The following is a 144,179-nucleotide window of genomic DNA, read 5'->3' on the forward strand; positions in this document are numbered from 1 at the left end:
TATTTTCAACAAAGCACACAGAGCACAGCAAGACAGGGCGATCTCCAGGAAGTGCAAAGAAACGTGGCTGGGCTGGGCTGCTGTGAAAAACCTAAGCGCTCTCCTCAGTAACTATGGCGTGGAGGACGAGCGCAGCTATGAAAGTCATCCAACATAAATCTCTCCAAACTGGGAGGAAAACAGAAAAGCTATGAACAATTAAACAAACAAAGACATGCTCTCCTAACGAGGCGGATTTAACAAAAGACTCACTCTTAAAAACCGAGGCACTATGAAACTTTAACGTTTAACTTAAAGCTCTCCTTTAACGGAGCCAACCATGAAAAGTTACAACGAAAATCTCTCCTTGAAAACGGAGGAACAAACAAGGCTATGAAAACTTACTCTATTAATAAATAAACTAAGGCTAGGAACAAGAATAAATTACAAATCAAGATAGCTCTGCAGGAGGATTGCTCACTGCAGGCTCGTGGAACTATGGATCGAGGAAACTATGGTTCAAGACAATGGCTGGTAATGCAGCTCGAACGGAGACAACCTACTGGCACAAGACAAGGGAAACGCAGACTATTTGAACACATGAGGGACCAAGGGGAACAGGTGGAAATACTTGGGAATCAGGGAAGACAATGATATGCTTGACACGGGAGGAAGGGCAAGATACTTCAAACGAGAGGAGACAGTTAGTGCTTTTTTTTCTAAGGAAATGACGAGACAAGACATGGAACAGAACATAAACTGTGACAGAACCCCCCCCCCCCAAGAATGGCTACCAGACATCTCTACAGGGTTGGAGGGAGGGGCTCTGATGGACCACACGCTGGGTCCGTCTGGCTTGGGGGGCGGCCAGACTTCTGGTGACCCGGTCCCGGTGGCCAGAGGCCATCTGGTGGACAGTCAGATCTCCAGCGACCTGGCTGCCCCTTCAGGGCGGCAAGGCGAGGTCCGCCGTGAGCCAGACGGGCCCCCACCTGGCGAAGAGCGGTGGTGAAACCGGCCAGGATCCCATTGGCAATGGCGTGAGATCGCCCGAGTTTCCATGGGTGTGGGCGAGGACAATGATGAGCCCACCTGGGCTTCTGTGGACGATGGTGAGGACAAGGCTGCGCCCACCCGGCCCACCCCTGGCGACGCCCACAGCCCCCCCTCCTGGGACGTGGCTCAGGCGTGGAACCCGGCTGGAGGACCGGCTCAGGCGTGGAACCCGGCTGGAGGACCGGCTCAGGCGTGGAACCCGGCTGGAGGGCCGGCACAGACGTGGAACCCGGCTGGACGGCCGGCAGAGACGTAGAGGTGGGCTGAGGGGACGGCAACACAGGAGCAGACACTGGGGAGGTAAAAGGGGAGGCAAGTGTCTCGCGGAGAGCTCTCGACATTTCGGCCGAGTCAGCGCCGAATACGTCCACCAGCCCCTTATGGGGGACGGCTCTCACGCGCTCCCAGACGGCCTGGATCGCTGGTGTCCCCGGAACAAGTCTCCCCGGAACACCTCCACGACCTAACCAGACAGCCACCACCGGTCAAACATGTCGCCTCTATCGGCGAAGCATTGATACAGGGCCGCGAGTCAGCTCTGGAGATCGTCAAAGACTGCGGACTCCATACTCGAAAACTCTGTGGGCGTGATTCGACCCTCACTGGCCAGTATGTACTGTACATAAACCGTGACAGTTGGTATAATAACTTGACCTGCACATATGTGAGATGGAGATATCCAGTGCTAAAGCACCACCCTCTGGCGGTCATTCAGAATTCATAGAACCGCAGTTACATTCGTAACTCTCATTTTGTGTGGATCAGTGCAGGTATTTCATCTATGTCATGAGATCCGGTTACATACAGTGAGACTAGTTGTACTGGTCCCACAGTGGTTTATTGATTCACAAAAAGAGATAGTAAGTCAATGAAACTGTATGGAAGAGCCTTGAGTGTCATCCATGGGTGAAACCTGTTGTCTGGTAGTCTCGGTTGGGCCATCAGGAATCAATCAGAGTAATCAGGGGTTTTAACGGCTTGTCACTCCACTCTCTGAAACCACTCCTTGGTTAACTCTCGGTGGGCCAAGTGCAATCAGCACGTGAACTGCCGCGTCCAATTGTGAGCAAAGCATAAAATAAGGGGTTAAGGCTAAAGCGTCAGCCCTCATGTTCAGCTCTCCTCGTGTATTGACATTCTTGAGTAAAGACTTGTTTTTCTACCTGCGTGTGTCCATCAAGCAAGGCCACTGAACAAGGCAAACCTGCTCTACTTGACATATCCATGTCACTCTGGCCTCACCACCTGTTTTAAAATATGCTTCAATCCCATTCCTGTTGTCTTCCGGCTCGCGTAGTAGGTTTCACACAACGAAACGGCACAGCAACCTTAATAACCTCCACACTTCACTTTGTGACACCTACTTATCCGTAGGGCTGTGGAATTGCCAATTGGCAGTGAACAAAGCAGACTATATTACTGCATATGCCAACCACCTGTCAGGTGACATCCCGGCTCTCACTCAGACCTAGATTAAGCCCAAAAGTGATGCTACCCCGGCTGCACTTTCGGCCAAACACACATTCTCCCACACCTCTCGTACATCTGTGCGAGGTAGTGGAACGATCGTGCTAATTTCCAACTGATGGAAATACAACCAACTGCTACCCATAGCTAAATACAACACCTTTGAATACCATGCCATCTCGGTAACTGCACCGGTCAAAATCTACATGATTGTCATATACCGCCCACCAGGACAACTCTGCAACTTTTTTGATGAACTTGACACCTTGCTCTCTTCCATCCCTGAGCATGACTATCCCAACATTGTCCTTGGTGATATGAATATCTAACTTAACAGTCCTAACTCATGAGATTTTCTGACATTAATGCAATTGTTTGAGCTACAACTTGTCCTCAGTCCTCCTACTCACAAAACTGGTAAAGGGCTAAATCACATTTTGACAAGAAACTGTGCCACAGAGGCCCTCTCTGTTACACCTCTACACTTTTCTGACCACTATTTTATTCACTTGAGAGTAGGTCTCCCAGGAAGATCCACTGCTTTCACCCCTATGGTTTCCTTCCGCCACAACCTCCGCAAACTGTCGCCCACCTACTTCTCCCTTGGTGTCTCCGTTATTCCGACCGCCAGCACATTCTCCTCCCTTCAGGTTAATGATGCCATGGAGTTCCTCTGCTCTACACTGAGCTCTTGTCTGCATAGTCTGTGTCCACTATCCACCGAACCCACTTGATCTTCCCAGTCCTACCCTTAGCTCAATGATACCCTCCAGTCGCTGCGCACCAACCTCCGAGCTGCAGAAAGGAAATGGCACAAATCAAAAGATCCTGCAGATCTAGCAAAATTCCAGGCACAACTGTCATCATTCTCAGCCAGTGTCACTGATGCAAAAAAGGCTTTCTGCACTGACAAGATATTCCCAGTACTATTCAATTCAGTTTCAGTTTTATTTATATAGCGCCAAATTACAACAAATGTCATCTCAAGGCACTTAAATAATGTAGTCCAATTCAAGCCAAATGGAGTTCAATTCATTGTAAACCTGAGAAAAATCCCATTTGGAACAAATTACTTTAATGAATGCTACCTTATAGTGCCAGAACTATGTGACAGTCTGAATACTGGATTGAAATGTTACTAACTATACCTGTAACTTAACCATGCTTTACTATAGCAAGAAAAAAATGAAATAAAATAAAGAAGGATTGGAGAGCTTGTTTCAGCTGAGAACATTTAAGGTTTATGGTGTCAGTCTAACTCAATTAAAATTATTTGCTTAATTTTTAAATGGGTGCCTTTTGTTTAAACTGATTTAATTATTTGTTCCAGTCTGAGTATATGATGGTGATGATAAAAAAAGACTTGGTGTGTACACAGCTCCACATTATTGACATCGTTGAGACAATATTAGCTTTTCAAGCGGGTTAAAAGAACAATTTATTTTTAAATTTTCTTTCTGGAAGTAAGCAAGACTTAGCAAGACTTGTCACAACAATCTAGAAAATCTCTCTTAATGCTCTCAAACATTGCCAGCAATGGTCAATTTCAACATGATCCATTATTTTTTCCTAAACCAACCAATTTCTGACCAAAGTAATTTTGGAGCTTTCTCCTAACAGAGAAAACCATAAATGAATATGTGAAAACAATATTCCCAGTCTGCTGGGTGGAAGTTTTGAGTTAAGGCCATGACTCACCAAGATTGTGGTTGACTGTTAGTGCTTTCTTGGAGGTGTGCTGTAGCTCTGGGCTCAGGCTCGGTAGACCCAGAGTCCTTCTGCTCAGTGGCACTCACAGGGAACAAGGGTGCCTATTGTAACTAGCTTTACATCCTCACACTCCTACTCCCCTTACATATCACATACCCAGTCTACGCTCCACGGCCACCCGCACCTCAGTTTTAATTGCACCTTAGATATTTCTACACATGACATACTGACATCTCACACATACTTAGGGCTTTAGGAGGTGGGCGAGCTGTACCCGGTGGGCAGGTACCAGTGTTGCCCCCAGTGTCGCATGGTTGCCTGCCTCTCAATTTTAACAGAAGATTACATATTTTCCACCTGGGTGGAGGTGTGGTTCTTGGGCAAATGGGGCTCTTGTTCCCCTGCTCAGCCCCGGGTTCCCTGACTCCTTCACTCCATGTCTGTGGGGGCTCTACCTGGGGCCTTCCTCTGCTGTTTGCTGGGCTGGAGCATGGCTTTCTTCTGAAAGCCTGGTGTCTCTCTTCCTTACCTCATGGTTGTCACAGCTCGAAGAGCCAAAGTTAAACGGATTCTAAAGCAGACTCACAAGAAGTGGTAAAAGGTGCAATAGTGTTTATTATTTCACAGGAGGATATGGTCAGAGTGAAGAGGGAATCCAAACAGGCGGTAGAGTCACTGAAAGGCAGCTATAGATGTTAGTCTTTGTAGAACTATAATCCAGAAAGTCTCGATCATATTGTTTTTCCTTTCTTGGTTTATGAAGGTGGAATCCTTGGGGGAGGCACTGGCTGTGGCAAAGGGAAGCTGGAGAAGCAGGAGGGTGAGAAGACAGGTTGTTACAGGGGTAAGTAAATCCAATGCAAGTAATGGCAGGAAACTGACTCAAGGAGGTAAAAGCAAGTTGAACTATGGAAAGTGAATAAAACCAGGAAACAGAACGCTGAGAAAGCAGGATTCACAGATAAGAAATATTTTTTTAAATAGAACTCAATCAAGGGCAACAAAGTGGGCTGACTTAGAGAAACGGTCAATGATAGACTTGATGATAGTTTTACCGTTGGAAGGGTGTAGACCAGTATCAAAATCCAGAGAAACAGGTGACCAGGGCCTATCAGGAATCTCCAGGGATTGCAACAGGCTAAAGGGAGGCTTGGATCTCCTTTTACTGTGGGAGCAGACAGAACAGGCTAGGACATATTCATGGGTGTCCAGAAATATCTCTTGAGGAAAGTTGTGGTTCTATGAATACCTGCATGACAGCTGAACTTTGCCCAGTGGAGAACTGCAGAACGGACGCGAGTGGGGATTGTAGCAGCAATCCTGTGGTCCAGTACCCAGATCAAGATCAGTCTGCAGGGCCTGTTGGATCTGTTCCTCAATCTCCCAGGAAATTCCTCCAGTGGTGCAGGTCTGTGGCAAGATGCCTTGATGCCGAGAAAACTCTTTCTAAAGATGCCTTACACAGCAAAGTTTTGGCTCAGCAGTAATCACGTACAAATTTACTCAAGTATTACAGTTGAGCAAAGCAAAACTATGCTTTAACCACCAAGTTTGATCCATTAATTATCACAATACTTCAAAAGAATTTCAGTTGTTTCAAAAATATGTTTAATGTATAGATGCAATTTAAAAGTAGTGTATGGAATCTAATACATTTTTGAGTTCTTGTTATGTAAAATAATGTAATCTCATATAACTAAGGAGATCATAGCACTTAAGGTCTAAGAGCTGCTTCAGGCCCATTTATCAGGTAAGAAAAAAAAAAGTGTCTTTCTTGTTAAGAAGACACTTCTATGAGAAAGTGTGAATTCTCACTGTGCTACCGATTTTTAAGAGTCTTATCCCGCTGACAGTGAAGCTGACGACCTTTGACTCTGTAAACAGTTAGATTTATGGCTGTGGAAATGCTGTCATCTGTTCACTGTGGGAGTTGTGAAAATGAGAAACATGTACCGTACGTTTTCTTTGAAAATGCCATGAAAGGTCAGTTTGGTGAGTGAGATTGAGTATATTGAGGTTCTTTTTAAAGAACCAGATGTTCAAAGAGACATCCATAATAATATTATCTGTCTCTATATGAGATGTGAGCAGTGAGAGATAAACAAATAGTAAACAATTTAACCCATATTTTGATGTAGATATACAAATATTTTACACAATATTTGAACCATAAAGAACACAGTTTGTGACAGAATTAGAGAAGTCATTACTAGTACCCAGAATCGGTGGAAAATATTTAATTATTAATTTTTTTAAATAAAGCATAGAAAGTAACTGTATCTTGAATTCTGAGGTTGAGCTGAGGACTACTATAATAAAAGAACCTTTTAGTTCTGTACAGTCCATAAAATTTACCTTTTTTTTTTTCAATAATAAATCTAATCTATCAGTTTCTTTGGCTTTGGAGTTTTTGTGATGCTGTGGAAAAACTTGGAATAACAAGTGAGTGGACAGATGGTGACATTCCTTTGGTATACTTATCATGTCGCAGAAGCTCAAAGGTCCACATAACATGTTTAGACTTTTAATACAATTGTGTTTTAGACTGAGGAGCATATGGCAGTACCTAAAATGGTCCAAAAGAACACAAAATATTAACTTTGTAAAATTAACCATTTCTATTTCAGGAATCCTTTCAATGTTGTTGCCGTGAATAAGATGTATATATCATTTGAAGTTTAGCTGTATTCTGTATAAATGGATACCAAATTGTTGAAACATGAACTGGACGGGGTATACAGTGTGTAACGACATACAATACATTCATAACAAAGTAGAAAACACTATATTTTCATCTACAGTGATGTGTTGTAGACTGAACACCAATACATTGTTCAATAAATATTTTACATCTTAAATTAGATTTTTAATTAGGCTGAAGCTATTGAAGAGGATGAACCACTCCCTTTAGGATGTATACTGACCATGACCTGTTTGTCATAGGGCTCAGATTGAACAAAAACCCAATTAGTCAAACCTCATTGATTTAATAAACCTGCTTCCAGACTGTTTGTTTTTCTTTTAGTATTCTTTAAGACTCTTTAGACTTCAGAGGAAGGCTCAGTGATTCAAGAAAAAAAACACTTGAACACTAAAGTCTTTTTACATTATTTTTTCCTTCTGCCTGTCTAAAAGTCAACTTCAAGTGTGAGAAGTCAGCATATGCTCTCAGTGTTCAGGAGATGTTAGCGTTTTACCCAACAAGTCTGTTGATTACTATGGCTGTGCAAAATAACAGTTCCTTTCTTTGAGCAATCTGTGCAGGTCATCCCCTATCTGCTCTGCTGTGGACCATTGACTAGGGTTCTGTGTTTTTGTGATGCTTCTCATGAGGAAAAATCTGCATAAAGAACAATACTATGTTTAAATTCCTGCTCTTTTCCTCATACCCCAAAGGTTCCTTCCAATCCCAAGACTCCGGACTCCACGTTTATCACTGGCTTACAAGAAAATAAAATCATTATCTTTTCCATTGAATCTTGCTATTGAGCCCTTTTCCTGTTTTGGGTGATGCCCTGTGACAGCTGGGTTTTTTGTCTTGAATACAGTGTGAACCCTCCTGTCTGTATTTGAGAAATTCACAAAAGTCAAAATATGACAAATGAAATTACTATTGCCTCAAATGCCCAAAACTGTTATTGTCCCTGTTACTATTTGATGGATTAACAACAACAATAACAGTAACACTTTATATATATATATATATATATATATATATATATATATATATATATATATATATATATATATATATATATATATATATATATATATATATATATATATATATATATATATATATATATATATATATATATATATATATATATATATAAAGTGTTACTGTTATTGTTATATATATATGCAGAGGAACATTTTGGGGTCTTAAAAGTGATGTAAGTTTCCCATTTTTAAGGTTATAGTTTCAACCCAATGCAAGCTATAGGTATGTTATGATTTTGAAAAGCAGACTTAGGCATACAACAATTTCATACAACCTTATTTCAAAACATTGATCTGTCATTTGGGCAGTCCATCTAGTTTAGAAACACAGTTGGGGCTGCATGGTGGTGTGGTAGTTGGCATCATCACCTCACAGCAAGAGGATTCCACGTTCAATTCCCAGCTGGGGCCTTTCTGTGTGGAGTTTACATGTTCTCCCTGTGAATGCATTGGTTTACTTACGGGGTACTCCGGCTTCCTCCAACCGTCCAAAAAGCATGCATGTTAGGTTATTTGGTGTCTCTAAATTGTTCCTAGGATTGAGTGTGAGCATGTGTGTGGTGTAGCAATGGTCTAGAGTGTTTGTGTCTCTGGTCCCCCAAAACACTGAGCAGAGAATCTGGGTGTTTAGTTCTCCACGTTGTTTATCTGGTCAGCCAGGTATTGTAACACCTCAGTAACACAAGCCTAAGGAGGGATGTAGACTTCGACAAGAATAAACCAGGAAAACTCCTGCGGTGCATAAAACGGTTTACAGTTTATGTGCATAATATGAACACTCCATAGTGAACTTCTTCACATCATCGATATGATAGTCGGGCACAAATTGCAGAGACCTAAACAAACTTATGCCTGGCTGTAGTGTTCTGGTTTCTGAGTCTTAAGTTGGGCTGAGTAGATTATATAGTATAGCTCTGTTATACAGTATAATACCATTGGAATCCTTGGATCAAGATGAGTTCATCTATGACGTCATTTGTGCCATATTGGATTTTCCACCATTTTGAATTTTATCAAAATCCTTCAAAAAGAATTTCAGGTCACCCAGATTGTCTGATTTCCACTGGACTTGAAACAGAGAATCTTCAGACCAAGCCTCATAAAAGTTATCATGTGTATTTTTTAATTTCGCTTTCCTTTGCCCGTAGCAGCCAATCAAACTTAGCGCCAACACGCCAAACAGGAAGTGAGGCCATATCTCTGTGATGCATTGATGTATCGATGCCAAACTTGGTGTACAGACTCATGACGCTTACTGAGCAGTCATAGGCTTGCCTGCCTGGTCATGGCTATGGTAAAAAGTTTTGAAATTTGGCACACGTATTCAGGACGGTGCTATGGGCAAAGTCAAGAATTTTCATGCCCAAACAGTGAACTCTCTAGCCCCACCAACATATCAAAGTTTGAAGTCTATTCAGGTGTGTAACTTTGGACTCATTGGTCAAAATTTAACAAATGAGGTACCGTTGGGCTGCACGGTGGTGTGGTGGTTAGCACCGTCGCCTTACACTGAGAGGGTCCTCAACTCCTGGCTGGGGCCTTTCTGTGTGGAGTCTGCTTGTTCTCCCCGTGTATGCGTGGGTTCTCTCCGGGTACTCTGGCTTCCTCCCATTGTCCAAAAACATGCATGTTAGGTTAATTGGTGTCTCTAAAATTGTCCTTAGGAGTGAGTGTGAGGGTGTTTGTCTCATTTGTCTCTGTGTGGCCCTGTGTTGGACTGGCGACCTGTCTGGGGTGTAGCCCGCCTCTCGTCCAATGACCACTGGGATAGGCTCCAGCCCCCCTGCGGCCTGACCGACGGATTAAGCAGGCATAGAAATTTGGATTTTTTTTAAACCATCCACCATCCACCGCATGTTGAGTAAAATGCATTTGTACAAAAAAAAGCCCATAAGCATTATGTTTATAAGTATCATATCTCTTGGAGACCAGATGAATAATTTAATATTATATCAAACTGTTATATAAACTGCAAGAATACAGAATATAATAAATAATACAAATGCTTTGTAAATGACATTGTAACAAATAATGTAACAAATGAGGTATTATCAAGTCATTTCTTTAAAATGCAGTCTTTTGTAAACAAGGATCTTCTGTAAATGTCTTCCCAATTACTCCCCTGTCAGTGTGAACAAAACATTATGTAAACATTCTGACGCTGGTGCTGGTGGGAACTATAGAAGTGAACCATAAAGCTGGTTGTTGCTCGTCTAGTTGTTGGTGGGCGGCAGCTGTATTTACCAGTGGAGCCTGTTTCCTCTGATTTAATGAGCATCAGGGCCACATGAGCTGATATCACCATTCACCCCAGAGCAGCGGAATGGGATTTCACCACCTGGTGATAATAGATATTTAGCAATTGGAACAGTTTGTTTGACTTTCTACACTTTTTGTTTTTGTTTTCTCACTGTTAAGCTTTAAATTAAAGTGTTCTGCATAAACTTTATATATTTGACAATGGATACTTATTATGGAATATAATTATAGAGTTTAGACATATGGACTTCAGTTAACATCAGGTAGTTGAAATTACAGTTGTATATTCATGGTCTTACAGAATAAGGAAAGAAACTCCTAGGTTTAGTGGTGCAGCAGCAGATAGTCCTCTATAGCTTGTGTAAAGAGGGTGTGGTTAGAGGTGTGTTTTCTCTTTTTGTTTTGTATCTCTCTGCATAGACACCTAACTTTCCCAATATCGCTAATTTGAAATATTTATACATGTTATGGACAGTTTTAATCATCCACTGTAAAACTTCTTTATCTTGGGTCTAACGGATCAAATGCCAGTTAGATGATGTCACAGGAAATCTTTCAGACTGGGTGATTTTTGGCTTCCAGTCAGAACTGAACAGAAATGTTCTGTTATTGAGGAAGTCCAATATCTGTCACGGTTCGAGGTGTGAGAAGGGAGGACCCAGATGCGGACTTAAAAAAAACAACTCAGATTTATTTACCAAAACAAAACAAAAGTGCAAGGCAAGAACAAAGGGCGCGGCAGAGCCGGTTATCAAAAATCTTGAACTAAGATAAATAAACAAGACTATGAATTAATTAAACAAACAAGACAAGACTATGGGGCAAAAACCTGACCTGACAAGACTGAACAAACATGGCGTGAACATGAAGGTAAGGTGAGGATTTGGCGATGACTGTGAGTGAACCTGAAACTAAATACTGGGGAAGGTGATTGGTGACGAGGTGCAGCTGTGAAACAGAAAACAGGTGACTTGAGTGAAGCTAAGTGACAGGGGAAAAAACATAACAAGAAATTAACCTGGAAAAACGACAAAAACCTGAAAACATGACAAAAGAAAACTTAAAACGTGACAATATCCAGTTACAGAGTGTGGTGCTCAGCTCTGCAACTCAGTTAAAAAGAGCTCCATTGGCTATCAAAGAGTAAATGAGGACTGAAGTTAACTTAAGCTTAATTCTTTTTGTAGCTTTTTAATGGTACAAACAGATTATTTGTTTCAGTGCTATTGTGTCTTCATCAGAGATTTTTATTAGCCCATTTGCCAATGAGTTTCATTGGTGAGACTGAACAGGAGGCAGACTGCATTTTGATGCAGGAGTTTTATTTTCACAAAAGCAGTGGAGATGGCCACCTCTGTGAGGTGAGGGCCCATGGCTGGCTGGGTTATTTTCTTTGTTGTATTGCATATCCAACTTTTCAAAGCACTTAATCAGAGTTAGTGAGTCACAGCATGGTAGTCGTATTCCACCTTAATGACAGTTTTCAGTCCTGGGGAGTAGAAAGCCGGTTTAACAAACTCTGAGTCTGTCCATGAACTCTGAGTTGACTTACTCTGAGATGGGAAACTCTGAGTATCCGGTTCCAGAACGGATATGGAGTTGGAGGTCCTTCTGCAGGCCGAGTATGAGCACGTATTTCGCCGCAAATGCATTGGCGGAGATTGCAGAAGGGCAGGGAGGTCAAAAGAGTTCATTACTGTGTTCCCAAATGAATTCGAAAAAATATAATATGATGACATAAATATGACATAAGTATTCCGGCCATATTTTAAAAAAGCATTTTTTTGGAATTAATTACAAGATTAAAGTCGTCATTAAATATGGCGTGAAATAATTGTTAAAAACAAGTTAGAAGTTAAGAAAACTTTAGCATATAAATAGCTGTTAAGTGGGCTTCTATACTGATATTATGATACTGAATACTCCACTTCAATACTGTAACATTATAAGTTAGCTTAATTACTTTCTGTTAACCTGATAGCTGGCAAGTTAATAGAGTGCTAACGTTAGGTTAACCTTTGAATTTTTTTTTTGGTAGCTTGCCGGCCATAACGGCGTCCAGTGCCAGAGCCGCACGCGCCGTACTGGAGTACAGGCCAACGGAGTGCGGATCCAGCTCCGATGGCTAACTAGCCAAAACGAGAAGTAATAAATGTAACGATGATACCGTTTTTTACGTTTCAAATTAACGTTAGAGACACTACTGGGGAGACACTTGAACAGCAGCTAACCATCAACATATATACGTCTGACATCAATGTTATCTGCTATTCAAGTCTGTCAATAACAGCAGTCATTTATTGTTCATGTTATACTTTTTTCTTCATCCTCTCTTTTTTTTTCTTCCTCTTCTCACTGATGGACAGCTCCTCTTCACACAGGTCAACTCAGGTGGGATCATGGGATTGACCTGGGGCCCCTTTCGGGAGGTTGTCATTGCAACTCGCCCATTGTTGTTTAAGGGGGAGGGGGATGCGGTCACTGTGGTTTATACATTTTTGAGACATTTCGGTAAAAATCAGCCCTCTCGGGGCTCCCCAAAGGCTTGGGGCCCCAAGCAGTTGCATGCTTTGCCTATTAACAAGCAGCGCGTCTGTAAATATGGCGGCGAGAATTAATTTTGAGATTAAAGTCGCTTTTAAATATGCAGCCATTCTGCTAGCCTAGTCATAATGTGATAAGCCTACTAATCTTCTAACTATAAAAATAAAACGATATGGATATAAGGAGTTTTTAAAAAACAAAAACGTCTTCATGCTTATACTCACAAAAAATAAACAAACAAACATTGATTTCTGCTCAGCCAACAAAAAAAAAGGCAGAGGCCCAAAAAACGGGCCGAGGGCTACCTCCACCACGTCACAGAGACTGAGGAGCTGGCCCTATGCCAAAACAGTGGTCTTGGTGGCTGAGCCTGTCACCCCACAGGACACAAGTGCCTACATCAATTGCAAGTATACACTTTCTATACTGTGTCTTTTAAAAAAATAAAAATAAAATATAAAAATACCGTATTTTTCGGGCTATAAAGCTAAATATCAATGATTGACTGCTAACGGGTCTATTTTCATACATAAAGTGCACTTAAGAAAGCCACCGGGACAGGATGGATGAGGTTGAAGTTAAAAGACATGGAGGTTGACGAGAGAACGGCGAAGAAAGCAGCAGGTGATGCCTCAAGTGCTCCATGCAGTTCGGTGCTTTCAGCTTAAGAGTTCGGATGAAAACTAATTCTTCATCTTCTTGTTATTGTGTCCTCAATCTCAAATAAAAACACTGATGTGTAGGCCTATTTTTAATTTCATTTAATATTTTATTTTGTTCAGATGAACTATTAAACTGACCGAAGATCAAGTCTGATTTAAAGTTAACTGAAAAAGAAAAAAAAATACTGTATTATACCGTATTACTATAGCTAGCTTGCTGTAATTTTTTGTTTTACATAAATACTGCTTTTTAATGTAAAATTTTACAGGAGCTTGCCGTTTATATTTTGTTCCTCAAATACATCAGAATTTACAGTATTCAACTGTATTAATGGAAAACGGTACACTTCTGTGTCCAGTATTTTTACAGCAATTTGTTACAGTGTAGGGTAAGGGGGTCTTGCCTGAGGACCCCTACTGGAAGTAGTACCTTTCATGCAGGGGGCTTTGTATGTTTACCCTCTTTTATTGACTCTGGGTCACATTGTCACTTATATACTCATTTAGACTTTCTGATTGGAATATAATTAGATTGGCTTTGTCCCTATTGAATTTAATTTTTCAAGACTGATGTGGGTCCCCTGGCTGGCAGTGTCTTTGAAGATGTGCTGGTCTGTGCACTAAATAAGTCTAGCAGAGCTACTGCAGCTTCATCTGTCCACCCTGTAACAGTTTCAACTGATTCTACCAGGAGTAAGTTAGATGCAGAGTATATATTATCTTTGACTGATTGATATATTATCAAGCACTTTGAATGGTCATTTAGACTAGAAGTGCTGTACAAGTACAGTTAATTTACCATTTACAGACAAAAATAGGGGCCTGGAAGATTTCAATTCAATTCAATTCAATTCAATTTTATTTATATAGCGCCAGATTACAACAATTGTCATCTCAAGGCACTTAAGTAATATAGTCCAATTCAAGCCAATTGGAATTCAATTCATTGTAATCATAATCCAATTAATTCATATAGAGCTAATTAAAAAAATTAATATCCTAGCTAAGGAAACCAACAGATTGCACCGAAATGTGTCTTCAGTCCAATCTCCCGTCCTGAGCGTGCCTGTGGCGACTGTGGAAAGGAACGACTCCCTTTTAACAGGAAGAAACCTCTGGCAGAACCAGACTCAGGAAGGGTGGCCATCCGCCTCGACCAGCTGGGGTTTGAGAAGACAGAAAAGAGGGAAAAGAGGGGGGAAAAACACCATAACGCCATTCAAAGGATATCTGTTGGAACAGGGAAACATAGGTTAATAACCACAATAATGTCACATGTACATAAAATCAATTTTGAAATTAAACAGGGGGAAAAAGAGAGCAAAGTGAGGAAAGGTGTGACAGATGAGGTCCCCCAGCAGTCTAAGCCTATAGCAGCTTAACTATGGGATGTTTCAGGATTACCTGAGCCATCCCTAACTATAAGCTTTATCAAAAAGGAAAGTTTTAAGCCTAATCTTAAAAGTGGAAAGGGTGTCTGCTTCCCGGACATTTACTGGCAGCTTATTCCACAAGAGAGGGGCCTGATAACTGAAGGCTCTACCTCCCATTCTACTTTTAGAAACTCTGGGAACAACAAGTAAACCTGCAGTTTGGGAGCGAAGTGCTCTGTTAGGAAAATATTGTACAATGAGATCTTTAAGATATGATGGAGTTCGGTCAGTAAGAGCTTTATATGTGAGGAGAAGAATCTTAAATTCTATTCTGAATTTAACAGGGAGCCAATGAAGAGAAGCTAAAACTGGAGAAACACGATCTCTCCTGTTAGTTCTCATCAGAACTCTGGCTGCAGCATTTTGGATCAGCTGGAGGCTTTTCAGAGAATATGTGGGACAGCCCAATAATAAGGAATTACAGTAGTCCAATCTTGAAGTAACAAATGCATGAACTAGTTTCTCTGCATCACCTTGAGACAGGATGTTCCTGATTTTGGCAATATTACGAAGGTGAAAGAAGGCAGTCCTAGAAACCAGTTTTATATGTGCGTCAAATGATAAATTCTGGTCAAAAATAACTCCAAGGTTCCTCACTGTAGAACTAGAAGCCAAGGAAATACCATCTAGAGTAACTATATAACTAGACAATTTCTCCCTGAAGCGCTCAGGTCCAAAGAGAACAACTTCAGTTTTGTCTGAATTTAAAAGCAGACAGTTCTGAGTCATCCAGGTCTTTATGTCTTTAAGACAGGCTTGTAGCCTGACCAACCTGTAGGTTTCATCTGGTTTCATAGATAAGTACAGCTGAGTATCATCAGCATAACAATGGAAATTTATGCCATGCTGTCTGATAATGTTACCTAATGGAAGCATGTATAAAGTAAAAAGAATCGGTCCAAGCACAGAACCCTGAGGAACTCCATGACTTACTCCAACGTGTGAGGAAGATTCCTCATTTACAAGAACAAACTGGAATCTATCAGATAAATATGACTTAAACCAGCCTAATGCAGTTCCTTTAATCCCAATAACATGTTCAAGTCTCTGTAACAGAATGCTGTGATCGATCGTATCAAATGCAGCACTGAGATCCAACAGGACAAGCACAGAAACAAGTCCGCTATCAGAAGCTAACAGGAGATCATTGGTAACTTTCACCAGTGCCGTTTCTGTGCTATGATGCACTCTGAATCCTGACTGAAACTCTTCAAACAGATTATTTCTATGTAAATGATCACAAAGTTGAACTGCAACTATTTTTTCAAGAACTTTGGACAAAAAAGGGAGATTGGATATAGGTCGATAATTAGCCAACACTTCTGAATCAAGAGTAGGTTTTTTAAGTAAAGGTTTAATTACAGCAACCTTAAAAGTCTGAGGTACATATCCTATCAACAAAGACCGATTGATCAAATCCAATATGGAAGTGTCAATTAAGGGGAAAACCTCCTTGAACAGTCTGGTTGGGATTGGGTCTAAAATATAAGTTGATGGTTTAGAAGAGACTATTGCTGTTGTTAGCTCAGAAAGATCAACTGGACAGAAGCTGTCTAAATACAATTCAGGTTCGAAAGATACTTCTAAAGCTGCTCTACTTGATGATACATCAGTGATAATAATGGGAAGGATTCCATTAATCTTCTCTCTGATAGAAACAATTTTATTGATGAAGAATCTCATGAAATCATCACTGCTGAGAGATAAAGGAATACATGGCTCAACAGAGCTCGGACTCTTTGTCAGCCTGGCAACAGTGCTGAAAAGAAACCTGGGATTATTCTTATTCTCTTCTATCAATGATGAATAATACGCAGTTCTAGCTTTACGAAGTGCTTTCTTATACGTTATTAAACTATCTTTCCAGACTAATTGAGACTCTTCTAAATTAGAGGAACGCCACTGTCTCTCCAGCTTTCTTGCAGTCTGCTTTAAAGCAGCTGTGAATTATACCAAGGAGCCAACCTCTTCTGACTGATTACCTTCCTTTTCAGAGGGGCAACATTGTCCAGTGTTGTACGCATTGAAGCTGTAGTGCTGTCAACAAGAGAGTCAAGTTCTACTGGAGTAAAATTTAGGTAGCCATCCTGTGTCATATCAGCACATGGCAGTGAAGAAAAGGATGATGAAATCAACTCTTTAAATCTGGTTACAGCATTCTCTGACAGACACCTTCTATATGTAGAATTCTTCTCAGAAACCGTGTAGTCAAGTAATGTAAATTCAAAAGTTATTAAAAAATGGTCAGACAAGACAGAGTTATGAGGGAACACTGTTAACTGTTCACTCTCAATGCCATAAGTCAGCACAAGGTCAAGGGTATGATTAAGGCAGGGAGTAGGTCTGTGAACACTTTGAGAAAATCCAATAGAGTCTAATATAGAATTAAAGTTAATATTTAGGCTGTCATTTTCAGATTTGTGTACAGTAGCTATCATCCACCTTGTCAGTGTTTAAGCACCTTGCATCACTATTGTGAACATAATCTTCCTCCCCTCACCTGTCAGCACAAAACACAATCAGTACAATAACATCATCTAGGATGTTTTGATAGTTTTCTGATCTCCACGTCCCATTGCAGCAGCCCTAGTGGTAAGAAAAGTACTTTAACAGAATATCATATCACACTTAAGTTGACTTGTTGGAATTATAATGTCTTTGCTTTAATCATCATTTTACCGTTGTAGATATTTGTCTGACTTTTTGTTCTAATTAGTCCATGAAATTCTTGAATTATCACCAACAATGTTTAAAGTTAGAACACATTGATCTTAACCCTGTCCCTTGCAAAGAATGAGTTCCTATTGTTTTTGAGTGCCAAAGCAAATAAGTTGGGAATGCAGACGTCTCTCATAACAGTGTCCTTGGACTTCACCATTTTTGTTCAAAAGAAATCTAGAGACATGGCATGTGCATTTTTTAAAATATAAATGACCATTTTCTTTCATTTGACCAACACTTCTCAATTTGAAACCCTTTTTAAACAATGAAAGAAAAACTGACTGCATCTGCAAGATGAACAACAGAATTTTAAACAAGATCTTAAGACACTGCCAGTTAACTGGTCATAAATATTTAGATTTTAAAAAACTTTTTTCCATGTTCATATTTTATCCATGTCATTTAAGAATTAATAAGCTATGAGGTAACACGCTCAAGTTAAGACTGATTACTGTAACAACAACTCTTTAGTGGCAAACCCCTTCATTTTTTAAAATCTTCAGTTTTAACCTAATCCTGTTATTAATTGGTGAGTAGAATTGTAAAACTTAGCTTGGAGACTCAAACTGAAAAGTCACAACTTATAACATACAAGTGTATATGGAGGGGAGATTAAGGATTTTTATAAGATCCCGGGAACTTTTCACTTTGTGTTTTTCATGAAAATCCATGAGATGCCTCTGCATGGCTGCAAGTCATACTTATCTTAGAAACCCTTACAGCTCCGTCACATATCTGGCTGTTCAGATTGGTGCTTTCTCAATTTATTGAAATACACCTCTACTTTTAACATCAGGTGCTTATCATCTGATGTTACAATTATCCCAAAAAACACATTCTGAGTTGAATCAATGGAATTGCCCATCTAACAAATATAATCTGAAATAGATTGTTTGTATAGGTTACAATACTTTTTCATTTACTTAAGTTTTATTGAAGGCATTATTACCATGACTCATAGTGATGATATGGGGCTGACTGTGTGAGAGCTGGTGCCGGCTTTATTTCTAGACTTTAGTTTACATGTTCAGGTGGTGACAAAGTGTCTCATGAGGTGATTGGAGAAAACAGCGTGTATGAGGCACTCTCAGTGCATCTTTGCACACATATTATAATCTCTTTTCACTCAGATGAAAACCAAAGATTGTTGATGCTCAGTTGAATTGTTTAAAACTATTTAATTCTATGTTAATTTCTAACAGCTATGCTATCAGTCTGTCTCATGGACATGGTAGAGGTGGAAAATTATCACAATATTAATGTATTCCTATTAATTTGATGGGGAAAGGAGAGACAGAATTTCATCATCCTTTATCTCAACAGTGGCAAACTTTACACTTGACCACAGGAAGCAGTCCAGCCTCCCCTCTATACCTAGGGTTTGAGAAGATTTGAGCTGGCTGTGAGCACAAATAACACTGCTGGTCTGATTTCTTAAATTATTGTGTAACTAGTGATAGAAAACCAAAATAACTATGAGATTACCTAATGGTATCAGCCCTCATCCTGAGTTTCCCCAGTATCCAAAATGTTTGTGGGCAGGATGCAAGAGAAGTGGTGTATGCCTTTGTCAGGTTCCATTTTGTTCATATGCAGTTAGCAGTTAGATTAGGCCCCAGCCATTTGCATCATGTAATTGTTAAACACTTTGCCTCAGAGAGCTAACTGGAACGCAACACCTGTCGCCTTACCAGTCCATTACATGTTGACCAAAGCTTTTTTGGTTCAAATGCATGACATTATGTTTATATGTGAAATGAGCAAATTTTGCAAGCAGAACAGATTAAAGCTGACACAGGAATTATTCAGGCTTATCAAATAAGAGTGGCACTTCTTGTGTAATTACAGCTTCTTTTTTTTTTGAGAAGTTGCACAATATCCATCTCCTTTTATCAGGTTGTTAATCTACTTGATTAAATGAAAAAAAATGTAATTCATAAAAAGATTTAAGCAGTCAAATCCGCTACACTTGCAACGTTAGAATGACTTGAAAAGGCTATGAAGCCAGCAGCTGTTTTGTCAAAGGAGTTTTTTTGTGTGTGCCATTAGATTCGACTGGCAATTCTGAAGCGACTGAATTTGCCAGTTGAGTGTTAAGCTATACTTTGTAGTGAAGTGTTCCTATTATTTCACAGATTGAGCTAATGTGTTTAGTACTGACTTCGCTTATTGTCTCTTGGATCTAATGGAGTGCTGTTGAACAGCTGCTTGTGCCTCTGATTCACTTTTGCATGTCCTTGTCTCCCTCTGCAGGGCATCAGCACTAACTTTAGCTTCCTCTTGTCACACTAGTTGTCACTGTAATACAAGGTTTAAACAGACAATAGCATTGTTATGCATACAGTATTTCCATGTCTTTTATTTTATGTTTGTGGAATGGTCATCCAAATGCATCCTGAGTTGATTTCCCGACTTGCGTCTGTAAAGTATGAAAGAGAAATTATGTTTGAGGTTTCCAATTACATTAGATTTAGCATATCACGTATCATTCATCAGATCAGTATATTTCATTTTTGGCTTTTTTTTGTTTGGATAATGTTTCCTTACCTTCCTGTAGCTGAGGAAACTGATTTTTGTCTCTGAGAAAAATGATGTTGACTTTTCAGAACTATCTACTAACAGACAGTATCATCTTTAAAATACCTAAGCAGTCCAGTATAGGCCTGATGTTGTTACGCATTTGAGCCTGCTACTTAATGAAAGTATTCAAATATGAATTTGAATGTGTTTGGTTAATGTTTTGCATGTGTGTTGGCACATATTACAAGATTAACTCATTCCTCCTCTATTTCAAATGACACAAATGTAAGCTGAACGAAATGCCACAATCGTCATGTATTTCATTCTTGTCCGATTTCACACAGTAAATCGGTGTGCACTCCAAACTCATTACACCACAGACTGCAAAAGGCCGCATGAGTCATCAAGGCATATCTGTATAAGCGGGTTGGAGACAGCTCCTGCAGGAACGCCCACGTTATGTATTTTCACCCGTGATGATGTCATAGCCAGAGACTTCCTGAACACAAGGTTCATTCACAGAGCCCTCTTCCTGACAAGGGACAAAGTGCCAAACAAGCTGTATCCATGGCAACACAGCCTCTGGACATGCGAGTTGTTATCTCGTTATTTTGGGGAAGATTTGAAACTGTGTGCATGTGTGCCCATGTTAATAGCACACAACCTTCATGGGTTCAAGTTGTAATTATTATGATGTTGATATCATTGATTACAAACAAACAAGTTAGGTCTCTAATGAGTACATCTGCTCCTGGCTCAGAGCTGTTGGGGAGCATTTGATGAGTCAGTGTCTACTGAGGGTCAACTAATTTTCGCCTTAATGGGCACCATAGAAAGACAAGAGGCACCTTTGAGAAGTCTCTACTGTACACACAAGAGATCTATACATTATCTAAGCTTCTATGATCTGAATTTTAAATAAATGCTATGTATAATTTTTCTTTTTTTCACAAGAGTAATAGGAGAGAATGAGACATAACAACAAGAAAAATCTTAATATATGTAGTTATTATTTATTGCTTCTTTAGGGATACAAAAATAGCCTGAAAAGAGGTTTTTAAAGAGGCACAAAGAATTAAAGAGAAACTTGCTTATACAAGACATCTATGAACGAAGAGAATAAAATAGTACAGTATCTATAATCTATCCATTAGCGAAAATAAGATGGTGAAATCATAGACAACAAGCACATGAAAAATAAACTAGTTTGGGTAAATGTATCATAATTATCTTCACCAAAAAAAAAAAAGAGAAAAGGTTTTACTTTGTAAATAAAAAGACAGTGGGTATAATGCTGATTATAACATTGTGTATTTTACACAAGAGACAGATCAATTATATATGAGAAACAAAACATTGCTTCTATACAAAACTCTACAAATTTTATTAAAAAAAACAAAACAACAACTTTGTAATATTTACACAAAAGTGGAAACCATTTAATACAGATTACATCCAAGATATGTCAAATGCATTTGTGCTGTACTGGCTCAATGAGACAAATCATTAAAAGATTAAGATTAGTTTTACTGATATTATAATAATATTTTCTATCGCATAGGACCATTGGAAATGTTAAACATTGTGATTCAATCTTACATTTTACTGTGAAGTATTTTAACTCTTCACACTCACTTTTTGTTTAAAAATCTCAGAACTGGCACTTTCAGTGAGCTTCAGTTATATATGTATTACAAAAACTAGTTGTTTTCTCATTTAAGCAAACTATGTGTATCAGGGATCCTTGACTGAATATCCTTATTGTGCTTACACTATGATGGCAGAGGAAAAAATATACATGCTTTTTACATCTTTAGGCATGGTAGTTATGCATAGACATCTTTTAGAATAATGAATGTCACTGTACAGGTGCTAGATGTAACTGTAATTATCATAGAGTAAACCATGCAGTTGGAATGTCTTTTTAGACTGTGGAAAAAAACACAGATTTTATTACAATCAATATTACTAATACAAAAAGATTTAAGATGAAAAATTATTTAAAAAAAAACAAGAAAGCCGCTTTTAAATTAGCAAAAAACTCTCAATTTATATCACGAGCCAGACTTAAAATGCATTTTAAGATTCATTGCAGAGTTAGGAATAAAGATTTTAACTTGTGCAGGTAAAGCCTTTAAAATACACGTAGGCCCTGCTATCACTGTATCACAACAGGTCCTCATATAGAAACTTTGGCATCAGAATATGATTAAATAGGAATATAAAATTGCAAAATTATTCACATTACTCAAATATTCTATAAAAGTACATTGACAACCCTTATTGAAAACAGTGCATTTTGAGCAAGGTTGCGATAGCTTGTATGCTTAAGGCAGAGTGTGTTTATTAGAAAAGTGAACTTGAACTGTGATGATCAGCATGTACGTTTTGGCTTTACATGTAAAACTATCAAGTCAAGCTACAAGAAATATCTGAACAGCATATCTGGACTTTTCCTTTGGTGTAACAGTAATACTTTTAACTTATTTTTGGTAAAACTGCTGCATGCTACATAACTGTCATTAAGTATAATGATGCATATACATGTTTTTTTTTATTTTTTTTATTTTGCCAGATAAAGCTGTTTGCAGGATTTAATTTGTTTCTCACATTTTCTTTTTTTTCTTCTTCTTTTCAGTAAGAAACTGTTTCTGAGCCTGAACTTGAAAATACAATGAAAAGAAATAAGGCACAAACTGCTGTTTTTCAGTGATCCTACATGTTGGAAACCTGGTGGGTGTTGATGGCAGACGATATGGATCAAATAAATTCTGTTTACCATATGTTTTATTGCAGGAAAACATCCAAAGCAAACACAGCAGCCAGGAGTTAATATTTCTATCTTGATGGGTAAAGAAAATGAGGAAGAGAAGTACTGATTGCTGGTGGAAGTGCGTCACCTCAATGGAAGGTTAAAGATTGTGTGTGCGTGTCGGTCTGTGTGTATCAGAGGGGAAGGGGCTATGTTGTCATTTCCTCTTTGGATCTGTTGTCTATGTCTGCCCTCTTCCCTGAGTGCCTGTAAGATCCTTTCGTATGATCTCATTCACTGTAAAGCAAATAAAGAGATAGTGATTAGACAATGGCAAGGTCAATGTACATGATTTTACAATTTAATTTCTTACAATTCTTAATCTTTTAAACAGTTCTTTTCAACCCTTCAGACAAAATAAGATAGTAAATTGATTGTATTCCTAAAATACTGCTACTGGAAAAGCATTCCAGGGTGTCCATAAAAGCTGCATTAAAGGTGAGTAACCTGTGGAGGTAGCAAGCAATAACTCGCTGTTGCTCAGCCAATCACAAGTGTGTACACACACACATACACACACATCAACAGGAGTGGAGGGGGGTTAAAATGGAAACTTTTGTGGTGTCAAATTTCTAAAAATAGAAAGCACAATGTAGGGGGGCGACATAAAACTTGCATGAGATTTTGCATATCATCCAAAATGTATCCCTCATATTTATGATTCAGAATTTTGCTTTTGCATGCGTCTGCAGATGAAATAACAACAGTAAAGTGAAAGGGAAGTGGAACTACCTGTGACATGGCTTTTACTCTTCCTATTTGAGCCCTATTGCCTGCTTAGGTTCTGCCTTAAGCATGAAGGAATGATAAGAATGTGTAACATGTCATCTTTCCAGATATACCGCATTGTCTGAGTTGAGCTCTGGTGTTTGTCTGTGAGACCAAGTCTATAAGGCTACAGTGTGTTGGTCTGTATAAATTGGCCTTCTTAGATATTATTGACTGGTGCAAATGCTTCCACTGTGCCTCGGGAAACTCATTAGGGTCAATGAGTAATGTAAGTATTTCAAAGTTGGCCAAAAAGGCGTTTTGACTGCCAGCAAGCTATTACAAAGAACATCCTGATTTTGTAACCATGGCAATGAGCAAAATTGGTATTGGGCTATTCAACTGTTGCATATTAAAATGTGAAAAGCATTGTAACATTTAACCACCAGCATTGGTAGATCATATAGCACTCAACATATTTCATCTATTTATCTATTTAAATTACACTACATACATTTACATTTCCCTTGCTTTGTTTGGGTAATGCTATTTCAAAATGTGCTTATTTTCCTCTTTCGCTTATTGTTTCATTTACTTTCAATTCATGAAGGTAAATGAGAAACCCTCACATCTATGCCATGTTATGCTACACTAGCTGAGTGTTGAAGTGTAAATATTCTAAGTATATAGAATAGCTTTGCTAACTTAGGTCCTACATACATGGTTTGTGTACATAAACAACTAGATGGTTAACTTGTGACTACATTTTCATACTGTCATGTTATAGTTACAGAATCAGACTTGCACCTGGTTTTATTATGCTATAATAAGTTAATAGCTGGTGGCAAACTGGTATAAACTAAGAAGCCAAAGAACCAAAATTAAGCAAAATAATTGGGCGATGCTGCCCAATGCAGGACTGCTCTGCTTGCAGCCGCTGACAAATTGGAGGCTAGATTTGCTCCAAGGTTACCAGCTGACTTGAGACTCACCCGTTAATTTTTTTTCCTGACACATGTTCACTTTCTTATGCATTGAGAAATAAATTCATGACTGATAATATTGGGACATGAAAATAGTATATGCACATGACAGAGCAGACTGCACCTGCAGCTGTAAGCTATTCTAATGACATACAATTGTCAGTTTAATTAATTGGGGTTGAATTCTCAAGGAGGTAAACCATCAAATTAGCTGAATTAAATAAAAAATAACGAATTAAATAAATGATCTTAAAAAACATGGACAAAAGTATTGTTGATGCATTAATCTACCCCCTCTATCTCTGCCCTTTATCTTTCTGCACTTCCTTCTATGCCTGCACCCTATCTCTACTCTGTCACCTCTGACAGAGTCGGACTCCTGGGTTCCTTCTATGTAGCTTATTGTTTGCTTTATATAGCGGTTATATCTTCATTTGTAAGTCGCTTTGGATAAAAGTGTCTGATAAATACAGAAACATAAACACATGTACATATGATACATTAATTTAGCAAATTTTTATCCCACTTACGATAAAATAGATGGAAAGTCGGGTATGTTACAGAAAGTTGCTACCTTTTATCTGCCTTCTGTGTTTCTCAGCCAGATACAACCATAGTTAATAGAAACAACTTTCTTTCCAAGTATGATCATATCTTAGTATGACGCAGCTGATGGTTGTTTCATCTATCTATAGGAGAAGTCATCCACAACAATCATTTCGGAAAGAACAGAAACTTTACAAAAATATGCAGAAGGTGACTGTCCTATATGAAATTCAGTCAGTTTGATAAATCAAACGAAACCACATTAAACAGTCAGTGAATATGAGTGAACATTGTTGATTGCCATCACACCAAAAATCGGACTGTATCTACCAGTATAGGACACTGACTGCTCTGAATTTTTGTGTTTCAGCTACAAACAGATTGCTTGGAGACTGACAAGATGGATTCTGTCATAATTGAATCTCACAGGACTCCAACTTCTTTGTAAGGTCAGTTACCAAATAATACGGCTAAAAAATCTAAGACAATAATGCCAAACTTGACATAGTCCAAAAACCCTCCAAAAAACCCTCTTTGATACAGTGTAAAAAAAGTAGCATTATGTTTGATAGAGAAATATGATAATATAAACTTCTTTTAAATTCAAAATGATGAAGATGTACTGAACACTGACACTGCCCTATTATAGAGGTAGAGGAGCTTCTTTCAACTGACTTGGAATACACTTCATTTATTGGCCTGATTTACATGTTGTAGAACTATTAAAAACACATACTATCAGACACCATCTTGTTAACACAGTATGATCTTTAATCCCAAAACTAGCAATGTAAATTCAGTGTTCTAGGTTGATGGCATGTTTCTACTACTGAAATAGGTTAAATACACAAGAGCAAATAAGTGCTTTGATTCTTAGAAATCCTCCTCTGTCCAACAAGCTAATCTTTGTTTCTCTGGCCTTCTGCATATTCACTGTCTATCTGTCTGTCTGTCAGTCTCTCTATCCGATCAACTGCAGATGTGAAAGAGCAGCTGAACACTGGGTACATTTTATAGCCGGAGCAGCATCTGAGAGTTTCAAAATCTGCAGGGACAGCCAAACAGGGTGCTCTGCTGTCGTCACAACATCAGTGTCCCTGTTTATTTTAGTGTGTAGTGGAATTCCCTCTGACACCTAATGCCTTAAGGAAACTTTCATCTGCCCAGCAGTGCCACAAGATTTTTCCTAAGTATAAAACAAGCTTAGAGAAGCAGCAGGAGTGCCACAGAAGGACGGTACACAGAGAGGCTTTACTGATTCTAATGAAGGGTTGGCACGGACTGACTATTTGAGGCAGGCTCAGAGAACACTAGTCTGTTCAATAGGTGGATGTCTGGCTCCTGAGTTCTGTACAAATGAGCTACTCTGTTTAACAACCAACGGAGGGAGGAGAGGGATGCCCTGCACAGTGGTTGACTCAGATGCTTCACACAGTCTGCCGTGAGCTGGAATGTGTTTATTTGCCTGCAAGTTTTCATACAGTGTATGTGTTTCTGTATTAGCGTGTACAGTTTGTTCATAGGTCAAGTATCAATGGATCAATTGGGGCAAGGCTCACATCTAGCTGCAAAGACAGCCTGGCACTAAAAACCATATTCAGTAAAGAGAAAGTAGTGAAAGTAGAGAGAGTGGACTGACTGTTAACCACTAATTTAACTACTGAGCTAGTTTGTTAGTGCTTAAAGGGCAGGCTATAGATCTGTGCAGTGGAAGAGTCACTCAACTGTGTTTTTGTTCTTTACTGACTGTAAAGAGATTCATTTCAAGTTCAATTTATTTTGAAAAATACAAATCCATTCTGAAACACTGGGTTTCTGAAACTGAACAGAATTATTGCTGTATTTCAAAAGTGACAAGTTTCTCATTATTTTTTCACATAGCATTTTAGCTGCTCAAAACTTTTGGGCTTCTTTTGTCATATTTATTGTCTCTAATATACCAAAGTTAGTTTAGTGTGTTACAGATCTGCCCTTTAAGCAGAGCAGTTCAGAACTTGTACTTTTCTACAAAGCAATGCTGTTGTAATTTTTGCCTAATGAGGGTCGACTTTGACTTGCTGCAATGATTAAGGTTTTAAGTTTGAATGGTAGCATGCATTGCTACAAAAAATTACACATTCAAAATAAATCATACCTTTTTAGTTTCAGTTCAGTTCAATTCAGTTTAATTCAGTTTAATTGAGTTCAGTTTAATTAAATATTTATTTGGTGTCAGCCTCAACAAAAGTAATCTCTAGCCACACAAAACTGCTTTTTAATCCAGTTATTTGGAATGCTGTTAAATGCATTTCATTAAAAACCAAATCAGTCCATCCATCCATCCATCCAGTTATCAGAGTCTTCTTTAATAAACATATATTTTCATTGTCTGTAAATTCTCGTTGACACGTAATGAAATACCTCAATCATATAACACTATTTTATGATTCAGCAAAAAGAGTAAGGTGTCTATTTCTATAAAATCTTACCTGGTTTTTGACTCGCTGCGATGGTTGTATGTTTCTGCTCTCAACTTTTGACAGTATCAGCAACATGGCGGTAAGATTAGTTTCACTGAGCTCAATGAGTGAAAATGTTTATGACAAGTTTGGAATCAAATTAATTGGAATTGATTGAATTATGATTGTATTACAATTAACTGGATTATAACTGGCTGGAATGGCTGTATCTTTGAAGTGCCTTGAGCTGACATTTGCTGTGATATTTAACTATATAAATAAAACTGAATTGAAATTGAATTGGATGGAAAGTTATAGTTGACATATTGCCAGATTTACTGGAAGTAACAAATTCTGGAAACATACTGTACAACACACAAGTGACAGATGGCTTAATCTAGGACAGTGGCTGGAATCAATTGCATTATTAGCTTGGACTGCATCAATTATAGAGATTGTTCATTATAAAATTAAGCTTAGTATCAATTCAATAAGTGAGATCTGTGCTCCTTTTCTAGTGTCTGGGCTTTTCATCCTGCTCAGTTTGTCACTTCCATTTTCCAAAACTGTCAAAGTCACCTCATTGTCAATCCTATCCTTCGTACATATCACTGCTTTGCCAAAATGATACATCAGAGTTTACTCACCAAACAAAATGTTGCAAATGTAACTCTTACTGAATTATACCGAATAATGACCAGAACTAGACTTTTTGACGAGGGATTGACATTCTCTGGTGAGTAACTGCACGGGCTAATTTAAGAAGCCTATCAGTTCTGTAGATCAGCTCTTATGAAACAGGATCACAGTATGCACCTCTGTGTTGACATTGCACAAGCCCCTGTGTATAGGGTTTCAGTTCTTTGAAAATCTTTGCATTTTGTTTGTCTCTCAAACTTTTTGTACATCAAAACAGTTGTACTCCAAAGTTTAGTTGTTAAAAAGTTGTCTTTTAGTTACAGAATTTGGATCTAACAATTCTAATAATAACACTCTAACACAGTTAGGAAAGACTATAAGCAGAGGGTTATACTGTCTGAAGAAAACTTCATTTGAAGATATGCATTTGATTTGCCTATATTGTGTTAGCTTCAGATTAAGTTAAGGCTACATCTTTCAGAAATGACAAAATAATCCAGTTGTGCACAGATGTGCTTGTCCTGAGGAGCCAAGACTATGCTGACAATTTTGGTTTTAAGGGAATGTCTCAATAGCTATTGGATCAACAGAAAGTGGATTTTGACACCGTTGTCTTGCAGTATATTTTCTTTTGGAAGTGATCTCCTCATAGAGTAGAGATGATGAGGGAGTTAAGGGGACCCATTTTCAGGGTACATATGAGCAGGTGTGCACCATGTTTGTCACCATCTGAATACAGCTATGATTTGTACTTTACAAAGTCTCTAAAATGGGATGGAAGTGAGCTGAGACTAATGTGCGTCCACCAGGCTGCTACTGTGTGCTTTATCTGTCCCGCCTAGATCTCTACTTGTTGGAACCATTTCACCTTCTCCATTGCCTCTAGGCTTTATTCCACACCCACTAAATCTGTCTTTCTTAGCCTTTGTAGTGTCTGCCAGGTGCCCTTTTTTCAGTTTTTGCAAACTGTGTCATGCAGTGAGCTATGACAGACATCCCTGACCTTTAAGATTTAAAAGGTAAAAAACCTCTAGTAGAAACATTTTTGTTTGGCTGGCTATATGTAATGAATCATTAAATACCACTACACAGGCGTGGTCTTTCAGCACCCACAGGAGGCATGGGAAGTTACGTGAGGGCTGACAATATAAGCCCTTGGCGTGGGAGAAACTATGACAAAATTTTTGCTCAAAATGTAACACCTGATTTTCATTTAGCACTTGTCTCGAGTTGACTCAATTCAGGCTGCTAGGAGATGTGACAGTTTTTGACCACAACACTGTGACAATACCAGGATGTGGCATCTGTTTTTTTCTTTTTTCCAAAAAATGACTACAGACTCTAACATGTCTTGATGAGAAATGTTGACAGTCTCACTTAGGTGAAAATGCCTTTGATGGTCCTAACTTAAATGATAGTTTTGTTGTCAAGATCATATATCAACATCTTTCAGTGAAACTGAGAGGGATTTTTCTGACCTTGGTTATCTTCTCAACCCCCCCCAAAATGTTTTGAATAGCGGGAAGTCCCCCATATTTTCCTTATTAAAGCAGCAATGATGATGTGAGTGGGTGAATTATCACCTGCTGGAGTGATAAGACAGTAGCCACGCTATGCAGCTGCAACTGTTTATGCATTATGAATGGGGATTTTACATTCTGCCATGCTCTAATATAGAAATGTCCTATTTATACTGATATGCAATAATCAAATGGCTGTCAGTTTGGAAAGATAAAAGCTGCTGAAACTAGATGTAGTTTTCATGAGTTTCCAGAAAGGGCGTTAATGTTTTTTTAATTTACAGACCAAACTCAAACTGATGCAAGATGACGATGACCCAAACAGCATTTGATCTTTGTTTCTCTAGCTCCTTGTTAATTCACAAGCTCACAGTGCTGTTGCTTGTTTACTGTGGAGGGAAGCCCTACAAGTTCCATCCAAAAGACACAAATTCCATTGGTAGCTTTTTTTCTTCGTTTAATATTTTCCATTGAAACTCAAATACACACATCTCCTTCCCTTTTCCTGCAAACTACCCTCCACCCTCCTGCTATCTTACAGGGATCAGACTGGTTTTCTGGAGAGCTGCAGCTACAAATAGGAATTTCTTGTGCCAGATTGGCAGAATCCCGTTGTCGGAAAAAAAGCTAATCCTCTGGTGGGCTCCCCCACAGAATTGAGGGGAACAAGGCCAAGGAGAAATCCTGGCCAACTTTAACAAACAAAAAGGCTTTCCCCAGTTCTCCCAGGCAGCACGTTCCACTGTTTGACAATGGTTGCTATGGAAGTTGTTTTTCACTTCATAACAGTGTCAACATGTCCAGGAGGTCGGCAAAGTGACACTTTTTTCTCCCTCCAGCCCTCACTTTAAATTGAAAAAAAAAGAAAAATAAATTTCTTTATGTGTGCTGGTGCCAGATGAAGCATGCAATCAGCAGTGAGCAGGAGGATGACAACCACAAACTGTTTTTAAAATTCACCAAGCAGACAAAAAAAAAATCTAAGACAAGACAAATACTCTTGTCTTTTATTTTAAAATATAACACAGTTTAGAGAACATTTAACTCCAAAATAAGGAAGAGGTTCAACCTCTTGCCTGACGCTGGATGTGGTTTGACATCAATTCTGTCAGAGGGTAATGAGGTTGACAAGCATAAGTATAAACATGTGAGTCACAATCCCTGTTATTTCCACCATGAATGGAACATAACTACACCGCCTAACAAGGATTGTTTTAACAGTTCTCATGGCTTTGTTCAGAGAATACTATGGTGCTTCGACTGGAGCGGGATCGGAAATATCCTTCAATTGTTCTATGGGAGCTCAGATCTCAGTTGGTGCTTCTTGTCATCCATTTACTTCACAAAAATGATTTGTACATATCCATCTCTTTATCTGCAAACACAGTGAACGACACACTCACAAAGAGTATAAAGGCAATAACTTACACTCACCATCATCTAGGTAAGCTTGGTCCAAGTTCTCCTCCTTGACTGTCACTCGTCTCTGTCCATCTCCTGGAGCCTCCATCTGCCCTATGCCAGGTGGGGTCCGGCCTTTCTGCTGCTCCTTCTGCACGTAGGGCTGCTGCTGAATCACAGTGGGACAGTGCTGAGCCTGGGGGTGTGTGGGTGAGTGAGAGGCAGCTGTGGACTGTGGAGGGTATCCATCACAGTAGACAATCTGCTGGTTATCAGGCTGATGGAGGGTCTGAGTGTCTCCTGCCCGAAGCAAATGGTGGTTGTTGGGAGAGAACTGGATGATAGAGGGATGTTGGCCTGTACTGACAGGACCTATAGACGAAGCTGGAGATCCTGTGTGGACCAGGACTGAGCAGTGAGGGTCAGGCATCACTCCTCCAGTCTGCCAAATACCAGGGCTGCCACTCAGACTCTTTCCCCCGCGGGAATAGACAATAGCTGGGCTCTGCTGTGGGAAACGTGCATCCTGGCTTGGAACGCTGGAGCTGAGACGCTGGCAGGAAGCCATGCCAGAGACCAGGCCGTTGTCTGGATGAAGGATGCTGCGAGGGTTATGGAAGTAGGAATGAGGTGATAACCCCAAAATCTGAGGCATTACAAATCCAATGTGGTCTGCTTCATATTCATCTATAGGCTCAGTCTTAATGGATGGAGCTAGAAGAAAAATCAAATCAGATGACTCTGAAAATTGTTCAAATTCCACAGTGTGTTATCGGAATACCTCAGAGCCTTAGTAGAATTCTTACATGCCAGTGGAATGTAGGTAAAATGCTGAAGCTGGCTGCGCTTTCGCTTGCCATTGATTACGTAGAAGTTCACTTTGACGGAATGGCAGACAGATGTATTATGGTAAGACGGCACCTCCACAAACAGCATATTCTGGAAAACAGTGCTCTATTATGTACTGAAGCCATTTAATCTTAAATTAGCTGCGATATACGTATGACACAAGTATCAAATGCACAGTTGGATGTTTACTACTTACTGGCTGGCTTTTGTCTTTGTCCACTGTTGCTTCCATTTCCCAATCTTGCTTGCTATCTAGATAGAAGTGAAAAGAGATGGTGAAAATTCAATCCTTAATTCATTAGAATAATGTTGTTATTAGCATGGTAACGTCTGTGAGGTTGACTGTTTGAAAAGACTTAGATCATGTTAAATGTCAGGCTTGAAATGTGGAAAAAGGGGTATCCAAACCAAATGATAAATCCCCTTTCTTCCTTTGCATATTAAGCTCCTATTGTATATTTCATTTCACAAAAATCACATACAAACCCAAGCTTGGAGGATGTTTTTTAAATAAAAAAACAACATAGAAATTAAACAAAACACATTTTTTAATAGCTGGATACTTTGTTAAACCTACCTTATAAAATTAATGAAATTGTTATAAATTTTGCAAACCTTTATATCAGATGAACCAAAGGAAAAAATAATGGAATCACGCCTTTCTTAAACAAATAACTGCACCTGTCAAAACATGCAAAAGAGCCTGCAGTTAAAAGAAAACTTAATGAGCTGTTGCACCTGGCTGATTGGCAGGAAACATTTCCCCAACAACAGAGCTTTTTATGGAAATGATAGAAAAGAGTATAAAACTAATTTCAAAGTTAAAGTTTCTGGAAAGAAAATTCAAATAAATGTGGCTTAAAAAGAGAATATGCACAACAAAGAAAAGGAAAAACAAATGAGCAGAAACAGGAGTCTGTTTGTGTCTGAACTGTTAGAAACCAAGGAAATGGGATTTCCATCCAGCAAAGCCAAACGTAAACCATGACTAAGTTCCAAACAAAATTAAAACTCTCAGAAAAGCCAGAGGAGGTGCAGCAAAGTGTTTACTGTGACTTTTAATGTTTTTTCTCTACTTCATCTGAAAAAATAAATCCAAATTTTATTAAAACATTTTAGGTATGTTTTACAAATCCAGAATGATCAGCTATCAAATATAAAGTTTTTTTGTCATTTCTGTTTTGTTTTTTTTTTATTAAATTTTAAAATAGCTGGATAGAATTTCTCCAAGTGCAATGATTCCATCTTTTTTGTAAGCACTTGAAGAAGCAGCTTGACAAAAATTTTAAACCACTTCCTTCCAAAACAAAGATATAGGATTTGCCTTTGTTCATGTTGTTGAACTCACACACTCACACTCACACTCACACTCACACTCACACTCACACTCACACTCACACTCACACTCAAAGACACGTGTCTGTTCCTGACTGCAGTGCTGATAGTCAGTTAATGTTAGCTAGGATGTGATGAGAATTGCAGGCTTGTCATGTCACACTTCATCAGATCACATTTAAGCTGCCATTTAGGTGCAAAAGCTGAAAACAAGATTTGACCCTCAACACAAACTGCAGATGCCCAAACATTTAAGACATATATTGCAGTGTTTTGATGTAGGCGGGAAACCCTCTGTCAAAACTGCCAATTAGAAACACATGGCCTAAATGAGTCAGCCAGGAGTAAGGGGGATTCCACACTAGCTGCCAACTTTTTTTTTTATTATTTTAAATTGATGTAAAATTTTCTGCTGCTCTCTTGGCATTAGCAATTGTTTGCGTTTTGTTGCTATTTCTCTCTAAGGGATACCCCTGTCTTGTTTCCTCTCTGGAGATAATTATGATCGGAGGTGGAGAGGGGGAGCTATGTAGCTAGGGAAAGAACCAGAGCAGCTTGGCGTGGCCTGGGAAGCTTTTCTTCCCTCTGTATAACCCTCGCTGTCCAAGCACAGGAGTAGGTGGAGTTCCAGCCAGACGCAGCTGTCTCTCATTCAGAGGCATTTCACAGCCGAACTTTGTGAGTTACACAAACTCCCCCAAACAATGGCAATCTCTCTTTTATTGTTTTCTTTTTCTGTCTCCATCTTACTATCCATTACTATGACTGTCGGGTGTTGTAACCCAGTGACAGAGAACCGCCGAGAAAATAATAAATAGCCTGAATGTGCAGGTTCAAGTTTTAATCGAGGTATGCTGTGGAATGCCTGCATTTAAAAGGACAAACACTCTGCTGAGAGACAGCAGTGGACCGAATCAGTCACAATATCAGACAAGTAACTTAATCACTGTTTCTACAGAACTTTCCTGCAGCATCTAGAGGCAAGCCATTGAGAATTGATACTACAGATTTACAGCAATGATCTGGGTCGGACTGGAGTACATCCCAGAGCCACACCAACAGAAGGAGGAACACAGTGAAATGTCGGGTGACTGAGTTCTGACCACATAAAAGTGACAAAAATGATTAAATCCTTGTCTTTACTCAAGAACATCAGAGTTATAAACTATAGCAATTACTTAGATTACTCCCATCTATAAACTACTGACAAATAATATATTACTGGAGAAGAGACTGATTTCACTGCAGTGAGTGGCATGAATATGAATCCCTCTATCTAATCCAAAAAACTTAGGGTGAAACATGGGTGTCAACAAATGTACATGAAACAACTCTTCATGTGACACAAAACATCAATCACATAACAAAAGGCCCCTTTGAGTGATAAGACATCATGAAAGTCAGCAAGGAAGAAAAGGGCAAAAGGAAGTCAGGCAACAGTATTATCCTCTGGATCATGCAAATAACTTGCGTGGTTCCATCTGAACAACATCATAAAAAGAAATGCAACAACATGGCAACTTGTGGAAGTCATCAGTAAAACCTTCTGTTGTGGTGTTACCATGACATTATATTTAGTTACAGATATATTTTTAGATAAATCAATGATTCAGTGGCACTCACCCTGGGCTTTCTCCAGAAATATGACCTTTGAATCTGAGCTGAAGTTCTGCCCAGTGAGGATCATCTGCTGGCCACCCAGAACAGAGCAGCTGTCCATGTCCTGCTTCTCCACCATGGGAAGCTCATGAGCTGAACGTTGGGCTACAAGGATACACAGAAGGGTGGTGTGTAACATTTAATTTCTCTCAACTGAACTCACTTTCTCCATTATGAGGATTTCCTGCTTGTCTCTGTTTTATATCATTAGAATTTTAAAGTCCCTCTAAAATCCCCTAAAATCTCACCTGTGTTCCACAAGATTTTACATTTAATTTTACATGTAGTTTTTCCAATGAAAAAGAAACTCTAAACTAAACTCTAACTGGCTTAAAAAGCCTTGGATATGATTTCTTCATTCAGTAACTAGGGGACTTTGAATACGCTAATCTAGTCCCACCCACACCTACACACACCATCAGTAGTGGTGAGTAAGTTGAGCTTCTTCTCTCATCATTTCCTCACAGCATTAATCACTGATTTTGTTTACGATATATCTTGTAACATATAAAAAACATTAACATCTTAACATTCTTAAATATTATTAAAACACAAGCCAACAGAGGACAACTTTAAATTCTTGTGGTTCTGATTATCAGGTGAAACAAGACATCAGAAGACCTACAGCCTAAGCAGTTAATAGATCTGTAAATGTAAAATGTCATTGACTAAATGATGTGAAACTATCAAAAATGTATCTGAACATCAACTGAAATTACCCATCTAGCTCACTACTGATTTCTCACAAATGCACAGCTACTCACTACCAAGAAGTAGCATTGTTTTACAGTAAAAGTGTAATGCTGAGTCACTCAATAAACATAACTGGGATTGGTAACAAAAGAAGCCGCTTCAGTCGATAAAAGTAGTATTCAACAAAGGGACAAAAAAAGATTTTTGACAAATACATTCTGCTGGGGCGACTATTCTGTTCAGGACTAACATTAAAATAATCTGTGAAAAGATATGAATAGTTCAGCTGTATCCCTGCTCTCTCGGAAGGAAGCTGAGGTATTGACAGGCAACCATGTGACCTTTGAACAGGTTTGATCCAAACAGATAAAAGGAAGAGAGCAACACTAGCAGGGGGACTTGTCTCCTTCAACCACCGCACCATCACTGACACAGTCTGCTTATCAGTGGGCATGACAGATATCAAACACAGACTTTATGACATTCCACATACAGACACTGAAACATGCTGTGCCCACCTATTGGATAGAAGCCCTGGTTGCACAAAAAGATCTTTATGCTCAGAATTCTGGACTATCAGCCAAGCTCCAGCTTCATTTGAATGTAGGTCCATTTTTTAAATTGTGTTTATTTTGTACAAAGTTTTGTTAACTGTTGACAGGCAGTTTGGTCATAACGGGAAGCCAAACTGTTCAACTGCGCTCGTCTGCAGTAAGTTGTCACACTAGGAGAACTTGAACACCTAATAAAGTCACAAGACAGAACATGTGTTTGCTGCTTACAGCACTCAATGGGATGCGAGGCCACTTGGAGAGAGATGTGCTGTCCTCCAGGCTGAGGTATGTGCACCCGGAACACAAGACGGACTCGGGTGTTTTTCCGCCCAACGTCTGTCTCGCCCTTCCTTAGCTCAATGTCAGCATTCCTGAGCTTCAGGATCCCAGCACAGTCAATTCTGAAAGAAGAAAAAAAACAAAAACATTTAGATGACATGGATATTTGATCCATGATTCAAAAATGGATATTTTGCTCATCTCACATTGCTTTCATGTTGTTCTTTGGCTCCAGTGGGATCTCAAGGACTTTGGTGCCGTTGATAATCTTCTCAAAGCTACTGGTGGTGACGGTCTTGCCGGTAATTCGATGAACTTGATAAAAGGCGTGAGGCTTGAGGATGCGCTCGTCTGCAGTACCGATGAAAATCTGCAGGCCAAGTGGCTCTTTGCCCCTATAACCATGTAACTGTACACACATGAAACACAGAGTTGATTTTTTATTTTTTTTTGCTGGAACAGTTGAAGATTCCTCTCTAAAATTATGAAATATAGATACAACATTAAGTAAAGTCATATCACACTAATTGTGTGTCCCCGTTGCCTTCTATTCCAGTGTAGGACTTCCAGATGTCTCTACCCCAAGAGATGCCTAACAGTGTCAGACCCACATGCAAAAGCACGAGTCTTCTATGTGTAACCTGTAGCAGAGGCTGGTAGAAAGCTCAAAACCTAAAGTCTTGTTACTTTGTTAGTGGATGAAGCATTTTTCAGGAATCCTGTCTTTCACCGAGAGAACTTAAACTGTCATAGTACAGTACGTGGGTGAAACTATGAACTGAGAAATACAAATATGTTACTTTTACCTAAGAGTACCTCTCAACGAAGTCGGCAAAAACCACAACTTGCATCTAAATACAGTTTTTGTGCAAACTCTGTATTGTGTAACCTTTATTACCGAACCCCTCCATGAAAAGGATTTGCAATTACAGTACAAACAATGCAAGTAATTTTGCATTACCATGCCCTTTGCCCCAGAAATACAGTGTTTATTTCAAGCTGTTTTGCTATCTCTTTTGCTATTTGCCACCGCAAATTGCATGGACAAAATGCTTTTGTTTATCGAAGTGGATGTAACTGTTAGAATTCACAACAGCTGCTTAATGTGAGCAGAAACTATGGCAACATGAATAAGTATGCTCCCTCCATATCCAGGTAGATGACGCCTAGTGTGAGAAAGTAAGCAAACACCGAGCAAGCCATGTGAGCAGTCGGCCCGTTGTCATGGCAGTGGTAGGAGCAGTGAGTCATGACAGAGAGGAGTGTAGGAAAAGTAAAGTGGAGAGCACAAGGCTCAGAGAGAGGGAGCTAGAGGGGGAAAATACAGAGTGAAGGAGAGGAAAAAAAAAGATGAGATGAAGGAGTGCAACCGTGGCTAACCAGGCCTGACCATCTGATTGGCCTGGCTAACCAGGCAGAACTGACCTCAGGGTGAGGCCTTTGGGGATGGGCAGAAAATGGAAAATGAGCAGGGGAAGTCTCATTTCCACAAAGTCGCTACTATCACCAACAAAAACAGCATTGAAATGTTGCCACAGTAACACCAAGAAAAGGAAGTTGAACTTTTTATAAAAACTGTAGTCAGCTGTCACTGGCACAGCTAATTTGAATGTGCTGTGTTTTAATCCTATATAAGTGTGAAAGACATAAAGCAAACTTTTTTTGCACATAATCTGCATTTATGAAGGATCTTTTTTAACACGTGTCTTACATATATGTAGCATCTAGTTTATACATATTAAATCAACTTATAGCAGCAAGAGTCACACAGTCAGTAAAGCAACATATAAAAGAAACTCAGAAGTACATAAAATTAGACCTGTCTATGTGGTGAAAATCATGAGGTGAGGGCACAAAATAACAAACTATTTTAAGCTAGGAAACAGTGTAAAAAAAAAAATCAGAGTCCACTTAGCTTCCTGATCTGAATTCTGTTATGAGGGTTGTCCTGAGACAACAGGGTAGTTTTAGTGTGTCATATGTCTGTGGTTATGGGGTCCACTATTATTTGTAGAAAGCTAGACATGGTGCCTCAAGAGTAACTCTGAGTGCATAATGAGTAGGAAATACCATAAAAGGCGAGCACTCCCATCAGTGCTGACTAAGCCTGAGCTCCACAGTAAGAAGATAAATACTGAACAGACCTTGTCTTCAAATGGTCACGTACCACATTAAATGGCCGGATTAAGTTCATAATTATTCAGTCAAGCTTTTGGACATACCTGCACAACAGGATGCCCTCCTGTAGGTGCTTTGACTGCACCTCTGCTTCCCTCTGTTTCGTAGTGAGCTCTGTGATGTGGTTTAGGCTGCAGCTCAATGTGGAGCTCATACTGTTCTGTACGACTGGGGATCGGCCATTCTAGCGGAGGGAGTGAAGCCACAGGGATGCTACCGAGCATAAGAGATAGAAAAAAAATAATAAATTGTATAAATAATAAAGATTGTAAATTAAATTCTCATGCAAGTTTTCAATTTTTTTGCCAACTTACCTGCAGATACTGGAAACCAGCGGCTTGGGCCAGACTTGGGGGATGACGAAGAAAGGTTCTGCTGCAGCTTTGGCTTTTATGTCCTGGTCACAGGACACCAAGTAATTCCTTTCTCCGTGGTTCTCTGGGTACAGAGTGTAAACCTGGTTGGATGTCTTGACTATTTTAGTGGGCACCAAGCCTGGTTGACTGGAGCCAAAACCATTCATGCCATCAGCAAGACTGTTGTGTGTATAATGGGCTCCTATGTTGTGATCTTCTTGGGTGCTGTGTGGGGAGGGACTGCGGGAGCGATGCCCAGGGATCAACCCTGGATTCCTGTACATTTCGTAGGTGCGTTTTCCCTGTGGGGAGGTAGAGCGGGAACCAGGCCTGGGGGATGGTGATCTAGGCCCCAGGCAGTTGTCCTCAGCTAGACTTGTGCGAGGGGAGGTGCCTGGGGAGGTGCGCGGGGAGCCAGTGTGGATGTTTTGTAACCGGGGACAGAGATCTCCAGGATTCTGCCCACTGCTGGGGGACACACAGGGGGATGCCCAGGGGGAATAATTCTCTGAGTGCCAGCTGGTGGAGGAGTTGCTGCTGGCAGGGCTCAGGCACTGGGGCTCACGATAGGCAAGATTTTCATGGCCAGGAACTGTGAGGGTGGGTCTGGGACTAATGTTTATGTGCTGGTTCTGAAGGGAATCCCGGCCATGGTTGTAGAGTTCACGAGAGGGGGTGATTTCAATTCGAGGGCTCAAAGCCAGGCCTGCAGGTCGGGCACCGTCCAGGTAGTTTCTAGCCTCTTGGTTTTCATACCCTGAGAGAACCGCTGAGTTGTGCTCAGGGTAGGATGGACTAAGGGACTTGATTGTGTATGGAGAGGTCTCATCCAAAGGGAAAGCCTGCACTGATTCAGGATTAAGCACTTTGTGAGATGCAAGGTTGGGGTCATCTAAAGAAAAAATAAAATACAGGATATTAACTGCATAAATAAACAGATCTGACAAACGAATATCAAAATGGCGTTTGTCAGATATTTTCACTCCAAGAACAACTTTCCAACTCCAGAATAAAACTGATCATTTCTCTGTTAAAATTATATCCACCAATTAATTCCAAAGGGCATGTATGTTTTAGTTTAAATGTACATCTCACACTTGAAAAGAAAAATGTTTTCTCGGACATCTTCTCTCACATGGCCTCATATCAAGAAGCTTGTACTTCCTCATTTTGTTTTTCATTCACATGAACAAACTGTACAGGCAAGCAGTGTTTTAATAATGCGTCGACAAATAACCTAAAGAGGAAAAGGGGTAAACTCGGGTTGCCAAAACGAATCAGACAAACCTTGATCTCCCCCAACAAATTCGTCGCAAGGCGGCTCATATTCAAACAAGTACTCAAACTCCAAATCTTCATCAGGGCAGTTGACTCGACTGAGCTCTTCCTCCAGATCCTTTTCGTCGTAAAAGGAGGTCATCTGTCTAAATAGTTCCTATCCTCTCCTCGGGTGTTAACAGGCGAAACGACAAGAGATGAGGATTTGCGCGGCTGATGCGAATTTGGGGAACCTGTTCAAGTGTTGACTTATGCATCGGTGAGCTACGGGAGGTGAAGCGCACAAGTTTCCTGTTTCAGTTCGTGGTTATTTTCAGACGAAGGCGGGTCTATTTACAAACTGAATGCACAGTGTGTCTGTATCTGATCACGCCTCCCCCTACCCCAGTTCGCTGATGCGTCGAAGAACTAAGAGTGAAAGTGCAAACTGGATATGATCAAACAAACGGAGAGCTCCTTTGACAGAAAGTCTGATGCTGCCCCCGGGTGTCTGACATGTTGCAGTGACACCGCAGGGACCTGTCTGTCTGTCACCTGTTTTACAGCCGAGAAGCGCGATTGAATGGCATCATTTCAGGTATGAGCACGCACAGAGAGTGATGAGTAGATAGAGAAGGACAAAAGACTCACTTTCTCCTCTGCATTGACTTATTAAAGAAATAATCCACTGTGGATTTCCTAGTCACGCGTCAGTCAGTGTGTCAGTGGAAACGTGCCGGTTCTCCTTAGGGTATCCCCATATTTACGCATGACACTGGGCTTTCGTTCCAGTGGCTACACCCCTTACAATGGTATGTACTCTGTCAGCAAAAAGAGCGAACAGTAAATCTGGAATGTTCAAATATTATTTTTAGATGTATCTGCAAGTTGTAGCTTGATTATACTTAAACGAAAACCAAAGGCAACATTTTTATATCTTCCAACATAATCCGAGAAGCTCTTTAAGTTTCAGGTGACAAGCGAAAAACCACGGTGTAGCCTACTTTACTCATACAAAACGTCTCTTTAGCTTGTTATTCACTCACGAAATAAAATGTATCTAACAGGTTTCATATTCTCGCCCAATTTTTTGACGCTTTCGTGTGTTATAACCACTGATTCTCTGAAGCGCAGCAGCATGTTTCTAACTGACCATCTCCCAAATGACAGACAAATGGCATTCCATCATTCTAGTCTGTCTTTCTCTCTCTCTCTCTCTCTCTCTCTCACACACACACACACACACACACACCGACACACACGCACACACACAATTAAAAATCAAATGGGTTGATTACCAGATAATCACAACACTTCAGCAGTACCTTGATCCATCGACCGCATCATGTGGTACTGTGCCAGCCTCCAAGTCTCTCTAAACATCTGGAGAAGAAAGCGAAAAAAGAAAGAAAAAAAGCTGTAATTTAAAAAAAAAAGCTGTATAAAATTACTCCTCTCTAACAACCATAACAGAGACAGTGTGTCTTCAGATAAATGTGTTGGAAGGAGAGAAAAAATAAGACAAGGCTCTCTTTACGCTCAAAAACGTGAAGCTGTGACAGCTGTGCGCTAACTCTCTCTGTTCAAAAACATGCAGCCACATCAGCTGCAGCAACGGTTCTGGAATGAAGTCCCCCTTCCTCGAGCTCTATAAGGATTACTTGAGCATCAAGAGCGGCTTCCTTCCCCACGCTGGGTGTTTATAATGGTCCAATGCTGTAAAATAACGGGATTCCCTCACTGTTTCCTTCTGTTTGTGCGCCTTTGCCATGGAAACCTGGAGCTGGTCCATGTCGGAGACTCAGGGCTTTCCTGCAAAGCCCCACACTCAGGAATCCATGACGTCTCCGGCTTCTGCGCCAAGGCATTTCTGCGGCTTCTCTCAGACAGTAGCACACAAGAACTTCATTGTAGGGGTGAAGAAATTACTGTAGGACACGGCAGAAGTGTGTGTGTGTTGGGGGGGGGGCTTTGATTATAGGATAAACTACATGAAATGGCCTGGTCTATAGCCTGAAGTTCGGTTTGCAATCCAGAAAGCATTAAATGATATCTCTTCAGAGGAAATGTAAACGGCTTTGGCTAATTTTGAGACATGAAATAACAAGAATTGAATTGTTTCCATTGAGGGAAGAACTTACTTTACATTTCCATGTTGTCATGGAAGTCATCTTCTTAGCATCATAGCATCTTCTACTTATTGATTGGACCAAAAGCTTAACATTATATAAAACTGACAGAGTTAGGAGGACACATTTACAAATTCAATCTATAGAAGATTTAGGCAGCATCCAAGGGGAAAGTATTGGTATTTTTAACTTAACTGTTTAAAATCATTTTTATTTAAGAGTGTAGTTTTTTGTGAGACGCCAAACAATACAAATGTTTTTATTTTAATTTCCAAGACACTTAATTTGCTGCCAGTGTTGTGGAAAGGAGAGTATCTAAGGTCACAACAGAGACATAGAAATCTACTTTAAATCCCACCACTGCTGGCAAATAATTAATGTGTAAATCCTATGTTGAAAGCATGAATGAATATCTGATTCATTTATCTGTGTATGTGCTGATGAACTAGAGGGGAAGAGGCCCTACGTTCTGCCTGTTCAAGAGCCAAATGTCTCAGCAAATAATGACAGTGTTGGAAGTTAAGCTGCTAAGCTTTATTCACATTAACAAGTCCACATATTGCCCAAGAGCGGAAGGTCATCCTACAAAGAAGCCAGAAAGGAGCCAATTTTCAATTTGAAAAATAAGTGTATATTTCTCTCTTTTTCATGAAGCGATGATTGTGATCTTACAGGAAGAATATCTGGCATCTTGCGGGTGTACCACTCTTTAGCTTACAGAACATGCTGACATCATCTTCTGATGTATTTCTGCCATATAAGCCACATGTGTATATCATATACTACACAGTGCTTCGGAGTACAGCCTCAATATAATAGACATGGAAGCCATTCAATTCAAAGAAAGACAAATAAAGTAAATGATGTTTGTTTTTGTGACAGCAAACATCTGTATATTTCACAGGCTTGCCTCAATATAACCTGAATTACTGAGCCTCTGTTTACATCAGTTTGGTCAGTTCAAAGCTATTCATAGAAAAATGTGTGTATTTGAGGAAGTAATCACATGATCTATTTAAGATTGAGACATGGATTAGTCTGAGTGAGAGAGCAGTTTGGTGAGCAAGGTAACTGCATTGAGTCTGTAAACCCACATTTCAGGGTATCCCCAAGATATAAATTCCTCCACTCTTACTGAATGCTTATGTAACTTCAGCTTATGAATGAGTAAATGAATATGGAACATGCTTAAGAAAGGAAAACTGCCTGCGTCCAGACAGCCGAGTTTGCTATTCTGTTTTTTTTTATTTTTCTCAGAGAACCTTTTTCCAAGTTCATGCAGTATTTTCCAACACTGTAAAACAGCTCATTGGGGTAGACTTGTCTGACTTAAAGCATTGCCCTCACTGAGTTTTCCAAGTGTCACATGTGTAATTGAGATTTGAAATCCAAGCAATGGAACTTTCATGTGGAAATGATACAATGTATTTCATCTCATGGAAAACTTTCCAATAAGATTCAGGAAGCAACAAGACTGGACTTTTGACTCCATTTGGGTCTTTTCATCTGCTGTTCTATGTGCTAGGCAGATTATGCTTTTCTCCTCTTATTTAGCTCTGATTAAACCTTTTATCACTTAAAAATATTTGGGGTATAGATTGACGTTTGTTGCAGGGCATGCAGAGTGACAGGGACTACAGACATTTAAAAATTCAGGAATTTAGTAAAAGTTATATCAAATGGATTCTTTGTTGAATGGGTGCTGTTCCCAGCAGAGAATGTACTGTGAGTTTTGTAGGAAAGATCTAACAACAATATACTGTTGCACATTTTAAGACTCGTTTAGACCTAAAAAAATTAAATAGTTGACAAGAAGCCAAGCAGAAAAAAAAGAAACATCGTGGATTCATACTGCAATCAAAAAAGTGAAGATACAATCATCAGTGAGTTGGTTTTTTTTCTTCTTCATTTTATTTATCTATTTTATTTTTTACCTTACACATTGGAGAAGGGGTGGATTTTAATGTCAAGAGTTTTCAAAAGAAGGCGGTGCTTAGTTTTGTGGAACACAACTCAAGAATTTGTAGATTGCTTTTTAATGATGTAGAAGCCCTGTTTCTCAACCCTGAGTAGATGTTAGACTAGCAGCAGCAACCGCTGCAGACAGGCTTTTAGTCTGGGCAATACTGGCATGTCATTGTGCAATAAGGAATTTCATTTCCTTCCTGCCACAACTTGAGATACATGGAAAACATTCCCTTCTTTTTCCGAATTGTAGAAATGAACTAATATGTTCCATCACTGCAGAAACTACATACATCCACATTGGAAGGCACTGCCTCATTATATAAAAGATTCTGATCAATCCTTTAATGTTTGCTGCAGAATTCAAGTGCCTTAAGTCCAGTGGAAATGTGGTACACTAGCTCATGGGTTTTTCCCTTTTGAGCACCGCAGTATGACCTCTCCTAGTCGAGACTATTTTCTATCTCATCCAGGTTTCCAATTCAGCCCCAGAATATTTTGTAGTTTTAACATCTTTCTTTATCTTTAATCTGCACAAAATGGATCCAAAGCAGTCTATATCTGGTAGTCAAAACAAAGTGGAGTAATCCTATTCAACATTTCAGCTGAACTAAAAACTCACTCCTCCCAACTATATTCATAACAACAACCAAGTGCATTTCAGCCTCCACAACAACAATTAATCCCTCTTTGAACCAGACCCCTTTTACTTACACTGCATGGGGAGGAGAAGTATCTGATCCAGTCAGTCTTAAAGAGATTTGGGCGATTTTGTTGTGTTGGTTTAGGGGGCATTAGCGAATATTATCAAGGATGTTAGGGAGAGGCAGGGAAACACATTCACAGTACTGCTTTCAGAGTTGTGGGTGCTAAAACAATTTAAAGCCTTCCAAGCCCATAGACCTATAAATAGTGCCAGAGGAGGGTGTGTATTCATGCTTTGCAATATTTCTGTGAAGGGCTTGTCATTGCCAAAATTCAGTTTACACAGAGCAACAGCACTGAGTAGTAAACAACCCATTTGGAGTGGCTCATTCGTTATTTGGTGTCATTCCAATTCACCCTGCATTGGTTTCTGTTATTTCAGAGAAATAAAACAGACAAAATGCTTATGATCCTCATGTGTGTTATGCAAATGAGACCAAGATCATTATGCTTTTATATTTCCCTCCCTGGAGTTTCCTTTGCTGGGTCAGCCAATATTTGTTATTAACAAACACCAACTTTTGAAGGTTTCCAAGCAATAAAGAGGCTGCACAGAATTACTAAAATGGATGTAGCGTTTTTGCTCCAAACAAATTCAGCAGACCTGCACTGGAAAGTTTTAGAACAGGTTAAAAACATCAGAGTCACTAAATCAACTTTAGGGCACTGTTTTTTAGACTAGTTTTCATAGGTTGAGGTTTTCCCATTTTTGACCTGTTAAGTTTGGCCTTACAGCTGGGGAACCGTTGCTGACTGAACTTGGAATTTGATATACCTAAGAGATTTTTTTGGGGGGGGCTAAATCAGTCAGGATCAAATTTTAAGACTAAGCACACTCAATGATGTGTTGCCTTGGTCTGGAGGTTGGAAATTATCCCCATGCCGCTCTAGTGCGAGCCTGTGACAGCTTGTGGTATCTTCTAAAGAACATTCATGATTACCTGCATCCCTCTTTTGCACTGTTCCACAGGGAGGTGCATGTATCATGTTTCCAAGATGGAAACCAATTCCTGCCTTGAAGATTAAATGTACCAACATTGTGATAATTACCCATGATATATTATATAACAGTAAACCTTTTAGTTTGTTTGTTTTAAAATCCTGAAAATTAAAAAATTGTACAACGCAAAGAAAATTTCTGAATTTAATTTGACTTTGGTTGGATTGTTTGGCAGTGAGGGGCTTCACAGCTGCCTTCAGGATTGGAGAAAAGACTAAAATGTTGAGGTTATAGGAGGCAGCTCTGTTGAGCCTGCATTGGAATTTCAATTTTCATGGGGCTGATTTAGTTAGATGGTTCATCTTTTATGGTATAACTTATGCATTTAGACAATGGAATGAAAACAATTGGACAGACAGTAAATCTAAGACGTTAATCTAAACATGCAGTTATGAGGGACCAGACTTCATGGTAAAATGAAGAGGCTTTAAAACTGAGATTCTAACTGAATTCCAATGGTTTCTGGGCTGAAATACTTCAACATTTGGAAGAATCAACACTTCACAACGTATAATGTACATGGAGAATTAACAGCCTCCTCTAAAAACTCAAACTCTAACGACTGTGGTAGATGTTTTCCACACAATCGAGGGCTGCAAGTCAAAAGTGAGTCAGTTTCTGCTGATGATACTCTTCTGTGTTATACTGCTTTGTTTTCCTGCTTATGCTTGTAATCATAGTTTAGGACATTGTACAGATTAAAACATATAGGTTGTGACCATGAAATTAAAAAAAAAACACAAAACACTGAAGTATCTCCAAACATCAGGGTCTCCCTCCTCTGGTGAGAGAGAAACATTCAGCCTACGTTCTTTGTCACTCTCACCTCATCAGAAAATTGAAGTGAAACACAACCAGTTTGATATGTGTATACAGACTATGGATGCTATGGTTTTAGTCAAAGCTAAGCTGTTGTACACAATGGATGTCCTAAAATGATTTGTTTAAAACGGTTATTCTTAAAGTAGCATGTCTGTGGCTAAGTGTAAGTTTTAAAACTCAAATTTGGCCACATCAGTCAAAAGTGGTTCACTTTTACGACATGAATAGGTGCAAAAGTTATTATTTTTTCTGATAGGCATTAAGTTTTATTCAGGAAAACTTAAAATATGGAATTAAAATCAAAATGTAGCCATATATGAAAGAATTTAAACACTATTTAAATGCTTAAATGCAATGCTTAAATAGAAGGTATGCGTTTACGTCACTTCTGCCCCACGACACGCCCCCCTCATTCGGGCTAAGTGGCAAGACAAACCGCCCACAAGCACACAGCAAAACTGAATAAAAATGGATCATCAAAACAAATTGAGGTCAATTGGACTCGACAGTGATCCAGACCAGCTCCTCAAAAACCATCTGGTCCACGAACACGGACATGTGACCAGAAATCTAGTATCCGGACTTTTATATGTACCTGATTTCAAGGCCAGGTAAATATACACTGCAAAACCTAAAAGCATACAAAATCCTGTTGCTTGGTCATTTTTTAAAGAGAAAGTTCCATTTTTTTTAAAAACCTGGACCTTATTTCTAGCTGTATATACGTTAATTTACTCATTGATAACATTTTGGTGTCGTTCGAAGGCTATTTAGATCATTCGAGAGCCACGTGTATATCCGTGTATATTAAAACGCTAGTTAACGGGGCAAGGCCAATGCAGCAATTTATGCATGTGTGTAGGCTACTTACTCAATCAAAAGTTGCCCGTTCGGTCCTGCAGGCTTTCGCTGGGTCTTCCCATTTACTAGAGACATGGAAAAAAGTTTCTACCACAGCCCGGTTTATCAATGCAGCGAAATCATCATTTCTGGAGACATCCAGACGTGTATCACTTGGAGCAACAAAGGCATTCCTCCTCTGTTGGCATAGGTAAACATCATCCACAAGAACACCACCAGTTAGTAGCAATTCGTGGACGTGCAGCGGTCTGTTGTTCTCTGGCCAGCTGTTTCTCTGCTTCTGCATCCTCCCTTCCAGGAGCTCCTCATCCATATACTCTGTCTTAAAACAGTAAGGACATCCATCATATTCAAAGTCGTCCACATCCTCAAAATCCAATAAATATTCTGCCACGTTGCACAAAACTAGCAGTAGCAAAAGTACTGTATTATTGTATTGGTGAAATGAAGGAGTTTCGTGCCTTATTTAGAGGCTGCATTGCCTTGTTCATTCTCATTATAATATACGCGGCACTCGAATGATCTAAATAGCGTCAGAACGCCTCAGAGTGACACCAAAGTCAGTGAGTAAATTAACATATACAGCTAGAAATAAAGTCCAGGTTTAAAAAAACGGAACTTTGCCTTTAAGGCGGGATTTGTTGGAGAAATGAAAGTGATAAGAACATATGGATGTTCTGGTGGTCTGTAGACAGGTTTGTATACAAGTTATATCTATTTTTTTTTATAAATGGAGTTAGCTACTGTCAGGCATTATATGTTCGTAACTGACACTGCCGAAATGACACTGACACTGAACCGCAAACTAGGTTCAGTGCCTGGATTCCAGCTGTCTCTCCGGATAGCAGTGATCCTGTCTCTTTTCTATTGCTTTAGGTAGCCTGTAGAAACTCTGGTCTGACCCCTTTGAAAACCTGTTTGTACAGTCAATTGCACAGCAGCTCTTCCCCATGTTCAATATCTAAAATTTTAAATAAAAAATTTGGTGGCTCTGCCATTTGTCTTTTTGCCACTCAGTGGGAGTAATCGTGTGGGCGAGGTTATCTGAATTGGAAGCTCGGCTCTGCACCGTTTAAAACCATCCGATAGCGAGCCAGGCCCCTTTTGCCAGAGCGGAGCCACTTAGTGTAGCTAGCTCCATTAGCTTCCCCCAAGCAGAACCCGTGCAGCCGGGGTCCCAGGTTGACTGAGTGACTGTCAGGAAGAGCAGTCATAGTCCTAAAGTCAAGCCCGTGGTTCACCATCAACCTGTCCACGTTTCAAATAGATTTTCCCCACTCAGCGACACACCCGCTGAGGACAAAACCCTGGTAATTGGCAGCTCTATAGTCAGAAACGTGTCACTAGAGCAGGGTTGTCAAACTCTGGTCCTCGAGGGCCTTTGTCCTGCAAGTTTTAGATGTTTCCCTGCTTCAACGCACCTGATTCAAATTAAATTAATCTCTTCAAAAGATTGTTACATTCTGCACAAACCAGCTAATGAGGCATTGATCTGAATCAGGTGTGTTGGAGCAGGGAAATATCTAAAACCTGCAGGACAACGGCCCTTGAGGACCGGAGTTTGACATCCCTGCACTAGAGACACCGGCGACCATAGTCAAATGTATTCCAGGGGCCAAAGCAGGCGACGTAGAATCCCATTTAAAACCGCTGGCTAAGGATAAGCGTAAATACAGTAAAATAGTTATTCACGTCGGCGGTAATGACACCCGGGTCACTAAAATTAATGTTGCATTGGTGTGTAATTTTGCCAAAAATTTTTTGTCAAACTCTGTAGTTTTCTCTGGACCCCTGCCAAATCTGACCAGTGACGACATGTTTAGCCGCATGTCATCCTTCAACTGCTGGTTGTCTAGATGGTGTCCAGCAAATACCTGCATAGATAATGGGCTGCATAGATAATTGGCAAACTTTCTGTAAAAAACCTGGTCTGATGATGAGGAGAGATGGCATCCACTTTGGAAGGAGCGGCTCTCATTTCCAGAAATATGGACAAATTTATTACTCATCCAAATCATGACAATCCAAGGCTGAGACCAGGATGCAGAGTTGTAGTCTTACACACTTCTCTGTGGCTTCCCATCTTCGAGCAAGTCAAATGACGTGCGGTTAACGTCGAGCTGACGTCATTCCAGACTTGGCCAAATAGGCAATGTTTTAGACATCATTTCCAGGACGTCCTCACCAAGATGTCACCTCGACGGCTTTTTGAAGACCCCGACCGACCACATAAATTTATGTTGTCGAGAGGACATCCTAGTAACCACATCCTGGAAATGACATCCAAATGTCCCCCTATTCAGCTGTGATCTGGTCCATTCCTAAACGTTGCTGAAATATTAAAACATCCAGAGTGAGAAAAAAGTGCAAAATCAATTTTTTTATTTTGCTATCATTATCCAATTTAAGGCAATATGCAATAGGCTACATGATCACAACTAGACATGATCTTTTACAAAATGTAGCATTTAATTAATTTCAATCGCTACAATATTTTTGAAAAATATAAACAATATTGAAGACACAAATGATGCACAAAACTTTAATTGAATTTAAAATGAACAATTTATTGTTAAACAAATGAACAAAAACAACCTTGTGTGGCGAGCGCGAGGTGGGGGAAGAATGCCCTGATAGCTTATATTTTAACATAGGAAAAAGGAAACAAAAACCGACAACGCCACCCCGGGATGTAACCCAGGGAAAGAAACGGAAATCTATGAATAAAGTAAATTACTAAATCTAAACAAAGGACAACACAAGTTCGTTTCACTGAGCAGGCGAGAGACGTGTTTCTAAACAATATACAAACGTTTATTCAATCACAATTAAAAGCAGTTAAAACCTACTCGCTAAAAAGGTTACCTTATTTGCACAGAATACCAAGGCTTCCAGGGCTGGGGCCTTCATGCTCAAGGTGAGTGAGGGCAGGAGTGAAGGTGTCAACTTAAAATAAGAGCACCACAATCCACGTTTAACACTCCAAACGCACACAAGGGCAAAGCAAAAAAAGGGAGTGAATGGGGCGCTACATACGAGGGAACACCATCATCCAAAAAAGGTTCACCAGTGAGGCCCTCAGCACCTTGAATCACAAAGAGGGATAATTATTTGGGAGACCGAAAATGTATCCAAAACAATAAATAATATTCCAACACAAATATGAAAAAAAGGATAATGATATCAAAATAATATTATATAGGCTGAACTCAAGGAACTAATCCATTAAATGATCAGAATAATTTCAAAGATGATTAAGAAAAATCTCCCTTGCCATCCACCTTCTGTTGCTTCAGGTAGCTAAATATAAAAACAATACAGGATGCTAGATCCTGACCTCAATACTCACGAAGCAAAATAGCAGTTTGTTGTATCCCCATAAAGCAGCAGCCCTAAACAGTGTCATCCGACACGTGGTCGCCGGGTGCCGAGCCCTCAGTGTGGTATAGCTCTGACACTGAAAAGGGAACGAGCAGACACACGCTGTCCAACTGCACGGTTAAACACAAATAGCGCAACACCAAAGGAGAGAGGAGTGCCAAGCGTCTGCACAACCTGCAGCCAGGTAACCTGGAAGAGGAAGGTACTCACCTGTTGCCAGAGAGAGAGCAGATCTACGATCACACCTTCTTATATACTGGGAAATTAAAGGAGACACTACCGCGAACAGGCAGAGCTACAGAGAAAGTAATCATCCTGCTACAATCTACCCCCCTTTTTGTATTGCTGTACCAATAATAAACTAAACACTCTACTCCAGGGTCTAAAGAATGCAGTGACGGAGTGTGATACAGAACATTCAGAAGTTGCAGCCCCCGATGCCAAGTCCCCCACTGCGGTGGACATTAGGATGCTGGCCAGCAGTTGACCGTGTTGACCTCCGGGGTGGCATGTTGGTGGGGTCAGAGGAGCTGGTAGACGGAGTAACCTGGGATGCAGATGGCGGGACTGGAATTAGGACAGGGGGCATGGATGGACCTGGCACAGTGGGATCCATGTTAGCTCGGTGGTGTAGCAGCTGAGGAGCTGTTTGGGCCTCGGCCGCAGCCCTAGTGGCTGGTAAGGTGGGGAGGGGTGCAGTCTTGGGGACCAGGAACAAAAAGTCACCATCACAGGAGGACTCAGAGACTGGGCTGTCAGGGGGAGATGTATGACTGGCCACCACACAGCCAGGGGACTCTGTTCCAACCACAGCCTTCAACAAGGTACGGTGAATATGCTTGATTTTAGACTGATCATCCTTTGGGGCTATGGTGTAGACAGCTCCTCCTTCCTTTGTTGCTCTGAGGACTGAATATACTGTGGAGCCCCAGCGGTGTTGCATCTTGTGACGCACCCTGGTAACTAAGTCATGCAGGAAGACCGACTGACCTTCTTTAAGTGGTTCACCTCGGAGGTGCTGATCATGCTTCAGTCTTCAGTCATTTTCTTGCACCATCAAACGCACTCTGCAAGCGGGCCTGATGTTCTTCAATCCACTCATGAACACCTCCGCTGACAGGGTCCTGGACTCTGGTCAACAGGAAATCAATAGGGAGTCTGGGCTCCTGACCAAACATTAAAAAGAATGGGGACTCACCAGTGGTATGATGGGGTGTTGTAGGAATAGAGGACTTGCGGGAGGCAGGAGGTCCAATCTCTTTTCTGGGATGGAAGCATTGTGCGCAGCAGGTTATGGAGCGTTCGATTAAATCTTTTGCACTGACCATTGCCTGCTGGGTAATATGGAGTGATGCGAGACTTCTGAATGCCATAAAGACTGCAAAGTTGCTGGATAAGTGCGCTCTCAAAGTTGTGTCCCTGATCCAAATGTATCCTTGTGGGGACCCCAAACTTCAAAAACCACTCCACCACCAAGACATGGGCTACAGTAGAAGCATGTTGATCATGGATGGGGATGGCGAGTGTATATTTGTTGAAGATGTCTGTCATCACCAAGACATTAGGTGCATTCCCACTGTAGGAACCTTTTGCAGTTCCTATAACCTTTTCAGGAACTAGGTAGTTTTTTCGCGCATTCGGACATACAGGAACTCAGGACCATGGCCCTCTGTTCCTATAACCATTTTAGCTCCTTCTCCGAGGCAGGGTCTTTTCTGGGTTCCATAGGAACACATATGACGTGGGTGTTTGGTGGCTGGTAGCTACACCCCTTGTCTGAAATATTTATTCATATGATATGGACACACCCGCGCATGTTTAATAAGTTAAACATCGATCTTAGACGCCTGATGTGACCGTCCATGATTAATATTATCGTCATGCAGACGACCATGAACACGGTGGCCTCCTCGGTGTCCATGTTAGCTTCTTGGTGGCGTTGTTTTGTTTTCTTCTCTCCTTACTTTTTGCGGGTTTTGTTGTTGAGTGTGGCGCTACAGTAACACGCCCACTGTCGTAGACGGTTGCATCACATCAGTCCCGACCAAGGTCCCCGACTTATGTGCGAATGCAAAATGAAACAGTTCCCCTGGGGAAGGGCAGTTCTTATAACTAAATTGAAGGTGGACAGTTCTTCGAACTGCTTTCTTATAACTCTCTGTCTGAATGCGCCTATTTTCCATGCCATTTGGAGCAGGCTCCAGCAGGGTGTAATCAATGGTGAGGGTCTCACTTGTTCTAGATGCAAAAAGGTGTCCCATGGAATTCTGGGCAACAGGCTGACTGTCCTTGGCAACTTGACACCGCTAACAAGCTTGGCACCACTGTCCGACCTCTGTTGACATACCCGGCCAATAACACCTGGAATGAAGCCATGTTCTTGATGAACCTGTGTTAACACTTCAGGAACCAAGGCGGCAGGCAGGAGCAGCTGGAGGATGGACTCAGCGCCAACAGGGCGCAAGATCTGACGATACAGGATGTTGCCCCTCTTAACCAGCCGGCCCCATTGACATAGCAGGATCAATACAGGTGAGAAGAGCTGTTGTTGCTGCACATAACTGGGATGACCGTCCTTCTTCCAAGTACCTCTGGACTTCCTGAATGACAGAATCAGCCTGCTGCAGTGTGCGGATGTCGTCAGGAGTTTTCTCAGGTAAAACAGTTACAGTTGCTTGCGTTACCACGTTTTACTCACTTTCAGGGCCTGCAGGAGTGGTTCCGGGAGCGGTCTGCCAGGGAGCATTTCTGTTACTTCTGCCAGAACGGTACTTGACCTCAAAGTCGAAAGAGGCCAACTGAGCTGCCCAATGCTGTTCTGTAGCACCAAGTTTAGCAGTCGCCAAATGACTGAGTGGATTATTGTCCGGGTAACAATGCAGTGGTGGCCCAACAGATACTCTTGGGACTTTTCGGTCATAGCCCACTTAAGGGTTAAAAACTCCAGCTTCATAGAACTATTGTTTGCCATATGTGGGCCTCAGTCCGCGGCTGGCATAAGTTATGGGCCTCACCTTGCCTTTTTGCTCTTGTGACAGCACTGCTCCCAACCCACCATAACTGGAGTCAACCTCAAGAATGAAGGGTCAGGAGAAGTCTGCACAGGCAAGCACTGGGGCATTAGTGAGCTTGGTCTTGAGTGCCTCAAAACTATCTCTAAACTCCTCCTTCCAGTGCTGAGGGCTCAGCTGTGGGGACCGCTGTCTGGACTTTGTGCCTCCAAGCTCAGCAATCAGTCGATGCCAGCTTTGCAAAGCCCTCCACGAAGTGGCGGTAGTAACTCACAAAACCCAGGGAAGACCGGAGCTCAGAGACCATTTGGGGAGGCTGCCACGGCCTCTATTTTGGATGGGTTTGTGGCAACACTGTCAGCTGATATAATGTGGCCGAGATACCGCAGCTCTGGCTGGAAAAAGGTGCATTTGGAGAGCTTGGCCTTGAGTCTCTTGCTGCAGATGAGCTAGTACCACGTCGAGCCGCTGAAGATACTGCTCTACAGTAGAAGAGAACACAACAATGTCATCAAGGTACAGAAGCAGTGACTGACTTTGTTGATCACCAAGGTGCAGTACAAACAGGCAAACTCAAACAGGCCAAATGGTGTACAGAACGCTGTCTTGGGCCGTCCTTCTCTGTGACCACAATGTGATTGTACCCACTGGCCAGGTAGAGAACCAGCGTGCACCTGTCAAGGCATCCAACGACTCCTTAATGCGTGGCAGCGGGAACGCATCTTTCCTGGTCTTGCTGTTTAGCTGCCGGTAATCGACACACATACGCTGGCTCCCATCCTTTTTCTTGGCAAGCACAATGGGGGAGGCATAGGGGCAACAACTCTCTATAATCACCTGTGCAGAAAGAAGCTGATTGTGTTCTTTGATAGCCTCATAATCAGAAGGGGAAACATGCCTGTAGTGCTGCGTGACAGGCGTCTCGTCTAACAGAGGAATGTCGTGAGAGATGATTTTAGTGCAGCCTAAATCACAGTCATGAGTAGAGAAAATAGGACAATATAATAATAAATAGGAAATATAGGAGACAATACTGCAAAAGGGTAGAGCTACAGGGAAAGCAATCATCCTGCTACAATCAAACAACACAACACTAATGACAAAATAAAATTTTACAAATACAATTAAAAATACTCACTTGTGTAAAAATATGAAACTAAAAAAGATATTTATAAACCTTCACTTAAACATTATAAAACTTTATTTAACTTTCACTGACAGTGTTATGGGGAGAGGAGAGGGTTGCATGACGCCATTTCAGGAGTATCAAAAGCCACCTTGTTTGCCAGGTTAAGTATTGGTCACAGTTCTGTTGTGCTTGACTTGAAAAGCGGAGTCCCATCTATATTGATAAAAAATTCTCACATTGACACTTTCACAGCTGGAGCAGCACCTGCACCAAGAAGTTCTGGTTCAGAGTCACTTGAGTGAACTTGCTCGTTGAAGCCATAGATGTCGAAAGATGTCATCATCAGACTCCTCAATTGGATTAACAACAACAACTTTTTCCCACCCAAAGTGGAAATCACAAAAACCTCTTGTGTTTGTTGTTGTGTATCGTCCACCTGGCCCTTATTCTGAGTTTCTCTCTGAATTCTCAGAGTTTTTATCCCAGTTAGTGCTGAGTACAGATAAAGTCATTGTAGTGGGTGACTTTAATATTCATGTAGATGTTGAAAATGGATATTAAGTTTAATTCTATATTAGATTCTTTTGGATTTTCTCAAAGTGTTCACAGACCTACTCACTGCTTTAATCACACCCTTGACCTTGTGCTGACTTATGGCATTGAGAGTGAACAGTTAACAGTGTTCCCTCATAACCCTGTCTTGTCTGACCATTTTTTGATTACTTTCAAGATTACATTACTTGACTATACTGCTTCTGAGAAGAATTCTACATATAGAAGGTGTCTATCAGAGAATGCTGTGGCCACATTTAAATAATTAATTCCATCATCCTTTTCTTCACTGCCATGTGCAGATATGACAGAGGACAGCTACCTAAATTTTACTCCAGTAGAACTCGACTCTCTTGTTGACAGCACTATAGCTTCAATGCGTACAACACTGGACAATGTTGCCCCTCTGAAAAGGAAGGTAATCAGTCAGAAGAGGTTGGCTCCTTGGTATAATTCACAGCTGCTTTAAAGCAGACTGCAAGAAAGCTGGAGAGACAGTGGCGTTCCTCTAATTTAGAAGAGTCTCAATTAGTCTGGAAAGATAGTTTAATAACGTATAAGAAAGCACTTCATAAAGCTAGAACTGCTTATTATTTATTATTGATAGAAGAGAATAAGAATAATCCCAGGTTTCTTTTCAGCGCTGTTGCCAGGCTGACAAAGAGTCCGAGCTCTGTTGAGCCATGTATTCCTTTAACTCTCAGCAGTGATGATTTCATGAGATTCTTCATCAATAAAATTGTTTCTATCAGAGAGAAGATTAATGGAATCCTTCCCATTATTATCACTGATGTGTCATCAAGTAGAGCAGCTTTAGAAGTATCTTTAGAACCTGATTTGTATTTAGACAGCTTCTGCCCAGTTGATCTTTCTGAGCTAACAACAGCAATAGTCTCTTCTAAACCATCAACTTGTATTTTACACCCAATCCCAACCAGACTGTTCAAGGAGGTTTTCCCCTTAATCAACACTTCCATATTAGATTTGATCAATCTGTCTTTGTTGACAGGATATGTACCTCAGACTTTTAAGGTTGCTGTGGCCTAGAAGGGACAAAGGGTGGTGCAAGTGCGATTCAACGCTACTTTGCAGACAATCAGCTGATCTGATTGAACATCATAACATTTTCTCTGTGTCCCTGTTGACAACTGTAGATTTATGCACCAAAACTACTAAGCAGCTTTGTTAGCTGGACAGAAATTACTAGGTGTCATGTTACGGAGATTAGCTGATTTAAATCAAAGTGTAACGTGATACTAAGAGGCTCTGAAGATAATGTCAACCAGATACAACGTGTTGCCTGCTAATGCTATCCCTCTATCAGACTAAATACAAACAGCCTTTAGCCTTATGTAGCTAATATTAGCTTTTATTACTACGCTACCTGGGGTCCACAAAACAGTAAGATAATACAGAACAACTAACAGTGTCATTCACTGTAAGTTATCTTTTCACAGAATATCTAACCAAATGTAACATCTATTTATAATTTATATCTCTAAAAGTAACCTCAGAACTTGAGAAGGTGGTTTCACTCGATGAAGAAGACATCGTGACACATTTGAGTGATGGATGTGTTGGGTAGTGTGTGCTGCACGCAGCGTCAGGCCACCATAGTTTCTCTGAACCGTGGAGTGTTGCGTTCAATCCGCAATCAAATTTACAGAATCTGGCGAATTCAGTTCAAACACACTCAGAAATGATAGAATCTGACAAACAGTGGTTCTTACATACTGCTCCATTAAGTGCCTTGAGACGACATATGTTGTAATTTGGCGCAATATAAATAAAAACAACTATTGCTCACTAGAGCAACAGCTGTACATAGTTCCTAATTCCTCCTGTTTGAATAAAATGAACCAGACTGCAGTGCTCAGGTGCTGCAGGACAAGAAAAATAAAAAATAAAATCTGTTTCCCTGTTAACCTTTGTATGGTATTGGGGTCAAATTGATCCTTTTCAAATTTTTTAAAGAAGAAAAATGGTACAAGTATACATTTTTTCCACCCAAAACGCAATGGTCTTAGCTTATTTTCTGTGATATACATGTACAAATAAAAAAAAGTTTTGAGCACACATGCTACTATACCCCAAACATTTACATCCCTCATATGGTCTTCAGGTCAGTTTGACCCGCATGTTACATTATTATCATCAAAGCACAGAGAAGCTGTTTGTTCTCACTTTCTTTTTTAGATGTTATTCCATAACATTGTAAAAATCAAACATTTTCTCGCACTATATGCATTACACCTGCACATCAAGGGAGTGAGACAAAAGAGATAATTAGCTCTAAATCACAGAACAGTCTTCCACCATCAGTATGACCAAAATATTTAGCTGCCATAGGGCTTTGGAACTCATATTTGAAGAGAGTCAGGCACATGGCGATGTGGAAGAGGAAGATGTCTCCGAATATGAGGATAATTTAGATGTCAATTCAGAGTGTTCTGATTCTGTAGAGCCTGTAGAGCCTTTGTAGAGAATTTGAAGATGGCCTTCACTCTGAATATGGACCACAAGGAGCACCACAGGTGGCCGCTGGACCAGCCCAAGAGCCAGCCACTGAAAGAGCCTAACAGACATATTTGTCTATGAATGGACAAATTGAATGGTCTTCATCCCCAGTGAGAGAGCCCCCCTCCCCCCGCTCAGCTGCTAACATACTACGGATGGTACCAGGGCCCACATGATTTGCAATGGCTTATGGTCAGGATATCAAGTCATCATTTGAGCTGCTGATTTCTGATTCCGTTCAGAAAATGATTCTGGATATGACTAATCTTGAGGGGAGAAGTGTTTTTGGTGACCAGTGGAAAGAGATGGACCTCATCCTTTCTGTTGTCTACAGGTCAAGAGGGGAGTCGACTGAAAGTGTGTGGGATGCTGAAACATGGAGAGAAACTTTTAAAGCCACAATGTCTCTGAAGAGCTTCCATGTATTCTCCAAGATAAGCATGATTTATGTCAAGTCTTGAGTGGATTTTTAACAACAATTATTGACAAAAAGAGTAGTCATGCTTTCATTGCTAGTAGAGAATGATTATATTAATTAAACATATATGTTATCTCAGTTGCTTGAAATTGAGATAAAGACAGTACATGTTAATGTTTTATGAAGTAAAATTTTATGTTAGAATTTTTTTTATTCCTTTTAAAAAAAAAATACACACCAGAAAAAAAGAAACATTTTTTTTATTAATAATCACCACAACAATGACATCAGCACAATTCTCCCTTTTGTTCTGCTCATCTGAATGAAATCAAGATCATAAATAAAACATGTTAAATAAAAAGACTTATTTTAGTATCATACACACTTTGTACTTCCATTGCAACATAAAATATACTTAACAGTTTTACGATAACACATTTTGTGCAAAAAGCTTGATGAATTCTGTACTTGTTGCCAAAAAGAAGTCTTTCTTAGCCTACTCAAGAAATGATACATTATGGTACAACAAACACTCTCATTGTTGAAAGAGTCCCATGATTAAACACCGTTTTTCATACCTAAAATCTTTTTTTTTTTTTTTTAAAGTGACATAGTGATCATGTTTTTCTTTTACAGCCAAAGCAACGGCAGTGAAATGAAAAATAAGTGACATAGTATGACATGATTTTTATGTGCAGTAGTGACAGTTTTATGACAGTGACAATATTTACATGGCGTTTAGTAGTAACGATTTGATCCCCTTTTCTTTTTCTTTTTTTTATTTTCCAGCCGAACTGTTGAGATAAGCAGCTGTTAGATGTCAGGGGGTCCTGAACATGAAATAGGGCACCAGGACGCTGGTCTGTTATGGCTTTAGGTCACCGTTAAAGTGAGTCATCATGCAAAGCTAAAAGTGTGGTGGATGCTTGCATGCCTGAGCAGACATTTTGCAGACTGTGCATTCCCCCGAGGACTTGCAGCCTGTCGGTAGCCCCGGCGGAGAGCTTGGCTGCAAATAACCAGCAGTGCTCTGACCAGACTCCACCTCCACTAACAACTCAGGGTCCACACAAAAGACACGTGGAAAAATTCAACATAAGACACCAGAGGTCACGCTAAAATAACCCACCACACCACCTCCACTGTGCTGAGCTGAGCTGTAGCTTTGGAGTGACGCATCAACAAATACACAAGTTTGGAGTCTAAGCAGTAAACCCTTTTTAGGCATATCATTTAGAATTCACTGTTTAAGGAGATCATGAATCAACGGCCCAAGGAGAGTTCTACGTCAATCTCAATTTTTCACAATAAAAATAGCTGTACATTCCATGAAATTTAGAACAAATTGGTTTCCAGCCCAAATGACAGACAGAACTCCTACTTTTCTAGTTAATGATATTACTTTTCACATAAAACATACTGGCACTGCATAATTTATCAAATCATTTTCATTGATCACATTCAGTCTGAAAAGCTACAGGATGCGTACCCGTTTCCATTTTTTAATTCTTCATGCTGACAGGACTGCTAAAATAAATGTTTACTAAAACCAGCTGAATCTGGTCAGTTTAATTTAACCTACACTTCAGTGCAGCCATTCCCTACACAGAGTCGTCATGGATCAGTCCCTGCATCAAACACATGGAACAGTTAATACTGCTTTATACACTGACAAAAACTCTCATTAAACGATTAGTAAACAAGTAAATCTGCCAAAGAGTTTTCCAGAACAAATGAAAGGTGATAGAGCCATATTTGACCCTCTGTTCAAGCTGCAGGCTTTGCGAGATGAAGATTAGGAAATCTTTCAGTTCTCCAACAGTAAACAAGGACGGAGACTCTGTTAAGCTCTAGGAGGTCAGTTTGGAGTAACTGGGCGGAGAGAAGCGTCTTCGCAGGTACTTGAGGATGTAGAGGGGCAGACAGCTCACCAGCGTAATGGTGGTCACCTTCCACAGGAATGATACTGTCGTGATGAAGTACACATCTGGCACACATGACAGAATAGATACAGAATGATGGAGCATATGTAGGTACATTTCAAAGCATAAACTAACAGTTTTATGATCTGTGAATATGATTAAATTATTACCCTAACCCAACTATACCTGCAGCTCTCTTAAATACCCAAGTCACTTAAGAGTTTGCATCCCATATCTTTATCCCACTGTGACACTGACAGCATTCCTGACACAAAAGTTTGTGTCCTGCATCAAAACATCTGGCTCTCCATGTGACATTCTTCCTCCTGGTGTGCTCAAGGAAGTCTTTCCCATGCTAGGACCTCATATTCTCAACATAATTAATAGCAGTTTGACATCTGGCCAGGTACCAACGGATGCAATTGTTCATCCAGTTCATCTGGACTCATCTATTTTAGCCAACTTTAGACCTTTCTCCAAATTGCCTTTTCTGAGTCAAGTACTGGAAAAGATTGTTTACACTCAACTGAAGGATCAGCACAAAATGTTGGAGGTATTTCAGTCCGGTTTCAGGCCATACCACAGTACCGAATCAGCTCTTTTGACCATTTTTAACAACAATTTTTTAGCAACTGACAGTAGAAACCATAACCTTTTCAGGAACTAGGTAGTTTTTTCGCGCATTCGGACATACAGGAACTCAGGACCATGGCCCTCTGTTCCTATAACCATTTTAGCTCCTTCTCCGAGGCAGGGTCTTTTCTGGGTTCCATAGGAACACATATGACGTGGGTGTTTGGTGGCTGGTAGCTACACCCCTTGTCTGAAATATTTATTCATATGATATGGACACACCCGCGCATGTTTAATAAGTTAAACATCGATCTTAGACGCCTGATGTGACCGTCCATGATTAATATTATCGTCATGCAGACGACCATGAACACGGTGGCCTCCTCGGTGTCCATGTTAGCTTCTTGGTGGCGTTGTTTTGTTTTCTTCTCTCCTTACTTTTTGCGGGTTTTGTTGTTGAGTGTGGCGCTACAGTAACATGCCCACTGTCGTAGACGGTTGCATCACATCAGTCCCGACCAAGGTCCCCGACTTATGTGCGAATGCAAAATGAAACAGTTCCCCTGGGGAAGGGCAGTTCTTATAACTAAATTGAAGGTGGACAGTTCTTCGAACTGCTTTCTTATAACTCTCTGTCTGAATGCGCCTATTTTCCATGCCATTTGGAGCAGGCTCCAGCAGGGTGTAATCAATGGTGAGGGTCTCACTTGTTCTAGATGCAAAAAGGTGTCCCATGGAATTCTGGGCAACAGGCTGACTGTCCTTGGCAACTTGACACCGCTAACAAGCTTGGCACCACTGTCCGACCTCTGTTGACATACCCGGCCAATAACACCTGGAATGAAGCCATGTTCTTGATGAACCTGTGTTAACACTTCAGGAACCAAGGCGGCAGGCAGGAGCAGCTGGAGGATGGACTCAGCGCCAACAGGGCGCAAGATCTGACGATACAGGATGTTGCCCCTCTTAACCAGCCGGCCCCATTGACATAGCAGGATCAATACAGGTGAGAAGAGCTGTTGTTGCTGCACATAACTGGGATGACCGTCCTTCTTCCAAGTACCTCTGGACTTCCTGAATGACAGAATCAGCCTGCTGCAGTGTGCGGATGTCGTCAGGAGTTTTCTCAGGTAAAACAGTTACAGTTGCTTGCGTTACCACGTTTTACTCACTTTCAGGGCCTGCAGGAGTGGTTCCGGGAGCGGTCTGCCAGGGAGCATTTCTGTTACTTCTGCCAGAACGGTACTTGACCTCAAAGTCGAAAGAGGCCAACTGAGCTGCCCAATGCTGTTCTGTAGCACCAAGTTTAGCAGTCGCCAAATGACTGAGTGGATTATTGTCCGGGTAACAATGCAGTGGTGGCCCAACAGATACTCTTGGGACTTTTCGGTCATAGCCCACTTAAGGGTTAAAAACTCCAGCTTCATAGAACTATTGTTTGCCATATGTGGGCCTCAGTCCGCGGCTGGCATAAGTTATGGGCCTCACCTTGCCTTTTTGCTCTTGTGACAGCACTGCTCCCAACCCACCATAACTGGAGTCAACCTCAAGAATGAAGGGTCAGGAGAAGTCTGCACAGGCAAGCACTGGGGCATTAGTGAGCTTGGTCTTGAGTGCCTCAAAACTATCTCTAAACTCCTCCTTCCAGTGCTGAGGGCTCAGCTGTGGGGACCGCTGTCTGGACTTTGTGCCTCCAAGCTCAGCAATCAGTCGATGCCAGCTTTGCAAAGCCCTCCACGAAGTGGCGGTAGTAACTCACAAAACCCAGGGAAGACCGGAGCTCAGAGACCATTTGGGGAGGCTGCCACGGCCTCTATTTTGGATGGGTTTGTGGCAACACTGTCAGCTGATATAATGTGGCCGAGATACCGCAGCTCTGGCTGGAAAAAGGTGCATTTGGAGAGCTTGGCCTTGAGTCTCTTGCTGCAGATGAGCTAGTACCACGTCGAGCCGCTGAAGATACTGCTCTACAGTAGAAGAGAACACAACAATGTCATCAAGGTACAGAAGCAGTGACTGACTTTGTTGATCACCAAGGTGCAGTACAAACAGGCAAACTCAAACAGGCCAAATGGTGTACAGAACGCTGTCTTGGGCCGTCCTTCTCTGTGACCACAATGTGATTGTACCCACTGGCCAGGTAGAGAACCAGCGTGCACCTGTCAAGGCATCCAACGACTCCTTAATGCGTGGCAGCGGGAACGCATCTTTCCTGGTCTTGCTGTTTAGCTGCCGGTAATCGACACACATACGCTGGCTCCCATCCTTTTTCTTGGCAAGCACAATGGGGGAGGCATAGGGGCAACAACTCTCTATAATCACCTGTGCAGAAAGAAGCTGATTGTGTTCTTTGATAGCCTCATAATCAGAAGGGGAAACATGCCTGTAGTGCTGCGTGACAGGCGTCTCGTCTAACAGAGGAATGTCGTGAGAGATGATTTTAGTGCAGCCTAAATCACAGTCATGAGTAGAGAAAATAGGACAATATAATAATAAATAGGAAATATAGGAGACAATACTGCAAAAGGGTAGAGCTACAGGGAAAGCAATCATCCTGCTACAATCAAACAACACAACACTAATGACAAAATAAAATTTTACAAATACAATTAAAAATACTCACTTGTGTAAAAATATGAAACTAAAAAAGATATTTATAAACCTTCACTTAAACATTATAAAACTTTATTTAACTTTCACTGACAGTGTTATGGGGAGAGGAGAGGGTTGCATGACGCCATTTCAGGAGTATCAAAAGCCACCTTGTTTGCCAGGTTAAGTATTGGTCACAGTTCTGTTGTGCTTGACTTGAAAAGCGGAGTCCCATCTATATTGATAAAAAATTCTCACATTGACACTTTCACAGCTGGAGCAGCACCTGCACCAAGAAGTTCTGGTTCAGAGTCACTTGAGTGAACTTGCTCGTTGAAGCCATAGATGTCGAAAGATGTCATCATCAGACTCCTCAATTGGATTAACAACAACAACTTTTTCCCACCCAAAGTGGAAATCACAAAAACCTCTTGTGTTTGTTGTTGTGTATCGTCCACCTGGCCCTTATTCTGAGTTTCTCTCTGAATTCTCAGAGTTTTTATCCCAGTTAGTGCTGAGTACAGATAAAGTCATTGTAGTGGGTGACTTTAATATTCATGTAGATGTTGAAAATGGATATTAAGTTTAATTCTATATTAGATTCTTTTGGATTTTCTCAAAGTGTTCACAGACCTACTCACTGCTTTAATCACACCCTTGACCTTGTGCTGACTTATGGCATTGAGAGTGAACAGTTAACAGTGTTCCCTCATAACCCTGTCTTGTCTGACCATTTTTTGATTACTTTCAAGATTACATTACTTGACTATACTGCTTCTGAGAAGAATTCTACATATAGAAGGTGTCTATCAGAGAATGCTGTGGCCACATTTAAATAATTAATTCCATCATCCTTTTCTTCACTGCCATGTGCAGATATGACAGAGGACAGCTACCTAAATTTTACTCCAGTAGAACTCGACTCTCTTGTTGACAGCACTATAGCTTCAATGCGTACAACACTGGACAATGTTGCCCCTCTGAAAAGGAAGGTAATCAGTCAGAAGAGGTTGGCTCCTTGGTATAATTCACAGCTGCTTTAAAGCAGACTGCAAGAAAGCTGGAGAGACAGTGGCGTTCCTCTAATTTAGAAGAGTCTCAATTAGTCTGGAAAGATAGTTTAATAACGTATAAGAAAGCACTTCATAAAGCTAGAACTGCTTATTATTTATTATTGATAGAAGAGAATAAGAATAATCCCAGGTTTCTTTTCAGCGCTGTTGCCAGGCTGACAAAGAGTCCGAGCTCTGTTGAGCCATGTATTCCTTTAACTCTCAGCAGTGATGATTTCATGAGATTCTTCATCAATAAAATTGTTTCTATCAGAGAGAAGATTAATGGAATCCTTCCCATTATTATCACTGATGTGTCATCAAGTAGAGCAGCTTTAGAAGTATCTTTAGAACCTGATTTGTATTTAGACAGCTTCTGCCCAGTTGATCTTTCTGAGCTAACAACAGCAATAGTCTCTTCTAAACCATCAACTTGTATTTTACACCCAATCCCAACCAGACTGTTCAAGGAGGTTTTCCCCTTAATCAACACTTCCATATTAGATTTGATCAATCTGTCTTTGTTGACAGGATATGTACCTCAGACTTTTAAGGTTGCTGTGGCCTAGAAGGGACAAAGGGTGGTGCAAGTGCGATTCAACGCTACTTTGCAGACAATCAGCTGATCTGATTGAACATCATAACATTTTCTCTGTGTCCCTGTTGACAACTGTAGATTTATGCACCAAAACTACTAAGCAGCTTTGTTAGCTGGACAGAAATTACTAGGTGTCATGTTACGGAGATTAGCTGATTTAAATCAAAGTGTAACGTGATACTAAGAGGCTCTGAAGATAATGTCAACCAGATACAACGTGTTGCCTGCTAATGCTATCCCTCTATCAGACTAAATACAAACAGCCTTTAGCCTTATGTAGCTAATATTAGCTTTTATTACTACGCTACCTGGGGTCCACAAAACAGTAAGATAATACAGAACAACTAACAGTGTCATTCACTGTAAGTTATCTTTTCACAGAATATCTAACCAAATGTAACATCTATTTATAATTTATATCTCTAAAAGTAACCTCAGAACTTGAGAAGGTGGTTTCACTCGATGAAGAAGACATCGTGACACATTTGAGTGATGGATGTGTTGGGTAGTGTGTGCTGCACGCAGCGTCAGGCCACCATAGTTTCTCTGAACCGTGGAGTGTTGCGTTCAATCCGCAATCAAATTTACAGAATCTGGCGAATTCAGTTCAAACACACTCAGAAATGATAGAATCTGACAAACAGTGGTTCTTACATACTGCTCCATTAAGTGCCTTGAGACGACATATGTTGTAATTTGGCGCAATATAAATAAAAACAACTATTGCTCACTAGAGCAACAGCTGTACATAGTTCCTAATTCCTCCTGTTTGAATAAAATGAACCAGACTGCAGTGCTCAGGTGCTGCAGGACAAGAAAAATAAAAAATAAAATCTGTTTCCCTGTTAACCTTTGTATGGTATTGGGGTCAAATTGATCCTTTTCAAATTTTTTAAAGAAGAAAAATGGTACAAGTATACATTTTTTTCTACCCGAAACGCAATGGTCTTAGCTTATTTTCTGTGATATACATGTACAAATAAAAAAAAGTTTTGAGCACACATGCTACTATACCCCAAACATTTACATCCCTCATATGGTCTTCAGGTCAGTTTGACCCGCATGTTACATTATTATCATCAAAGCACAGAGAAGCTGTTTGTTCTCACTTTCTTTTTTAGATGTTATTCCATAACATTGTAAAAATCAAACATTTTCTCGCACTATATGCATTACACCTGCACATCAAGGGAGTGAGACAAAAGAGATAATTAGCTCTAAATCACAGAACAGTCTTCCACCATCAGTATGACCAAAATATTTAGCTGCCATAGGGCTTTGGAACTCATATTTGAAGAGAGTCAGGCACATGGCGATGTGGAAGAGGAAGATGTCTCCGAATATGAGGATAATTTAGATGTCAATTCAGAGTGTTCTGATTCTGTAGAGCCTGTAGAGCCTTTGTAGAGAATTTGAAGATGGCCTTCACTCTGAATATGGACCACAAGGAGCACCACAGGTGGCCGCTGGACCAGCCCAAGAGCCAGCCACTGAAAGAGCCTAACAGACATATTTGTCTATGAATGGACAAATTGAATGGTCTTCATCCCCAGTGAGAGAGCCCCCCTCCCCCCGCTCAGCTGCTAACATACTACGGATGGTACCAGGGCCCACATGATTTGCAATGGCTTATGGTCAGGATATCAAGTCATCATTTGAGCTGCTGATTTCTGATTCCGTTCAGAAAATGATTCTGGATATGACTAATCTTGAGGGGAGAAGTGTTTTTGGTGACCAGTGGAAAGAGATGGACCTCATCCTTTCTGTTGTCTACAGGTCAAGAGGGGAGTCGACTGAAAGTGTGTGGGATGCTGAAACATGGAGAGAAACTTTTAAAGCCACAATGTCTCTGAAGAGCTTCCATGTATTCTCCAAGATAAGCATGATTTATGTCAAGTCTTGAGTGGATTTTTAACAACAATTATTGACAAAAAGAGTAGTCATGCTTTCATTGCTAGTAGAGAATGATTATATTAATTAAACATATATGTTATCTCAGTTGCTTGAAATTGAGATAAAGACAGTACATGTTAATGTTTTATGAAGTAAAATTTTATGTTAGAATTTTTTTTATTCCTTTTAAAAAAAAAATACACACCAGAAAAAAAGAAACATTTTTTTTATTAATAATCACCACAACAATGACATCAGCACAATTCTCCCTTTTGTTCTGCTCATCTGAATGAAATCAAGATCATAAATAAAACATGTTAAATAAAAAGACTTATTTTAGTATCATACACACTTTGTACTTCCATTGCAACATAAAATATACTTAACAGTTTTACGATAACACATTTTGTGCAAAAAGCTTGATGAATTCTGTACTTGTTGCCAAAAAGAAGTCTTTCTTAGCCTACTCAAGAAATGATACATTATGGTACAACAAACACTCTCATTGTTGAAAGAGTCCCATGATTAAACACCGTTTTTCATACCTAAAATCTTTTTTTTTTTTTTTTAAAGTGACATAGTGATCATGTTTTTCTTTTACAGCCAAAGCAACGGCAGTGAAATGAAAAATAAGTGACATAGTATGACATGATTTTTATGTGCAGTAGTGACAGTTTTATGACAGTGACAATATTTACATGGCGTTTAGTAGTAACGATTTGATCCCCTTTTCTTTTTCTTTTTTTTATTTTCCAGCCGAACTGTTGAGATAAGCAGCTGTTAGATGTCAGGGGGTCCTGAACATGAAATAGGGCACCAGGACGCTGGTCTGTTATGGCTTTAGGTCACCGTTAAAGTGAGTCATCATGCAAAGCTAAAAGTGTGGTGGATGCTTGCATGCCTGAGCAGACATTTTGCAGACTGTGCATTCCCCCGAGGACTTGCAGCCTGTCGGTAGCCCCGGCGGAGAGCTTGGCTGCAAATAACCAGCAGTGCTCTGACCAGACTCCACCTCCACTAACAACTCAGGGTCCACACAAAAGACACGTGGAAAAATTCAACATAAGACACCAGAGGTCACGCTAAAATAACCCACCACACCACCTCCACTGTGCTGAGCTGAGCTGTAGCTTTGGAGTGACGCATCAACAAATACACAAGTTTGGAGTCTAAGCAGTAAACCCTTTTTAGGCATATCATTTAGAATTCACTGTTTAAGGAGATCATGAATCAACGGCCCAAGGAGAGTTCTACGTCAATCTCAATTTTTCACAATAAAAATAGCTGTACATTCCATGAAATTTAGAACAAATTGGTTTCCAGCCCAAATGACAGACAGAACTCCTACTTTTCTAGTTAATGATATTACTTTTCACATAAAACATACTGGCACTGCATAATTTATCAAATCATTTTCATTGATCACATTCAGTCTGAAAAGCTACAGGATGCGTACCCGTTTCCATTTTTTAATTCTTCATGCTGACAGGACTGCTAAAATAAATGTTTACTAAAACCAGCTGAATCTGGTCAGTTTAATTTAACCTACACTTCAGTGCAGCCATTCCCTACACAGAGTCGTCATGGATCAGTCCCTGCATCAAACACATGGAACAGTTAATACTGCTTTATACACTGACAAAAACTCTCATTAAACGATTAGTAAACAAGTAAATCTGCCAAAGAGTTTTCCAGAACAAATGAAAGGTGATAGAGCCATATTTGACCCTCTGTTCAAGCTGCAGGCTTTGCGAGATGAAGATTAGGAAATCTTTCAGTTCTCCAACAGTAAACAAGGACGGAGACTCTGTTAAGCTCTAGGAGGTCAGTTTGGAGTAACTGGGCGGAGAGAAGCGTCTTCGCAGGTACTTGAGGATGTAGAGGGGCAGACAGCTCACCAGCGTAATGGTGGTCACCTTCCACAGGAATGATACTGTCGTGATGAAGTACACATCTGGCACACATGACAGAATAGATACAGAATGATGGAGCATATGTAGGTACATTTCAAAGCATAAACTAACAGTTTTATGATCTGTGAATATGATTAAATTATTACCCTAACCCAACTATACCTGCAGCTCTCTTAAATACCCAAGTCACTTAAGAGTTTGCATCCCATATCTTTATCCCACTGTGACACTGACAGCATTCCTGACACAAAAGTTTGTGTCCTGCATCAAAACATCTGGCTCTCCATGTGACATTCTTCCTCCTGGTGTGCTCAAGGAAGTCTTTCCCATGCTAGGACCTCATATTCTCAACATAATTAATAGCAGTTTGACATCTGGCCAGGTACCAACGGATGCAATTGTTCATCCAGTTCATCTGGACTCATCTATTTTAGCCAACTTTAGACCTTTCTCCAAATTGCCTTTTCTGAGTCAAGTACTGGAAAAGATTGTTTACACTCAACTGAAGGATCAGCACAAAATGTTGGAGGTATTTCAGTCCGGTTTCAGGCCATACCACAGTACCGAATCAGCTCTTTTGACCATTTTTAACAACAATTTTTTAGCAACTGACAGTAGAAACCATGTACTGCTTGTACTTTTGGATCATACTGCTGCCTTTGACACAGTAGACCATAGGATACTCATTTCACGGCTAGAGCAATGGGTGGGAATCACAGGCTCAGCTCTGAAATGGATGAAGTCGTACCTCTCTGATAGACGCTTTTGTGCGAGGATTGGTGTTTCTACTTCCTCCAGTGCGGACCATTCATGGGGTATGCCGGGAGGCTCTGTTCTTGGGCCTCTTCTTTAACTTTCTGAGTTTTAATTAATGTAAAACTAAAGTGGTTTTATTTGGTCCCAATTTTTCTACCAGTAACCCTTGTGCTGATCTGCCTGCTCTGACCCCACATTTAAGGTCTGTTGTCACCAACTTAGGTGTAAAAGTTGATGCTGCCCTTAGATTTGATAACCACGTTAATGGTGTGGTAAAATCACCCTTTTTTCATCTGAGGAGTCTCTCTAAGATCAAACCTTTCCTTTCCAAACGCGACTTGGAATCAGTAATCCATGCTTTTATAACCTCTAGGTTGGATTATTGCAACTCTCTTTTAACAGGAAATAGCCAGGTCACCCTGTCACGCCTTCAATTCGTGCAAAATGCGGCAGCACAATTTTTAACACGTACAAAGAAACTAAAGCACCTCTTGCACTGGCAAGGAGGCTATTTATTTCAGGATCAATTTTAAAGTTTTTGTTTATAAATGGCCTTGCTCCAGCTTTTTTGTCTAACCTGCTGCACTCCTACACCCTGTCTCTTTCCCTGGTCAGCTGACCAGATGCTGCAAGTGATTCCCAAATCACAAAGGAAAATGAGAGGTGATCGAGCTTTTTCCGTCTTGGCCCCAAAGCTGTGGAACGAGCTTCCTTTGCACATAAGACAAGCTCCTTCGGTTGATGTCTTTAAATCTCCTTTGAAAACACACCTTTATTCTTCGACCTTCAACCCAGTGTGAGACTGACATTAATTTTACTGTTTATTCAGTTTTCATTGCACTATGTTCTGTCTGTTTTGAGATTATTTTAATTTCTTATGATTTTAAGTTTTTAGTGTTTTTATCTGTTGGGTGCAGCACTTTGGTCACCCAGGTTTGTTTGTTTGTTTTTAAAGTGCTATATAAATAAATATGTTATGGTATTCCACAAACTTTAAAAATTCTAAAAAAAAAAAGGGAAAAAAAAGGGGAAAAAAAGGGGGGAAAAAAGGGGAAAAAAGGGGAAAATAAATAAATAAAAAAAAATTCTAACCTTTTCTTACTTGACAAATTTCCCAGATTATTCTTTATTCACAGTCAATGAAACCTACATTTCCAACAGCCATAAAAGTGTGGTTTCCATATGTCGAAAAAATACTTTCCTGACGACTTCCTAACTGCACGACTCAGATGTGGCGGGGTACACCCTGGACAGATCACCAGTCTATCTTCAATAAATGTCTCAGTCACTAGTTTCATGTCTTTCATGCCTTTTCGTGAAACACGCTCACCTGACAAAACCTTTGATAGTAAAACACAACAAAGGAGGGTGTTCTTCAGACTGGGCTAAATTGTGATGTACAGGTTATCACAGTGTGGTGAAACGTTGCAACATACGGCTGTATGAGTCAAATAAGAAGGTGTAGAAGGTCTACAGGTTCTAAGTCAGTTGTTTGTAATATCCTGTTTCAAAAGTCCACTGACAGGCAAGCTCACAATGATGTTCATGATGTAGTCAATGTGAAAAAACATTGTTTGATCTGTTGATTTTTTTTATTATTTTTTAAATCACAGAATTAAATATTTTTCTCTTTTAGAAAACAGAATAGGTACAACAGTCTAAAAAGAAGACTTAAGTATGTTTTACACTGTATTTTCTAAATTTCTCCACACATATACCAAAAATAACTTTTCTATAAACTCCCATACTGTGTAGTTTAGTGAGCTACTAAAATAGTCTTCTTGCCTCGGAGAGATATACATCTAGGCATACTGACAGAATTAAATGTATTTTTAATGAACTATTAACAGTGTGAAATCAACTATGACTTATTATTACGGATTCTCAGGCTTGTTCAGGTGTTACAAGTAGAAAGTGTTTTAAACTACTGTAAATGCCTCAAAGAGATGTATTTCACAACTTCTACTACTGACCATATTCAACAGCAGGACACAACATGATAACTTTCTGTCTCTGCCCCCTCACACAGTATCTTTGCTTCAAGTTGAAAAAAAATAATAATAATTATTTCCCTCCGGAACAGCATTGACCCAGACTGCTGAATGCAGGGGACAGAAAAAACAAACCTTGTCCAGTAAAGTGTGTAAACTGCACATGTAGCAAAATAACCTCTGAAGTCTATTCCAGTCTGACTTCAAAAGGGAGAATCAGTGTCCAAAAAGGGCTCACTTGACCACATGCCAGTCATGATTGTCAGTGGTCGAGATTGTAGGTTGAAAGTGGAACTCCACACCCCACATAAAGCTCAAAATAAAAGGCTTGGAGAGCTCTTAGTCAGAGTACTGTGTAGGTCATGGGTCTTAATATGGCAAAAGTAAAATGGTTTATTTTTTGTGTTTGCCAGAGTAAATAGGTATCCAATAACCTGGCAACAAACAGACTGAAATAGAGAAACCAAAACTACACTGCTGCTTGTGCTATAAAAGTATTTGTTTCATTCTGGCTATGAATGTGTTCCTATGTGACAGTGGGCACATTACTGTTTCTGTGGACATTTGTACAAAAACACACCTTTACTGCAGTAAACACATAAACCTTCACAGGTCACAGGAAACTAACCAAACTGTTGGCATTTCCTCTCTAATACAAACAGTGTGCCTGCACCTCAGGCACACAAGGACAATTTGTGAATACATTTACCTTTATACTTCCTAATATCCAGCATACCACAGCTTATTGTACACTGGAGACACACTATGAATGAAGCCCCCTCCCCCCTTACTGTTGAATGCTGACGTACTATTTCAAGGCCGGCCAAAGCACAACAACATCATTCAGTCAACAGTGAAATAATGCAGGCGTTTGTTATCTTTTCTCAGTGAACCACATTGAGTGACAATGAGTTTAATTAGTTAAGTTTTTGAGTGTGTTAATGTTCACTTACCTATGAATTCATGCAGGAAGACAAGTGAGGCAACGTAACATGCCAAGCTCAGGAGCTCCCCAACTATCATGAGCCAGTGCCACGTCTGAATGGTGAGGGCCACCATCAGCAACTCAGTCAGAATAAGAGATGTGAATGAAATGGCAACAATATGAACAAACTCTGACTCAAAGAGCAGCAGAGCTCCATACATGATGATGCTCCCTATGGAGGACAAAAACAAACAAAGAATGAGTAAAAAACATAAACAAACTAATTCTTCATGATGCCATGCCATTGTGATCTGATTGTTCATTTGTAGTAAGTGAATTTTATTCAAGTTTCTTTTGTGAAGGGTATGTAGTATAATCTTGAGTTGAGTGATTAATACTGAATTCAACCTCAACTGTACACAGGTATATGAGATACTTTTACTACTTTCTACTACTTACTACTATTACTACTTTTTCTACACAAGTCAGTAAAAGTAAAAGTTAGTTAGTAAAAGAAACAATACATTTCTTTGTATTAATTCCCCAAACCAGTTGGGATTATTTATAAATGTCAATAAAAACATAACACAAATATTTGGCAGGTATCCATTTATAAAAGCTTTTTTTCCCCTTCACTTTTTAAAATATTATGGGAGGCATTTTTTTTTTTTTGTAAAACATGACAGAAATGTCACAGCCCACAAAATCCCTTATTTCTCAACCTCTGAAGAACATATGAAAATGACATGAAAACATTGGTAGATTTCTGCTCTTATTGTAAATTATTGCCATTGCCTTTAAGTAATCAAAACGAATCAAAGCCGTGCCAAGAAACCGGCTTGATGGACGGTAAAAACCCACCAACATCACTCTGGGAGAAAAATGGAGAAACGCACATGTCTTGGATTAACAGGCTAGTTGGAACTTCAGGAGTGTGTAATTTAGTCAAACTAAGTGCACCAGTGCAGACCAACACCATCACGGATGCTGGATTTTGAAGTGTGCACTGATAATAAAAAGCCAGACAGTTCCTGCTATTTTAACCTGGAGGATGCAGTGTCAGATTTTGATATGAACTCTGACAGTGGTTTACTGTAGTGACTTCTGTTACAGAATCACATGTTTTATGTTTTGCTGCTTGAGGATTTGAAGGCGATTTATGGTTTTCAAAAGTCAGTCATTCAATAACAGGTCTCAGCCTTGTGTGTAGAAGTTTCTCTGGGTTCTTTGAATCTTTTCATATTGCTTATAAAATAAATAAACTTATACTTCTAACTTCATCTGTGTATCTGAGCAAGCATTTATATTTATTTACATTCTCATTTCTTTTCTTCATGTTTATGTAATAGGCATGTGAATACATGTAGAGCGCCAAGATTGCTCCAAGCTGTGTGTGTGTTATTCATTAGCTCACCTAAAAATAGAAGGAGTTGTGATGCTATAGTGGTAAACTGAAGTAAAAGTACTTTGATATAGTTTTATTAAATTTAAAAGCAAAAGGCTGGTGCGCCGTCTGTTTAACTTTGTTTTTCATTAGTCCTATAAATTGCTTAACTGATTTTGAGGATTCAGATGGCCGTCTCATCATTCTAATTTCTAAAAGCCTAATAAAGATGACTAAAAACAATCAAAAATGACTAAAAACACTTGAATACTTGGATTTTCAATACCCAAGCAGTGCAATCCTTGTAGCTTTGTAACCTGTTCATCCTCATCATAATTCTGAGGACTGGAGTCCAAAATTAATTGTTGTGAAAAAAAGAACATTGGAATTCTACACACACCTCTACTGGGACCACTTCATCCACACGCATGGCTGCAGCACAGCTCATTCACTCCGGTAAGAACGTCCATCGTACTCAAAGTCGTCGTTCACGTTGTCAAAATCTGATAAATATCCTGCCATGATGCACAAAACTAGCAGTAGAAAACTCTGTGTGAAGTTAGCCGACTGTCACAGTGCAAGGAGTAAATAAACTCTGTTCCAAGGGGGCGTGGATGAAGTGGTCCCAGTAGAGTGCCTGTGTAGAAATCCCTCCGTTAGCTCTCCTATAGCCGCAAGTAGCCACCTAACAGCAGCTATGAGCTAACAGAGCTATAGTACACGTTCATTCATTCATTCTTCTTAAAGTATTGGTGATATAAAGACCCATAATGCCTTATTTAGATATTTAGAGGCTGTATTTGCTATGTCCATCTCTTTCTCGTTATATGGATATACACGATCGCGAGTTTTCTAAATATCTTCCGTAGGACACCGACTTTCGCAAAAACTGTTCTCGGTGAGTAGATGAACGTATTTCATGCCAGAAATAAGGTCTAGGTTTAAAAATACCTGAGTTCCCCTTTAAACAAGTCATACTTGTTCAGTCTTTTTCAAATTGTACTGTAATGTACGTTAACAATGAACATTCTAACTGAGGTCTGTAGAGTCTCAGATGTCTCAGATGGAACTTTTTGAATTTCTCTAAGCATTATGTGGTCTGATCTTGGAGTGAAATTGTTTGCAACTCTCTGGAATAATTTTCACTCACTGTAGAGTGACTGACTCCAAATTGTTTGGAAATGGTCCTTTAAACCCTTCCCACATTGATGTGCAGCAACAATTGCTTCTCTAAGAAGACTACTGATGGGTTTCCTCCTTGGTCTTTTATTAACACAGACCTGAAACTCTAGAGCAGCAAACTACCAAAATTTCTGCTTTTATAAAGATGCTCACACTTCCTGATAATCAATAAATCAATTATGTTTAATTAGCAGCACCTGTCGGCATTTTCCTCTTTCAATTCCTCTTGGAGCTGTCATTTAGTTTTTGACAAACTGCTTTTGCATTTTGGTTTAGTTTTTATTAACTGAATAATGACACTGCTATATGTAATGTGTCGTAGTTTACCTGAGGTTGCATCTATCTAAATATCTTTAAGACTTCGTAAGGACAAGGTCATGATATGTAAAACCTCTAAATGAATAGACTGTGTACTACCTTTATCACAGGACTGTATGTAACAGTTATCTGTGTGTACTGGAAGTTGATGACTTAGTATTATTATAATTATTTACTCATATCAACAGTATGTATAAAGTCTCTTACCTTGATATATACTTATTAAGACCCATACTAGAAATGTCTTAAAAGAGAGTGGTCGACCCTGTGAAAACAAAAAAAAACCACATCATACCCCCATATCGCTCTATAACATACTGTACAGTGTGTGATTGCAGCAGTGTGAGCATTCATTAAATACCTTCAATAGATCTTTATATAGTTCTGGGTACAGCATGGCAACTTCTGACTTGACATCTTTGTCCAGCACCAGAGAGAAGACAGGGAACATGGTGTAGGCAGTGGAGTAACTGGAAGAGGCAAAAAGGAGGAAGAAAAAAAAATAAAAATAAATAAATTTTAAAAAAAAAGAAAATGGCAAATGTACAAGATTGAGCATAATTTCATATTTTCCTAATCTCGCATTTCAACAGTGCTTCAACACAGAGGAAATGCCAGGGAAACGCCAAATACCCTCTTGATAAGTCATCACCATTCAGAACTTGTATCTCACCCAATAATCAGGAACCCTTGGTAGAGTGGGACTGAGGCAAAGTAGAAAACAGAGGAGAAAACCGCCTGCAGAAACAGAAAATGTGAATCTACTTTCATTCCTTTTTCCATATCAATTCCCAAGTGGAATTGTACACATTAAAGGTAGACAATCTCAAGCAGTACTTTTTAAATACAATTAAAATAAGTTACACCAATAAGTCCATGTTTTCAGCATAGAAATAAAATTGGCATGGATCATTACCCCACTTTTGTGACTAACAAATCAAAAGGTAACACCAATGAGCTAAAGCACACACATTAACAGTAATCATCCTTACTCAACCACAGTGCTACTGAACCAGCATAATGCTGACTAATTCCAGATTATAAATTAAGACTCATGTATGATGCCAATGGTGAGCTGTCAACTACTCAGATACAAACCACACAGGCGCAAACCAGACAGTTGCTGCTGTGGTTGGTGTTAATCTGAGACATGTGGAGGAGGGCCTTCCTAAAATACAAAAGTTCCCAAAACAGTGAGTCATGAGCTGTCCCTCCACAACAGGGGCTGAAGTTGGACTGGGCCATGGGAATGGATAGTGATTGCTGTCAAGTGTTGGGGGTCCACTTAGAATTATGCAACAGACTGCCTCCTCTGAGTCATTGTGCACCCCACCCTTCCATGACAATCCCTAAGATTTCTCTCTGCTACATACAACCGTTTCCTTCTTACATGTAAATTGTTGCTGTGCTCTGACCAACAATTATAAATATCTCCCTTTCTAGATATTTTACAGTATATTTGGCTTAGATGATTAACATTGAAAAGGCCAAATAGACCTACCTAATTCTTACTGTTCAAATGAAATGCTGTCTTGTACAAACTGCAAATCACTGAATCTTAGTCTTCAGTCCATGGTCACCTCATGACAGCAACAAAGTCTATGCTCATTATTAAATATATATCGATCACTCAATCGCAATAAATGAATAGCTACACATTATAACATATATTGTTAAACAAATGGGTATGTGTGACAGATGTTTCCATTGCCTTTTTACTGCATCTTACATTCTAAATTATTAAACTTGTTATTAATGAAACATCTATGGTTTGATGTGTATTGGATTGACATTAATAAGATCAAAATGAGGAATATCACATTCATGCTCTACATTTTGCATATCAAAACTGTCAAAAAGTGAGTAAAATCAAATAAAAAATACTTGTAATTTAAATTTAAAGATGGATTCTTTTAAAGTATAAGAATCTTATTGTAACTCATCAACACAAGATAAAATAGTTCAGTGTATCCATACCTGCATGGTGCTGATACACAGGCTCCTGTGAATGACAAACTGGCTGAGGGCTGCAGACCTTTTGTAGCTGTTCCGACCGTGAACCATGAGGAGACGGCCTAAATGTTTGAACTGAGTCACAGAAAAGTCGGCAGCCAAAGAAGCTTGCTTTCCTTCCTGTCAAACATACAGCATAGAAGAAAGTGAAGACACGCTACAATACATATTTGCAGACGTGAGAGCACGAGTGTTTATCATGAAGTCACAAAGGTATAGTTCTGTTTTTTGGAAACAGGGAATCAGACAGCAGGTCGATCAATATTGTGCTGGAAACAACCTATACAATACAAGGTGAATGAATTCGAAAAATTCGAAAACATAATGTAGTCAAAAATTCAGAAAGTGTAATGTTACATTGCAAATAAAAAACAGTAGCATAAAGTTTTTGTTTTTTCTCAGTAAATATTTGTAGCATTTCTATAAATATCTATAAATAATGGAGTATCTATAGCCATTCAAAGTCAGTTGTCTGACTTATAGCTGGGCTCTAGTAAGCAGTCCCAGACCAACTGTCTGTGCATGAATGGTCCTCAGCATCTTTTCAATGGTACGTGACTTACATTTTATGATAAAAATTGAAAGGTGTAGTAAAAAAAGCCTCAAACATGCCAACTCTATACAAAAACAAACAAAAAACCCGCACTATTAGAAACTCTTCAGGTACACTGTTGCTGCAGCAGTTTCCTTCCACAATCTAATTACTTTCAGATTTCTAGGTGAACTGAAAAATTAAACAAATATCCAAGTTTCTGTTGCACGAATTATGATAGACTTGAGATCTGTCAAGGGCTGAACTTGCCTTTGCCTACTGCATACTGTGATTGGTTCATACCCCTAGTATGCTATGTACATTTGTGTAATAAAAATTTTTTTAAAAAAGAGTACATCTTGATTGCTCTCATAAGAATTAAGAGGGCAAGTCGCACCCAGGTGCTGCTATCAAATCACTTGATTAATGGGCAATTAGCAGGTGTGAACACCTCTATTCTCTGCCATGTATTAACAAAATGCAAAGAAGGATGGGGACCAGCAATGATCTTAGAGAATAAATTGTTGCTGCTTTGCTGTTGATTCAAGACCTTTTTCAATCTTCCCAGGAGTGGATGTCCTGGCAAGTTCACTCCAAGGTCAGACTGTGAAATGTCCATAGAAACTGCAAAAAAATTGAAGGGGTGATGTTTTGGGCTTCCTTCGCAGTAACAGGACCTGGGCAGTCATTGTGTTGACTGTGAACTCTTCTCCATCTGTTTGACAGCTAAATGTGGTCCAAAGTGGGTCCTGCACACTGCTTCTGCATTTTGGTTTACCTTTTGTTATATAAATAACAGGGCAGTGAAATATATTATCATTAGTATTGCTCATGTGATATTCAAGTTCTCAGTCACAGATGTAAAAAGGCCTCTTTATAGGTCAGCTTTGTAGTAAGACTTCCCAGAATAGCTCAGTACTTGTCATAATTTGCTTTTGTGCTTTTTCATCAACAGTTAAATGAGAAGCTTGGAAATATCTAGAAGGACTCTTTCCAAAGTTAAAAGAGAGCAGGGACAAAGAGAATAATGACTTGTAAAAAAGTGGTATGATAAGAAACTCCTTCTTCCTGTCATCTTTATTTCCTCAACTCAGACAATAGATACTTATAAAACATGCCTCTCTACAACTCCCTGAATGTGAGAGAGATCTTTACAGGAAATACAAAGTAAAAATCTGTGAGTGTGTGAAGTCAGGGTGATACGTTGAGATGGAGAGAGTCTTACTTTTCCCTCCACTCCCACGCCACAGTCGGCTTCCTGGATCATGCTGACATCGTTTCCTCCATCCCCTGAGAGAGAACAAAAGCCAGACATGTCAGGATTCATACCAGTAAGTCTCCAATTCTAACTGTTAGTGAAAATACTTTATAAATGAGGCAGTTTCTTAATTTGGCCTGATCAAAGCCCCGAACAATTACACCTTTTAGAGACTGATGCACTTTCATACATGATGAGATTAACTCGATTATAGCTATAGTTGGGTTCTGCTCCTTATCTGAGGGTAATTATCCTTGGCTATATGGCGGTGAATGAATCGAATCACTGGCACAAATCATGTCATACCCGGGACTATAGGTGGCGCTGTCCCCATTTCAGCTATCGCTAATAGAGCCACTTCTGGCTGACCTCTTCACCACCAACAACAGCAACAACAAACTCAGGCATTCGAGAAAGATGGCGAACAGAGAGCAAGATGAAGCTGCGTCCCTCTCCATTTCGTTTGTGGCGAGCTGGTTATGGCACAAACGCAATGCACAACAGCGCATTCTCCATCGCGTTGTTTGTTTCTTTCCGATGGCGGACAGCGGAGACTAATATAGTCTCCTTTGACTTCCGGATCACGACCCTGGGAAAAAATCTCGAGCATGCATACTTCACCATCTACAAGCACATTTAGTGTGACTATCAACCGAGTTATCTCGAGGTCTTAATCAGACTACGACTAACCCGATCCGGTCCATTTTTTAGTCAGACTAATGTATACTCCTGTATGTATGAACTTAATAACTCTGTCTTATCGTAATTTAGCCATTAATCCAATTCTTTACAGCGCCATGTAACCCCACTGACAGAGGCTGAAGGTGGGGGGGTTTGAAATTGATCCAACGCCTCTGCGGTGAGGTAGTAATAGAGGCAGAACAGCCTGCCTCGTGGGCAGCGTTGCGTACCTTGTCAACAGTGCTGTCGTCACTCAGGTGACTTAGCAACAGTAGTTTGACATGTGTGTAAGGACACAAAAACGAAGAGTTGAGTCACCTCTGTAAGGTTTGTGTGAATTAGGTGGAAGAACAATGGCAGGTTAACGAGGAAATCTCTTTTTTGCAAAGAAAGTGCAACGGATAGATGAAGCAGACTTTGTAGATCAACTAGACATAGAAAGGCAAATTGAATATCAGTTTAGAATTTGTGAGATAAAAAAAAACTGCCATTCAATAGTTGAATAAAATCACACAGAAAATGTTTAAACTGATTATGTAAAATTATTCAAGCTGCAATCTGGAAATGCTAGTGAGATGAGTACAGCAGTTTGTTGCTGATAACGTCTGTCATATTTAAGCTTGATGTAAATAATAAAGATAAGGAGAAAAATGAGCGGAAAAAAATACATAGTTTAAGATTGCCACCTTCCATGTGGGTAACATGGGTTCAAATCCCCTGCATGAAAGGTACTACCTCCAGTAGGGGTCCTCAGGCAAGCCCCCTTACCCTAACTGCCTACCTGTAAGTCGCTTTGGATAAAAGCATCTGCTACATGCAGAAACAGAAACATACTCACCCACAGCACAGGTGAGCTTTCCTGTGCGCTCTTGCAACAACCGGACTATCTGTGCCTTCTGAGTGGGGGTGCATCGGCAGCAAACCACAGCGGGACACTGACATGCAAGCTCCATGAACTCATATTCATAATATTTCAGACAAACCTGAAAGAAAGAAGACCCAGCAGAGCGGACAGGTGAGGAAACTAGGCCACCACATATAACTGTTAGCTGGGGGTCTCGAATGCCTCAGCTTAACTTACAGTTTAACTCCAACTGTGGTTTAGAAAGGGACTTTAACCACAGACACCACGTTCATAGATGCTACGACGGATGTGATATTATCATACATCACACAGAAAACATGTCACAGTTTCATAAAGATAGTCAGTCAGTGGGATGAAGATTGTGCACAAACAGCACAAACAACACACACACACACACAAAAACACTCAGGCACACTTACTTCAAGTGAGTCCCCGGATATCACCAGAGCGCAGTCATGTTTTCTCCTGAAAGCGTTGAGCTCCAGGTGGGCTTCCCCTCGTGTTGTCACCTATGGCAAAGCCAACCACATTTTGAAACAGACGCATATGCAAGCGTACACACACAAAAAATAAAAAAATCACAAAGAAAACTTCTCAGGGATAACCATCTGTCAGCCTATGCTTGTTCCTTGCTCTGTTTTTTATAAGTATAGCAGCTAGTTTCCCTCCAGCTGCATAGTTGGCTAACGTTACAGCAACCAAAAGCCTGCCAACATATAACCACTTCAACAAAAACTGATAGGAAATATCTAATGAATAGCAAAACGTTGAGCTGAATATTTTTCCCTCATCAAGAGAAGGGTTACTGACCAAGTCGAGCTAGAATTACTGCCTCAATAGATCGGTAAAAATGGATTCCTTGTGTCGCTTTTCACCCATGTTTTTGTCCCGTTTATTTAAAAATTCTAGTTCTAATTCTAATGCAAGTTCTACAAACCTTTTGATTTGTAAACTTTTTTCTTTTTCTTCTTTATTTCATTTTGAAATCAAGTGAGTGCAGCACACTCCGCAAACAGGAGCATGTACACCAGATGTTACGTTTGTATGACTGCGAGAGCTGGAGTTGAGAAAATATCACTTTACTGACATTTTCATACCAAAATAAGTGTGACTGAACTGGTTTATCAAATGTGGGTAAATCTGTTAAAACAAGACAATTGTATTCTTTCCAATCACCAGTAGTAGCATGTTTGTCATTGTGGGTACAGTGTAATCCGAATCAGTCTAAGTCTAACTAAAACTACCTCACAGGGGAGAAGCCTATAAGTATGAGAATAATAAAACAAAGGCAATACACTATAGTCTATATGCTGTGTGGAGTGCAATACATAAAAACTAAAGTTTTAAAAAACAGATAATCCTGATTTTCTTTGACAATTAGGCAAGTTTACCACAAGCATCAGCCCCGAACATCATGACTGAGAGTGAGCTGCTAGCTGTTTCACCAACATCAGTCCATGAGTTGTTGCCGTTTCAGAGCCTCTATCAAAATATTCTGCCAAGTAATGGGAGTTGTGTCCAGTCTTGTTGTTCCAGTTGCAGCACCCTTATTGAAAAATTTGTGTGTACATCAATGCCGATCACAACTAAGGCTAATAAAAACCTGTGCCCTCATTTGACACAGGACTGAATGCCAATTAAAACACTTTCACATTGTACTCAAAAGGCAGGCGTTAGTGGGTGTTTAAGGAGTTTCTGTCCAGCAGAAAAAGGGCAGACATTTCTGGCATTGGACTCAATGCAGACAAAAGACAGATGTTAAGGTTTTTTTGGCCACTGTGAAAGGAGCTTTACTGAGTTGTAGCTTTGAATTTAGGCAAGAGAAGTGTCCATACAAAACACCGTATTTTTCACACTATAAGGCTCACCTGATTATAAAGCGCACCCTCAATTATGGGGTCCATTTCTGTACTTAACCCATACATAATGTTCTCTGATTAGTTTATCGCTGCTGTATTACCTTCCCGTGTCAGCAGGAAATGGTCCGATGGTCAAGGACAACATCGGTCGTTTTTACACTTATAAACTGCACATCAGTCTGCATCACCCATCTCAGACTGAAGAACAGGCACTCATTGGGACATGGGCAAAAGCTTAATGATGACACGATTCAATCACTAAGTACGAGCTAAGTCAATACAATCTTCGCCCCATTCAGAGTGAACGGCTAGGATCCGCCTATCCCTGGATTCACACCGAATGCAAAGCGAGCGACAGAAGTGGCCAGTTGCCAGTCATTTCAAATGTACGAGAGTGAAGAGGCGCGGCAAAAGTGAACGTAGCGGTGCTAAGGGAGAGCGGTGAGTGATGCAGAGGGGGCTTAATGCCCCGATGAATGCTCGGCGCTCCCCACGGTAAATTCAAAACGGCGGTATCCGTGACAAATTTTGGAATCCAGTCCACACATAAAGCGCACCGGATTATATAGTGCACGGCTGATTTTTGAGAAAATTTAAGGCTTTTAGGTGCGCCTTTAGGTGCGGAAAATACGATATTGTGATTCCACATCTAACCAATTTATCCAAGAGTCCAAGTTAAAATATAAACCAAGTTTACAATTATGTAAACTACCGTAAGGATGTAACTATAACTTTTTTGGTTGAAGACAAAAACAAACATTTGTATGATGATGATTATGTCAACTCATTGCCTTATTATAGGCAAAGAGTGCAACTGGAATCGTCACAGACCTAATTGTTGTTCAATACAATGACCTGTGGTCCACTATTACAAATCACACCAGACAAAAATATTCTCATATGTATTCGAAAAATATTGACAAAAAATTTAACTAGTTTTGTATTTAATTTGCTGAATACATCAGTTCAAACAATACTTTTGAAAAACTACAACATATGTTCTGCTGAGGGTCAGTAATATTATTGTCAACCTAACTGAAGTATGTATTTTTAGGAGATTTATAATGTTATTAACAAATTAGTGCCCTTTGATGATAGTGTTTTATACATCACTAATCAAATATTTGCTTACTGCTCATAAAAGTTTGACTCAGAATAAAAGCCCAATCAAATTTTGAGAGAGAAAATAGCAAGAAAGAAAATATACAGCTTAAAAAATTCCTAACAATTTTGTTAGATTCAAATATAGAAATCAAAACTGTCCAAAAATGCGGAACTGACAAGACATGGTGTTAATGTGTCAACAAGAGCCACGCTCTGGCATGAATATCCTTCAACTGCTGACTATTCATACGTCAATCCAGATCAGGCCATTGGTTGCCACCAGGAAACTAACCCAGATGTATGTGTTGCAGGCCTAGTCAGCACTCCCCTGTCCACTGGGACAGAAGTTTTCAAGCTGTGCCAACCATTGTTATTCTCTTCCAGTAACCACAGTTGTACGCAAGTTGTAACCTTCCTATATGGCAGGCGCTCCTTCTACTCTGGCACCACTCCAGATGGGAAGCCAAACGGGGGACTATCAAAGCAGCTAAAGAGCCTGAAACCTGCAAAACAAATTTGGAAATGAGCCCTTTGGATGTTCCCTCTGGGAGTGGTTCAGCTGGTTTCTCCTTTCTGTTTGAGCGAAAGGCTGTTTGTTCTCTCTGACAGTGGCTTGGATACTTTTACTGGTGGGAGGAGATTTATTGAGCTGTCGATGCTGGCTTGGGCTGCATGCATAGTGTGTTAGGCTGTATGACCACTAGGTAATCGGCCTTGGTCAGAGAGCATGGTGCCTGTGAAATGACAGTCAGGAAAATGGAAACTTGACCGAGATGAGTCAGATGGCAAATCAACTGTAATTCACTTCATATGGGTTATAGTTTGGACATAAGAACAAGAAAGGTCCTTGTTTTGCACTTACTGGTCTGAAGATATGGATGTCCTGGTTACGGGTGATCAGATGAGCGTTTTTAGCAGTGCATGTGGCAGTTTCAAGCTTGTCTCCTGTGAGCATCCAAACCTACTCAAAAAAGCAGAAAAAAAAATCCTAGTTGAAAGAAAATGTCAATTTATAAAATGCACATATGTGCAAGAAAATGTACATATATTTGATAAGAAATTCCACTACATTTAATTTCACAGTTCAACACTAATAAACCAAAGAAAAAATAAATAAAACACCCACTTGACTGTGTATCATAAGGTTTTATCAACTCAGTACTCATCTAACTAAGGGGGACATATTTTCAAGGTGACATATTCTGCGCTTCAGGACATATATTTATATGTCATAAGATATTTCAAACTCAACAACCCCTAAAAAACACAACCTTGATACTTTGTTTGGGGTCTATTAGGTCTCATTTTGGCGATTGAGATTTGAAGAGAATTTCAACAGTTTTTAATGCTACCCTTTAAAAACTGTCGCTTTAAATGGACAAACAGTTTCACTAAAGAAGTTCTTGCTGCAGGATTATGACAAAATATCATCTTGAACACTGAGATCAAACGTCAAGGCTGATGATCTGATTTCTGCTACTCACAGTATGGAAATATCTGAGTCAATATTCAGCAGAATCATAAATTTCCAGACAATCAGTTTCCATGAAACTAACTGAAAAATACACATATGTATATATACACACACATATGCATTATGTATACATATATAATGTATATGTGTGTACATTAGAGTTGTCACGATACCAAAATAAGTGACCACGATACTATACCACACAAAGTATCACGGTTCCAGGTATTATCGCGATACTGCAGCCTTTTTTTATTATTATTATTTTCATGAACTGCAATGTATTTGTACAAGTTATAAATACTTATTAATTACGCCTTATTATAGCCTAATATTAGCCAATGAGAAAATAAACGGGGCATACTAACCTGGTATTCAACATATAAATCTGGCGACGACACTGCAGGTGTTTTACGAGGTTGGATGTGTTCCCTCTTTGGCTCCTATAGCTGGTGGCAGCGTCTGCGCAGTGGACGGCCATCATCTATTGCTTTACAATCTGTGCCTTGTTTAAACCCAGAATAGTTCCAAATGTGGCTTTTGGAGTTTGGTTTCTAGCACGCTGCGGCAGACTCCGGCCCGCTGCTTCTGCCACGGTGTGTGTGTGTGTGTGTTGTCTGGTGTTTGTGACCGCTGTGCGCGCGTCTGGGCGAGACAGAACTTTAGTTTTGAAGCAAATTTCTATCGAAGCGGAGCTGTCTACATGGAGTTCGTTCGAGCCGTCAGAAACACACAAACAGCCAATCAGCTAACAGATGGGCGGACCCAGCGTGCGGAAACAGCCTATCATATCCCGGAGGCCACCAGTAACAGGCAAACAGCCAATCATTCAGCAGCTGAGTAGTTCGGTTGCAGTGGTTGCCTGTGGGTTTGTTTACAAGGAAGTAGCAAGAAGCGAGGAGCCGGGAGGATGGTCGAGGCGGCCGCTGTACCGTCGTGTAGAATTTCTAGTATAGTAGGAATCATAAAGATTTGGCACCGCTGTGTACCGTGGGTATCGTGCAACTCTAGTGTACATACGTATGTACAATTTTTTTTCTCCCAAAAAAAAAAAAAATATGGGCAGAGAAGTTGGAATTCAATTCATTTAGAAACTTCACAGGCAAACATCTAAAATCTTCTGTCACAGTTTTAGGACACATGCAGGTCATCAACCCCCCAACCCAAACCTTGATGCCTGCATTGCGGAGGATCTCTAGGGTGGGCCTGACATCAGTCTGGAGTTGGTCCTCCACCCCAGTCAGACACAACAACTCCATCTCCATCTCCAGGCTCTCGATCACTGTGGCCACTTTCAGGGAGCGGTCATGGACACTGAGCTTGGCTTGGACATAGCGTGCCTGGGGAGCAGAACAGGTATACGGACACTATATGTGAGAGATTAGAGATTAGAAATATATGGTAGAATAACTGTAAGATCAATGAAGAGAAAAGGCTGGGAACAAACAAAAATACATAAATCTGTGCACCAGCTGTGAAGGTCATGACAAACTCAGGAGAAAAGAATTGAAACCAACACCAGAGGTGCCCTCCACAGTATATATCATTTTGCTAACTTTAGCACACTAGATGAATACTTAACTACCTGTTCATATGTGTGTACCATCTAAAAAAGTACTGCAAATTCTTAATAAGATAAGTTTTCATATAAATTGCACATTTCAGGAATAGCTTTCAGCCAGTTTTGAAAGCTACAATTTTTTACAAAGCTGAACGTACAGAAGAGACAATCAATTGGTAAACGCCCGTCTTCAGTGCTCCAGCTCCAGGGCAAATTGTGAGTGAGATAAAGCAAAAACAATCTGCGAGTGACTCATACAGGAACACAAACTCTGTGTGTGACTCAGTTGGTGACTCACTGCTGCCCACCAGCTCTGCTCACTCAATTATACACTTCAGTAATGTGCCTGAGGCTAACAACTGCTGGGGAGTCAGCCCTGCCCTGCTCAAACAATGAGTTAAGCCTTGTGTGTGTGTGTGGGAGGGTGGGGTGGAAGGGCTAGAGGGAGGTCAGAGGTCAGTCTGATTACCAAATAACACACTTTGACATTTAGAAACACTTGTCTTCCCAAAATATCAATCTGCATTTGCACTGTTTGTCAGTCAGCAGATGTTAGATGTAACTGGAGCATGAAAGATATCTATCACAATGTTGGTTTCTTTAGTTGTTTTAAGCTATAGAGAAAACACAGGTCAGACAACTACTTTCTTATAGTGGAGCATGACTATTAGACCCAGCCCTCAGCAGAGCATTAGCTTGTTTTGTATGCTTACCTCAAAATCTTGATACTGTTCCTCTGTCAGTGACTTTTTGGAGACCACAAGGACCCTCAAACCTTCCCTCGCCATGTTTCCACACTGGGAAACAGAGAAAACAATAGTTGTAATCAGCAGTTAACATAGTTAATTAGTCCTAGAGTTATTTCAAATAATAATATCACAATGTCTGCAGTCATGTCTTGTGGAAAAGAGAAATGTACCTCCTCTTCCAGCCAGTCGTTGTACTGGACGATGCCTGCCATCACCACATCAGCACCCTTCATGTAGAAAGTTATTTCTCCAGTCGATTCATCCTAGAAAATAGCGACAAAAAATACCTGACAAAATGTTTCACTCATCACAGAGCAATGTTTCTCTCCATACTCATGTGAGCCAAAGTATACAACTCCCATCTCTGATTGTGTGTTGCCTAGAAATGCAAAACCTATTTGGTATTTGAAATAGCTTTAAAAATATTGTCATAAGGAAGTCTAGTCAAATTTTTAAATCTCAGGCTTCCTGAGTATATCTCAGCCAACAAAAATTTTGTTCGTCATCAGACTTAGTCATAGGTCATAAGGTGAGGTTTTTCTCAGACAACATGCTTTTATACAAATGCATTTTTCTTTTTCTGTTCAAACCAATATTAAGTAGGACTGAGCAACTGTCAATGATCAATACTGAGTGTAATATTTAGATAATGGGGAAAATACAAAACCTGTGCAATTCCTAAGCAGCACATACTAAAGGAAAACTGACAACAGACGAAAGTATTATGCAAAAATTATTAAACTCACTCGCACTATAATGCCCATCCTCTTGCTCTCATAGGTGAAGGGAAATATCTGAAGGATCGTGAAGTTCAATATTTGGCCAGTAGGTGTCCGCAGCTGCATGGAGGACTGGTCTCTTCCTACTAGAGTCAACCCAACACTCTCGGTCCACTGCACCAGCGACACCTATCAACACCATAAAGAAGGGGGAAAAAAGGTGGATGGGCTTCAATATTTTATGTAACCGTTAACTCCAAAATGTTTAGGAGCCAGAACACAGGAATGGAAAAAAAATGACCACTGCTTTCTGATTTTTGTTTTATTATTCTCATGGCAAAAAAAAAACATGATGTTCCATTACTTGAATTTTGCAAGAAACAATCAAGTCCACTTTGAAGAAAGAGTGGGATGTCAGAGAGCACAGTGACAATTCAGTCTTAATCAATAGCTTTTCAGCACTTAAGGCTATTGATTAATAAACTGGGAGGATGTCCATTTCTGAAATGAAAAAAACATTGTTTCTGTTCGATCCTTTCTGAGGGACACAACAAATCTCATCCATTTATATAATAATAGCATGTGTGGGTGGGGGGGGTGTGTAGGGAAAAAAAGAGGGGCAGTAGCATTGCCCAATAACTTCCAGAGCAGAACCTGGATCAGACAGCCAATTCATCATCTATCTACTGACAGGACAAATAGCAGAGGGGCCAAACGGACACAGATGAGATAAACAAAATCGATTACCATGACCCAACTCTAATTAAAAAAAAAAAGAAGAGTTTGTTCCAAATGACTTATTTTGCACACATGTGCCATGTAGTCTGACAATACACATCATCAAATCTCTGACTAACTTGTCATCTATGTTAGAAAGTATGAGGCTTATTCACACATTCTAGAAATATTCATATTGGGAGAATTCTTGGATCGGGTGTCTACCACATTAGCACAATCATATAAAAGCAGCATTTATGCCGACTGTTACGAACTGATCTGACTAATGCTGTAACTAGCTGGCATGACTCAGAAGTATCGTTGACTTGAGAAGTTTTTCCAACAGCTGAAAAACAAAGTGGGTAAGATATTAACTGTCCCTTGTGAACTAAACCATACATTAAGCATTTTAAGTATAAAATATGCACAATGTTATTCTGGATTAGATCAATTTATTTTAAACAATTGTTTAAAGTCAAAGAAGTAAAAACCTCACTAGTAAAAACCTTGCATTCAATAGTCGCTAACATTCTGTCCAATGCACCCACAGTCAAACCCAGATCTATTTTAAGACTTCCTGGAGCTGCAGTTAAACCAACTGTATCTGTCTAAACCAACAAAATACCCCTTTTAGTTCTCAGAAATACAAAAACAAGAGTATTAGGCAGTTGGGATGTTTAAAAAAAAAAAAAAAAAAGGCCAATTTCCTACTGGCAATATAAACCACCCATCCTGGTTTAGTTCTTTAATCTTACCATATGATACTGAGCTATATGAAATGTGCTATCAAAGAGGAAAATCAGAATGATAAGTGCAATGAGCTGAGGAACACATTAAGGAAATTCGTATTTATAAAGCAGGAAATGGATCAAGTCAAATTCCGCAACCCTCATCCTGATGTTCAATCAATTCATACTGATCCGAGGACATAACTCTGGAATCCAACTTTGTATAATGACATCCCTTCCAGAAATAAAGAAAAAAAGACACTTATGACAATGGCCTTCACTGACAAAAAAAAAACACTCCGGTTTTGACCAAATGTTTAAGCAGTCAAAAGTTAAAGCGGAAAGATCTCCATATACAGTTTGATGACTTACATACTTTAACATTATCAACTGAAGTCTATTCCAGCAAAACTAAATGTCTCACAGCAGCTTATTTTAAACTAAACTCTTTTTTCTTTTTCTTTTTTTAATTGCTCCAAAAACATGTTTAACTCTTTTAAAGCACTTTGTATTCACACATCCTTTTTCGATGAACTTAAACAACCAAGAAGAAGTAACAATATGTAAAACATACATTTGGGAGAGACTTTAAATCACTGAAGATATACATGTTTTACACCTAACATTTAAATTTATTGGAATTCAAACCAAGATTAAAATACATTTCATATTAGCCATCAGCAACATTTTCTTTCACTCAGTAAGTTCTTCAGCTGAGAAAAAAAATAAGAAACACAAGAGTGTCTGTAAAGATGGGAGTACAGGATAATGGATCTGTGTCCACTTCATACCTCATCTGGGCTGGATGCCTGGTAGACCCTGCATGTGTCTTCATAGTGCTGCTCAGCCTCTGCCTGGTCTGTCACACCATTGGATTCGTACACGGGCGTCACGTTGTGCACCAGGGCGATGGCCTTCACAGCCTCATGAACTCTACTGCTGATGGTCTTTCGGACCTTAGTGGCCGCTGGAGCCCTGGAGGCTGGAAGGTCATGATTGGGCTGCAGACAATTGCAGAAGGTACTGTGGTCACGAGGAGGGTATAGAATAATCTGAAGGGTTAGACAACAGTGTCCACCATTGGGACACTTTTACGTTTTTCTATAAAAGAGGGGTATTATTTCAGCCAACACAAGTGATGACACTTCGGTGGTTGCGGTGATAGTGGCCTGTAAACATAACCAGCTGTTTAGAGTAAATATAAATTATTTGTTTTTGCACTGTGGCAAAGCTATTTTTAGAAGGCTGTGTGTCCCAGGGGTTAATGGTAGTGTCATTAAATAAGTCCTGTCAGTACTTCACTGATCCTATTTCCTGCTTCTCTAACCTCTGGTGTCAAGGAGACAAAGAGTGTCATATGAGGTCAGGAAGCATTCAACCAAACAATCAGTGCAAACTGATATGTTACTTCAAACAATGCTCATGTCTGTTTATTTGATCCCTTCCCAATATGTTGGAATTACAAATTTTTGTAATTTAGTTTATTTTTAGTCACCTTTTTTCTTCTTTAAAAAGACATACAGCATTGCATGGCTTCACAGATGGGTTTTTTACCTGTGTATAGGCGCTAAACACGTGGCTCTGTACTTCATCCATAGAGTCCATCCCATATGCCACAGTTCCAAGATGGAGGCGTCTGAACACCATTTCATTTTGAGTAAGCGTACCTGGTAAGAGTGCATAGTAGGTATTTAAAAAAAAAACAACATATTAAGGAAGCCTTGGACATGACAAACAAGCTTTGCATCCTCACACTTAATTTAAAAGCATTTTTTGGCAGTAAATCAAAAAGACTTCAGGGGCCAAGCACACACATTACCCTGACCTGCAGACCCCACTGGCCTAATCGCACTCTGAATGTGGAAATGGCTGATCATTTAATTGGGAAAGAGGGCTGTAAATCTGACGTGTAACACCTTACGCCTGAGGAAGTGCAGTGGTGGAGCGATTAGGCTCTAAATGTGTGTATGGATGAGAGACTTTGCTTTTTTTATGATTTAAGAATCCAATAAGTCGCAGGTCTCTTGGAGCAGAGACCCCCACCACACAGCAGTACCCCCAGGAAAGAAAACAACTAAACTCAGTGCTACAACCTCTTAATTTAGAGCTAAACTTGCTGGCCTCAGTGGTGCTTTAGGTCACACAACAAAATGTGTGGAGTGTAACCTGTTTTGTCTGTCAGCAGATAGGAGATGCGTCCAAGCTGTTCAGGTATGGTACTAGCCCTCACCACCGTCCCTGGGATTTTGGAGTCTTTCTTAATCATCCAACTGAAAACCATCTTTCCCATATCCAGATTGACTCGCAAACTGCATCAAATAACAAAACATGTAATTTTTATCTGCTTACATAAAACATAAAATATAACACTGCAGATTGCAAATAAGAGAATCTCAAGTCTTACCTGATGGGCACAATGTGAGAGAAGAGAAGCAAAAAGCGAAAGATCTGGAGATACCAACGGCCAGCAAAGTGCTGGAGGGCCACCATTACCAGCGACACCACAACCAGGGCACCAAACAAGATCTTCGTCAGACAGTTCACCTCCAGGTCAAACAAACCCACCTATCAGGAGCAATGAATGTCAGAAAAAAATCTGTGTATGTGCAATATATAGGTCTAATAAAGCCAACAATGTGATCTAATTAAATGTCTAATTGATTATTCAAATCATCAAATAAGGAAGAAGTCTACAAAAAAACAAACAAACAATACACCTTTACGCAACTCAATGATCAGATGTTGCTGCTAAAGCTCTTGTTCACTCCACTGTACCTTGTGCCTTGGATTGGAGGTGTTCATGACACTGCGCAGTTCCTTGCCTGTGTAAATCACTACCCCCACCACTGTGCCTGCAGTGAAGGAGAGGAAAAGTCCAAAAACTGCCTCAGGTCACTATAATAAAGCTACAACATAAACCATAGTATGTCAGAAAGATCTTTTCCAGACTTATAAGCCTGACATGAAGAGACATTTTCAAATGAAGAATGTCAGATATCTAATTGCATAATTGATAACACATGTTCTTGTGGGTTAAAATGGATTTACTCTCCTGCAAAAGAAAGGCACTTTTTCCCAACATTTATGGTCAACTTTCCCAAAGCTATCTATAAATGAGCACAGTGTTGTCTGCCTTATTATTTTTTTAGTGTATGTTTAGTTGGACAAGTTATCAGATTAACAGTTAAAAGGAGGCAATGCCTCAGTAAAGCATAGACTGGTCCTGGTTACTTCCTGGATATTAGCAGCTTTATGGGTGTGCCTCCAGTCGGACATTTACCAGAGGCGACAACAGTGCTGGCCCACAGGGTGTTCTCAATGCTGAGACTTTCAGTCACTGGTGGGTCTCCGTCCTCCTGTAACAGTTGATATAGAGTAGACAGTATATACAGTAGACAGATATACAGAATGTTGAATGATGTCAGGTAATTCCTGTCTATATTAATCAGGGGTTTTGGTATTAACTCATCAAGTGCCTTTCATATGAATGTTCTTGCCAGATTTTTGACACCTGGTGCAAGAGAAGTAGTGTAGGGAGGGAAAGAGAACAAAACAAATAGTTCTGATTAAAAAAGAAAAAACATGTTTGGGTTTTAAATGTTAGGAATAGGAAGAATACAATTTTAGTGAAATGGTGCATGGTCTTTAAAACATGTTTTGTTACTGATGCTTTAATAATTGAAAATCAGTAGTAGGAGGGATGCTTGAATCACTTTCATTTCTTTTTAGACAGCAAAATCTGTTGCATGTCTTATAAAACTCAATAAAAACAAGTAATGAACAAAAAGGAAGTCAAATAGGGACTCATATTCTTTGTAAAGTATTTTGCTGGAAATGTATTAAGTCATCCACACAACTGGAATACATACTGAATACACAGAAAATGGGTTTGCTAGATTAGTACTACTACAGTAAAAATATTTTCAACAAATCGCTCCCAGGGAGAAGTAATTCAACATGGTCACTTTCAATGCATTATCCATCAGGTCAAAATCATCTTTTAAACTGAAACTTTGATTGTTGACCACTTAATTGTATTTTTATGGTTTTGCACAAACAGAGCACAGACTGAGATGGCAAAAGTAGCGAAGAAAAAGAGTGATCTCTGAAAGAGGTAAAGACAGATGTTCCTTTCTCTTTCCTTATGCTACTGTGGCTGACATCAATCAGTATTCATTCAAGACATGCTTCAGAAATATTAGGCTGCTCACATGACTGAAGTAAAGCTGCTTATCCAGACATTAGACCTACACTGCGAATTGCCATATTAATATAAAAAATGTTTGATATATTGTAAGCACTCACCCTAGTGAAAGTTCCAATAAAGTTATGGATATCAATGTTTGGTTCTTCTACATACACATACGATCTGATTTGGAGAAGGTCCTGTACAACAATGACAGCAAGGTTTAGGATAAAGACAGAGCAAACAAGCCCCACAATTCATAATTCATAGTTCCAAGAAGCCTGGACGGCTTGTACAAAATCTATTGCTTTTTCTCATTTTTTAAGTTCAATATATACATTTTTAAAAACTGCCAAAAAAGTAGTGGTGCCAAATGTTTCCATACAAACATTTAAATAGTAACAGTGTTTTATCAAGGGTTTCGCATTTTATGCTGTGAAACTTGCTTGATGCTTGTCAATGAACACACTGCACATGAGATGACAGGAATGAATGAAAACTTTGTCAAGTGAAGTGTCTTGTTTTGCCTTGACCAACAACTCAAATTCTAAAAACCTTTCATCTACTCATAAAGAGAAAAAAAACTTGGACATATTCATATTTAAGAAGTTTTTTTTAAACACTTATACTTAAAAAACAACAACAAAAACATAAAACATCCAATTATCGTGAGTTACCAACTTTTTTGTTGATAGCAAGAAGTATAAGCCTTTTCATCTGTACTCTTTCGTAATATAAAGGTAATAATTCCTGCAAATTCATTCCTAAATTTCTCATTCTTCCTGCAGTTTTCAATGTGATGCAGTTTGCGCTTAACACCGCAAAACCTCTTCTAAAAGTTAAGGCCTGCAGTGACTCTTCAACCTTTTAGTTTTAACATTTTTTTATGTGTTGGCCACCCACCACTTGACTTAAATGACCACTTTGTCCAAATGAAAGACTTGTTTCTTTGAGACAGAGTTTGCATGCACAAGTCATCCTGTTTTTAATCAGCTGAAAAAGGACAAGACACAACAATGGTGTAATTATCAACTTTTTCCCTACATCCTTACAACCCTCTCCATCTATTTGTGATGACTCACAGCAGCAGTTGGCAGCCTCTGTGTGCAGGCCACAGGGAGGCGCAGTTTCCAGTCTGTCTCTCCGTCCAGCTGGTCAGTCCGCAGGAAGCAGGAGCCTGGGAGGAAAGAGTGTTACTGAAGCAAGATGAACAAACTTTCACCTCGAGGGGGTGACAAAAAATAGGCCAGGTCCTTACAACTTTCTTCTGCACTGATTGCACATATTGCCAAAATTACAACAACCCCATCACAAAAAGCTGTGAAATACAGAAAATGCAAATATAAGTGAATTTCAAACAAAAAAGATCATTCTAATTTTACTTTGACTTTTTTTTCCTACAGTCAATATGAACACCAGATGTTTCATGCTTTGTCTCGTCTGCTTCATTTGTTACTAAACAACGATCTTTGTCTTCCAGACTTGGAACACATTATAAGAAAAGGTTGGGACAGGGGCAGTTCAGCACCAGAGATGAGGACAAATTATCATTAAATAATGTAAGCAATCTGAAAGCATTTCAGTGTGTGAAGGGCAGGGGCATCAACCTAAGCTGGGCACCCACAATATCCGATCCCTCAGACAGAACTGCACAACAAACTTTACCTGGTGAAATATAAAGAAGCTTTATGTTAACTTTGTCTGGGTAGACAATCACACAGTAGAAAGGCATAGCTGTGTCAGGCCAATCAGTGTTACAGATCGTATTTGGAAGAAATGGATGCAGGGTGCTCTGGACAAAGACAAAAAGGATCACCCAGACTGTTATCAGCTCCAAGTTTAAGAGCCAGGTTCATACTGACTGTAATGAAATTAAAGTCAAGGTAAATGTAAAAGTCGCTTTTTTCCCTTTTTATTTACTTCGTTTTTCATTTTTTGCATTGCTCATACTGTCCAAACTTTTTCTGAAGTGTGGTTATATTTCAAAAGTTACTGAAAGCTGTACTGGCCGTGACCTATCTTCTTATACATTTTAAAACATTCATTTCAAAGTTACCAGTAAGAATGAAAAAATTAAAAGGTGGCAAAGTGACTTTAGTCTGAGGCCATTTCTTTGAGTCGGGCTCACTCGAAATTACTGATGGCAGAAATTGGAGGCATCCACCAAAACCCATCCTCCCCAGCTGGTATGCATCATTCCTGCCCAAAACTCCCAATCATGACCTAGGCCCTTCATAATTGACCTAATGGCCTCCACATGGAAGAGAGATAGCCAAGCACAATTTCCAGTAAAACAATGTTGTTGTTTTATTTATTTCCCTAACAGGAAGACACAACAACAAGCGTCAAGCCCTTTTTTCTCCTTTTAAACTCAGGCACATTTGGGTTTCTCAAAGCTGAAAATAAATCAACTGCCTGAGATGTTGTTGTTTTTTTGTTTTTTTTTTGTGGGTGGGTGGAAGGGGGGGTGGGGGGGGGGGGTGGTCAGCCACTTTGATTGTTTATATCAAAATGGACAATGCAATACATTTTGCCAAGTTTGTACCACCACTGATGGAGGTTGTCCTTATCCATATTTGATTATTCAGATGAGGCATCCTCTCCTGTCTCATGTTTTCTCTTTGCATTTGATCTTGTGTGTCCCTTGATTTTCCTTTTCATTATCTTCTCATTTGAAAGACAAAAATTAACTCACACGAAGGTCAAGAGAGAACATCGTTTTGTCTACAAGAAGCAGTAACTTTAGTGATAATTTACTAGTGAACCCAGTCACAATTTATACATTGTAGGGCTTCCTGTCCCAGCTCAGGGTTAATCCCTGTACCTCAGCGCCTTTTTAAACAAGTCATTTCCCTAGCCAGCCAGCCTGATGTGGATATCTGGATGAACGACCAGCAGATGTTTACCATTTCTTTCAGAGGTTCTTAAAAAGATCATGTCAGCAGGAACACGCTGGTTCTACAAAGAGAGGCAGAAAGAAAAACACGAGTTCAACATCACCTCATGATTGGACACTTTCTCTAGCTCCACTTCTTTTTAACTGTAGAAAATTAAGACTTTTAGCTTTTCATGATCCCCATTATCAACAGTCAGTCAGACAAATTAACAATTAATCTTTTAAAAAGTGGCCATTAGTTTAATTATGATTTTCGATGTCTCTTAAGATGTAGGTTGGTTCTTGAGCTAAAAGTCCAACATAACATGAATCACACAGTTATATTAGCAAAAAGTGTAGGTCAACATGTACAATTGATAATATCTCAGCTACACTGAAATCACTGAAATTAATGACTCTGAAAGAAGCCCTCTGTTTGAAACTGAAGACGAAACTCACTTCTCACATTTCATTTACAAAGACCTCAGAGTCTGTCCATGAGGGGAGCGACTAAAGAGATCCCTCACGTTGTTATGCTAACTAACACTGGAAATAAAAAAAACATTTAAAAAAAAGGGGAAAAAAATCTTTCAACAATAGCATTAAATTGCACGTGTTAAAAAAAAAATCTCATTAAAGCCATTTTAGACTCACATCTGTTGTACATGTATTGAGTCTGACAGGGTGAAGCTCAGCATCGATCACAAGATTACAAAATCTTTACTAACCCCTTCCACCCCAGTCACCAGCGGAGCACAAGATGATTAACAACCTCCTCATTATTTGCTGTCATATAAATGGTAACTTGACAGTCTTAAAAGGCAAAAACTATTCACAGATGTTCATCAAACCTTTGACAAACCTTTTCCACAATGACAAGATCGCCCACTTGAATACCGCTGCTTTTAACCTTCACTGTGCCTGAAACACAAAATCTAAAGTTAATAAAGTTTGTATATTAACTTATGGTTACATGTGGCGTAAAGGAAGTCCACTACATAGGAACAACTTTAAAGCAAGACCTACCATTTTACAGTTTTACTTCTTAAGTTCTATTCAGGTTTGTCTAGTTATAAATTAGTTCAGAAATATTTTTTTAGTCAAAGACATTTTTTTCCCCCCAAATCAAACATTAATGTATCCTTTGGGTGAACTTTTGTCCAGCATGCCATACCAGTCACCTCCATGAATTTGGGAAAGTAGCTCCATGCAGATTTGAAAGAATGCTGGGGGAGTTAAGCCTTTTTTCTCATTCCACATGGAATGAACAGGCAAAATTGTTTGGAAGAGATCACTGACCCTTGAACTGTGCTGTGACCTTTAGGCTTTGCATATGTAAGACATTAAAGCACATTAATATTGTTATGCATTAGGGTTCACGGGACTTCACTTCAGTGCTTTGCTTCACTAATGCAATAACATTTTTGGCATTATTTTACAAAAGACAGATAAACAACCATTGAATGTAGCCTTTCGTCACAGCTTGCAGAAACAAAATTGGCTGAGATTTTTTAAGTTATTTCATGTAAAAATTTCTTAAACATAGGATTTAACAAAGCTCAGAAAAGAAACACAACAGCAACTATGTAGGACAACATTATATCAAGTTCTGACACCATAAAGATTCACTAAAACCAAAAAATTTGCACTGGGGTCGCTATCATGGAGGCAACCAGTCATTGTGTTTATGGGTAAAACAAGCTGCCACATCAAAGGAGTAAAGTGATGGAAACCGCAAGAGGTCCCCTGCTTTTTATTGCTGGTAGCACTTTATACGGAGGCCTCTTATGTACACTTTTACATCTCTGCTTTGAATTACCCACCATTTCCCCTAGCCCCAATAAGTTTTAATAGGACCAACCTCCTACAGTTAATAGACGCTGATCCAGAGAAATAAGTAACACAGATATTAACACAAACATTACCCATGCTGTTCAGGCTTTAAGTTCTCACCTCTTGTTGAAAGCTTGCTGTAAATCTGAGAGTTTACTTCTTTGTCTCGAAGGTAACATCTTATTTCTTCAATTGCCTCTCTCATGATTGTAATAATCAAAACAAGTCCCTAGAGAGTAAAATGTCACAGTTTAAAAGCAATTCTCAACAACTAAGAGACAAAAAATATTGCTGATGCTATAGAATCTGATTTTTTTTCACTTTATAAAATGCTCTAAAGAGACACTGAACACAGAAAATGAAGCTGACTAACCATAATGATTAACAGTTAGTGGAATGTAACATACCAAAGGAACCCAGTAGGTGTAGAGGGCACCTAAGCGTAACTCCTCAACAAATTGAGAGCAGGCCAAAAGCAAAAAGTACAAGTTGAAGAAGTACTTGAACTGGTTAAAGAGCACCTGAGAACAAAACAAAGAAGAGCAGTGTGAGGCCATAGAATTACACACAACAAACTCAATATTTTAGTAAGACAAGTTTTAGAAGTTTCTTCCCACTGAAAATACAAACATCATTACATCTTGTTCTTTATTCTCCAAAGGGTTCCGCCTCTTGCTCTCCTCGTGGACATAGCATTCACACAAACCCCACTCAAGTGTGAGTGGTCAACTCTATTCTGACAGCAATTGGACAACCAACAGGAACCCAAAAAAATACCAGAATCAAAATATTTTTTCCACAGATTCTGCATAGCCATACAAAACTATCTGTTTATCTGAATTAGAAAGACAACTTTTGGTCATTTTAGGTTAAAAAGATGTGTTGTGAAGCATAAAACTTGTATTTTAACCAGTGCAAAACAAGCATTTGGCTTTCAGAATTTTTCTTAGCTTGTGATATTTCATAGATCAATACAAAATAAACATTTCAATTAACAAAATAGAAGGCAAACAATTTAGAAATGAAAATGACATATAATTGCTGCCTTTCTGTGAAATATTCTCAGTCAATTAAAATATTAATCAAACTGGCAGAAAAAAATAAATGCTTCGTAAAATTTTATGATACAATGATTTGTAACAAAGTCTAGACTTATATGAAGAGATATTAGAAGGGACAAGACTGAAAGTAGCTCAGATTTCTTTGGGAAACAGACACATACAGCTGCTGCTTATCTACCAGTGTCACAGTCAAATTTAACACACATACTACAACTTTACTCAGTTTAATTACCACCACCATGTGAAATTACTACCAGAAGAAACCCGCGTCTTCACATGGCTACTTTATGCCATTTCCCTAGCTGGGAACATCCTCAGAAACACAAAGCTTGCTGTATGCTCAGAGAAATACTTCTTGACATGAACCAAAGTAGATAAAGAGCATCCCAATTTGCAATGCAAAAAGTCCTTGCTCTTGTCTTTTGCTTTCCAAACAAATCTGAGCTACTTTCAATGTCTGATTGCATAAACAAAAAAGAAAAAAAAAAAAGACCTTAAGACAACTGGATGCCCAGAAAGCAAATGAATATGTAAATCAGGAAAGAAAATGCCATAATCAAAAACACAGCTGAGCAAGCGCAGTCAAAGTGCTGATGTCCAAATATGGCTGAGGTAGCTATTATGCCTCTGCTGTCTGGGGGATTTACAGAGTTTTTGTTTATGGAAAGTGCCCTAAGACAAACTTTGTTGTGAACAGACGCTGGATGAAAAAATGTTAATGATAATTAAGTTAATTATCATTTATTGACTCCCAATTTTAAAGTATTTATTTCACCAATGGCATGCAAACTGAAACTAATATGTAATTTACAAATTACAAACTTCTTCACCTTAGGACAATGCAGACTATGTTTAAAATATAGTCTGTGTGCATCTAGGGATCCACAGGTAAGTTGTTTTTAACTAAGCAAACAGAACTTCAGTGTTTTCATTTGTATATATAGAGATAGTTCAAAAGAAACAACAGCAAAAAAGCACAAATGCTGTTTTCTGTTTCATTTATTTTTACACCAAAAGTAGCATATTTAATTTAGTTTAGGTTTTTAAAATGCAGAAACAACCAGAAACTATCAGGGGATTAGCCTGTAACTATGACAACATGCAGCAAAGGCATGTATTCTACAGAGTGTGTTGGACAACAATGTCTGTCAAGCACAACTTTATGAGAAAATAAGGCTAGTTTATTATTTTGGACTGAACTGCGAACATCAGCTGATAGCGGTCTTTCATGAAGGGGGAAAAAAGATCAACATAGTTGATTTTTTGTTTGCAGCTGCGGTCAGTGTCAGAGCCAGTTGTTACAAATGGTAATTTGTTATTGTAAGGAAAAAGTGAGTTTACTTTCAATTTCTCTATTTTATATTGTTGTAAGTTGGCCAGACAATTTAGTCATGGACCTTAGGCTCAGCCATGTCTGTTTTGGTGGTTTGTGACTGCAATAAGAAAAACATTAACAAAAAAGAAAACAAACAAGTGATTTATAGACACCACATTGGGTACAAGGTAATCGTAGTAGGACTTCATTTTAAGTGTATACTGTCCATCGATAGGAAACATTTATTAGCATAGTCATTTAAAGTCCTTTAAGTACTAAAAATAACCATTAGTTGCAGGTCTGACCTGAGTCCCTGACCCAAAGCAATTATAAATCTATTAGTCACCTCAGTAAGCATCCATATCTTCATAATTTCTACTACAAGCAGCCAACAGGGGATTGTACAGGAGAAGATTACCATTTTTTTGAGAAACTATCAAACAAGGTAAAAGTCACTAGAGGTCAGGCTGAAGGAGGTAGGCAGCGGTTTGCAGGTTAAACAGAGGTAAGTTGAAGAGATGACCTTTGACTGACACTAACCCCAGGAAGGAAGGTGAAGAAGTTGTACTTCTGGTTGTTAATGACATTCTTCGGGTACCTCTGCTCCCTCTTTTCTGGGTGGCCGAGCCACACAGTGCGGGGACGGAAATCCCCCATGCCACAGCATCTTGACCATGGGCAGCATCTAAAAGCAAGAGGGAGGGGAATGTTAAGCTGCTTCACATCTAATCTCTCTACATGACAATAAAGTTTCAACTTAACTTAATCACACTGGTTCGGTTAAGTATAAATCACTGAAATCTTGCTAAAATTAAAAAAAAAAAAAAGACATGCATAATCAGATTTTGTGATAGCGTTGCAATAACTGCACCCGTTCTTTATCAGTGTATTGTAGCATCTCTTTGCTAATGTGTTGCATATTGCAGCCACACACTTGCAGAACAGAGCACTGAGCTAAAGATCAATGAGCAGAGTCTAGAGAGATCATGCGCCACAAAATATATTTCAATCTTCTCTCCATCAAAACAAATCATATCAAGCAACCAGAAGCTCTGTTAAATAGTGAGGTATCCTAAAAAAAACAAAAACAACTGACTGTATACAAAATGTGACTTTTATGACAGGTCCAATAATAATTCATTGATCATAAGCCGCCCTCAAAGTCTGACAAATGTTCTATGATACACAGGACATAAAAACAAAAAGGCCCTCTTCTCTTTAGCGTGCCAGGTAAGGAGTTCTTGTACATAGCTCGTATTCACGGAGAAAACTATTATATCAGGTTATCATAGAAAGAGATATTACAGGGGAATCTTAGAAATGGTAAACAAGAGTTTTTTATCACTTTTATGCAATGGTATACCTGGCAAAGTTTTCTAAATAAATTCTCCATTATTTACTAACAGCAGATACCAATTCTTCTGCAAAGCATATCAATTTGCGAGATACAGATGCAGTGGAAAGCATATTTTAAGACCAGGTTGATTATTATTAACTTTTATTTGTCCCATTTGTTTTCCAAGACATATGAGAAAAATTCGCCATCAGTGATATGGTAGAGGATTGAATCTACAGAGCATGACAAGAAAAATGACAGGAAAGCAAGGTAAGGCAGCCCGTATGGTCTACATATAGAGTCAACCCATCCTTACAATGTGTGAGGCTGTACAGCTAACTTGCATGTGCTGTAACGCATAAATGAGAAAATAGCAAGCAAAGAAGTTTGTATAGGTCAAGTTGGAGTTCACAGCAGGAGCAAGGCCAAGTAAGGAGAAATAGAAGTCAGCAAGCTGTGGGAGGTGAGAAGCTTGCTAAATTTCGGTCACAAGCCAACCAGTAGCTCGCTCGCCACAGAAGCTGATAGCTCTGGGAGTGCTGGGCAAGTCTAGCAGCTAGCAGAGCAAACTCTCATCTGGGCTGCATGTTGTACAGAAGCTTGCTTACCATAGACAGACCACAAGTCAGATTCCATTCAGCTTGCATGTCTCACTAAGTGTTGCACTTCCTTGGTTGACCTTGGCTCTGTTACAGCTAATTCTGGGAACAGAACAACCTCTGACAGTGCCAGATTGGCTAATATCTCTGAGTTAACCTGGCTCCTGGACTGTTGAATACATAAAAAGGGAATACATTACCAATATGATGCTTCCATGGCCTGTACATTGCTTTAGCTGTCTTTAGGAATGAATTTCTTCTCTAACTGAGTTTTAATGACCGGTGCCAGCTGGTCTTCCCTGTCTAGGATGTGGGTGGGCGGGGGGGGGGGATTAGCACCATCATAGATCCCCAATAAAGTGATAGTTCAGGTTTTTCGAAGTGGGTTTGTGTGACATGTACCGTATTATGAATAGTTAGAACCTTACATGAAGAAGGCATGTTTGTTTGAATGAGCAAAGAAAACTTCTCATAAGTGAGCCAAGCTTACAGCCACTCAGAGCGGGGACAAAAGACAGGTTCGTTTTTGGTCATATATTTTTAAAAAATTACAATTTCATAGCGACTCAGCGAGCACTACAATGTAGATTTTTCTAAAAACATTCCTGGCGCATCATCATTGTCACTATTTTCTCAACAGAACAATGTCTGTGTTGCTCAGCATCACTGTGTCCAGCGGCTGCCTCGCATAGCGTGGCACAAATCAACTGAGTCCACCAGAAGTTGTATCAGACTTGCTGAATAGCTTCTTCTTGTACATTATTTCTGCAAAGATTTACGAGATGGTATGTGTTTGGGCTTGTTCCAATAAAGCGTCATCCTGGTTATCATAGAGTTGGTAATGGCTCATTTTTACTTTCTCGTAGTTGAATTTTTTGGAATTAGAATGGCGGCACTGCCGCAGGACATGCTAAGTAGCCACGGTGCACGCACTGTTCGATTGAGAAAATAGTGAGAACGTTCTCAACAATCTTGTGCCCACTTGAAAAACAAACAAAAAAAAACTACAACTTTAAATAATAAGGGAGAAGATGCCAGTAAATGCCAAGTCATTTTAAAGGCATAAGAGAAATGCACACTTTGAAGGTACACATAAGTTTTTCATTCATAATTGCCAGAGTGAGACTTAAAGGTCAGCAATATCTGTCTCCTTTATTAGATTAAAAAAACCAATGACACAATGTTGACATGATATGTTAGACCAGGGATGTCAAACTCCAGTCCTGGAGGGCCGCTGTACTGCAGCTTTTAGATGTTTCCCTGCTGCAACACACCTGATTAAATGGATCTCTTCGAAAGATTGTTCAATTCTGCACAAATCAGCAAATGAGGCATTGATCTGAATCAGGTGTGTTGAAGCAGGGAAGCATATAAAACCTGCAGGACAGCGGCCCTCCAGGACTGGAGTTCTGTGTTAGACAGTGGCCACTCCTCTCTCTCTACCTAAAAAAAGTCCTTATTACTCAACAGTTAAACTTTCCAGAAATTCTATTGATTAAACTTATTCCAATTTTCCTGTTTAAATAATATAATATAATATTATCTATTGTATAACTTCAAATCTTGCTCATATGTGTGTTTTTATGTTGTTGTGAGAAAGTGTGGATATAAACCTCTGCTACTTGCCTTGCTAAAACCATGTGGGAGGCTGGGTTAGGGTTAGTTATTAAGTCTTTGCACTTATAAGGTGACGTCACCATGATAGCATGGCAGCATTTCAGCGTTGTATCCACATGTCCTGTTTCATCGTCATTCATGAGGCCTACCCCTTTATATGCTGGTCAAAAATAACCCTACAGAGAATAATTCAGTTAGTATGTTAGAGTCGGACACAGTGTTTTCTTTTAGTCAAAGCGTACAGCTCTACGTGTGCTCTGCGTCAACCAAGCAAATAATGACATGGGCGTCAAATGCACTTGCTACAATTGCACCCCGGAACAAGGATGTCTCATGGACTTCTGGCTAGCGTTAGCTTTTTTTAAAAAGCTACAATGAATAGCCTAGTGATATGTATTACTGTGCACACGTCTATTATCCGTTCTTTTTAAACATGAAAACAACCTGTCCTCGCTTTGCTAGATTTTCACATTGTTCCTGTAAACAATTTAACGCCGTACTGAAAACAGGAAAAATCGACGAGCAAAAAAAGACAAACAATATGGCCTTATACCATCATTAAAGTGCTGTTTAACGCCCTTACCCATTTCTGTGTTTACTGTCGTGTCTTTTCGGTCGCCTCACGGGTTGAAGAGGGATATTATCGGCCATTCCTGCAGCCCCCGGTTGTGGGCAAAAACAAGAAGCAGTGAGCCGCTGAAGCGGTTCTGGCCTGGGCGGTGGCTTCCAGCTGTCACTCACACAGGACCGCGCGATAGTCAACGGTGCTGTGAGGACAGACAACCGACAGCACTACGACTCTGTGGGACACAAGGGGTTTTTTGTTTTGTGTGTGTATTTGTGTTTTGTGTCTTCGGTGTTTCTTTGAGGAATTGAAAACTGATTTTGAATATTCTCAGATGTACCTCTTATTTCTCTCGCATTAGTGTTATCAGACGAAATTGCTTCAAATAATTAGGTTATAGTTGATGAGGAATCTATGATCGCTGGTGGTTTCTGTAGAGGGAGTAGGAGATAGTGGGCTTTTTTTCATACCCGCAAAATGGTCCTGTAAAGGACAGCTTAAGCTGCTGATTGAGAACAACCATAATAGTGATAGCAGCTTAACTGTATTCATGCGTCACATAAAAAGCTTTTAACACATTGTATTTTGAGAGTATGACTACATCATTTCTATGAGTAATTTGCTATCTCTATCTCTTTGTTACTCTGTATTTACATCTTTAATTTTTTACGAGCCATGGTGCATTTGCCCAATGACACATACTGAGGTCAGATTTCTGGGTTTTACTCGGCACCAGACATCATTTAGCCTAATAAAAAATTATAAATTTCCAAATTGCAAAAAAACTAACCTAACCAAACTAAAAAGGAAGTGAAAGGTTATTCAATCTGGCATAATCTGTGTATTAACTAACAAACCAAAGAAAAAACATAATTAGTCAAGATGAGTATTGCTAAAAAAAGTAAAAAGGGTCATTCTATATTCCGCTCCAATTTATTAAAGAGGCAAAAAACGATTTTGTGCAATAATAAGTAGCTTGAATGTCTATATTTTGTATCAACACCTTGATTCTTTGTCTGTTTTTAAGATGATCCTGCCCTGCTTTAATAATGTTGAGGTCGAGGCTCTGGGGAGTATTCATCACACCGTAAAACCTATTACCACAGATTTTCAGCCGTTGTGTAATTTGGTATACCTAAGTTTTTACTCCATGTTTCACTTCCTTAAGAACGGCTTCTTGACAGCCACCCTCATAGAGACCATTTCTGATGAAGCTTTGGCAAGCAAAAGGTTCTGGTTCTGTGTCAGGTCTTTGTTGGTTCTTGACACTTCTTCTTTTGTCTAATAGCTCATTGGGAATCACCTTTGTGGTGCAAAAATACTTGTTTATTCCTGTCAAATTGTGTAATCTTTGGCTTTTTTGTAAATTTAATCAAAGTAATGGAAACAAACTATGTGTTTTTGTGACAGGCCGCTTGTAACACAGTGCCTAAAATAATTGAATTGGTTCTTTAGTAAGTCTGTTTTGTTTAGACATAACACAGGTTCATCCCTTGAGTTATCAACCTTCCCTCTTCCACCACAGCTCCAGTGTGACTGGAAGAATGCAAGCATGTAGTTTTTAATGGGATCCCAAATTTAAGCCTGCAATTTACATTATGTTATATGATACTGTAAATTATCTCTAATATTAAACTGGAATAAATAAACTCCAGCTTTACAACTACAACTACAAACAAAATAATGACTGAACATTCTTGCAAAAATAGCCCGGGATTGATAGTGCTGAGTAAATAAGAAAGCCACAGGCTAGTTCAGACATGAATGAGTTTGATAGACCTCGGAACAAGATTTAAATTGGCCTTGCACCTGCCCTGCAGCTATGGCCAAAAGCTGTATTCGTTGTGTAGGTTGCTTCTCAACCTGTCAATGCACTAAACATTGTAACCTCAGCTTTACAAAAAACAGGTGGAAACATTTTTAAGAGATGGATTATTGTATGCTAATGTGGCAAAATGTACAATGAAAAATAATTAAATTTGCATACCACAACTTTGACCTCAGGTCCGCGACATAGGCAGAGGCACAGCAGTCGTTATTATGATTTGTGGTGGCAACCACTATGAAAACAAGCATTAGCTTTCATGATTCTATCCTGTACCATGTTTCAACTATGCATAAAACCTGGTCATTTTTTATATTTGAGTGGTTTTCCGGTCATATGCATTTGTAGTTTTTGTAAATGCTCAGCTGCATGTATTGTCCATGACAGAGACAGATAAAAACTAAATTCATTTGAAAGTTCAAAAAGATACTTTCATTGAATTAACAAAATTCAAATAAACCTTAATGGTTGGACTGATTTACAGGTTTTTCTTTATTTCTGCTCACTCGCAGTTTTCCTGCAGACTACTTTAGTTCCTGTAATGACAATTATGCAAAGTACTACATCATAACAAAATTGTTAAGGAAGTGGCTAACGTACAGTTGACCTAAAATGGATTGTGGACACACGATTTGACAGTGTGCTTCAGTTGTGGATGCAAATAGTTTTTCGCTGAGAATGCAAAATGGCACAGGATTTAATGGCTGCTGAAATGTGAATAGAATGACAAGATTTCTGTGGACTCATCTGAAGGTGAATCAATGTAAATTAGGGATTTTATGTATAGAATGCAAAATAAATTAAAAATTTCAAGGTTGGAAGCACCTTTCGTTCACCCTTTGATCAAACAGGTTTGGTTCTCTGAAGCAATGACAGGAAGCATGGTGAAAAAAAGTCACCCTGATTTTATTTCAAAATCAGAAAACATTTAGCTGAAGGAAACTTTTGGAAAAAAAACAAAACAAAACAAAAAAAAACAAAAAAAAAACAAAACACATATACACTGTAAACAGATCAAATTGGCTCAACATTACTTGAACTGTGGAGACAACCTGAAAGCAGTTCTGACATGGTTTGCTAAAGAAAGGCACAACTTGGCAAATGCATATTGATAAGGAATGAACAGCAGGAGCCTATAAAGTACTTGGACCAGTCTGAGTTGTGTAAAGTGTCCAGTGATACATTCATTACTGTTCAACTCAGCAGGTTGAGAATGAAAAGCCTTTTAGCTTACACAAAATTAAAAACAAACAAAAAAAAAAAAAAAACGGATCGGAAAGATGCACAGAACATTGCATTGAGTAAAAGGGGCAAAGGGGGGACAACTAAAAATCTAAACGAGGTAGAACTTAGCCCCATAACTCAAGCATTTTGTGTATCATCAATAAATTAATGCCGCTACCAGTTCATAATATAACCAAGACAATATAGCAAAAAACAGTATGATAATTGGTTTGAATAGTCATTTGTGGCAGAAAGTAAAAGCAGACGAAATTGCTGATTTGCCCTCTCCCCATTTTGCCATTATAGTAAGAGCAGTGAAATGTAAATGTAACTAAAACCTGAAATAAAGTGCAGGCCTAAGAACATCAAGCATTAGGATAGCCCTCTGAGTTCAACCAACTAAATGAAGAATATGTAGGTGAAAAACACCTTCATAGTTTCACAAACTGTAAATGAAACAAAGAACATCTGAAATGCATGCTCCACTATAGAGCAGAGCACACCAATTTTTCAGTCCAACAGAGCTTTTGTAAAACCTGATGGTACCATGAAATTTAACAGGTTTAATTCAGATTAGGCACTTGGCAATAAACAGTTATGAGTAATCAGCTACTGTATATTGACTCTAACACACTGTAACCCACAGAATCTAAAACTGAACTGTAGCACTTGGATTTAACATGCAAGACAATGGAATAATCCGTCTGATCAACAGCCTCTTCAAAAGTAATGATATTTACCACAACATAAGAAATGTACAATTTCATAAAAACCTATGGCACACAACAGGAGGGAAAGTAGTCTTTACAGACATATACAGTTAACTACAACATTATTTCTGAACACTGACACCGTGTCTTGACCGGTCAAATTGGTGCCCTTAAAAGTCATGCCCTGACACTTTTTCCTAGTCAAGTCAAAATCCTTCAAAGTTTTCAAGGAGACAGTTTGAGTTAAAGCAGTTTCAAGTAAGTTATACATTCAAACTTCTGGATAAACAGCAAAAGAAAAAAAAGAAAAGAGTCACAGAAAGAAAATACCCGCATATATATTCTCATAAAATAAAATACAACTACAGTAGTTATAGTCAAGTTCAACTAATCGTAACACTTAAGAATCATTTAGATTAGGAAGGAAGAGAGCTTCAATGGAGTTACTTGAAAAACACAACCAATCTAAGTGGAATTCTACAAGGTTTTCTCTCAATATTGATTGTACCTCATTGAAAGGGGAGACATTCACAAAATGAGGAGGCGATTACCTGATGGTTAGAAAAGAAAAGAAAAACCTCAATTAACTGCAATTTTACCCTCCTCCATGAAATGTGGGAACTGTGATTTTGGCACACTGTCAGAGCTATTCTTCTCAGTTTCAGCCATCGTGGCAGGCAAACCAGAGTGGGATCCATCCATCTTCATGAGACCTCCAGTGGATCCAATCAGAGGCCCACCAGCAGGGCTCCCAGGGAGTGGTATGCCACCTCCCTGAATGACAGAAATTTCATTGGCCTTCATAGTCAGGCCACCGCTGAAGGCAGCAGCATACTGGTTCCACAGAGATGGATCAAAGTTCATTGGTGGTGCACCCAGCTCTTTGGGTGCCTGCATAATTTCTGGCAGCATCTTGGCCTCAGAGTTCATCGCCATTAGCGCCATGGGATTATCCAGAGACAGGCGCTGGCCACGGCGTGATGAATTGTTCCACATGTGAGTCCCAATATGCACCTTACAAAAAAAATTACATATTCAATTACAATACGTTAAGCGCTGAAAAGGATAATTAACAATCGTCTAAAAGGCACGCTTATTCACCAATTTGAACAGTGAAGACTTACCTTTAGATTTCCTTTTGTAGTGAAAGCCCTGCCACAGATGTTGCAGGCAAAAGGCTTCTCCCCTGTATGAGTGCGCTCATGGATTTGCAATGCACTGGCAGATGAGAAATTCTTGCCACAGACATTACACATGTGCTGTTTGGTCGATCGCCTTGGTGCAGTAGAGATTGAGGAGGGCATGGCAGTTCCCTGTGGCATATGGGAGCTGAACAAACCGTGAGGGCCCATTGGATTCTCTGGAGGAATCTTCATCTCCACACTGCCCAGACTTGGTGGTATCTTCATGAAGGGTATGGTGCTGGAAGCTGTTGATACAAGAGCAAAAAGGTTACACTAAAGCATTCACTGAGACAGCATTCAACATAGTTTTCCTCTGCTACTAAACTCACCATAGTCTCCATTTGTGAAGAGCATGCCAGGTTCTTCTTTAATCACCTTGGGGGTAAAGCTGCTGGAAGCAGTGAGGTCAAGGGCCCCACTTGTCTCACAGCCATCTTGTGCACTATCAGACTCTTGTTTTGGCCCACTGTAGGCAGTTTCATCAACAGCTGACTCAGGGGACTTAGTATTATTGAGGTTGTTTACTGGGGAAGAGGAGCAAAATGGCATGGCTGAATCAGAAACGGCAGGACTGCGGCCAGTCTGATTTTCCTGCTCCTTCTGAGCTGGCAGAGATTCTTTAGATGCTCGCTCACTCTCTGAAGCAATGCTACTCTGTCGCTTCAGTGCAAGACCAGAGGTGATATTCTTCAAAACATCTAGGCTGGAAAATACAGCAGGGGCTATATGCTTTTGATGCTGCTCCTCGGAAGCAGATGGGAGTGAATTTGAGGAGTTGTTAGGGTTTTGAGAGTTCAGCTCTGGCTCATGATCTTCCATGCCTGCTTCAAAACCATTGACATCCATTGGCTTATCCTCAGGTAGAGATGGCTCCATTGCCTCAGCTGCCTCAAACTGGTTTTCAGGCATTGGTGTATTGGGGATCTGCCCTCCCATGTGCATGCGAATATGTTGCTGAAGAACCACAGCATTTGTGAACTTCTTCTGACAAATTGGGCATGAGTGTTGCATTTTAAGGGGAGTGTTAGCTCTGTGCACTCCATAGTGGGCTTTGAGGTTACCCTTCGTGGAGAATGCTCGACCACAGATTTTGCACTTGTAGGGCCTTTCCCCAGTGTGTGTGCGGTAATGCATTTTGAGTGAGCTTTGGCAGCTCAGTACCCTATGGCAGATTACACACTCATTGGGATCATTGGTCCTCTTTTCCAGGCCATCAACCATCTGCTGAAGTTTTGCTGTTCCAGAGCTCGGTTCTCCAGGGAGAGTACTACCATTCATGTGATGGAATGCTCCAAGTAATTCTTTAGGATCCTTCTGAATTGGATCCAGTCCTGTTTCTTGGACAAACACAGAGGACACTGATGGGGAGCCATCACTTGTTGATGGGGAGGGCCTCTGGGAAAATGAATCACCCCCAAAGCCATCAAAATTAGTCTTGAATCCTGATATGGATGATGGGTTGAACCCAGTAACTGGATGACCCAGGATGGGCTTAATTTCAGTCATGTTTGACTCTTCCATGGGCACAGACATACCAAACGGAATGCCACTGCTGGTGGGAATATTGTCAAGGTGCTCTGGTACAGGATGAGGATTCATGCTGATGTTAGGATATTTGTCTTTATGTCTCTGGAAATGGACTTTGAGGTTTCCTTTGGTTGTGAAGCGGTTTCCACAAATGTTACACTTGAAAGGCCTCTCACCAGTGTGCGAACGCAAGTGAATCTGGAGGGCACTGTCATTGCCAAAGGTCTTTCCACAGTATTTACATTTGTGCTTGTATAATGATTCCACATTCTTTGATTCCGGGGGGATGGTCAGCATCTTTGTCTTTACTTTTTTTGAGGATTCAGTCCCAGCTTGGATACCATTGAATGTACTGGGGAAACTCATGACACCTGGGGATTGGGGCAGTAGTGCTGGTAAACGGCTGGCTAGATCTGGAACGCTCTTCAAAATTTCTGTTTTTGAAGTCATTGATCCCAGTCCTCCATTCAGAGAGGTAGGGATGTCTGTAGGCAGAGGTAGTTTACCTTGCTTTATGGTCTCCATAGACAGGCTCTGACTGCCAGTCCTTTTTCCTATCAGAGCTGCTGCAGCAGACAGCTGTTGAGAGAGATGCGCACCAAGGGCTTTCAGAGGGTCCATTGCTGCCCCTACCGATGACTGCAGACTCTGTGGTGTCATCATGGCTACCTGGATTCTAATCTGTTCTGTGAGCTGGATTTGCTGTAGCTGTTGTTGCTGAAGGCACACTAGCTGTTCTAAGATAATTGGAATGGCCTGAAGGGCACCCTGTGGTGACATCACAGAAGTATTTGAAGAATGTTGGGAGACAGCCACTTTTGTGTCAGGCATGGTTTCAAGAGTGACGTTTGAATCTTGTATTTTAGGTGAATGTTGGAAAGTCATCTCAGGACTTGCAGACGTCTCTCTGTGATCCTGGTGTCTCGAGTCCTCTGCGTTCATGCTGGACTCTTCCTCTGTTCTTCCCAGTTGGTCTGTATTGGAATGATTGCTCGACTGGCTATCATCATGATCACTGTTGAGACCTTCAGGAGAGCCTTGTGAATATTCGTCTGCCACTTCATTCCCATCTCTGTCTCTCATGATGACCACTTGCTGACTTTTAGTGCAATTTTTTTCATGTTCAAGAAATTCTGCCTCATCAAAGCATTCGGCACAACACTTGTTGCAGACTCTGGTTTCATCCATCCTCAACCTCTTCACATCGTTTCCCGTCTCCTCAGCTTGATCATCTTGGGGAATCCCTTGAATAAGAGAATACAAAATTTACACATATGCTCTTCACACAGCTAGAATTAAATAAAAAGAAGCTGTTAGACTTGGCTGACTACCACAGTCATACAATTTAAAACAGTTTGACAATGTATGAAATGTGATAAATATGTGAAAAAAAAAACATTTATACCATTTTCCTGAATCTTAAAATGACATTTGAGGCATGCTAAATTCTTGTAAACTTCATGTCAAGGCGGTAATTTGAAATAAATCTTGTTTTGAGGGTTTCTTTTTGTTCACTCTAGCAGGGTCACTTGAGTTTTTAAAACTGAATTTCTCCATTGTCCACAGGGCCAGCAGAGGGCAACCATCTACCTTTGATATAACTCTGAACAATGTCCAGTGACAAAGTAATTTACAGAATAAATAAATTACACATTTTCTGAATAAAAAAAACAACAACGACACCTTCTTGAAAAAGTCTGAACACAAATCTGATTTCTGATGTCACAAGAGAACGCAAGGGCTGTTGCTTTCCCCCCATGAAACTGAAATTCCAGTAAAACTATAAATCTATGTTCCACAAAAATGTATATCTTTTTAAAAATGTTGACTTCCATGTACAAGAAAAAAAATAAAAAATTAAGTCGACATTTGCAATGCAATCAACTCGACACATTTTAACAGCTCGTGAATGCCTGATAAGTGCTCCAAGTGTGCAATTTAAATGGTCTGCTAACCAAGAGGCCATTTCACAACTGGGTGTATTGTTAAATGCAAATGCCTCTGAGAAAGGGGGCAGACCACCTGTTTGCATTTGCCCAAGGAAACTTTTGGCCTTGTTAATTGCTCACCAGGAGGCACAGAAGCGGTGTCACGAAAAAGTTACAAACTGCATTACAATCTCATTCAAGGAGGAAACGGCGAGCACGACTCTGCCATCCACTTTTACGCACCATACAGTTAAGACCCCCTTAAACCATTTAATGTGAAAACATACGCAAGTCGTACTAAAACAATCTATTAAAAGCATGCGATCTTTCAACAAAGCCGCAACTTCTCTACTATTAAGTAAATTCGGGAGGCAGAACACCCAGTTACCACTTGACGGCGCATGACCTGTATCCGATCACCTTTACAGGGATATGACACGAGGTTAGACTGAACATTGAAAATATGCGCGCTGCATTGGATTACACATAGCAAACGTAATATTTGAGTGACAAATATTCTAAACAGCATGTTCAAACCAGAACGCACTGCAACTTGTCCAACATCGGTTTATTATAAAAGGTGAAGTCAACAACGACACTGGAGCTTGCATATGGCAACACCAAAACGCACCCCCACCCAGTCTCCACGAAAAGGCGACTGCTCCATCCCCCACCTCTCCACATATGTACTAAAGGAAACAGTCATGCATTAAACTGGGGGATTTATTGCCTTTAGGCCAGCTTACCCCAGTGTCACATTTCATACAGTTGTTGGGACACCTTTGTTTGAGCGCACTTGCAAACACAAATCAGTAACACCATAACTCAGAAGGTTTCACCCGCAGAGCCAAATATAATTGGGCATGGACATTTCAGCACGGGAAGGGATGAAAACCAACAATGCCCGTCGAAAGCCTACAACAAAAACGCACAAACATTTCCCAACACAATTAAATTAGTGACATGAATTAATATATAGATAAATAATAATACGCCTGTCGTTATCTGACAGACAGCTCTCCAGGAAAGTCTGCGATGCATGATAACAATATATAAATCATTTAGAAACACAAGCATCAATGATTTCATCAGTTCGGTGGCCTCACTTCATCTCACTTAATAGCTTCTTGCCCCAAACGTTCTACTCTGATTGAAGTCTGTGAGTTAAGCCTCCAAATCACACAAAAAGTTACAAACAAGCGATTCGACGCTTTGAACACGTAAAAGCCTACAGTGTTACACTTTCAAGCGACCCTCGCGGAGCACCTGTAGGTGTTCAAAATAGTTTCTCAACGTGTCGCTTCCCAGCAGAGAGGCTAAGTTTAACCCCGGTCAAGTCAAAGGGACAGCAACAGGTCAGAGTGCGACGGAACAATGTTAAAACCAGGCCCCCTAAAGTTTCAGATCAAGTAACGATGGTTTGAAAGCAGCGTGGCACGGTCACACGTAAAGTCCCACTATCTTGTGAGTAAAAACTCACCACTCTCTATCGAACCAGGCTCCTCAGAGTTGATGTGCTGCGGCTTGGCTTGCTTGCGCCTCGACATGGTGCAACCATCGGGAGCAAAGAGTCACAGACAATTTTCCTCTCCTTCTTTAACAAATTCTTCAGCTCGGAAAATTAGTCCCTCAAGTAGAAATGCGCATGTCAACGTAATTATTATTATCGATAATGCATTGCGGTTTATCACAAGCCCCTGACAGCTGATTGGCTCCAGTCCAAGTGCTCACACATTATTCAAATGTGCTCCCTGTTGATGAGCGGAGCGGTGTGGCAGAAGGGGGCGGGAGGAGGCCTGCTAGTGGACGGAGTGCAGGATGGAGGCAGGGTCAATGACATCCAACTTCTCGCTCCTCTCGCTCATGAAAAATGTACTGTAACACAAGGCGAGTGAGAGAGCAGCCAAACCTTCATTTATTTTTATTTTTTATTTTTTCGCCTCGCCTTAAGGAATTTAGGAATTTAAATTCAGAACACTAGAATAACTCTAGATTGTTATCATCATCATTATCATTATTATTTGAAAGGCGTTTTTCTTTCTTTTTTTCAGTGGAAGCTGCACATCATTTTCCAGGTTTTCATAATCATGATCTGGGTTTTCAGGACACAAAATGAACATGACATAGTTTAACAAGCATGCCTTTTTTTAAAGGATTATTAGACTGAAACTTTTGGCCTCTGTTCCAAAGTACAGACTGTCATTTAGAAGAATAGATGGAAACCTACTGAACTATACTGAATTTATATAATAATCTAAACAATGATAAGCACAGGGGGGGGGGGGGGGGGGGTGTCTTGTTGATTGTGAGAGATAATCTATTTGCTGTGATCCTTTATTAATTAAAACTAAAAGGATACATATGTATGTGTCTCCTATACTGGTGTCTTGGGCCCCAATGCCCCCAAAATACGGTTCTGTAAAAAAAGCCAATGATATAAAAGAACATCTAGAGATGTGTTATGTGATCAAGATGATGGAATTATTCTATTGGTTCTGCTTCACGCTAACATTCACATCGCTGGCACAGTTAAAACATTCCAGGAAGTTTACTGTGCATCACAGGGGAGGAATTAACAAAGGGGAAAACATTAATTAATGCAGGACTTCATGCATGTACTGCACAGAGATTTGACTCTAAATCAGCCAGATAAAGCTCCTGATATGTTCAATGTAAATAGAACCAGTGTTACTGTGCTGAATAGTATTGTGACTTAGCACATTGTCGTTGTGTAGGACATGCAGTAGTTTATAACCCCTATGTCACACCTCCATATTTCTCATTTGCAGATTACCATATGCAAACAGAAATGTATTTTTGGAATGCAACATACCAAAGGCATACCAAGCAGTTCAAATGCTGCTCTTCAGAGACTGCGACATTAGTAAGGATCTTTGAAGAGTGGGAAACATATATTTTGGACCCAGCATTATATGAAAGAGTTGTGGAAGAGGAAAGAAGTGTATGCCATGATGGAGCTTTTCAAAAATACTCCTCCTGGTGTTCAGAGAAAGAAAATACTTCACACAATCAGAAGTCAGAAAAGTGTGAAGAGAACAAAGGCATAAAAACTGCTCACTGAAGCATAACAGTTAGAATAGTACAAAAGAATGTGTCTACAAAGTGAGTTAAAGCAGGGTTATTTGTACTGCACAGCATAAAAGTGATTGACAGACTTCATAATGAAATGAAGACTAACTTTAACAAAAAAATCCCACTATTCTGATATTGAAACAATATAATAATGTGAGAAAAACAAATGCCAAAGCATAACAGATAAGATTTGATAGTCTGATAATCATCTGCCTTCACTATCTCTAAAAAAAGGGATTGTAAGATACAACCTTTGGTTTGTTAACTCAATGTAAATGATTTGGAAGTAATTTTGACTTTACACAGTTAACACAGTTACATAGAATGACTGATAAGTTAGCTGATAATGAGAGTTGCAATTTAAGAGAATAAATAATCCATCATCCGTCATTTATAGACAAGAGTGACAAAAAATGCTGTATGCGCAATTCAAAAGATTTGCCTCTTTTCTATTCTAAAATACTTCAGTGTGTTATATAATGCCACAGCTGATAAGTGGGAGACAAAGACACGCCAATATATTCAGATAAACAAATGCCCTTTAAGGAGCTGGTTGAAGGTGAAAAAGAGGGGAGTGCTGTCTAGACAGTTTATAGCCCCAATAGGAAACTATACTTGAATACACTGTTTTTTCTTCGTTGAGTCTAAACAACTCAAATTGTGCACTGTCGTAAAGAAGCAGTTGTGGGAACCAGAAGAGATGTCAGCTTGTATGACCTACTTTATTTGAATGTAGGACAACGAGGCATAAAAGTAAATCATAATCAGAAAATATATTTGTGAATGAAGAAATGGAAATAACCTGCTTCACTGTGACACATAAAATCGTTTGAGATCATGATGGGAAAGAAGAGAAATTCTTCTCCAGCAACATTTTTAAAGGATACTATACAAATATCATTATCCTTTGCCTTTTTCCTGTTTCACATGACAGCAGTGTGAGAAGGAGAGACATTGAGCTCCTCAGATGTGTCACTTGTGTTGAGATTTACAAGGACCTTGCAGCAGCCAAACAATAACAGGCCAACACTTGCTGAGGATTTGTGAATTGAACACGTGTTTTTTAGGACTCAATAAAAGATGAAAGGCACGACTCATCTGGGGAAGGATGAACAATTTCACATCAGTGTGACGATCAATGCTATCATCAAAACAAGGCAAATTTTAGCGAAAAGTTTCCATATTTAAGTCATAAATAATTCTTCTATAGCTATGTCAGATAAAAAGATTTATAAATCCTCATTTCAATTTAAATAACTTAATGCCGAATTAAACTTTGGCTTTTTTTTACAAAACAAAAGTAGAGATGGTTCTTTCAAGAAAGAAAGAGACGTGTCACGGACTCAGACATATTTTGTATTTTCTCATTTATACTTCTCAGTGTGAATTCTTTTTTAAAGCATTTGCAACTCATTCCTTCTAAAACACTTACTTGGATTTAAGTAGCTTTTCAGCCATTTCTACAAGCTTTCACTGACTCAGTTGAGTGTATTCCTGAGCTCCTTGCATTGTTTTACACATATAACGTGTGTTCAGCTGCAAATAATTAACTGTCTACTGAAGAAACAAAAGAAAAAATGTCCCTTTCCTGTGTAAAGCCTTAAAACCATAGTCATGTCTCACCATTTCAGATGTGCTCTCTTCAACACAAGGATACCACAAATGGTCTTTTTATAGTTAAGTTTCTCATTGACCAACATCAGGATTTCTTCTGAATGTATTTTCTAGAACCTGTTTTATTATTTTATTCTCTTTTGGCTTTCTTCAGGTACCCCCTTAAAACATTTCCTGTCTTGTAGTCATAAATAACATCATTAAACTTACACAAAGGACAAAGGGAAATGTTTTTTTTTTCATGTAAGACTTGATTCCCAAGGAAAGGGTAAGAAATGCCGAGGACAGAAAAACACAAATGAAAACAGCTCGGCTGACCTTTCTTGTCTGTTGAACTGCCAAGGTCCTGTGTTTTTTTCCATTCATATTAGTCATATCACAACATTAACTTTGATTGTTGGCAATCAATGCACCTTTTTCTATGAGCACACTCTCAAGATTATACAGTAATTTTCCTGACTACCCTTTGGTTCCAATCATCTAAACATGACACTATCTTGAAAATACAAGTGTAGCATCTCACTGCGATTACTATAGTGTCAGACTGTTTTCATTATTGATCAGCAAACAGCCTTTCCAATGTTCTCCTTTTCATGAACATGTGTATTTAGCTCTTTTGTTTGGTAGTATCAGTCTAGAATAAAGACTGAGGTCATCCAGATGAAAGCTATTGCATGTTCGTTGGCTGTGCCAATATTGTTCATTCCCACTGAATGTGTCTTATGTAAAAAGTTACATCTATACGGCATCTCCAGATAGCAGCTGGTAGCCATACAAAGATAAAAATGGGTGAACCTGCAGCATATTAGGTTTGATTATTTGAATTAATTAAATAGTGTAAGGTTCCTTTAAATCTAAAATGCATTTAACTTCTTGTTATTACTTAACTTGTTTCTACTTTTACACCAAAAGTAGTGCATTTTACACACTAAAACAGTGTCAGGATAGGCTGGATGGCCAACAGCATGCAATGACATATAGTGACACTGATGCTCTTTGGTTGAGAAAACAGTGACAAAGTATCTGTCAGATGCAAATGCGATGAGATGTAAAATAGCATATAGCATTCACTCAAAATTCAAGTATTTGATAGCTTAGTTCCCTGTCAGAATTCCTCCCTGACTACTATCTTCTGCATTAAGACACACACACTCACATCACATGGCACTAGAAAAAAACGAATTATTGTGTTATTCAGAGCAAAACTTGTCTTTACAAAGGCATGTAAATTTATCAACCTGACTGAAATTGCACAAAATCAAGCTCCTTGAGACCAAACTAACACATCCAGATTATAAGGCTGGGGACTGAATCACTCTGCATGTACGTAATGTATACTCTCAACAAGACTCGGATGGGCTTTCAGCATATTTTTTATGAAAACAGTAAAGCATAAGCGTTTGTTAATACAGCCAAATTCCAAATTTATAGTTGATTTATCTTATTAATTTTTAAATATGTTACAAATTGTGACTGAAAGGCATCCCGTTAAGACTATGTGTCAGCTCATGCTCATGCTCAGCACTCTACTCTATTAAAATCCTCATTTTATAACTGTAGCATCATCAGACAAAATCAGCATTCAAGTAACTCAAATACAACTTCTGCGCAGTAAATTCTTACATGTAGGATGAGCTTCCACAGAAAAAGTTAAAGCTGAAAATGTTTTCTCATACAATCCACAGCATCCAGGTGTAGGACAGACATCAGTCAATAACTTGACTCTGCAACTGTGTATGTATACTGTTATAAGGGTGGTATTTCAGGTAAATGGCCCAGTTGAGCTTTATCTGTAGCTTGACTCAACTGTGCATGTAACCATACTAATTAACTGCCCGTTAGTACTTCATGTGAGCCCTTAAAAAAGAATAAGGATTAATGAAAAAAATATATCTCCAAAAGTTTGAGCTTTGCATTACTAAGGTAAATGCTATAACATTGCTTTGGTATTCATCTGCTATATTGGGCAATAATTGAGCCTAGTTTAAGTCTAGGAATTTATAAGTTGAAAACCGGAAATCTTCAGGGTTTTAAAGAGTTGATTTCATCATCCTTTTCTTCACTGCCATGTGCTGATATGACAGAGGACGGCTACCTAAATTTTACTCCAGTAGAACTTGACTCTCTTGTTGACAGCACTATAGCTTCAATGCGTACAACACTGGACAATGTTGCCCCTCTGAAAAGGAAGGTAATCAGTCAGAAGAGGTTGGCTCCTTGGTATAATTCACAGCTGCGTGCGTTAAAGCAGACTGCAAGAAAGCTGGAGAGAGAGTGGTGTTCCTCTAATTTAGAAGAGTCTCAATTAGTCTGGAAAGATAGTTTAATAACGTATAAGAAAGCCCTTCGTAAAGCTAGAACTGCTTATTATTCATTATTGATAGAAGAGAATAAGAACAATCCCAGGTTTCTCTTCAGCACTGTTGCCAGGCTGACAAAGAGTCCGAGCTCTGTTGAGCCATGTATTCCTTTAACTCTCAGCAGTGATGATTTCATGAGATTCTTTATCAATAAAATGATTTCTATCGGAGAGAAGATTAATGGAATCCTTCCCACTATTATCACTGATGTATCATCAAGTAGAGCAGCTTTAGAAGTATCTTTAGAACCTGATTTGTATTCAGACGGCTTCTGCCCAGTTGATCTCTCTGAGCTAACAACAGCAATAGTCTCTTCTGAACCATCAACTTGTATTTTAGACCCAATCCCAACCAGACTGTTCAAGGAGGTTTTCCCCTTAATTGACACTTCCATATTGGATTTGATCAATCGGTCTTTGTTGACAGGATATGTACCTCAGACTTTTAAGGTTGCTGTAATTAAACCTTTACTTAAAAAACCTACTCTTGATTCAGAAGTGTTGGCTAATTATCAACCTATATCCAATCTCCCTTTTTTGTCTAAAGTTCTTGAAAAAATAGTTGCAGTTCAACTTTGTGATCATTTACATAGAAATAATCTGTTTGAAGAGTTTCAGTCAGGATCCAGAGTGCATCATAGCACAGAAACAGCACTGGTGAAAGTTACCAATGATCTCCTGTTAGCTTCTGATAGCGGACTTGTTTCTGTGCTTGTCCTGTTGGATCTCAGTGCTGCATTTGATACGATCGATCACAGCATTCTGTTACAGAGACTTGAACATGTTATTGGGATTAAAGGAACTGCATTAGGCTGGTTTAAGTCATATTTATCTGAGATATTCCAGTTTGTTCTTGTAAATGAAGAATGGAGTAAGTCATGGAGTTCCTCAGGGATCTGTGCTTGGACCGATTCTTTTTACTTTATACATGCTTCCATTAGGTAACATAATTAGACAGCATGGCATAAATTTTCATTGTTATGCTGATGATACTCAGCTGTACTTATCTATGAAACCAGATGAAACCAATAGGTTGGTCAGACTACAAGCCTGTCTTAAAGAGATAAAGACCTGAATGACTCAGAACTGTCTGCTTTTAAATTCAGACAAAACTGAAGTTGTTCTCTTTGGACCTGAGCGCTTCAGGGAGAAATTGTCTAGTTATATAGTTACTCTAGATGGTGATTCCTTGGCTTCTAGTTCTACAGTGAGGAACCTTGGAGTTATTTTTGACCAGAATTTATCATTTGACGCACATATAAAACTGGTTTCTAGGACTGTCTTCTTTCACCTTCGTAATATTGCTAAAATCAGGAACATCCTGTCTCAGGGTGATGCAGAGAAACTAGTTCATGCATTTGTTACTTCAAGATTGGACTACTGTAATTCCTTATTATTGGGCTGTCCCACATATTCTCTGAAAAGCCTCCAGCTGATCCAAAATGCTGCAGCCAGAGTTCTGATGAGAACTAACAGGAGAGATCGTGTTTCTCCAGTTTTAGCTTCTCTTCATTGGCTCCCTGTTAAAATCAGAATAGAATTTAAGATTCTTCTCCTCACATATAAAGCTCTTAATGACCGAGCTCCATCATATCTTAAAGATCTCATTGTAAGATATTTTCCTAACAGAGCACTTCGCTCCCAAACTGCAGGTTTACTTGTTGTTCCCAGAGTTTCTAAAAGTAGAATGGGAGGTAGAGCCTTCAGTTATCAGGCCCCTCTCTTGTGGAATAAGCTGCCAGTAAATGTCCAGGAAGCAGACACCCTTTCCACTTTTAAGATTAGGCTTAAAACTTTCCTTTTTGATAAAGCTTATAGTTAGGGATGGCTCAGGTAATCCTGAAACATCCCATAGTTCTGCTGCTATAGCCTTAGACTGCTGGGGGAGCTCATCTGTCACACCTTTCCTCACTTTGCTGTCTTTTTCCCCCTGTTTAATTTCTCAAATGATATTATGTACATGTGACATTATTGTGGTTATTAACGTATGTTTCCCTGTTCCAACAGATATCCTATATCCTTTTTGGTGTTATGGTGTTTTTCCCCCCTCTTTTCCCTCTTTTCTGTCTTCTCAAACCCCAGCTGGTCGAGGCGGATGGCCACCCTTCCTGAGTCTGGTTCTGCCAGAGGTTTCTTCCTGTTAAAAGGGAGTCGTTCCTTTCCACAGTCGCCTCAGGCACGCTCAGGATTAGCTAGGATATTGTTTTTTGTATTGGCTCTATATGAATGAATTGGATTATTTTGAAATTAATTAATCAGATTCAATTGGATTATGATTACAAGGAATTTAATTCCAATTGGCTTGAATTGGACTATATTATTTAAGTGCCTTGAGAGGACTTTTGTTGTAATTTGGCGCTATGTAAATAAAACTGAATTGAATTGAATTGAATTGAATTCAGTACACACACAGTGGGAATGAACTTTACAAAGTGAGACACATCTAATATCCCTCATATGTGGTTGAAACAGCAGGAGTTTGAAACAAAAGTACATTTGCATATTAATTGCATGTCAATTTAAAAAATATAAGTGAACCATTGCAATTTTTTTCTCTTTGACAGATCTAACAATCATATTACTTGAAGTTAATTGTTTTTAAATGCAAACTGTTTAGAGGAGGATCATTTAGTATAATGTGACTACATTAAATTCAAGCAAAACATGTAATAAAATTTAAGGGACTCATTGGCATGCAAAGAGTTTAAACAGAAAAGGTTGTGAATCAGGAAGTTTAAAGAATCCTTGATAGCAAGATGAGTGCCTATTTATCTCATACAACTGATTGGGGGTTTAGGGTTGGGGGTTGGTATGGGTTGAACTTCTGCTCTGATCATGAATTCTTTCAATTAAATTTGTTGTGTAATTTTTGTAGAATTCTTTTTTGTCAGTTATTTGCCTTTTATTTTGAACGATTTTCTTGCATGTGTTGGCATGTCAAAAGAAAGTTACTGATTAGTTGTGCTTTCTTTTACTTCTAGGTTTATGGCCATGGTAACAGTCTAATATCCTGCTCAACTCTGAGTGTGTAATTTGCATTAATGTGTGTGTGTCTCTGGTGCAGTGGCTGGCGGGTGAGGGGAGAGATCAGTGGCCCACACATGGCTGTAATTTAATGGAGAATTGCCCAGTAGTTCCTGTGCAGAGGTAAACACACCAATAGTCAGGCTTTTGTTATTGCATGACTATGACAACTGCCTCTATCAATAAACAATAGAGTGTTGGGGGAAACAAGGACTCACTGTATGAAGAGAACCCCGCTGTGTCCACTTCTCACTCTCGCTTGTAATCAGCCTCGCACTGAGGAAGGATATGATGAGCCTGTGGAATAATGAGCCTGGGGTTCTGCAGTCACACATTACAGAAAAAGTAAAGCAAAACACATAATCAAAAATGGTTTTAGAGATATTTGACTGAAAATGCCATTTGATTGTTGTGAATTTGTACACCTCCATTATCAGAAAAAGTTGCAGTTTGGGGGATGAGGAGGTCAAACTTGAAGAATCTGAGGCACAATAAACAAAGAGATAGGGAGAGCTTGGCGGTCACCATCAAGCTGTGAGTCAACAGGGGGCCAATCCCTCAAATCTGAGATGCAATCTGGGTCAGGGCCATAAACATTTACAGGGTGGGAAGTGCTGAGCAGAGGAGCTGCAGGATATCAGTCCTCTCTCACTTCTAATTAGCTTATGAGAATGTAACAGTTATACAACAGTGCGCTGCCAGTTCCCGCTTTTGCATTTCAAAGTATTTGTTAAAGATGAAGACTGAACAATCAATTTAAAGCAAGAGGATATTTTTTTTATTTAAATTTTTTTTAATTTCCTGTCAGAAAACATTAAATTTTCATTGATGGACTGTTGTCTTATATCCACCAACCTACAGTAATACCTGGAGCATGAAATAGCTTGTTTTTAAAAAAACTTGTTTTAACTTTATTTTTATGTAACAGGGGTTTATATATATCATTCATATTCATGCAGACGGATTAACTTTTGTCGGGAGAACTCAAATGGCAAAATGACCAACATAAATACTTGTGATTGTAACACAATCCTGTTAACATGAAATCATGCTGACACACACACACACATTTTCTGTCCATACTATAAACCACTAAGATCTAACTGGTCATATCTAAATGAATTATAGGAACTGTATGGCTATTTAGATAGTTCAGTAATATCTCATCAGGTATTTCCACAGTGTGGTGATATTACCATTCAAGTTACTTTGATGTACTCCAAATCATTAATTTAGCCTCAGCTTTCACCAGTGCCCTTTTGTGTCAAAGGGGGCAACTTCCCTGAACACAAAGGAAATATGCAGCATACAGCACTTGACAGTGAATGTGGTCATTCATGTGGGGCTAAAAGACTAAAAAGACACCTGGTGGGTTTTCAAGCTCTTCAATGTAAATGTAGGTTTACAGCGGGCATTGACAACGACAGCCGTGGACCTCAGAGGTATTGACTGCCTTCTGCCACTGCTGAAAGAAACTCCTAATCCCCTCTACACACTGTATTCAATAACATTCACTCACAGGCACTTAAAATCTCTTCAAATGTTTCATGAGTACATATCCAAGAGTTTGTACTTTGTTCTCTTCAAAGCATACCACTTTAATCTATTATTTCTTGCCCTACTATGTATGATCAAAATACCAAAATGATCTAATTTGTTTTGTTCTTGCTTCTTCTTGGTAATACAGCTCAGAGAATCAGAGTTCATACTACTATGAGTGCTATGTGGGAACATGTAGAAGAGTGTATTATGGTTGTTATAGCAACCACAAAAATGGCTCCTCTGCTGAACAATAGTGAGATGGGCCCAGTGGCAACCCCCTCCAGATCCACATCTGCTGCTCTCACATTCAGACTTATGGGATGTTCTGCTGATTATTTTCTGTCCTGCTTCACTCTTTCAGAGCTGACAGGCTGAGAGAAAGAGGATGAAAGTAAGAATTCTGCCAACATCTGTCCAGAAACTGTGATGTGGTAAGCTCTGGTAACAAAAAGAAAAAAAGGAAAGGAATTAAACGAAAAAAAGCAAGGGAGTGCTGAAGTTATTGAGGTTGATGGGGTTGAAAGATATAGAACAAAAGCTCTTAGATTCTCTTCTGAGATCTCCAATTGAAAAGCTCTGTATACAACAACAGTGCATAGCAACCAGGATGGTATGCAAGACATGACTTAAAATATGGACGATTCTCAGACCAAACAACAACTAGTGTTAATGTTGATAAGGACTGTGTGTAAATCTTGTGCACGTGTGACTCTTTAGCTGTTTGAAATGCCAACATTACAGAATGTTGATTGTAGTTCGGTTTTTTAAAACAAGATGTTTTGAAGTAATTAGCTCAAGGAATGTAGGGAACACATTAGTCTCGTTCTATTTTGGGAAAAAAAAAGTGTGTGTGTGTGTGCGTGTGTGTGTGTGTGTGTGGGGGAACACTGTAAATCACAAGCTGGACAAAAAGGAGAAAACCCCATGGTGCTTTTGTCTTTTGATTCCCTGTAGACAACACCCTCAGAAGGATTGAATTGAAGCCACCTGCATGACTGCAAAGCCACTAAAGCCCCCCCTATTTAAAAAAAAGCAGGATTGAATATGTACACATTTAAACAAAAGAAAACAAAACTGAGACTCTAAACATTTTTTGTCAAATCTTCTTGATTTTAAAATGACTGAAACCCACAGAATCCAGTTCAAGTCACGGTTATTTTTCACAGAGTATTATTATTATTTTTACAAATTACCTGAGGGCTTTGTAGTGTATGTTGCATATAACAAAATTCTGTCCTTTGATCGGTTTAAAGGAAAAAGAAAAAAAAGATTTGTCAAGAGCAACAGAGGATGCCTCATTCTATGGAAGAGAATAGATTTTACAACAAGCAGCTCTTTGCTATGAAGTGTCCAAACTTCTATTACTTGTCTGAATCTCTGTGCTGTTTAGAAAGACCAGTCCTGATCAATAAGTTTTGCTGCTCAGGAATGCTTCTACTTTGTGCTCTTACAGGCAGACAGAGAAATCTGCCCTGAGTTGTCCTAAAATGTTGTGACCACTGATGCATTTACAGGGAAGGGGAGAATGGAAGAGAGGAAGAAAGACTTCAGACTCCAGGATATCCAAACCCCCGCATCCATATTGATTAAACAAATTTGCCACAAATCATTTTACAAATGCCCAGTGGGGGGCTATAGAGGCTGGTGGAAATACCCCATTCAAGCTCTGTCACCCCCTGCAGGGCTGAAGCCTCGACTCTTGACTCGTTTAAGCGTGCTGACAACCTCTTATCCTCTGGCCATCTGCAGGGTGGGCTGGCCATTGCTAAGGGGTCTTTGTGCTCTGAACTTCTGGAGATTTAAGAGTAAAATTAGAGAAGACAATATCATAAGGTGAATGATACCCCTCGTAATTCTGGTTCTAGCTCATTTGCAAGCTACACAAATCAACCACTGAAGCTAAAATGCAATGCAGCAAAGCAAAAAAAATTCTTCATGTGAATTTTCGCCACAAAAACCCCAAAGAGGTAACATTCAGTGCAGCACACAGTAGCTGCCAGGTGTGTTCTTGCAGTAACGAATACAAATTTGGGTAAACAATAGCTCCGCCTCCCTCAGCTCGCTCCTCTTTGTGAATGAAAGTGGGTGGGAGCAGCTATGTGAAGTATGCCTGTGTGCTGATCAGTATTTTTAAATGCAGGTGGGTGTGTGCATGCATGTGTGCGTGTGTGTACACGTGCAGAGCGGATTGCCCTGAAGGCGAGAGCAAACAGGAAGCAGCTTTTATGTATGGACAACAAGCAAGAGTAACTTTTTCTACAGTTTGTGTTTTTGCATAGATTTAGCCTGAGATTGTTTTTATTTCTATTAAGTCAGATTGAATGTGAAGTGAATGTAAAGCGTGAAAGACATCACTCACAAATTCACTCATAGCTCACACAGCATTGAAATTTAACGAACTACAGCTGATAACAGATGTTTTATCATCATACATTCTCCATGTTCTCATAATAAAGTAATATGCGATAGTTTCCAATGTGGCTACTCTGTATAAGGAGGCCATTCCTCCACTTCTTGTAACCTCAAACACATGGTAAGCTCCTATTATTTTAACTGCTTCCAGTTACTTCAGATCTCCCTCGACCTCTGTGTGCAATCAGGAGAGGGAATGGCCACATTAAAACAACCAGGTTGGCAACAGCTTGGGTTACCCTAGTTATAAAGGATTAAACACTACTTTAAAAGCCACAAATACTAATAAATGACTAAACACTTCTCTTTCATATCTAAGAACAGTTTTTGGACAGCTATAAATACCAAAACATATTATTCACTGTAATCTTTTCATTTTTACATGCTTATACATGGTGGCACAATTTAGCGTTTTCCTTTCCCGGTCACGTGGAACATGCGTCTGGAAATTATTTTTGCTCCTGTTCATGCGGAAGTTGTATGATGAGTGGGCTCAGTGGGAGCAGCTGAGTTGGTTTCTGAGGAGAACAACAAACAGGTAATGCTTGCAACAGCTGTGTGACTATTTATGTGTGTATAAAACAGCACTGCTGAGTGGGGTTTTCAATTGTGAGACTCTACAAATAGTTTATCTTTAGGTCATAAGACATTATTTCCATTAATTAATGCATGCCCAAACACATACCCTTCACAGGCACATCAAACATCCTATCAAACTTTTACCTGAATCTCCTCCTGTATTGTACAGCTTATAAAGAGGCCCTAAATACTTCCCCAGAAACTAAATCCAACAAAACAGACCATTGCTCATAAATTCACCACATGAGTGATGTGAGCAGAGCGAGTTATAGTGAACCTGGGACACACAATTCTTCTCCTTTCCAAACAAGCATATTCCGCTGATTTGTATTGTGATCCTCAGTGACCATCAGGTCCAGTGTAACATTTGTAAAAATAGTAAACACACAGGTTTCACATTACCTGTAAAAAGGTATTTACAGTTTTATTGATAAAAGAAGAGCAGCAGTTGGTCATGGCTTTTTTCATTCTATCAGTCTACTTACACGCTCCTTTGGAGTTGAAAAAAATCAATATATTTTTTTTCTTGTTTGCTGATGCTGTTAGTACTGGCTGGGCTACAGAACTGAATCAATATAAGCTGCTGATAATGGAAATGCTACTTGAATTCTTTTTTTAAAGAATAGCCAGCTAATCCCAGCCATGTTGATACCATGTTTGCTGTCATAGCACACTGTAAAGTCTACGATTGCGAGCATGAATATTATTCTATTTGGGACAAAAATAGATAGAGACTGATTGAAAGTATAATCAGTGATTTAGCTTATATGTCCACAATGGTTTACTTGATACTTTATATTAATCATTTTGGAAATTAAACTTTTAAAACTGAAAAGTCTTCAGACTGTTATCAACAATGAGTGAGCTACTCATGCAAAACCTCCTGTACATCCATCATTTCTCGACCCACCTAGTCGAGAGTTAAAGAGGCTTGGTTCTCCACATATTGATATTAAATATACTACTCTGCTCTTGCCTGCAGATTTTTCTCATAAAAAACCCTTTGATAGTTTAGCCATCTGGCTGGAGCCAAAAAAAGTCCTCATAAAAGAGGCCCAAATAAGGTCAGGGGTCACTCCCTCCCTAGGTCAGGGGCCCTGGAAGGTTGTTATAGTGGACTTTACTAAAGTTGTCAGCTCAGATCTCCTTGACAAATTAAAGCACATTCTTCTGTCTATAACAAGTAGTCCCTTACAGTCAGACTTCCTCTAAAGGAAATGTTATTCAGGAAAGATGTTAGTCACACAGAACTCACCTTTGTGGTATTCATTGGGAAATAAATTAATCTGTTTTTCATTCATATTTCATTATCAAAATCCTTCACTGACTATGTCTGAACAATTTTCTTGTTATTGGAAAACCATTATCCATATACGATGAGTAAACAGCCTTTACTCAACACATATTACATTAAAGGTGCAATGACAGCCTGTCATTAACCCTGACCTGTCTGTGTCTCCGTCCAAATGTCCAGAGGATGAAAGGCTCGGCCTGGACTTATCTCACAGATGCATTTAGCTGACTGCTGTCTGTGTGACAGTGCAGAAGAATCTGCCTGCTAACACAATACAGACACTGGGAAGTTTGGTATGACATATATACCACAGGAATCTCAAGTTGCACTTTCTCAATTCACTATATAAAACTTGGACTGAATCACTATTATGGAGTAAGATATGTAATTAAACTTTCTTAAATATAAAGTATTGGGTTTCTTGTAGGGGAGTTAGATGAGAACATTTTTACCACTGATGTCTGCACAGGAAACATTAGGCTACAGCTTGTAGCTCATTAGTTTAGCTTAGACCCAACATGTCATTTTATTATTCATTATTTTATTTCTACAGTTACTTCCCAGTTTTTTAAAATAGTTTTTGTATAGACCCTAATGTATGTTCAATGTATGTTATGTTACTTTTTGCTACTGGATGCTTGAATTTCCTTCAGGATCAATAAAGTATCTATCTATGTAACACGCTATCTAGTTAGTTTTACAAGGTGCTAGTAGCATGGACTTATAGACAGTGCCACTCTAGCTGTATCTTTAGGTTTTTCAAACTGCCCTTACAGAAAAACATTAAAAACAGCATAGTAACAAAACAGAAAACTTTGTATTCTTACTGATGAACACAAATTCTGTATTCTTTCCATCAAGCATGATATTCAAAGTAATGTATCTGAGAGGGATTTGTGGCTTGTGTGTCCAACACATTTCGTGCATTTAGCTGAGGGTTTACACTATTCCAGGAAAATGATATTTTGAAGTGCCATTCCATTGTCTGTTTTAATGCAAGCCAAGATGTTTTCCTAACCATAATCATTTGGTTTTTAATGTCTCACCTTGACCACGTATTTTTTCGAATGCCTAACCATAACCTTGTAGTTTGTAAAATGTGTAGAAATGCAATGAAACGGCGATTGTCCTCTCTCTAATATGATGTAACATTTCTTTAGATAGTCACTAAACAGTGACTATCTAAAGAAATGCCGTGACAATGTATTCTTCTGAGTAGTTACTTTCTTGACAGAAATCAATAGTTGAAACTTTTGTGAATATTTCATCTTTCACTGTAAGACTGGGTTGGCTCTTCAGCTAAAATATTTAGCATACATATACATGTTTTCTTCTCCTGACTCAGCACAAACAAAAAATGAATAGTTTGCCAAATTAGGAGGAGAAGGGAAAAAGATGGAGACAGGAGATGAGAGACAAATTGGACTTTACCAAGAGACAATAAAATGCACCACCAAGGAACAAGATAAACTAAATATAAGGAGATCCACGCGCCGGACAGGATTACTGTCCCTGATACATTACAGTACCTCCACTTTACATTATCGACTGATTTCAAACTATGTTTTGGATTACAAAAATCTGTTTTGGGGATAAGTGGATGAACTTTGCATAATTTAAAAAGTTACAGATCCAAAGAAGCTCACAAACACTTATGTAGTGACTCTGAACTGTGAACCAATCAGCTGGTGTTGTGCTGAAATCTGAATGATGAAATCTACATCTGACCAACATTTGTGCCTTATTTACTAAAGTAAACCAATAACAGCGCTTTCAAATACATTCATGTGTGTCTTAAATTTATGGAGTCATAGTCAATGGCAATGTTAATGTTATATTGTTGATAAAGAGTTTTCATAATCTTGCAACTTCCACAAAAAAGAAAAAGAAAATGTCTTAAATGAAGATTCAATACACGTGAGATTGAATGAACACAATTTTGTACAAATGAAGTGTCTCGCCAGATGTTTCTAGTCTGAGCCAACAAACAATAAACTCACCGGATGGTGTTTTCCCAGATATGATTTATTATTTCAACTTATTCCTTAAGAAGAGTTATCTCCATTTTCTTATTGTAGATGTCCACTGCAACTGTCATTTAGTTTTTTCCTTCTAATGATTTGGTTCCCGTTAAGTCAACTGGTTTCTTTGGTATCACTATGCAGCCTGGTTTATTGGCTCTAAACCATTCAGCAGAAATGTGTCTGATTAACATTTTTTTGTGCCTTTTCAAAAGGTCTCTTAAGATGTGCTGCAGTTATGAATGAAACCACAACAATAGCCTCAGTGCTAGCAGGATCCTTACAATGTGGTGCATTAACAAACCCAACAGCCTAAAATTCAAATTGCTGTGACATAATTTTCACATTTTATTTTGCCAATATGTTTAACTTGTGTGTAAGAACAATAAATATTATTCTGATAAAAAAATAAACATAATTTCTTACACAAGAAATAATAAGACTTATCAACATCTGATTCTTCTATCAGAAATTAGGAAAAAGAACATAAGCTAAACTGTGGTAAATTTTGTCTTTACACCCTGTTACTTTCACAGACCTAAGAACGTATTTGGTTTCACCCCACATGCATTTAAAAACCCATCTAATAAAGCGAACAAATGCAGAGCATATGACAGCCCCCATGCAACTGTGGGAAGGACTGGACAAAGGCAAGTGCTTTCCACCCCACAGCTGCTCAGTTGGAAATTTGTCTTGTGCTCATTGTCTAACTCTTTAAAAGAAGTGCTAAAGCTCACACTCCATGCTCCAGTCACTTCCTAAGAAAAGGGTTGTTGGATGAGACATCGACAGCAGTGTCCAGTTTCAGAGGAAATGGTGAAAGAATTAGTAGGGGACGATGAGCTCCATTAAACACCACTGAAAAAATAGACCTTGCATGGCTGTCCGGAGCAATCAATGCTGCACAATCTACAGATGGGGTATTAGAAACAGGGCCACAACATATTAAAATCACATAACTTTGGTAACGAGAAAGCATAAGGCAGCGATGTTTTACTCATTAACAATGTTAAGTAATCATTTCTTAAGTACACTGAAAACATTAAACATAATATTAGAATCTTAGCACGAACACAGCATGCATTTGGTTCAGATCACAGGAAGAAAAACTCAAATTCTCAAATGTGACTCAAAAAAGAATGCATGCTCTCCAGCATTTTGTATGACTAGCGTGACAATGAAAGGTAAAAACAAACAAACTGTTTTTCTCACAGAACCTTTGCCTGAGGGACTAACTATGAGGAGGGGCTTCATCACAGCACACCATTATTAATCTTGCTTAATTGTAGGCTATTCCATTCAAATGTCCACAGCTGTATTTTTCATCATTAAGCCTGTGTTTATAGTAGCAGGAAACTGGCCTCCAATGTAAGTGATAGATAATCAAATCTAAAAAAAACAACTTGTGTTCAGACATGATGATTAGGAGTGTCTTGTAGACCTCCCCACTACTAATCTCTGCATATACCCTCTAAACATGGAAGAAAACAGAACAAATTTTGAATCAGCTTGTTGACTTGTGATTATATACAACTTGAGGAGTGCAAATAGAAATATCTTTTTTTTGCATGTTTGTGTGTCTTAATGTGCAGGTAATAAATATCATGTGTGCTGTTTCAATTTGTTTTTGTTTTTTTTTACCAACCATCATTTCATTGTAAATGTTAACTTAAATACAAAAACAAATATTATGATATTGTCACTGCACTGTATTTAATTGTAATTAATTATAGCTCTACATAATGTAATATCTAGTATGTGTCGTAACATATATCTATATATGATATTATATATATATATATATAATATCATATTTAAATTGTTCTAGATAAGTCCATCTCAGCCAATTAGAGTGTTTAATGATTTCAAATGAATGCAACCTAAAACAATATCTTGTATAAAGAATTCATGACTCCTACTTATTTGTAATGTGATATTTTTACCCAAACCCACTGCCTATATTTTGTTTCCTCCTGTGGACACAGTCCTCAATATCTTTGCGAGCACCTGTTCTGCTGTTTTCTAATGGACATAACCAGATTTTCATGAGCAGAGGGAGGATGTGACATGCCTTCAGTGCCCATAACACAGCTTGCATTCCATGTGTTGAACAGTGATGCTATCCCCTTTTAAAAAGGAATGCATCATGGTGGAATAATTGCCCCATACTCTTCTCTGGCCACTTAGTTAAAAGGGATTCAGATGGTTTGGGATCTCTCTCTCTCACTTTCCACCACCCCTCCTCCCATGGGGCGAGGAGAGGAGGAGGGGGATGGGTATTTGACTTGAGAGAGCAGAAATGGGAGGGGCTGGGGCAATTACATAAATAGCCAAGCTAGGTTTCTTAGTTCTAGAAATTCCCTGTTTGACAACAATTCTTCTGGTTGTAGAGGATGTCAACCAATGCTTTTGCTGACATTCTGACGGTATTCCTTGAATTAACTTACAAATAGAAAATAACCTGGACAAATGACTTAGATATTGGAATTTAGCAGCATTTTAGATGTCACATGATCCTCTTGGATTTTGGATCAACTCAAGACTTTTCCACCAGTCACCTCATGTTGGCAGGGCTGATGGGAGGTCCAAATGGTCCATATCACAAGTTTGGGGGTGAGACAGGCCCTAAACATGCCTGTGGACACATACTTACCCACGCCTACGATTTGCATTTGTTAAGTAAGCAGGCATAACGAGTTTTACGGTTTTGCAAAAAGTGCCGGACATTTGTGGAAAATTTGTCTAAGTGTCTCATTTTATTGTCTTGTATGTTTTTCAGAAGGTTACTTACAATACAGGTTTAATAAGGTGCACCTTCTATTAAGACATTCCATTATTTTGAGAAATAGATTTTTTTAACATAACTTATTAATCACTGTGCTGTAAAACATCACTTTATTTATCTTGATTGACAAATTCCTAAAGATATCAATACTTTGACTTATTAACTGTTATTCAAAATTCTGCAGTGATTCTTTATCTGCCACTTTTATCAGTTTCATTATTCACTGCCTGCTTCAAACACATCTGTCATCTCCATGCCTGTGGTATCATGCTCATGTGATTTTGTCAATCCTGTTGAGTCTGTCTTATGTTTGTAACCCCTGCCCCCATCCATGGGGCTAATTAAAACAATTTCAAGGACAAAGAGGGAGAGTCTATTGTACTGAACAACCAGAAGTGCAGCGGATATAGTGCCAAAGGGGCACAGTTGTCTAGGATTAGTGTCCCTTCGCAGGCGCAGATGGATTTATCAGCCTACCACCACAGATGATGAGATAAATGAAGTAACAAGCCAACCGGAACATGATAGCAGAATGAAAGTTTCAGAAGTGTCAGTTTCTGATTTACCTGTTGCTCTGAACATTGCTGATAAAACCTGTTGTTTGAGTTTTGTCAGAAATTACAGTCGTGTGGGGAAAAAAGAATACTCTCATATTTTATATATCAGAACATGATTTAAAAAAAAATCATCTGATCATTACCATTTTTATGAATGATGTGAATTCAACCCGAACTACAACACATGCCATACTGCAGTGTCAGTCATTTACATTAACAAAAACAAAGCCTAAAAGGCAGAAGCAGTGTGTCCACCACTACTACTTCCATGGCAAATTAAGTGTGTGAGTAGCAGACAGGTGCTGCTAATCAAATGTATCGACTAATTGATCATCAGCAAATGTGAGCTTTTTATTAGAAGCCAAATATTGGGGAGTTTGCTGGTGTGGAGCATTAAACTGTATTGAATAATGTGAAAAAGCAAAAAACATCTCAGAGAAGCAATTGTTGCTGCACATCAATCTGGGAAGGATTCTAAGGCATTTTCCAAACAATTTAGAGCCCATCATTCTACTGTGAGATTATCTACAAGTGTAAAACATTCAAGAAGGCTTCCAGTCATCCCAGGAGTGGACTTCCCAAGTTTACCCCAAGGCCAGACTGAACAATACACAGAGAAATACATCTCAGACTCGTCAGGCCTCAGTTACCATATCAAATGTTTAAGTTCATGACAGTGAAAACAGAAAAAGACTAAACAAGTATGGCTAGTTTGAAAAGGTTGCCAGGAGAAAGCCTCCTTTCACCAAAAAGAACATTATAGCATGGCTAAGATTAACAAACTAACATCTGAACAAACAAGAAGACTTCTGTGAGGTTTTCTGTCTAGCAACTAGTTTGGCCAAAACTGGATAATGCAACAGGACAATGATCCCAACCACGGTGGCAAATCTACTACAGAAAAAAACCCCAAAACAATTTGTTACAATGGTGAAGTCTTATGATGTGACATTAAAAGAGAGAGCTATGCTCACTTAAATGAATGTTGGCATACCTTTTACAAGATACAGAAGCATGGGTTATTATTTGATTGAGTTTAACTGAGTTTCTGTTAAATGAATTATTACACAATGTAATATGCTATGTGTTGCTGTTTATCTGAGGTTGCATTTACCTAAATTTAAGATCTGGTAAAGATGATTTTTATTTTCTTGACATGTAAAACCTTAGAAATGAAAGTGAGTATACTTTTCTTTTTATGACTGTATGTTGGTTTTCAATTATAATTGCAGCATTATGTAGTCATCATGATCTGACACATAAATTAAATGAAAAAGCTTAATCAATTTTGGCTTCAAAATTAAAACTAAGAATTCTACTGTCAATGATCAAATTATTATCTGCAGTTTCTCACACACAGGATCTGGTGGCTATTCTTATAGGTGAGCAGGAAAAGAAACAATCCCAACAATGAGGTCTTTTCTCACATTCCTTTGCTGTGCAGAGACCACCCCCTTTCTAAAACAGAGAGATCTGATGCTGACAAATCTTCAAACCAACTTCCTCCTCTTCCTTTCAACTCAAGTAATGACCCAGTGAATGGGATTCTCTCTGTCCTGAGTCATATCCTCAGCATAATAATATTTATGGAGCCTCTTCAGAGACTGCCCTCATCAAATAGCTACGTGTATCAAACCACAGGCATGAGCTCACCTCATCACATCCTGACTAATAGTCTGAATATTAGTCTGCAATGATCTGACAATAGAATCACAGCCATACACATAATAATTAATATTCACTGTAATGGTCACTTGTCTGAGCCAAGCTTGCATGAAATCTGGGTGGAAAGCTCACTAACTGAGGTGTTGACACATAATGTTTCATTCTTGCTTTTAAGGCATTGTTGTTATCACTATGGCCAGGCCATACTTATCTCACACAGGGAACTGTATGTGAGCAGAAACAATAGGCTTGATTGAGTGCATTCCCTCAAAGGTGTTAGGTTACATGAGCCTGGTCTATTAAATAGAGGATATCTGTCTGAGAGGGACTTTGCCACTTGATTTTTACCACTAAGCTTTTGAGAAATGCTGCATCATTCATAGACTAATTCATTTTCTGACATGAAGTTGTGATAACAAGAAATAACCAGAGGGTATGGGTCATGGGTCAATTCCAAACCAGGAGTTTATATAAAAAGTAAAAATCTGAAACTTCTTGATTATCAATCAAATTAACGGAACTTCTACATCCAACAAAGACAACTTCAGATAATCCTGAGAAACTTAGTATTCAATTTACATTTGAAGAAAACAAATCTCATCCATAAGAGATTGTACATTCATTCATAGGCTCGCATACCCCCTACTTGATTTTGAAAAAGAGAAGAAGCCACAATAATGCTATTAGCTTAACAAAGAAAATGGTAATCCGTGAGCCAGTATGAGTGCATGGGTGGGATACATCTGTAATGACCTAAGAATGACTCTGAGAATGCTTCTGAGGTATTTTCACACCAATACGCTCTAGGAGAGCCAGACTAAAACAGAAACTTATCATCTCTGGGTTGTGCAATTGAAAAAAAACTAAAACATGCATTTCATAACACCTTCACAAGGAAAACTATTTCCTGATTTAGTCAAGTGTTTGACATGTAGATAATCAAATTTGACCCCAAACCACGAGGTATTAATATGTAGAGTAAAGAAATTGCAAACCAGCCATTCACAAAAGCTGTACCAGTAGGTATCAGTAACAGTATGATACATTATCAGACCACCAGCAGATCCATAGCTGGGGGTGAATTCACATATGCTAATAAAGCAGATGTCCACAGTCCTCAACACATTCCAGGCAGCCTATAAAAACAAAGCGTCTTTCTTCCCCAAGGAGCAGTGCCCTGTCTCTGACTGTCTCCAACTACCACAAAGCTTCATAGAAGCATTTAGTGTTATAACTAACCCCCCACTACCCCCCTCCCACCGCCACCATCTCTAAAACAACCACGGCAATTTGATCTCTTCAGCAGCTCCTCTCATTTTGGGAGCACTCAGCATTGTTTAGCCAAGGCGTGGGTCCTTTTCTGAAAAACTTTCCATGACACTGGAAGTTTCGGCCGATGTTTCTGCTGTCCACTGTGCCCGACTCCCGCTAAATTCGTCAGCCATTGTTGTCTCTGCACTGGCATTTATGATGTCACTGCAAACATAAGCTTTGTCCTCAGATGAAGGATCAGCCAGGGTTCATGCCCTTATGGGGTCAAACAAACAGCAAATATGGACAGGCTATGAGTTGGATGAGGTCGAGTGGACATTATGGTGGCAGTATGACAACTACATTTGAAGAAAAAAATTCAGAAAGGATGAAGCCCGTTTTTTTCTTTTCTTCCTTTAGTTTTTCCTCCAATAACAATGAAAGTAGAAATCACTCCTTTAGTAACAATTTTAGCTATGCTTTAAGAAAAACTAAAGTTCACTTTACTAAAATCATTCAAATGAAACAAAAAACTGAATTTTTCTTTGATTGTTTGCTTGAAAGGAAAGGTTCTATCACAACTAATGAAGTCAATATTGGTTGTTGCTTTGGCAAAAAAGAAGAGCTACATATAATTTAAAAAGAACCCACACAACCTAAAGTGCCCCCTGACTGCTCCAGGTCAACTTAGTCTTTTTCCATTGTAGAAGAATTAATGTGGCAGCAGTATCTTGTGTTTTAAGCACTTTCAGAGCAGGCAGAGTAAACACAGACTTAAGCACATACACATTCATGTGTGCGCACGCATTCACACACACACAACAATGGCTTGTATGTGTAAAGATCAGATTTCCATTATGTTTGTTTTTTTAGGATAAGGCATGTGTGAACAAAGAAAACATTTTGCTTGCTCATAGCCATCTGTTGAAACCAGTGGTATCTCTAAAATTGTAAGTAGGTTTTTCTGGTTATGCAATAACATAAATAGAGTTACCACACAAGTACTGATTTAAAAGTTCAGTGAATACATTGCAGATATCACAACGTGCCTACAATGCCTCTCCTCCTCCCAAAATGGGAAAACCTGTTTTTCTGCATTGCTTTTATAATTACATTTCCAATCAGTATTTCAGCTCAGCACAAAGGTGACATAAATTATGGAACGCTTAAGAACAATCTAATCTCCATACAATGGCAACCAGATGAAAACAAATGATGAACCACGCAAAAACTGACTGTGTCACTCGGCAGACTATGAGAATGCTTGTAGAGGAAACATAATGCAATATGCTGACGTGTGAGAATAATCAGAGGTGGCCACAAAACTCAGCATAAAAAAAAACTAATCCTGCATCCAAGCCTTAGCCACACCTGATGGCCCAAGACTTACACATGTCCAGAGTTCCCAACATAACTTGCATCCCACTACATATGGAATTAATAAAAACAACTGAGTGATTGTTCTCCCTTCAATACATGGCACCGTGCGTACAGCCAAAACCATGCCCAAAGTCATTTGTTTAGCTTTTGTGGCACAGAAACAAGACAAGGAAAACAATGTCTTTATTACTGAATCACAAAAGTTAATAGCCTGTTACTTGTATTCATGAGATTACACTCATTGTTAAATGGTGTAACCCATATTGTCATAAAGGAATAATGACCATTATTATAAGGCAGTGGCTCTGTGCCGAGGGGTAGCAGATACTGTAGCATTCTTGTGTCCACCACAGAATTTTTATGGGGTTTTGATGCTCTCAGCGTAGCCTGCCCTTTTAGGTGAAAACTACACTTGTTTTTTGCCCCCTGAGGACTGGTTATAAACTGTGCTTTCAGCCTTAAAGAAACAACAGCAAAAGGGACTGTCAGAGTAATGCTTCCTGACAACACTTCAACAAGATGCCTTAAATGTGTCTTTTAAAAAAAAGTAATATAAAAGATTCAACCACCCACAGATCAAAGTTACCTTCAAACAAGAGTTTTGCCTTAAAATGATACAATTGATTTCTCTCCTAGACATCACAATAGCCTAGTAATGTCTCAGCAAATAATCACATTGCATTCAGAAAGGCAAATTAAGGTGTCTTTTTGTTAGTTGGCTGTAAACTGCTGATCAACTAGCCCTATCATTTTGAATTTCTATCACAGAAAAAAAGAATTGACTGGAGACAAGATAAAAGCCATTGCTCTGAGGAATCAAAACTCACTTAAGATGTCAATAGTGTCACACCGAATAGATGCCTGCATCGGTAAAAACAAATCCATATCAATACTTCACCAATCAGTTAATTTCATTAAAGCATTCAATGCCATTTACTGATCAGATAGCAAAATGTACGCAAACAAAGCAAAGGTCAGAATGTATTGTTGAAGCAACTGACAGATTGTACCTAAAGGAGAGCAATGTGAAACTAAACTTTTTGCACTCAGGGTCGGATTTATTCCCAACTCTGACAAAAAGAAATCAGCTCTCTTAATTCCAGTTTTTTAAAAACATCCAACCTCTCAACTGCTAAAATGCCTGTCATTTACAGCTAAGTCCTTTAATCGCCTGGTTCTCTCTGGATCTGTTTATATTTTGAAGGAATGCATCACAACTTACGATTTCTTTAAGCAGCTGCGAGTGGAAATTGCTTTTTGGGGAGACATTTATGAGCCCATTCAAAAGCTGACATTTCAAACACAGGAAGGAAGGAACTGAAAAGTGCCATACAGTATAAAGAGATTTGTTTAAAACTCCCGCAATGTTTCTCAAGCGAGACTTTTTAACCAAAGCAACACTTTAGTCTGGATTTACTGAAAGAGTTGAGACTATTTCTCTACACTGAATCTAATTAGAACGTTTCTCCAAACGTTCATACAATATTCAGCTAAAAGCCTACTCGAATCATAAGTTTTTCATATAAGTTTAACATTTTTTTGTCTCTACAGCTACAACGACCCCCCACCCCCAGGCAAAGATCCAAAGATGTTGTAGCCCATAGCAAAAGCACTTAACCCAGCTCTGATGTCACAAGTGTTAGAGGGAAACGGGAGAGGAACGAGGGGGGTGGGTGTGGTGGTGGGATGGGCTCTCAGGATTATGGTCTGGAAGTCTGTTAGATAATAGATCAAAGAAATACACCAGAGAGCACTTCTTGCTTTTCCTTCTAAACACTCATCTTCATGAATTATGGAGTTTCCAGTATTTTTCACAGCTCCTTCTGAAGATGAGGCGACACCTTTTGGTCCTAAAAAAATAAAAAAGGAAATAAATCCCCACACACAATATTCAAAAGTGTCCTCGATGATTCTATAGTTCACTTGTATTATTATGATACTATTGTGAGCTTGAGTGTAGGTGCAAGGGGTAATCAGGCTGTTTGAGGTTAAGTGTTAAAACTCTCAGATATGTCCTTTCATCCGTTCACTTTTGGACAATTTGGCTGTGTTTTGGATTATCTATGACCAGTGTGTGATTAGTCTAAATCAATCTGGACAAATGAAGACTTTGGACCAGTGTCCTTAGGGTGAATCTGAGGCATTATTCAGACTGTGCTTATACCAATCTATATCCTCTGGCATGGTGGATTTGGACCATTACGGGGACAAAGAATAACTTACTGCTTGTCCTTAACCACAAGAGATTTAGAGTAGGACGTTTTTGGACAAGACATTGTTCACTACAAACTGACTTTATTTGCCTGATTCAGTTTACCTGTGCTTACCAGCACCTCTCATCACCAATTTGTTTGTTTGTGCAGAATTAATTGTAACTACCTTTTCTATTTATAGGTCTTATCCTTAGACCGTACAACTTAGTACCAGATTAAGTCTTTATACGACCTGGCTGCTGGCTGTAGCTTTAACTTGATCGCCAAAGCAGCGATATTAATTTCTGCGTTACACTCTTGGCTCAAAATGTAAAACTAGTCATTCAATATAAAATATTAAGCAGCCCTTGCTGTTAGATCAATGGAGACTTTAAACTAGTGTTTCCGTGAAATGCATGAATTTGCATACTATTAACATACTTAACCAGTTCTTCTAAATTAGCTTACAGGCATGTCCTTAACTGTGCTGTGATATTCTAGGGATCCTTAATCCTTAAAAAGCCTTTGAAAAGGTCAAAGGACTCCCTATTCAAGGTAGAACCACAAAAGGGGACTGTTTTAATTCTCTTTCTGAAGAGCAAGCTAACTCTGAGATGAAGCCACAGTACCAGCAAACATCTTCATCATCAGATGACTTTATTTAAGTTTGTTGTCATGCTGAGCCTGAAAGCGAAGAAGAGCCATTAGTGCAGAGAGACGAGAGAAATCAATGGTGAGCCGTTTACAGGAGACTTCTATTCAGGTGCAGCATCCACTCTCCAAATACTAAGTGCTGAAGTCTGTGTGTAAAAATGGGCAGAATAATAGACAGCAGCAAGCAAAACAGGCACTTTATTGAAAAATCTATTGGAGGAGCAACTTGGCTTTTAGAAACTAAGACCTTGATATGTGACCTAATGTTTTCTACAACTGACATCTACTTCCAAGATTAAGAGAGAGGACACACTGTTTAGACTGAACTTCATCCTTTATGTTACTCTGCTGCCACCTTATGGACAAACCAAATATTGCATGGGCGCAAGATGCAATTCATTTCAAGTTCTCCTCATTTGTTTAAGACTTTATTCTGATGTTTTTGCGTGATAATCAAATGCAACTTCCACTAAATAATTAGATTAAGATGCATCTCAATTTGATGCCTCCAACTCCAACTTGTGAAAACTCGCAGAAATAAATAGGCGCAAGAATGAACTTTTAAATGCAAATTGTTCATGATGTTGACTGAGGATTATTTCAAAATCAGAAAACTATAACAATAATGTCAGAGTCAACAGTACTGATAACTCAGTGGTAACGTTCAGGCCTGAGAATTCTCTCAGGCAAGGAAATAGCTTATGATGCAGTAACAGTCTTTTCAGTTTCAGATGAACACAAAACACACACCATTCATTTTTGGATACCTTCTGGTGTGTGAGAGTCTGTGTAGAGTGTGTGAGGAGAGAGTTGTTCCACTCCACTCTGCGGTGGCTGAGTGGACACTATCAGCGGAACACCATGAATGACTACGTTTTGGCTTCCGAGGCTGATATTTGGCACTAGTAATGCGCTTTCCTGACAAGGTAAGGGGCTCTCCTCGGCTTTTACTGTTTGTGCTGGCTTGGATACGTCCACATTGGGTGGAGTTGCTGCTGCCACCAAGGCAGAGTTCCCTACTGTGACCACTGTAACTTCTGCGCCACCCCCCTGGAGCAAGGTGTTAAAGCCTTCCAGTTCTGAGCAGGTGGTGATCAATGTCTGTGTGCTGCTGCTGGAGTCCTGAGTGGTTATGGTCGTCTGCAGCAGGGCCTGGTGGAGAGGGTTGTTCGTGTCCTCTGAGCTAAGCTGGGTCAAGAGCACCGTCTGGGGTTCCATAGTTGCCCCTGCAGTCTGGGAGGACCCGAGGGGTTGTATGGGTGCCAGCAGGTTCACCTGTTGAATCATAGAATTGACGACCATGTCCTGATTTTCTGGGCTAAGCAACACCATATTGCTCTTACTTTGACCATTGGCAGCAGCAGGAATTAAGGCGTTCTGATGGGACAAAGTGTGTGGTAAGATGATTTTGAGCTGTGCATTACCATAAGGAGGCACTGAGCTTGAGGGGATAGGAACTTCAAGCTGAGTGTTGCTTTGTGTAACAGGAACCAAGCCTGCAGTATCTGCTGTGGTGGAGAGCTGGAGCTGCAACATACTCTGAGTGTCTCTGTGTTGCTTCTTGTGGCTGCGCAGGGAGTCCTCCCTCACAAACGAAGCATCACACGAGTCGCAGCAGAAGGCTCGAGCTGCATCGAGTTTGGCTCGATATCGGGAGCTGACAGGTTTGGGAGAGCCACCGCCTGCACTCTTTCCTCCCCCTCTGCCGTCCTTCCCCCCACTGCCCTTCTCAGGCTTATCTGAGTGACACTTCTTTTTGTGAATGATGAGATTACTGAGCTGCTTGGAGGCAAAACTGCAAAAGTCACATTTAAAGGGGCGCTCTTCTGAGTGGATCCGCTCATG

General features: G+C 39.5%; 4 protein-coding genes and 1 pseudogene across 5 annotated transcripts in view; all 5 read right to left on the reverse strand.

The window, feature by feature from the left end:
- Window positions 1–21,067: 21,067 nt before the first annotated feature.
- On the reverse strand, window positions 21,068–40,691 carry nfatc2a (nuclear factor of activated T cells 2a). 2 transcript variants are annotated; one of them, XM_072367111.1, is made up of 10 exons: window positions 40,312–40,691; window positions 38,983–39,916; window positions 38,713–38,881; window positions 36,697–36,899; window positions 36,440–36,612; window positions 34,929–35,069; window positions 32,167–32,222; window positions 31,928–32,060; window positions 31,155–31,835; window positions 21,068–23,123 (listed from the first exon to the last, which is right to left on the reverse strand). In XM_072367111.1, exons 1-10 carry the CDS (start codon window positions 40,442–40,444, stop codon window positions 23,068–23,070), a joined length of 2,679 nt encoding a protein of 892 aa, XP_072223212.1. In that variant the 5' UTR covers window positions 40,445–40,691; the 3' UTR covers window positions 21,068–23,067. The 2 variants fall into 2 exon arrangements, with proteins under 2 accessions (XP_072223212.1, XP_072223211.1); XM_072367110.1 differs by having other exon boundaries at window positions 31,149–31,835.
- Window positions 40,692–51,562: 10,871 nt separating this feature from the next.
- LOC140271909 (uncharacterized) lies at window positions 51,563–64,220 on the reverse strand (annotated as a pseudogene).
- Window positions 64,221–67,610: 3,390 nt separating this feature from the next.
- LOC140272426 (probable phospholipid-transporting ATPase IIA) lies at window positions 67,611–105,686 on the reverse strand. The gene is made up of 28 exons (XM_072367875.1): window positions 105,533–105,686; window positions 101,938–102,082; window positions 99,429–99,542; window positions 99,142–99,250; window positions 98,051–98,109; window positions 97,220–97,271; window positions 95,396–95,490; window positions 94,433–94,513; window positions 93,408–93,483; window positions 92,903–92,979; window positions 92,532–92,692; window positions 92,294–92,436; window positions 91,682–91,794; window positions 90,919–91,128; window positions 88,710–88,871; window positions 88,134–88,226; window positions 87,928–88,011; window positions 86,823–86,993; window positions 85,045–85,143; window positions 81,639–81,728; window positions 81,193–81,337; window positions 79,641–79,705; window positions 77,848–78,003; window positions 76,544–76,608; window positions 76,232–76,340; window positions 76,078–76,135; window positions 73,015–73,218; window positions 67,611–69,355 (listed from the first exon to the last, which is right to left on the reverse strand). The coding sequence occupies exons 1-28, from the start codon at window positions 105,598–105,600 to the stop codon at window positions 69,219–69,221; spliced, it is 3,141 nt and encodes a 1,046-aa protein (XP_072223976.1). The 5' UTR covers window positions 105,601–105,686; the 3' UTR covers window positions 67,611–69,218.
- Window positions 105,687–109,605: 3,919 nt separating this feature from the next.
- sall4 (spalt-like transcription factor 4) lies at window positions 109,606–115,459 on the reverse strand. Its single transcript, XM_072366990.1, has 4 exons — window positions 115,393–115,459; window positions 110,787–113,228; window positions 110,398–110,702; window positions 109,606–110,287 (listed from the first exon to the last, which is right to left on the reverse strand). Exons 1-4 carry the CDS (start codon window positions 115,457–115,459, stop codon window positions 109,853–109,855), a joined length of 3,249 nt encoding a protein of 1,082 aa, XP_072223091.1. The 3' UTR covers window positions 109,606–109,852.
- A 27,057-nt stretch (window positions 115,460–142,516) lies between these two features.
- The window catches only part of zfp64 (zinc finger protein 64 homolog (mouse)), a 4,615-nt gene continuing 2,952 nt past the window's right edge, over window positions 142,517–144,179 (reverse strand). Inside the window, exon 6 of the mRNA XM_072367094.1 lies at window positions 142,517–144,179. This exon is cut by the window's right edge and continues 320 nt beyond it. Coding sequence (XP_072223195.1) covers window positions 143,088–144,179 — 1,092 coding nt within the window. The 3' untranslated portion in view covers window positions 142,517–143,087.

The sequence above is a fragment of the Leuresthes tenuis genome, unplaced genomic scaffold, assembly GCF_036924035.1.
Source record: "Leuresthes tenuis unplaced genomic scaffold, fLeuTen1.0.hap1 SCAF_16, whole genome shotgun sequence".
In the NCBI taxonomy this organism is placed as follows: domain Eukaryota; kingdom Metazoa; phylum Chordata; class Actinopteri; order Atheriniformes; family Atherinopsidae; genus Leuresthes; species Leuresthes tenuis.

What these genes read in the sequence shown, in the direction of transcription:
- nfatc2a (XM_072367110.1), bottom strand. Translation starts at nt 40,444, where the DNA reads ATGACCTCCTTTTACGACGAAAAGGATCTGGAGGAAGAGCTCAGTCGA. An exon ending in CTCGCATCCCATTGAGTGCT is followed by an intron (nt 35,070 to 36,439) that starts GTAAGCAGCAAA and finishes GTATCCTTGTAG; the next exon opens with CCCAACGTTCAGCTCATGAG. An exon ending in TACCTACATTCCACTGGCAT is followed by an intron (nt 31,836 to 31,927) that starts GTAAGAATTCTA and finishes TTTTTCTTCTAG; the next exon opens with CTCCATCCATTAAGACTGAG.
- LOC140272426 (XM_072367875.1), bottom strand. Translation starts at nt 105,600, where the DNA reads ATGGCCGATAATATCCCTCTTCAACCCGTGAGGCGACCGAAAAGACAC. An exon ending in TGTTTAGCGCCTATACACAG is followed by an intron (nt 91,129 to 91,681) that starts GTAAAAAACCCA and finishes AATTGTCTGCAG; the next exon opens with CCCAATCATGACCTTCCAGC. An exon ending in CTTCCTGCATGAATTCATAG is followed by an intron (nt 69,356 to 73,014) that starts GTAAGTGAACAT and finishes CATGTGTGCCAG; the next exon opens with ATGTGTACTTCATCACGACA.
- sall4 (XM_072366990.1), bottom strand. Translation starts at nt 115,459, where the DNA reads ATGTCGAGGCGCAAGCAAGCCAAGCCGCAGCACATCAACTCTGAGGAG. An exon ending in CTTCACAAATGGAGACTATG is followed by an intron (nt 110,703 to 110,786) that starts GTGAGTTTAGTA and finishes TTGTATCAACAG; the next exon opens with CTTCCAGCACCATACCCTTC. An exon ending in CTACAAAAGGAAATCTAAAG is followed by an intron (nt 110,288 to 110,397) that starts GTAAGTCTTCAC and finishes TTTTTTTGTAAG; the next exon opens with GTGCATATTGGGACTCACAT.